The following is a 143,458-nucleotide window of genomic DNA, read 5'->3' as shown; positions in this document are numbered from 1 at the left end:
GAATACCAGACCACCTGATCTGCCTCTTGAGAAATCTGTATGCAGGTCAGGAATGAACAGTTAGAACTGGACATGGAACAACAGACTGGTTCCAAATAGGAAAAGGAGTACGTCAAGGCTGTATATTGTCACCCTGCTTATTTAACTTCTATGCAGAGTACATCATGAGAAACGCTGGGCTGGAAGAAACACAAGCTGGAATCAAGATTGCCGGGAGAAATATCAATAACCTCAGATATACAGATGACACCACCCTTATGGCAGAAAGTGAAGAGGAACTCAAAAGCCTCTTGATGAAAGTGAAAGAGGAGAGTGAAAAAGTTGGCTTAAAGTTCAACATTCAGAAAACAAAGATCATGGCATCCGGTCCCATCACTTCATGGGAAATAGATGGGGAAACAGTGGAAACAGTGTCAGACTTTATTTTTCTGGGCTCCAAAATCACTGCAGATGGTGACTGCACCCATGAAATTAAATGACTCTTACTCCTTGGAAGGAAAGTTATGACCAACCTAGATAGCATATTCAAAAGCAGAGACATTACTTTGCCAACAAAGGTCTGTCTAGTCAAGGCTATGATTTTTCCTGTGGTCATGTATAGATGTGAAAGTTGGACTGTGAAGAAGGCTGAGCGCCAAAGAATTGGTGCTTTTGAACTGTGGTGTTGGAGAAGACTCTTAAGAGTCCCTTGGATTGCAAGGAGATCCAACTAGTCCATTCTGAAGGAGACCAGTCCTGGGATTTCTTTGGAGGGAATGATGCTGAAGCTGAAACTCCAGTACTTTGGCCACCTCACGCGAAGAGCTGACTCATTGGAAAAGACTCTGATGCTGGGAGGGATTGGGGGCAGGAGGAGAAGGGGACGACAGAGCATGAGATGGCTGGATGGCATGACTGACTCGATGGACGTGAGTCTGAGTGAACTCCGGGAGTTTGTGATGGACAGGGAGGCTTGGCGTGCTTCGATTCATGGGGTCGCAAAGAGTCGGACACAACTGAGGGACTGAACTGAACTGACATTCTCAGGGTTCACCGCAAGTGAAGTCGCTCAGTCGTGTCCGACTCTTTGGGACCCCACAGACTGCAGCCTACCAGGCTCCTCCGTCCATGGAATTTGCCAGGCAAGAGTACTGGAGTGGGTAGCCATTTCCTTCTCCAGGGACTCTTTCCTGCCCGGGGATTGAACCTGGGTTTCCTGAGCACTTAGGAAACATTTAGAAAAGAAAGTAAATTATGTTTCCAGAGCGGTCAGCCTGTTTTGACTCCATTCACTTTAATGGGAACGCTCTTCTCAGGAGACCTGTTTGGACTTGATCGAGGGAGCCTGGTGCAGGCACATTCCCCACCTGGCATTCAGAACCTGGGCACAAGGCGTGGCCGCCCCTGCAGACGGCCGGCTGAGTCAGGCCGGGCACCTCCCCGCAGGGCCCCACCCTGGGCGCGCCGCTTTCCCCTTGTCTGCTTCAGCCTCTCAGGCCTTCCCTGCTTCCAGGCTCCCTGGGAAGCTGGGGCTGGAGTTACATGGTGGTGAGTCATGGCCCCCTGGAGCCCCGCAGGGGAGGCAGCCGCAGCTCCACCAGGACTCCGGGAGCACCCGGACCCGGGCTCCCGACTCAGGAGCCATGACGGTCTGAGAGCAAGCTCTGATCTAAAGGCCTGCTGAGCGGAGCGGCCCCTCTCAGAGGGAGGACCACTCCCAACCTGGAGCAAGGCCAGCTGTAATCAGGATGCCGAAGGACTGGTGTGCTCAGTGAGGGCGGTCAGCTAGGTTTGGGTGTATGCTGACGTGTTAAAAATCGCCCGTTGTTGGTTGGTGGGAATGCAAACTGGTGTAGCCATTGTGGACAGCAGCCTGGAGGTTCCTCAAAAAATCCAAGTCAGCATATGCTCCAGCAATCCCACTCCTGGGCATCTATCCAGACTAAACTATAATTTAAAAAAAAATGCACCCCTATGTTTATTGCAGCTCTGTTTACAACAGTCAAGATATGGAGACAACCCAAATGCTCATAGACAGATGAATGGATAAAAAAAGATGTAGTAAAAAAAAAAAAAAAAGATGTAGTACATATACGCAGTGGAATAACAGCCTTAAAAAAGAATGAAATAATGCTATTTGCAATGGACTTAGAGATGATCATACCAAGCGAAATAAGTCAGACAAAAACAAGTATCATTTGATATCCCTAATATGTGGAATCTAAAAAAAGATACAAAAAAAATAAATAAATAAAAAATAAAAAAAGATACAAATGAACTTATATACAGAACAAAAAGATGCACAGACACAGAAAACAGATTTATGGTTACCAACGAGGAAAGGCAGGGCTGAGGGAGGAAGGGTAAATTAGGAGCTTGGTATTAACAGATACACATTACTGTATAAAACAGATCAACAGCAAGGAGCTGCTCTATAGCATAGGGAACTGCACTCAATCTTGCAATCACCTATAATGGAAACGAATGAAATGAATATATATTTGTAGGTGTAATTGCATCACTTTGCTGTATACCTGAATCACTGTAAATCAACTATACTTCAATAAGCTAAGTTAAACCAAGATAAAATAAGTTGTATGTATTATACGATAAAAATAAATTTAAAACAAAAACAATTATCTGGTTTGTTTAAGCAAGAACACAGGACAGGCAGCAACGTGGTTGGAACTAGAGATCAGTGAACCAAGGGAACTTTGAGAAAGAGAAGTACCATGTGATAACAGAAGTAGAATCTAAAACTCGAGGCAAAGGACGGAAGCGAGGTGAGCAGGGGAGAGGATGAGCCTGGGGGGCAGCTGGGAGGAGCTCTGAGGCCCTGGGAAAGAGCGTGTGCATCCCTGCGGGTGAAATAGGGACTGAGGAGACAATGTGACTGACGTTTCATAAAAAGTCAGGCACAAAAGGCCGCGCGTTGTGTGACTTCAGTTATAAGAAACTGTTGATCGCAGGCAAAACCCTTCCAGGCCACGCTGGTCCTTGGTTTTCTCATCTATAAGATGAGGTTAGATCAACTGACCTCCAAGGTTACACTTAGTTCTGATTTTTGATTCCTTATTAATAAAATGACTGGACAGAAGAGAAGCGTGTAACCTGGGGAGGGCCTGGTGGTCCCTCTGTTTCAGCAGCGCTGAGATAGAACGAGGATAACCCTGGAAGTTTGAATTCTTCTGTTGGTTTGAGCATTTACCTTGGGAATGATCTTGTTTAGTCCCTAAGTTGTGTGTGTGTGAGCGCATGTGTGTTCAGTCACTCGGTCGTGTCCAACCCTTTCTCCACCCCATGAACTGTAGCTTGCCAGGCTCCTCTGTCCATGGGATTTCCCAGGAAAGAATACTGGAGTGGGTTACCATGTCCTCCTCCAGGGGATCTTCCCAACCTAGAGGTCAAATCTGATCCCTGGGAATGATCTTAGGGGTCATTAAATCCTGGTCCAGGCCTTTGTTTTTGCAATTCTAAAACCTGGGAGTCCTAGAAGGTGGCTCCTGTGGTCCTTCCCACAGAAAGTGTGAGTTTCAGGGACTTCCTTGGCGGTCCAGTGGCTAAGACTCTGCACTCCCAGTGCAGGGGCCTGGGTTCAATCCCTGGTCAGGGAACCAGACCCCACATGCAGCAACTGAAAGATCCCGCTCGCCACAGCTAAGACCCAACGCAGCCAAATAAATAAATGAAAAAATACTTTAAAAAATATTTATATTTTAATAATATATGTGTATATTTTAAAATGTACCTTGATTCATGGACCTAACATTAGGGGCTTCCCTGATGGCTCAGACAGTAAAGAATCTGCCTGCAATGTGGGAGACCTGGGTTCGATCCCTGGGTTGGGAAGATCCCCTGGAGGAGGGCATGGCAACCCCCTCCAGTATTCTTGCCTGGAGAATCCCACGGACAGAGGAGCCTGGCGGGCTACAGTCCATGGGGTTGCAAAGAGTTGAACATGACTGACTGACTAACATTTATTTTTTAAAAAGACTTTATGCATTTAGAAGAGGCACAATTCAGCCACCACTCTGGCTGCACCTGAGGTGTAATGAATGGTGAGAAAACGGCTGAAGAACCGAATGAGTGAGGCGAATGCAGTTGTTCTGTTTGCGGCTACGGTGGGGAGCTCCGGGACACTCACTGCAGGACAGACCACGGAGGGCCTTGAGCCCCGGAGGGAGACCTCCCACTCCAGCACTGGGGCTCTGGTGCAAAGGAGTGCCCTGTGGGAGATACCACTTCAGGCTCATCAGATGGCGTGGGGCTGCCCGTGGGCTGGCGCAGAGGTCAGGCTGGAGGCAGGGAGGCCAGATGAGAGGCCAATGCAGTCACTCCAGGTGTGCGGTGATAAGGGCCTTGACCAGGGTGGAGGCCACAGAATAAAAGCTGGAGATGAAGGGGCGTGCCTCGTGGTTGTTCCAGGCACCTGCTCCAGCGGATGCGTCTCTGGGGACCACATGCCACCTCTAACTAGAGAACAATCAGTCCTCTGGAAACTGGAAAGGCAATGCTTACCAAAGCTGTGTACGAGCATGCGTGCTAGGTCTCTTCAGTCGTGTCTGACTCTGTGACCCTGTGGGCTATAGCCCACCAGGCTCCTCTGTCCATGGGATTCTCCAGGCAAGAATACTGGAGGGGGCTGTCGTTCCCTCCTCCAGGGGATCTTCCCGACCAGGGATGGAACCCGCGTCTCTTGCGTCTCCTGCACCGGCAGTTGGGCTGTTTACCACTAGCGCCACCTGGGAAGCTGTGTAAGGTGAGCTCGTAGGTCCAGGGACCAGTGAATCCAGACAATTTCTTTTGCATCAAGGCCCCTTCAACTCAGCCCCATCCTTGCTCTGTAGCTGGGTCCTCTCTTCTCTCCCAGATGGGTGAGTTACACCAAGACAGATTCTTCTTGGTTCACAAAGGCATTAAACTCACTTCCACCATGTCTTGGAGGATGAGATGGTTGCATGGCATCATTGACTCAATGGACTTGAGCAAACTCCGGTAGACGATGAAGGACAGGGAAGCCTGGCGTGCTGCAGTTCCTGAGGCCTCAAAGGGTCAGACATGACTTAGCGACTGAACAACAATCCCTCATCACACCATTTATACACCTACCAGGCTGCCTCTCCCCTCTTCCCTGTTTGTGGAAATCCTGTCCATCTTTGAAGCCCTGGTTTATACACAGCCTTGTTCACACAGCCCTAAGTGACTACTACTGTTCAGGTAGCACTCTACCCTTGATGCTTACAGGGTTTCTGCTCAGGGTGGTGAAAGAGATTTGAAAACAGTGGTGATCCTTGTTCAACATTGAGAATGTACTTAATGCCACTGACCAGTATGCTTAAAATGGTTAACGTGGCAAATCTTCTGGTAAATATATTTGACACCAACACATTTTTTAAAAGAAGAGTTGGCAGGGTTTCCTTTATTTTCTAAATAAAGTAGAACCCAGACTCTGCAAAAAAAAGTCACCACAATAAGAAGCCTGTGCATCACAAAATAGAGTAACCTGCACTCACCACAACCAGAGAAAGCCTGCTCGCAGCAACGAAGACCCAGCACAGCCAAAAATAAATAAATAGATATTTTAAAAAAAAACAAGAGAGAGAGAAAACTTCATAAAGTTGTGCTCCCTCTGCACAGGGATCTGATTGCAAACCCTCCTCCTCAGGTGTCGGGGATTCACCATCTGTACATAGGAAATGGCAAGCCACTTCAGTATTCTTGCCTGGGACAAAGGAGCCTGGAGGCTTAGAGTGCATGAGGTCGCAAAGAGTCGGACAGGACTGAGCGACTGAGCATGCACCAGGACAGCACCGCCTGCACCCTCATCTGCCCCTGCCCCCCGACACTGGTCTGGGGCTGCCGTTTTCCCATCCGTCTCTAGAAAAGCATGAGTATTGAGGTAGTGTACAAGGTGGTGCTTGGCACACTGTAGCTGCTCAAATGTGTTTGTGAAATACAGAGAATTCCAGCTCCCCGTGAGAGGGACAAAGAAGTGTGAAGAGGGGATGGTGAGGAGGAAAGAAAACGACATCCCGGATACCGAAGAAGTTTACATTCAGCTTTCAAAGAGAGACATGTTTAAAAGAGAGCATGTATGGTCCTTATGTACTTCCAGCCTCTTGAAAGATCTCTGTGGTTTTATTTGGATGATGCTAAACCTCTGATTGGATCAGGAAGACGATTTTCAGGGATCTGTACGATTGAATTTAAGAGTGAGCTGCCAGCAAATCGGACACGTCCTTGAATATTTAAACCTCCTAAATGAAAATGGTCCTCCTGAAAAGCACAAACGAAAAATGGAAAGAGAGCCTTTCGTACACGCATGAGAATAGATACACATACTTCTGCATAAGTGATGTTTGGTTAGATTTCTTACGGCGGCTACTTTGCTTGATTTTCCTTTATTTTGTTTGGTTTATCTGGCCACTCTGCACAGCATGCAGGATCTTCGTTTCCGGATCAGGGATCAAAACCATGCCCCCGGAAGTGGAAGCGCAGAGTCTTAACCACTGGACCCCCAGGAAGTCTCGGCTTTCCTTTATTATGGTTTCTCCGTTCTACTTGGAATGTCCTCCGCAGACACGTTGCACAACTGGCCCTGAAGATGACTTGCTAAGAGGCAGCTCTTGTAGGTGGGTAGATTCTATTAGCAGCTCGTCTTTAATTACACAGCATATTATATACTTCACACGTGTAATTATTCATTTATGGCATTATGCCATCCTATAGATAAACAAAGACTTCGAGAACATTTACTAGCTTTTCTGGGAGTGTCCCCAAAAGGGTGTAATTTTCATTCTAAGCAATAACTAAGATGGAAACAACCCCAGGAGAAGATCATTAACCTGTTGGAGTAAAATAAGTTCAGGAATTCCCCTTATTAACTTTTTTTGTCTTTCAGTGTAAAATTCCAGAAATGTTGATCACACTCACATGAACAAAGGACAGTCCTGTGTTGGAAAAACAAATATAAACAATAAAGGATACAATCCTGTATTCAAGGCACTCATAAGATAGCACGGGAGACTGGCATTTAAGAAGGCCATTAAAATAAAGTCTGATAAAGGCACAAAAAGAAGTGAGTAGGGGTTGAAGGATGGTGATGGTCTTCATGGGGTTGGAAAAATCAAAACCAAATACTGAAGAATGAATAGGCATTTTCATGGCTTACAAAAGTCAAGCAAACACTCCAGGAAGAGCAAACAGCATGGGCAAAGGAACCCCAAACACAATAAGGAGTAGTGGGCTTGGGACAACTCTGTAGACCTATCTTGCTATGAAGGTGAGGGTGAATTCATGGCAGATGAGACTGAAAATACAAGGTAGGGCCAGGGATTTCTATACTTTATCATCATATGTAATAACAGGTAATTCATCTTCATCTTAACATACACAACGTAAGTTGAGTTATTGGATCGTAAAAGACAACTGAGTTAGAAGGAGCGGTCCCAAGAGGAACTGAATGAAGACTCTTAATGCTCAGGGATACTGTTCAGAGAACCAGTAGTATCAAAATAAGAGTCTCTCAGGACTCCCCCTGGTGGTCCAGTGGTTAAGACTCCCAGCTCTCAATACAGGGGACCTGGGTTCAATCCCTGGTCAGGGAACTAGATTCCACATGCAGCAGCCAAGAGTTCACCAGCTGCAACCAAACATCCTGCAGGCTGCAACGAAGACCAAAGATCCCGCGGGCCACAGCTAAGACCCGGCACCGCCACATAAATTAATTAATAAATTGATCATTTAAAACCAGAGTCTCTCTTGCCACTCCCCCAACCTCAATTTAAAAACTCTCAGTCTGTCACAAGTAATCCAGGCAGAAGAGGGCCAGTCAGAGGTGGGGCTGAAAGCCCCTGGGCCCTGCTGTGGGTGGCTGGTGTCCTGGGTCCAGAAGGAGGAGACGCAGCAGCAGAGTGGGTGGCAGGGAGGACGTGCCCCCTTGGTAAAGCGGTCTGGAGGACGGGCAGTTTTTAGGTCGCAGAGTCCAGGCCCCTGCAGGGGGCACAGCTCCCCGTCTCCCAGGGGCTGCTGCTGGCAATCCTCCTCGCACCCCTGACCGCCTCCCGCCTTGGAATCTATCAACACTCCCTCTCCTGACTCCTTCTGGGACCTCTGCTGCTCAGGGCGGCACAGAGCTGAGACCGCACAGAGCGGCCCGGTGTTGATGGGGGCCACACGGGGCGGGGGGCTTGCCTCTCACTTCGGATTTCCCTCTGATCAAAATGTGGCAGACTTCCCTAGTGGTGCCTGATCCCGGAAGATCCCACAGGCCGCACAGCAACTAAGCCTGTGTGTTGTGACTACTGAGCCTGCGCCATGGAGACCGTGCTCTGCAACAAGAGAAGCCACTGCCGGGAGAATCCCGCCCCCCACAACTAGAGATACACGGATGTTGAGTGCAGCTACATCAGGAAATCACGACAGGGCAAGGATGCTGCTGCTATCTCTGCCTCCAGGAGGTGACAGTCTTGCTATTATCATCCTCCAACACAAAGGGGGAAACCGGGTCCCCTGAAAACAGGTTTTCCTGTTTTCATTGCCCCCGCAGCAACCAAGACCCAGCACAATCCCTCAAAAAAATGATAAAAAAAAAACCAAAAATTTGGTTCTAAAAGAGATACCTAGATACCTCATACCCAATTTCAAATCAGCTTCCACCCGCCCCACTCATAATAGAGTAGAAACTATATCCTACATTCCTAGAACAAAAGCAAAACCCTGCAGTAAAGTTTAACAAAGAGGTTCTCAGCTGAGATGGGCTTCCCTGATAGCTCAGTTGGTAAAGAATCCGCCTGCAATGCAGGAGACCCCAGTTCGATTCCTGGGTTGGGAAGATCCCCTGGAGAAGGGAGAGGTTACCAACTCTGGTATTCTAGGGCTTCCCTGGTGGCTCAGCTGGTAAAGAATCCACCTGCGATGTGGAAGACCTACGTTTGATCCCTGGGTTGGGAAGACATCCTGGAGAAGGGAAAGGCTACCCACTCCAGCATTCTGGCCTGGCTAGTCCTTGGGGTTGCAAAGAGCCGGACACCTGAGCAACTTTCAGTTTTTCTCAGCTGAGATACAGTGTTTATCTCAGTTAATTGAAACGGAGCAGGACCCTATGGTCTTGCCCCCACCCCTCCATGTTCTTTGCTTGCCTTCTGTCTGTGGAAAACTTTCGCCGAAGAGTAAGTTTAATCAGAGAAATGCGGAATGCAGAAACAAAGGAAAACAGTCAAAGGAGATCAAATAGTAATAATGTAGCCGTAAAGCATCGTCAGGGACCTTCAGTTCTTTCTCAAGGGCTACGGGTGATACTCGGAACCATAACCTGTGAGCTGTCTTACAGATGCTAAAACCCCAGGTGGAAGCAGTTAGCTACACGATGACCAGACCGTACCCGTGACACAAGCTGCCACGATTCTGAGAACTGGCCTCAAAGAAATGGGAACCCGTGGACTCCGGAACCGAAGAGGAACTGTACCTAAAACAACAAGATGACCCTGGTCGGACCACCGCTGACCAATCTGAAGCTGACTGGCAGGGCCGACCGTCTGTTCCCGCGCGTGGCCCCTTCTTCTGTCTGTGAGAGCTCTTGCCCCACTGGTTGCCAGAGTGGGCGGGAGGAGCTGGCCTTCGGACAGATGTCCGCCTCCCTCTCCCAGGTGCCGGCATCTGAAAACAAACTCTCCTTTCCACCAACCTGGCCTGTTTATTGGCTTTCTGGGCGTCGAGCAACCGGACCCCAGCACATACACTTTTTCAGTAACATGATCTGTGGCCGTGAAACAAATCATCTCGAAGCTTAAAATTGCCACCATTTTATTTGCTCATGATTCTGAAGGTCGGCAAATTGGGCTGAGCTCAGTCGGGCATTTCTTCTACCAACACGTGGGCCTCACACTCTGCTGCTGCTAAGTCGCTTCAGTTGTGTCTGACTCTGTGCAACCCCATAGAAGGCAGCGCACCAGGCCTGTCCATCCATGGGATTTTCCAGGCAAGAGTACTGGAGTGGGTTGCCATTGCCTTCTCTGCCTCACACTCTAGAGGTTCTGATTTAACTGGTCTGGGCGAAGGCCCATTATCCAGCAGTTTAAAAGGCTCCTCCGGTTATTCTTACCTATCGCCAAGCTTTGGCAGAGTGCATAACCCTGAATCACAATTGAGGGAAGGCAGTTCTTCCCAGGTGAGGTAAAGTTAAAAGGGACCTTGAGATTAGCCAGATTAGCGAAAACATTCACCTTAATTTACTTTGAGGGGCTTCTCAGATGGCACTATGGTAAAGGATCTGCCTGCCAAAGCAGGAGAGGCAGGTTTGATCCCTGAGTCGGGAAGATCCCTTGGAGGAGGAAATGGCAACCCACTCCAGGATTCTTGCCTGGAGATCCCATGGACAGAGGAGCCTAGTGGGCTACAGTCCATGGGGTCGCAAAGAGTCAGACACAACTGGGCACACACATACACAATTTATTCTGAAGATGTGATGAGGAAAGGAAGATCTCCCTGGGAGTGTTTGCTCCTGAGTTCCTTTGGCCTGAAAAGACCGAGAGGGTCTACAAAATTCTAAGTCAGCAAAGGTGATTTAGGGGATTTCACAGGGCCCCGAGCGTGTGTCCTGACGGCCTGGCACACTGCTGGTCAGGACTAAGCCTGCCTCCGGGAACGGCCTCCTGGGCAAGCAACCCCTCATTAATCTTAAGACTCAGTAAGCCTGAGAAGCGAGCAGGCACACCTCTCTCTAGGGAGCAGCTGTGGGTTGGTCCATGTCTTCTGGATTCCTTCCAGCTTCTGGGTAGGCTTTTTTCTTGCAAATCAGGAATGGGTGTGGGACGCAGCAAGCTTCTGCCCCCCACCTGCGGCAGCACATTCATTCACCTGCCAACACAAGCCGCAGCTCGCAGGACCAGCACTTCACTTCTCTGGCCTAGAGATTCCAGACCATCAGGCCCCCTTCTCACGAGGCCCATATAGAGAAAGAGGCTTCCCTGGTGGCCCAGTGGTTAAGTCTCTGTGCTTCCCCTGCAGGGGCCATGAGTTTGATCTCTGGTTGGGGAAGTAAGATCCCACAGGCCATGAGGTGTGGCCATAGCTAAATAGCATCTTTTATTTGAGGAAGGAACATTTCAATTCAGGAGCATGGGAAAAAAAAAATTTTTTTATTAAAAACAAGAATATATACCCCAAACACAATTTCCACCTCTCTCCCTACCTACCCACAAATACTCATGGAAGTTGAATTTCAGAGCAGCCATGCCTGTCTTTTAGAAGATTAGCTTCCTCTCAGCCAAACCAACCAACTCTCCAACGTCTATTTCAGGTCTTAGTGACTTCCTTTGTTTTAGAAGGTGTCATGCTCCCATCAGAGGCATTAAATCTTTCTCTTTTTAGGAATTGAAACGTCACAGCTAAGAATTACAGCTCAACATTTATCTGCCCTCGTGTGCCTGAGACTTTCAAAACTTTCAAGATAGAAGGACAGCTCACACAGTAGGAAAAAAATAGATTCTGAGTGAGTCTGAGCAAGTCATTGTCCCTTCCTGAGACGCTGTGTGCGGGGCCGGCACGCTGTCACAGGGTCTCTTTCAGATCCTTTCTTCCTCGAGTGTATGAGGGATTCAGAAAACGCCGAGGACCGTCCCCAGTTTGTGACAGGGTTAAACGTGGCCTGTGATCCTGGCTCTCCAGGGTCATTTCTGAACGTTAAGCCTGACAATATTCTATTTTCCATTATCTTTTTGAATGAAGCAATAGTAGTCTCATCATTCTGCCTTTTCTGGATATTTCCTTTTGTGCTTAAAAACAGCATCTTTTTAAGATTTAAAATTAGTACTGTTCATTACAAAATTCTAAAATATGAAGAAGTTATGAAACATATCAATCCCTCTACCAAGAGATAATTTAGGAAATTCCCTGGCGGTCCAGGGGTTGACTTCGCCTTCCAATGCAGGGAGTTTGGGTTCAATGCCTGGCCAGGGAGCTAAGATGGCCCACGTGTCTCAGGGCCAAGAAACCAGAATGTAAATAACAAAAGCAGTATTGTAACAGGTTCAATAACGACCTTAAAAATGGTCCACATCAAGAAAGATCTTTAAAAAAATAGATAATGTAATGGCCAATATGAGATGGGAATACCAGACCACCTGACCTGCCTCTTGAGAAATCTGTATGCAGGTCAGGAAGCAACAGTTAGAACTGGACATGGAACAACAGACTGGTTCCAAATAGGAAAAGGAGTACATCAAGGCTGTATATTATCACCCTGCTTGTTTAACTTATATGCAGAGTACATCATGAGAAACGCTGGACTGGAAGAAACACAAGCTGGAATCAAGATTGCCAGGAGAAATATCAATAACCTCAGATATGCAGATGACACCACCCTTATGGCAGAAAGTGAAGAGGAACTAAAAAGCCTCTTGATGAAAGTGAAAGTGGAGAGTGATAAAGTTGGCTTAAAACTCAACATTCAGAAAACAAAGATCATGGCATCTGGTCCCACCACTTCATGGGAAATAGATGGGGAAACAGTGGAAACAGTGTCAGACTTTACTTTTCTGGGCTCCAAAATCACTACAGATGGTGACTGCAGCCATGAAATTAAAAGACGCTTACTCATTGGAAGGAAAGTTATGTCCAACCTAGATAGCATATTCAAAAGCAGAGACATTACTTTGCCAACAAAGGTCCGTCTAGTCAAGGCTATGGTTTTTCCAGTGGTCATGTATGGATGTGAGAGTTGGACTGTGAAGAAGGCTGAGCGCCGAAGAATTGATGCTTTTGAACTGTGGTGTTGGAGAAGACTCCTGAGAGTCCCTTGGACTGCAAGGAGATCCAACTAGTCCATTCTGAAGGAGATCAGCCCTGGGATTTCTTTGGAGGGAATGATGCTGAAGCTGAAACTTCAGTACTTGGGCCACCTCATGCGAAGAATTGACTCATTGGAAAAGACTCTGATGCTGGGAGGGATTCGGGGCAGGAGGAGAAGGGGACGACAGAGGATGAGATGGCTGGATGGCATCACTGACTTGATGGACGTGAGTCAGTGAACTCCGGGAGTTGGTGATGGACAGGGAGGCCTGGTGTGCTGCGATTCATGGGGTCTCGAAGAGTCGGACACGACTAAGCGACTGAACTGAACTGAACTGAATGGCCAATATCAGTTTTGGTGAATTTCTCTTTAGAGTTTTTATGTAAAGTCATTTTCGCTCCCCGCAAAAGCTACCTAGCAGATAAATCAGAGGCAGTTTTCTCATTCTTGACCCACACCCATGTGGGATAACACCACCCAGGCCTGGTGGCAAGCTTGTCCCACGGTGCCACCAGTCTGGGTGCTCCCATCACAGCCTGAGGTGTGCTCCAACCACCTGACCCCCGAGCCCCTGGGCCAGGGTCCCACAGGACTCCAGGTTGGGGTTTTGACTACTTGTTTTCAGTGCTGTTAGACCCCTTGGACCTGGGGAACATGGATTGAAAAAGCAACCCTTCAACTTTGCACCTAATGTAACAAAAAGCAAGTAAGGCTTTACTAAATCTACATGCTTTACTGTTTTTGATGCTTTAGAAATCAATCTTGAGTTTTACTCTGCCTCTCTTAAAGGCCAGAGTTTCCAAAGACAGGGGCTTCCCTGCAGGCTCAGATGGTAAAGCATCTGCCTACAATGCGGGAGACCCAGGTTCAGTCCCTGGGTTGGCAAGTTGTCCTGGATAAGGAAATGGCAACCCACTCCAGTAGTCTTGCCTGGAAAATCCCATGGATGGAGGAGCCTCGTGGGCTACAGCCCATGGGATCGCAAAGAGTCAGACACGACTGAGCAACTGAGCACAAGGAAGTGGATAAATTGAAACCAAAGTGATATGGTTTCAACCAAAAATTTTAACATAGAAATTCCAGATGATACAACAATTCCACTGTTGAGTATTACCCCCAAAGAATTGAAAGCAGGGGCTCAGAGAGTTATTTGGACACGCTTGTTCCTTTTTTGGTGCTTAGTCATTAAGTCATGTCTGACTCTTTTGAGACCCCGTGGACTGCAGCCAGCCAGGCTCCTCTGTCCATGGGATTCTCCAGGCAAGAATAGTGGAGTGGGTTGCCATTTCCTTCTCTAAGGGATCTTCTGGACCCAAGGATCAAATCTGCCTCTCCTGCAGTGGCAGGTGAGCTCTTTACCACTGAGCCACCAGGGAGGCCCACTCATGTTTCCAGCAGCATTATTCTCAAGAGTCAAAAGGTGGAACAACCCATGTGTCCACCGACAGGTGATAAGCAAGATGCGGTCTATCCACATAAAGGAATATAGTATTATTTGGGCTTAAAGAGGAACGAAATTCTGACACGTTACAACATAGCTGAACCCTGAAGATATTATACTCCGAGAAATAAGCTGGTCACAGAAGGACAAATACTGTATGATTCCACATGTATGAGTTTCCTAGCCTCATCAGATTCATAGGAAGAAAGAAGGGAAGTTGCTAGAAGCTGGGGGAGGGAGGGATGGAGTTAGTGATTCACGGGGACAGAGGTTCAGTGTGTTGTTCAGTCACTAAGACATGTCTGACTCTCTGCGACCCCATGGGCTGTAGCCCGCCAGACTCCTCTGTCCATGGCATTTTCCCAGCAAGAATACTGGAGTGGGTTGCCATTTCCTTCTCCAAGGGAATCTTCCAGACCCAGGGATTGAACCCGGGTCTCCTGCATTGCAGGCGGATGCTTTACCACTGAGCCACCTGGGAAGCCCCGTTCAGTTGGGAAGATGGAGAAGCTCTGGAGACGGATGGTGGGGTGGTGGCAGCATCGTGAAGGGACTTCATGCCGCTGAACCGTACACTTAAAAATGGCGAAGACGGTTACGTTATTTGATGCTTTCTACAATTGAAAAAGAGCCATAGGTGAGTCCTGCTGTCAAAGTCTTGAATGACGTCAGGCATCACACCGCCTCCCCCTCACTAATCTGAGATGCTTGGATTACGTGTACCGAATTCTCTGAATTACGTGTACCGAACTCTCTGAAGCCAGGCGCACCTGAGATGTGTTTTGCTCTGGGAGCTGCCCGTTTGCAATCACTTCTTCCAGGAGATTCTCTGAAAGCCCCTGAGGTACAGACATTTCACTGTATACCTGTGTCTAAAACCCACTTTGCAAGTCATGGCCATTTGTTCACCTCCATCGCTGTGTGATGTTAGGTGTGTGAAGACTGACCTGCTGCCCGACCATGCCCTGGGGCTGAGGCCCAGAGGCCGGGGCCCCTCTCATCACAGAAGCGCAGGGAAAAATTCCTGCTCCTTTCACCCTGGGGTCTGTGAGTAACATGGCTCTGCCAGCCACAAATGAGGCTTCTTCTGACTTATCCATGCCGGAAGCTGCTTTATCCCCCTTGCCCCACCCTCGTGTCCTGCCGGTCTTTTCCCAGACAAGCCAGGGACAGAGATAAAAGTGGGCAGTCCAGGCCAGAGAACAAGGAGGCTGCTGAGCGAGGCACCAGCTGCAAAGGCCCCAGTGATGCTTCCAGCTGAGGCCACGCCTATCATCGGGGACCACAGAGGCCTTAAACACTGGCTTAGGAGTCCCAGGAAGGCCCTGAGAAATGACTGGGCTGTTCTCAAAGTCGGGGAAGCTGAGGCACAGTGAGGATCACGGTGGTGATGGACATCCCGTAAGAAGATGCTTCAGTAAGAACTCGGGGCTTCCCTGGTGGCTCAGTGGTTAAGAATTCGCCGGCCTTGTGGGAGACACAGGTTTGATCTCAGGTCCAGGGATAGTCCACGTGCCGCGGGGCAACTAAGCCCATGTGCCACATCTACTGAAGCCTGTGTGCCCTAGGCCTGTGCTCTGCAAAAGAGAAGCCACCGCAATCGGAAGCCCGTGCACCGCAACCAGGGAAAGCTTGGGCATGGCAACAGAGATCCAGCACAGCCAAAAATAAATAAGTAAAATTATAAAAACAAAGGACTTGAGACTTTCACATCATGTTTAATCCTTCCTCTCTCATCCTCTGTCCTGCTATTTTTTGGGAATTGATTTCATATTCTCAGGGGCTTCCCTGGTGGCTCAGATGACAAAGAATGTGCCTGCCAAGCAGAAGACCCGAGTTCGATTCCAGGGTCAGGAAGATCTCCTGAAGAAAGAAACGGCAACCCACTCCAGTATTCACGACTGGGAAATCCTATGAATAGAGGAACCTGGCGGGCCACAGTCCATGGGGTTGCAAAGAGTCGGACATGACTGAGTGGCTAACGTTTTTTCATAATCTCAATGGAGGGGAAAGGGAATAACAACTTTGTTAAAAATACATAAATAGCAGCCAAAGCTTGAGGAGAGCCCGGAGAAGCTTGGTTTGCGCGGCTTTTAGGACAGCTTTGGGACTTGCCGGGCTGCCCAGCGCTTAGGGCTTCGTCTTCCAGTGCAGTGGGTGTGGGTTCAATATTTGGTCAGGTAGCTAAGATTCCCACGTGCCTCATGGCCAAAAATCAGAATAGAAACAGCAGAAGTAATATCGTTACAAATTCAATAAAGACTTTTAAAATGGTTACAGTGAAAGAAAGAAAAAAAGCAAACCAAAAAATCCCTTAAGAAATAGAATAGCTTTGCTTCCTACACTCTCCCAGGAGTATCCCCCTCTGAAAGTTTTATTTCTTACAATACCAGTGTCTTTTCAGAAGGCATGCTCCTCAGGTTATAAGATGGGGTGTTTCTCAGAACTTAACACTCAGAAAAATCACCTAGAGATCGTATTAAAATGCAGACTCTGATCCAATAGGCCTGGGTGGGGGCTGAGCCTCTGGATTTCTAGTAAACTCTTAACTGCTGCTGGTGGTCCAGAGACCACACTTTGAATATCAGAGAGCCAGCCGAGAAAGCCACTCGTGGACACTGCATATTTCGAAAAATCAGACATGGAGCCCATCCATTGCTGCCCTCAACACCTTTCTGGGAGCTTAATTATCTGAGCCTTTAATTATTCTGGGGCTTCCCTTGTGGCTCAGCTGGTAAAGAACCCACCTGCAATGCAGGAGACCGGGGTTTGATCCCTGGGTTGGGAAGATCCCCTGGAGAAGGCAGCGGCTACCCCTTCCAGTATTCTGGCCTTGAGAATTCCAGGACTGTATAGTCCATGGGATTGCAAAGAGTTGGACATGACTGATTGACTTTCACTTTTTAACTATTCTGAGTTTAATTCTTCTGTCTCTTTAGAGTCTGATTTGCAAACCATGCTCATGTTGGCACAGTACTGGAGGGAGATAATGGTGCTGTGGTTGTTTAAAGCCTACACACACTAGGGAGGTGGTTTTATCTCCGATTGTACTTAGAGTTAAAAGACATGCTCCTTCGAAGAGTACTACCGGGTAAAACTGTCTGCTAAGCAATGCAATAGACTGAAAAAGGGAATAAAATTAGTAGGAGGTCACTCGAGTGAAAAGAAACTACCTTTCAAACCAACCATCCATGCATGTCAAGAACAGAGTCCACGCACACAGGAAATTTTACTATGTACACTTATCAGTGTCTGACATGACCCTTCACCTCTGCCAAATTATTCATGTGCCCAGTGGTTGTCAAGGCAACGCTGATAACCAGCAGTGATTTCTCAACGTCCATGGAATGCCCGAGCCATCGGAGCAGACTCAGTTTGAAGCCTTCCAGTTGGTCACGCTATAAAGTAAGGGACAGCTGAGGCTCTAGGGCACAGTTTCTTAGTAACTAGGGGTACTGCTGAGTCTAGGACCTTCCCAGACCTAAAACTTCAGCCCCCAGCCTCCAGGAACAGGAGACAGTCGCCACGGGAGGAACCCTGCCTGGGCTATACTGGCCCGAAAGCAAGAACAGGGACAAATGTGGGTCTGCTAACACACTACTACTGCCCACCAGCCCCTCTCCCCACCCCCCTGCCCCTCCCTGCACCCCCCGCCTCTCCCCAACCTGCCCCACCCACTGGCCTTGGCGAGGGGAGGATAGTGGAGATGGAGCTACAGATATTGCGCCCAACACGCTCCACTGCCCCCTCCCCAGCTTGATGAAGTGGTTGGCTTGGAGGGTTAGGGGGCATCCTCCCCAGCTCTGACTTCCCTAGACAGAAAACTTTCACTCTGTCCACAGATGCCTACAGCCCAATAACATAAAACTTCACTCACCTTTTTCTTTAATATTGAGAGATATTTCAAATGTACTGAAAAGTGCAGATGATTTTGCTAATATGTAGATACTAGCTTTATCAAGTCTTGCCTGGAGAATCCTATGGACGCAGGAGCCTGGTAGGCTGCAGTCGGTGGGCTCATTAAGAGTCGGACACGACTGAGCGACTTCACTTTCACTTTTCACTTTCATGCATTGGAGAACGAAATGGCAACCCACTCCAGTGTTCCTGCCTGGAGAATCCCAGGGATGGGGGAGCCTGGTGGGCTGCCATCTGTGGGGTCGCACAGAATCAGACACGACTGAAGCGACTTAGCAGCAGTAGTAGCAGCAGCAGCAGCAGCAGCAGCTTTATCAAATATTGACATGAAATGTTTTCAAAAGAAACCAATGTCCAGGTAGAGTTGGTATTCACTGAGTATTCGTTCCCAGTCCTTTTTCTCTTCTTTTTTCCAGAGCTAACTATGACCATGACTTTGCTAGCTGTCATTCTCCTGCATATTTTACTATGACTTCAGTTGTTAGTGATAATATAAATATGTTATCTTTTGCTTGGCTTTATATAAATGCATGCCACTGTATGCAGTTTCTTAAAAAACTTTATTTCACCGAAAATTGTGTTTATGAGATGTGTCCATGTTAACATGTGTAACGCTGGTTCATTCACTTTAATCTGCTGTACAGTATTCCACTGCATAAATTAAAAACAATTATTTACCAGCTCTCCTGGTCTAGAGCATTGAAGCTGATTACAATTTTCACTCTTGCAAATGAGGATGCCATGAACATACTTGTGAAGTCGCCTTGTGTACAAGCCCTAGATTCATTACCTAGCAGCAGAGTTGCTGGGACACAGAATGGCATAACTTTCTTTCCAAAGTGAACCAGCTTATGCTTCTACTGGCAGAGGGGAGGCCTCCTATCTCTCCACGTTTTTACCAGCACTTCGAATAGTCAGACTTTACAGTTTCTGCTCATCTAGTTGGAAGAAAATGGAATCTTCCTCCCTCTTTAAAAACAGCCTCAGTTCAGTTCAGTTCAGTCACTCAATCGTGTCCGACTCTTGGCGACCCCATGAATCAGAGCACGCCAGGCCTCCCTGTCCATCACCAACTCCCGGAGTTCACTCAAACTCATGTGCATCGAGTCGGTGATGCCATCCAGCCATCTCATCCTCTGTCGTCCCCTTCTCCTCCTGCCCCGAATCCCTCCCAGCATCAGAGTCTTTTCCAATGAGTCAACTCTTCGCATTAGGTGGCCAAAGTACTGGAGTTTCAGCTTTAGCATCATTCCTTCCAAAGAAATCCCAGGGCTGATCTCCTAAAACAGCCTCATCGACATATATATTCAGAGACCATACAAATCATCCATTTAACTGTGCAATTTAATGGCTTTGAGTTTATTCAGAGTTGTGCATCCATCATCACAGTCAACTGAAAATATTTGGGGGATTTCTCTGGCAGTCAAGTGGTTAGGACTCTGAGCATCCACTGCAGGGGTCACAGGTTCAATCCCTGGTCAGGGAACTAAAATCCCACAAGCCTCATAGCACAGCCAAACAACAGCAACAACAATTTAAAACACCTGTGAAATATTTTCATTACCCCTGAAAGAAATCCGGTTCCTTTTAGCTGTCCCCCATACCTCCCTCCTCCCATCTCCCCAGGCCTAGGCAACCACTGATGTGCTTTCCGTGCCTGTAGATTTGCCTGGTCTGGACCTTTCATATGAGTGGAACCACATTTTCATTCTTTTCACAGATTCCTACAACTTGACCACACAACATTTTACTTGTGTTTTTCTTTAATTTGGGGGAAGATATCAACATGTGGTTGGTGACCATTTAAATTTGCATTTTCGTGATTGCTAGTAATAAAGACAATGTCTTCATAAGCTTATTGGCTAGTTGGGATTCTTCTTCTTGGAGCTGCATATTTACATTCTTTTATCCACTTTTAAATAGGATTGCTTCCCTTCTGCTTGTTTTCTTGCAGGACTTACTTCAATGGTCCACCTGTGTGTATGTGTGTGCAGTTGCTGAGTTATGGCCAACTCTTTTGTGACCCCGTAGACTGTAGCCCACCAGGTTCCTCTATCCATGGGATTTCCTAGGCAACAATACTGGAGTAAGTTGCCATTTCCTTCTCCAGGGGATCTTCCTGGCCCAGGGATCGAACCCTTGTCTCCTGCATTGACAGGCGGGTTCTTTACCACTGAGCCCCCTGGGAAGCCCCTCAATATTCTGCACAGGGATCCTCTTCGACTCTATATACTGCCGATATTGTTGGAAGACAATGCTCCCTGGATTTCTCAGGGTTCCCTGCAGTGTCTGGACCTTTCTGAGCAACATGTTACGAGGGTAGAAAAAGCTCCTTTCTCTCCAGACTCATTTTCTCTTCATTTTCTAAAGGTGATAAACCCAGAGCCATTTGTTTACATTCCAAGTGGTTGTAAAATCCCAAAGAGCCTCCTCTCCTCTCCCTAGAGTGGAATGCTTTAGGTCAGAGAGCAAAGGTCTCATCCTCTGTGTCCAGAGTGGGAGGGAGGGACCGGTGGTGAGTGTCCGCATCTCCAGCTCTGAGGGCCCTGGGTCTCCAGCTCCTCCCGGTGGTACCGGCCCCTCCCAGGCCCATCTGCCCTTGGCGTGTGGGCTGCTGGGAGTTGGCAGTAAGACTGACAATGTCAGCAGATCATCTGTCTCTTCTCTGATCCAGAAACCTCATGTTTCCAGTCAGGATGCTAAATGAACACAGATATAAAAACTTAACCCAGGGACCTCCCTGTTGGTCCAGTGACCAAGACTCTGCACTCCCAACGCAGGGGGCCCGGGTTCCATCCCAGGCGGGGAACCACATTCCACGTTGTTGACGGAAGATCACAAGCACCGCAACTAAGACTGGCCCAGCCAAGACAAAGAAAGAAAGAATACATATTTTAACTAAAAAAAGAAAAACTTAACCAATCTCTTCTCCTGCTCTGCAGCTTGTCTTTTCCCTTTTGGAAAGGAAAGCTTATCCTTCTTTTTTTCATTGTAGTAAATATACATACATAAAATTGACCCCTTTAACCATTTTTTAGTGTAGGTTTCAAAGGCATCAGTATATTCAGTGTTATGCAACTATCAACTCTCAGAACTATCCATTCCTAGATGCTTTGCATCTTCCAAAACTGAAGCCCTGCACCCGCGGAACACGAAGTCCCCTTCCTTCCTCCCCCCTCCTCCCTCCCCCAGTCCCCAGCAAGCACTGATCTATTTTTCTGTCTCCACGAATTTGGTTACCCTGGGACCTCACATAAGTGGAATCAAACAGCATTTGTCCTTCTGTGACTGGCATATTTCATTCTGCATAAAGTCTTTAAGGTTCACCTGTGTTGAGGCATATGTCAACATTTCCTTCCTTCCTGTTTTTCAAATTGTGGTAAAATACATATAACAGAGAATTTACTATTCTAATCATTTGTAAGCGTCCACTAGAAGGAAAGTAAGCCTCACTGTTGTGTAACTATTACACATCCATCCCAGAACTCTTCTCATTTTGCAGAACTGAAGCTCCGTATATCCATTAAACAATAACTCTCCGTCCCTCCCTTTTCAAGGCTGAAACTACCATATCCACTGGGTGCGTACAGCATGTTTTCTTTACCCATTTACCTGTCCCTGGACACCCGGGGTGTCCCCAGCTTCTGCCTAATATGAATAATCCTCTGGGAACATGGTGCACAGATATCTGTTTGAGTCCCTGCTTTGTTTAAGCTGTCTTCTAGCTTTGTTTTTTTGTTTTGCCTCGCTGAATAGTATTTAGGATCTTAGTTCCCTGACCAGGGATCGAACTCTTCATCGAAGTGCAGAGTCTTAACCACTGGACCACCAGGTAAGTTCCTTCTTTTTTTTTTAAGTTTTAACTCATTCATTTTTTTTTTTTTTACTCTTTCCTGTATGGTCTCTGCTTTTTTGTTTTTTAACCCCATGAAACATGATTTTTTTAATTTATCACACTTGCTGCAGTGGCCTGCCTATCTCTGGTTCCTGTTGTCCTAAAATCATAACATGGAGGCTGTTCACACCTAACTCTGGCTCTAAGCCCACCTGCTCAAACCCGCCGACTGCTCGCTGGCTGAGTTCACTCAAACCTGATCCCCTGGACCCAGTAAATGGGCTCTTAGGTCTGCTGCCCTTGGGCCCAACCCCCGACTCACGGCTCCAGCCTCAGTCTGGCTCCTCTGGCTGAGTCCTGCCCACTCTCACTGGTTCTTCTAACGAAAAGCCTTGTGCCTGATCTCAGTCCTGGAGTCTGGGGCCTCGTTGCATCTGTGCCTGATTCCCGACACCCTCCCCATATCGCCCCTCCCACCCCACCCCCGCACCCTCCCACCCCACCCCCGCACCCTCCCACCCTCCCCCACTCTCCCACCCTCCCCCACCCGCCCCCACCAGCCCCCACCCCGCCCCCACCCCTTCATCGGATTGCCTGAACCTACTCAGCGGCTTGCTGCAGGGAGTTTTCGGAACTCTTGCAGGCCAGGGAGGTCTTAGATGGCGGGGGCGGGGGCGGGGCAGGGCAGGGCAGGGGCAGGGGCAGGGGCGGGGGCGGGGGCGGGGGCGGGGCGGGGGCGGGGGCGGGGGCGGGGGCGGGGGCGGGGGCGGGGGGCGGCGTCGCTGCTTCTTCCCCGGCGCCGTTTAGACCACAGTCAGAGGTAACCAAATTGACCATTATTCATTCTACCTTTTTTATGTGAAAATTAAGTTGATAAAAGGAAAGCAAACTAAAATAGAATCGGGGGCCAGCGGGGGGCACTCTCACAGCCCTCACACTCTGAATCATTTCATCCCAACAGGAAGAGATTTTTTTTTTTTTTTTTGCTGAACTGCATGGCTTGTAGGATCTTAGTTCCTCAACCAGGGATCAGTGATTGAACCCAGAGCCCTCCAGTGGACGTGCAGAGCCCTAACCACTGAACCGCCAGAGAACGCCCTCAAAAAGATTTTAAGCAAGTATGTATTGAGGAGCTAACAAGTGCCCAGCCCTGAAAATGCAAAACAAACAAACAAACCGATTGAAATCAAGGTCTCAAACCTGTGTGCACAGCAGCCCTATTCACAAAAGCCAGAAGGTGGAGTAAGCCAAGGGTTCATCAGAGGATGACTGGATAACAGAATGTAGTCTATACTCACAATGCAGAATTAGCCAGGCTTAAGAGAGGAAACTTGGGACTTCCTGGCGGTCCCGTGGTTAGGCTTCCATGCTTCCAGTGCAGGGGGCTCAGGTTTGATCCCTGGTCAGGGAACTAGGATCCAGCATGCCACACGGCACAGCCAAAAAAATAGAAAAATGAAATGAAAACCTGCCATATTCTACAAAATGGATGAATCTGGAGGCAATTATGCCAAGTGAAACACACTAGTTACAAAAGGACAAATCCTATATGATTCTACCTAAAGAGGTGTCTAGAGTGGTCAAATTCATAGAGACAAAATGCTGGAGGGTGGTTGTCAGAGACGGTGGAGAGGAAGGAATGGGAATTTAGTGTTTGATGGGGACAGAGGTTTATTTGGGAAGATGAGAAAGTTTTGGAGGTGATGGTGGTGGTTGCACAGCAGTGTGACGGTCCTAACGCCACTGACGTGAGAACTGCAAGAACTCTCCACGGGAAAGACTCCACTCAACGCTCTCTCTCAGTGACCTGCCCAGACTCTAGCCGGCTATGGCAGCCACAGGCCCCATCCCTGGAAAGACTCTACCGCCCCCACCCACCCCTGTGCTGTTCTCTAGAAAAGCTCAAAGCTACCCAAAGAAATTTACCATTTACCCAGCCAACCCCTTATTGATAGGCTCATGACCTCCCTTTCTTGGAGAATTTACTGAAAACATCAAAACAAAACAGAAAAGCTTACAATTGTAAATCTTTCCCCTGTCCTTCTGAGATGCAGGTGTTTCTATTACAACCCAGGGCAAATTTTCTCAAAGACCTAAAAGCCGTTCCTTTTAAGTGTCATCACCAAGAAGAACAGGGCCTGCGACCCCCAGGGTCTGGGGGAGGGGAGAAGCCTCGCTGAGAAATGCCAGCTGTGGACACAGCGGGCCTGATGGCGTTTCCAGGGATCAGCCCCCCATCGGCGTTTGGTAACGTTTAATTTCCCCGTCTCTGCTTGAGCCCTGCCTGCTGCTCCTCCCCACTGCCTATCTTCCTTGACGGTGCCCAGGCACCTCTGGCAGTTCAGAAGGAGCTCAGCTATTTCCCCCTGAGGTGGGAAAGAGTTCAACCAGATGCGCCGTCTAGCGAAAGAAGCCAGGCACAGGACCACAGAATATCATTCTTTGTTTAAAGTGGGGAGGGGCAAGGTTTACATATATATTTGCCTCTGTATGCAAAACCTGCGAAAGTCACACAAGAACCTGGTAACCCTGCCCTTTAAAAAAAAAAGTTGCCACTTTATTCATTTATTTATTAATTTTTGGTCGCACCTTGGCATGTAGGATCTTAGTTCCTCGACCAGGGATCACACTCACGCCCCCTGCATTGGAAGCACGGAATCCTCCTGACCGCTGGACTGCCAGGGAATTCCTGGCAGTAAATGCTTTTTAAGTTTACTTTTGGAGAGGGGAACTGAGTAGCTGGGGGTGGATTGAAGGGGAGTAAGATGTTCTTTTATGTCTTTTGAATTTTGAAACATGTGACTGATACTGTTTCCAGGGGGGAAAGATTTACATAGCAACAAAACAAAAAGTAGGGCCAAAACAGAGAAGGAAGTTGCAGAATTGCAAAATTCTATTGTCTTCTTAGTTGAGGTGTAATTCACATGTGATAAAATTCACCATTTTAAAGTGTACAATTCAGGGATGTGTAGTATAGACAGAGAGTTGTGTAACCATCACCACTGATTCTGGAATATTTTCATCCAAAGGGAAACCCCTTATCTGTCAGCAGTCACTCCCGGGTCCCTTCCCCTGAGTCCTTGGTAACCATTAACCTGCTTTCTGTCTCTATGGATCTGTCAACTCTGGACATTTTGCGTAAATGGGATCATACAACATGTGCTTCTTTCGCTCAGCAAAACATCCAGGCTCATCCATGTGGTAGCACTTGTCAGAATTTCATTTCCTTTTATTGCTGAAAAATATTCCATGCTATGGATATACTTGTTTTGTTTCCCTGCTGATGGACAGCTGGGTTTTTCCATGTAGGGGATGTCATGAATGCTGTTCAGTCGTTCAGTCCTGTCTGACTCCTTGCTAACCCCTTGGACTGCAGCACGCCAGCCTTCGCCATCTCCCAGAGTTTGCTCAGATTCATGTCCATCGAGTTGGTGATGTCATCCAACCATCTCGTGTCATGAATAACACTGTTATGCTAAGTTGCTTCAGTCATGTCCGACTCTGTGCGACCCCATAGACGCAGCCCACCAGGCTCCGCTGTCCCTGGGATTCTCCAGGCAAGAACACTGGAGTGGGTTGCCATTTCCTTCTCCAGTGCATGAAAGAGAAAAGTGAAAGTGAAGTCGCTCAGTTGTGTCTGACTCTTAGCAACCCCATGGACTGCAGCCCACCAGGCTCCTCTGTCCATGGATTTTCCAGGCAAGAGTACTGGAGTGGGGTGCCATTGCCTTCTCCAGAATAACACTGTAGAAATGCACAATTCTGGCTCACACTGAGTCCAAGTTGCCTAATACTCAATATGAAAACTGGGCAGCGTGTCCAGCTACAAAGTCAATGTTTTCTGTACACATTTAATACACATTTAAAATAAATTCTAGTGCAACTGTGAAAAGGTCAAAATTTCACTGAAGTCAAGCCTTCCCTTTTCTGTCCCACGCATTGTCACCCGCCTGCGTGTTTCCTTTACCCTTTCCTTCCTTCTCTGCCTTCTGCCACCCTTTATCTCTCCAAATTCCCAGTCCCTCCCCATCTCCCCCGTCCCCAACAAAAGAACTAAATTTTCTTCCTCTATTAATAAATATTTACTTATGTATTTGGCTATGCTAGGTCTCAGTTGCAGCATGTGGGATCCAGTTCCCTAACCAGGGATCAAACCCAGCACTCCTGCATCGGGAGCTCAGAGTCTTAGTCACAGGACCACCAGGGGAGTCTCTAATCTTTCTTTCCTTTACGGGGCATTTTTTCATTCCGCTTCTGTTTGCCAACATATATAATCATTATTTCCAAATTAATACATCCTGGAAAAAAGAAAATTAAAAGCTGGCACCCGGGAGCTGTCTTTGAATAGTCACATTTACCATTCACTCTCCCTGCAGGCCCAGAGGTTTGTTGAAACCCGCCTGCTCTGTGGCTCTCATGAGACTGAAGCTGTGGTCTGTTCCAGCCCAGGTTCACTGGGCTCCGGAGACTCTCTTAATGGAGATTAGGATCAGCAGCAACTAGACTGTGGGCAGCTGCAGATAAGATCTGGAGAAGCAGGAGGGCAGTCTCTGTCTCACACTCACACACACATACACACACACACACCCCCACAGGCTCCCTTCAGAGAGACCTCTGTGCCTGGAGTCTTCCCTGGGAGTCAGAGTAAACACCAAAGATAAGGGCTCAGGCGCTTCCGAGTCTGATGCCATCTTGTCCATCTGGCCTCCGGAGAGATTTCCTAGGAGGGCAGGCTTGGTTGATCGGAGAGGGGTCCTTGGGGACCAAGGGTCAGGCTTTCAGGTCATGCTGGTACAGCCTGAATAAAACCTGCTGGACTTTTAAATTTTGTCATTGTCCTTTCAGTGGTTAATGTGCTCTTTATGGGAACACAGAAACATACCTCTTTCAACTGTGTATCATCGCCTCTGTACCCCTGTCTGCTGGGATCGGCCAGCACCCTGCCTCTCTGGGCCTCCCACCAGAGTGCTCACTGCTCCCGGTGCCCCGGGTGGTCCACCCTGCACAGAGCCCCAGCTTGGTCTCAGTCCTCCCCGTCAGTCACCCGCAGCTCTCACGTGTTCTCGGGACCAGCAGGACAACGTCCCAACCCCGACGTGCCCTGAGGGGCGCCCCATCTGCCTTTACCATTCTCCGCTCACACCCCGACCCCAGCCTAGTGGGCTGACTCCCTCTCCTCTGAGCATCCCAGGCTCTTCCCAGCCCCCGCTCAGACCACACTCTGCTCTCTGACCACAATGCTGTTTATTTCCCTGTTCAACAAATATTTACAAAGTCCCCACCACATCCTCGTGGGGCGACACAGCCAGTGAGGATGGGGTAAAGATGCAGCACGTGGAGGGGTGTTGTGGGGAGCAGGGCTCCCGGAGGGCAGAAATCACTGGGGTGGAGGGGACATGGAAGAAAAAACCAGCACACCGAACTTGCCATCAGCAACTGTCAGGGAGACGTGGTCCCCCCCATCCTAGAGCAGAGGAGGCAGACACCTGGCTCGTGGCGAGCTCAGGAGCAGCCGGCCGGCGCCCTGCGAGGCTGCCTCCTCTCCCAGCCTCTGCAGACCAGACCTGAGAACGGAAGCTCCTGCCTCCTGCCTTTCATCTGGGGAGCCTCGGCCTAAGCCTTGTTCTGGGCAGCGTTTTTAAGCTTGGTGTGCGTGTCTCGTCTTGCCTCCCCAGCTCTCCGGGTCCCTTTGGGCAGGGTGGAGTTCCATACATGCTGTTTTGTACAGAGTAGGCAGCCAATAAATACCTGCTGAATGAGTAAAAGAATGCATGTCGGCCTCTGCTGTGTGCTCAGTCGGGTCCGACTCTTTGGTGACCCCGTGGACTGTAGCCCTCCAGGCTCCTCTGTCCATGAGATTTCCTGGCAAAGATACTGGAGTGGACTGCCATGCCCTCCTCCAGGGACTCTTCTGGACCCAGGGATTGAACCCAGGCCTCCCACATTACAGGTGGATTCTTTACCAGTTGAGCCACCAGAGAAGCCTATGAATACTGGACTGGGTAGCCTACCCCTTCTCCAGGGGATCTTCCCGACCCAGAAATCGAACTGGGGTCTTCTCGTTGCAGCCAGATGCTTTACCAGCTGAGCTACCAGGGAAGCCCGTGTCCTCCTAGCTTCTGCTTATCTATCCAAACTCCACCCAAAAAATAGCTCCATAAAGCACAGAGGATTGCTTTTCCCTATTTTACAGGGAATGCCGAATAGATTCATTCATCTGTGTCCCTAATGAGGCCTGAATTCTTCTGATCAAAACCACTAAATCTTTAGCAGGCTCACTGACCTAGAGAACGAGCTATGGTTACTGCTGGGGAGAGGGAGGGGGAGGAGAAAAGCAGGGCTGGCGGATTGAGAGGGTCAAACCACTACATCCAAAGCAAGCTACAGGGACACGTCACACAATACAGGGAACATTGCTGTTTAGTCGCTACGTGTCCAGCTCTTCTGTGGCCCCAGGGACTGTAGCCTGCCAGTCTCCACTGTCCATGGGATTTTCCGGGCAATCACACTGGAGTGGGTTGCCATTTCCTCTTCCAGGGGATTTTCCTGAATCAGGGATCGAACTTCTATTTCCTGCACTGGAAGGTGGATTCTATACCACTGAGCCACCAGGGAGGCCACATAGCCAATATGTTATAATAACTACGAAGTGAAATGAAGTGAAGTTGCTCAGCTGTGTCCGACTCTTTGCAACCCCATGGACTGTAGCCTACCAGGCTCTTCCATCCACGGGATTTTCCAGGCAAGAGTACCAGAGAGGGTTCGCCACAGGATCTTCCCGACCCAGGGATCAAACCCGGGTCTCCCGCATTGTAGGCAGACGCTTTGCCATCTGAGCCACAAGGGAAGTCCTATAATAACTATAAATGAGGTAAAAAAGGTGAAAGTGTTAGTCTTTCGGTTGCACCAGACTCTTTGCGACCCCATGAACTGCAGCCCGCCAGGCTCCTCTGTCTGTGGGGTTCCCCAGGCAAGAATACCGGAGTGGGTTGCCATTTCCTCTCCCTGGGGACCTTCCTGACCCAGGGATTGAACCCAGGTCTCCCTCATTGCGAGCAGATTCTATACCATCTGAGCCACAGATTGGCCTATTAAAACTGTGAATCACTAAAAAAATTGTGAATCACTATAGTGTACACATGTAACATCCATAATATTGCACAGCAACTATACTTCAATAGAAATACACATATTGGGTTGGCCAACAAGTTTGTTTGGGTTTTTCCATACATACGTACAGAAAAACCCAAATGAAGTCGTTGGCCAACCTGATATCTGATTAAGAATAAAACCCACCATATACTGGTGGTTGGGAAAAAAAGTTCATAAAATAAAATTTATCTCATAAAAGGGGGCCTTGATTACCCTCCTTTAATAACCATAAAGTCTCATTTAAACTGAAAACACAAAAAGCAGAGAGCATAGGATAAGGGTAAAAACGTATGTTCCCCTTTAAATGTCACTTCTCTCTTTTGCAGTGTCTAGAGTGATTTCTGGAGGCTTCCCAGGTGGCTACAAGTGGTAAAAGACCCACCTGCCAATGCAGGAGACATGAGACACTGGTTTGATCCCTGCGTTGGGGAGATTCCCTGGAGGAAGGCATAGCAACCCACAGCAATATTCTTGCCTGGAGAATCCCCATGGATAGAGGCGCCTGGTGGGCTACCATCCATGGGGGTTGCAGAGTAGGACATGACTCAGGCGACTGCGCATGTGTGCATGCGCAGTGATTTCTGCGAAATGGGCAGTGCGGCCAGAATCACAAGACACGACACAGCCTTGCCCAGCTCAGGGCTGGCCTCTTCCCAGAAGCTGGAGAGCCCAGCTCCTTCAAAGCCAGGACACCGAAGCCTTGGAGCAGCTTCTCACTCAGCAAAGGGCTGGGGACGCTCCACCCAGGCCCCAAGCACTTGCCAGCTTTTGTCTCTGGGAGAAAAGGCTGCTAAGTCCTAACTGAATGTGCAAGGAGATTAAAAATAATTGAGGCAGATCCAAAGCTCTGCTCCCCACCCTTGTCCTCTGGGCACCTGTGGCTCCCTGCTCCCGGGATGCCTGCAGTGGGAGGTGGCCCCGGGGAAGACCACCCCCTTCTTTCAGGCTGCCCTCCATTTCTTTACTTCTCTGGTGGCTCAGTTGGTAAAGAATCTGCCTGCAATGCAGGAAACCCGGTTTCGATCCCTGGAGGAGGGCATGGCAACCCACTCCAGTATTTGCCATGGACGGAGGAGCCTGGCGGGCTCAGCCCATGGAGTCTGACGTGACTGAACCTCTAGCACTCACTCACTGTTGTCTCTTTGGCTGAGGCAGCTGGAGTCTTCCTCCAGCCCTGCTGACTGCTCCTGCAGGCCCGCACACTGTCCTACCCGCCTTCAAGGTTGAAGGCAGTTTCTCTTCCGGTCTCCACTCCTCACGCTCTGTCAGGCACCCCAGTTTTTCCTATAACGTCAAACCCCCCACCTGCCCCCATCCCCAAGTGGCAACTCTCGGATCTTCACATCTCTTCACACACTTGCAAACTCATTAATCCCCCAAAGCATCTCATTCTCTCCCCCCAAGCCTGATCCCGCCTCCTTTTCCATCTTGATGGCTTGAACTGCTGTCTCCCCTGCTACCTGCCACCAGGGCCGGAGTCCTGGGAGTCAGCGAGATGCTCCACCCCCGCCCGTCTCTACAGCTGCATCTCCACCTGCTGTCAAGCGGGACCCTCTACACTGAGCCCCACTGCCTCCGCACGGCCCACTTCCTCATCAGCCTCCAAAGCGGCTCCTTTGTCTCCAGAGTGGCTCCTTTGCCTCCAGTCTCTTGCCCAGTCCAAATTCTACATGTTGGTCAAAGGGATATTTCTCAGATGACAATATGATTATGTTCTTTGACCGCATAAATTCCTTCGGTGGGACTGTACCGCCTAAACCAGTGGTTTCTAAACCCGGTTAATAGACCTGAGAGCGTTTTAAAATTTTATTTATATTTTAATTGGAGCGTAACTGCTTTACAGTTTAACTGTTTCTGCTGAACGACAATGTGAGTCGGCTCTGTGTATGCGTATATGTCTCCTCTCCTCCCCTCTCCCAGCCCGCTAGTCGTCCCAGAGCCCCGAGCTGAGCTCCCTGTGCTATACAGCAGCTCCCCACTAGCCATCTAGTTTACACCTGGTAGTGTATGTACGTCAATGGACCTGAGAGCTTTTTTTTTTTTAAAAAAATGGAGATTCAGAGGATCCAAGAAAGGCCGTGTTGGGATTTCCAGCCAGTAGTAAGAGAGTAGTCCCCTGCGCTGGGCCTGATTTTGAAAATCACTTGCCTTAAAAATCCACTTTAAATTCTTTTGACACACCTCGGCCCTGACACTTGTCCTGAGTAGCCATCCTGAATGATCTCATTTCCCACAGGGACAACCCGTCTCTGCCCAGAGCCCTTGGCTCACTCAATGCCCTCTCCAGCTGAAGGCAACCTGCGCCCCCAGGCGAAATCAATACCGTTCTTCCCTGGGTCTCTTCTAAACCTTGTAGTGGAGAAAACCTTCACGTGCCACATTGTGCCTCCAGTGCATTTTTTAAAAATACACCCCTCTCTCCAGCTAGGCCCTGAGGCAAGTCTCAGCACAGAGCTTGCATACAATCGGGTCTCAATACATAGGCATCAAACGCAGGACTAAAGGAAGGGGAACACGAGGAAACACATTCTTTCCACCTGCAGGATTTTACAGAGATGAAATAACATGCTGCTACTGCTGCTGCTAAGTCACTTCAGTCGTGTCCGACTCTGTGCGACCCCATAGATGGCAGCCCACCAGGCTCCGCCATCCCTGGGATTCTCCAGACAAGAACACTGGAGTGGGTTGCCATTTCCTTCTCCAATGCATGAAAGTGAAAAGTGAAAGTGAAGCCACTCAGTTGTGTCCGACTCTAGCGGCTCCATGGACTGCAGCCTACCAGGCTCCTCCATCCATGGGATTTTCTAGGCAAGAGTACTGGAGTGGGGTGCCATTGCCTTCTCTGGAAATAACATGAAGAACCACCAATAATTTTTACAGTTTCTGAAGTTTTAAAATTTCTGAAAGCCTGGAAACTTGCCATTTTCTGCCTGAAGTCTGATATCTCCACATCATCACAACAGGTTTCTTTTTCCAGGATCCTCAACCAGAACCTCCAATCAGCACTGTCTTAGGAGAGGGAGATGTCAGCTCAGGTGCAGACAGTAAGAGACAGCTCTGTCTGCAATGATTTTAAAGACAGCAGTAAGCCAATTAAAACTCCCTCTGCTTTTTATTGGGGCTTCTCTGGTAAAGAATCAGCCTGTCAACACAGGAGATGCAAGAGACACAGGTTCAATCCCTGGCTCGGAAAGATCCCTGGGAGAAGGAAATGGCAACCCACACCACTATTCTTGCCTGGAGAATTCTATGGATGGAGGAGCCTGGCAGGCTGCAGTCATGGGAATGGCAACCCATTCCAGTATTCTTGCCTAGGAAATCCCATGGACAGAGAAGCCTGGCAGGCTACAGTCCAAAGGGCTGCAAAGAGTTGGACGTGATTGATCAACCAAACAACAAAAACTGCTTTTTATTATCACCATGTGCTGGCAATTCTAAACAATGTGAATAATAAAATTCTGCCAGTCCTCTGCCCACCAAGTAAGCCTGTCTTCTCGTGTTTCTGTCTTTGTTATCGTAAGTGAAGATAGGTATGATCTTTAAAGCTTTATCAATAAGAGAGAGAGACCTGAGATCTGTCCATGTTATTTCTGCCTCTCCTTGACTTTCCTTGGCAGGCTTTGAAAAGACTCTTAGAATAACACAGCAATAAAACAATTACACATTCATCCAAATGTAACATTTTTTGCTTCCTTTTCTCTTAGGAGCTCACACCAACAAAGTCAGAGATGTCCAGGCCGCCTCTGTGGTGTCTGTGTATCCTTCCTTAATCAGACAAGTCTGTTAGAGTCTGAGATGCGGTTCTGAATAAAGACCCATGATGAGCACATTTAGCTCATTTCATTCCTCCTGAAATGCTAAAAACCAAAGAAATAAAAGTGGCGCAGGACCAGGGAGAATGAGAGAGGAGACAATATAAAACTCTGGAAGCTGGAAAAGGTGGACCCGTGGTAAGTAACTTGGCTGAAGTGAAAGGGTTGAATGTCACCAATGAGGGAAGCTGAGCACAGCTTGACTTCTAGCCCAGGATCCTGAAAAGATGCGGGAAATGGCAGCACCGGGATCTCAGGCGTGTCAGTCACTCAGTTATATCTGACTCTGTGCAATGCCATGGACTGTAGCCTACCAGGCTCCTCTGTCCATGGGATTCTCCAGCCGAGAATCCTGGAGTGGGTTGCCATTTTCTGCTCCAGGGGATCTTCCCACATCTCTTATATCTCCTGCATTGGCAGGCAGGTTCTTTACCACTGGCGCCACCTGGGAAGCCTGGGTAACCTCCTTCATTGTCCTTTATTTTCTGGGGACACCTGGGTTTCCATCACATGCAGGCGGGGCTCACACTGCCTTAAGGCATGGACACACACCCAGCCTTCAACAGCTGCATCCAAAGCACCCCTAATTTGCCTCCTCGGATTCCTCTCCCCTCAATCCACGTGGTCTGGAAAACAGATTTCTGCGCCTGCCAGGGGGCTGATACTGGCTGGCAGGAGCCCAGCCTGAGGCAGGTGGACCAGGAGCACCTGCTGAGGTTGGGCGGGGCCTCCGGGGGCTTGAAGACAGAAACAGCTGAAATTTCAAACTCCAAATGCAATGGTTCAGGGATCTTTTCTGCATTTGCCTTCTCATAGGGCCTTGCCCTTTCTTTGTCACAGAAATGTTCTCCCATCGTCAAGATCTTTGAAGGGTTTTTTTTTCCCCTTTTATTCCAGGGACTCTTGATAAGCCTGTTCCAGTCAAGAGAGCCAGATTTCCTTCTCCTGACACCCTGCGAAACTGCCTCATTCTGGCGAGCTGTCCCCAGAAAACGCACTCTCTGTGCCCCAGGCCCAAACTCCAGCCCTCTCTGCACCATCCTGGGGCCTCAAAGCCACGCCCCAAGATCAAGGGTATTCAGAGATGCTGGGAGAGTGGATCCAGCTAAGGGCCAGGGCTGCTCACCGCTTTTCTGTTGAGGCCGCTTTCTTTAGGCTGGCAGGCACAGCCTAAAAGCCAGCAAACCCAAAGCAGACTTGTTCAGAAACTGGGGAAGAAGCAGTGAAGTTCCTGCAGGAGGGGCAGGGAAGGTCCTAACAGAGGGGGGCTTCCCAGGGAAAGCAAGGGCCCCGCTTTTTGCTTTCCACTAAGCCGGGTAACCAGGGCTTCCCTGGTGGCTCAGTGGTAAAGAATCCACCTGCAGTGCAGGAGACTTGGGTTACATGCCCTGATCCAGAAGATCCCCTGGAGGAGGAAATGGCAACCCACTCCAGGATTCTTGCCTGGGAAGTCCCAAGGACAGAGGAGTCTGGGGGGGCTGCAGTCCACGGGGTCACCAAGAGTTGGGCACGACTTAGGGACTAAACAATACCAAGGTGGGTAACTAGATGCTCCGTAGGCTGCCTTGTGCCTCAAACGCACCAATCAACCCAACAAAAGCCAGCCAGAGAGCAAAACCAGAAAGCAACCACTCTGCAAACCAACCCACGGATCTCCTGGAGAATCCTAAGACTACGTGGCCAGCTTGCCCGGGGTGCTCGGGTCCCCCGGGGAGAGGGGCGGCCTCGGCCCCGGCCCACTTCCTGGGGGGAGCGCTCACCCCTTCATCTGACTGGGAAGGCCAGCTTCTCCGGCTCGGGTGCTAGGTGTGGGTGCCAGCTCCCCAAACCAGCTCTGCCTGAGCCCCCAAGCAGCACGCCCGAGATCCCAGGCCCCAAAGCCGGGAGCGGCTTCCTAAAAGGATGACGCCGACTCCTCCCACCGTTTTAAGCCAGGGCGGAGCCCGCCCCGCAGAACTGCTAAGTCAGGAAGTTTGGCCGCCGGGCTCCTCCACCCTCCCCTTTCTAAGCATCTCCTCGCTCCCCACCCCACCCCTCCGACACTCTCTGCCCTCCGCCTCGTTTCGCGCCCCAGATATTCACTACGTACAGTTTGGTGTGAATTTATCTTCAGATGAAATAAAACCCCTCATTGGCTCTTTTTCCAAGAAATTGCTTATAGCTAGATTTTCCCCCTCTGGCCGCTGCGTGGAGGGCAGGATCTTACTTCTCCGACCAGAGATCAAACCTGTGCCCCCTGTAGGGGAAGCTCAGAGTCTTAACCACTGGACCGCCAGGCAAGTCCCACCCCTCGTCTGCTCTTAAGACTCTTCTGGAAGCAACGTGTTGTGGTGACGGCCATTTTCTCCTCTCTGCTCCCAAGGCTGTCTGTGGACTTGGGCCACTCGCTCTAGAGTCCTCATCTTTTAGGTTCCCAATTATCCTGCTTGTGAAATAAAACGTATTCATTCTGGAAGAGGGAAACAGAGCAAGATACGGACACTGCCAGGGAACTTGCCTTAACATTTCCTCGAATTCTGAGAGGAAACCAATTACTGAGTACACTGTCTTCGTTTCAGATGAAGGAGCAAGTTCAGACAGCTTGGTTTGCCCATTCAACTAGCAAATAGGGAGGTGGAATTTGGAATCAGACAGTCTGACTTGCAAGTTCAACACTTGCAACTGGAAGAGGCCTTAGCAAACACCCTTATTAAGGAGATGAGGAGACAAGGACTTACGTCACATGACTTTCCCAAGCCCAACACACAGGGAAATCCAGCCAGGCAGCAGGTATATCAGCCTATGCATGCGTGCTCAGTTGCTCAGTCGTGTCCCACTCTTTGAGACCCCATGGACCCCCACCAGGCTCCTCTGTGCATGGGATTTCCCAGGCAAGAATCCTGGAGTGGGTTGCCATTTCCTCATCCAGAGGATCTTCCCGAGCCAGGGATCAAACCCTCGTTCCTGTGGCTCCTGCATCGGCAGGTGGGTTCTTTACCACTGAGCTGTCTGGGAAGCCCGTATCAGCCTATAGGTTTTTGTTAGTTCACTTCTCTCTTCCTCCAAATGGCTTTGTTCTTTTTATCAATAGTATTGAACATGCTGTTTACTAAAGACCATTTAACAATTCTTCAGAGGCTATAAACTATAAATAAAAAGGAGGCTCCCGGATTAAATTTCAGGGTTTCTTAATTGCGATCTGGGACTTTTTCAGTTAGAACATGTAGGCTCCTACTAAGACCTGCCTAAACATGAACAAAACTGTAAATGAAATGGGTGATCCCGTTGGTTCTATAGCAGTGCTGATACAATCATTGCTGTGAGCCAGCCTGGTAGAGTCAGAATCCTCTTGGGACAATCCTTCAGTCTCTGTCCTATTTTATATGGAACACCACCTATTAGCAACTAGCTAATAATTTTTAGCGACACTGTGTGCTAAATGACTTGTCTGCATTAAATCTCATTTAATTCTTACCGTAAGAAGATGGACACTGTTACTCTACAAGCCACAGTCCTCCTACACTAGCCTTACTAGCAATGGATTTTTTAAAATGTATTTGATTTTTGGTTGCTTGGTCTTCACTGCTGCGTGGGTTTTCTCTGGTTGCAGTGAGCAGGAGCCTCTCTAGTTGTGGTGTGCGGGCTCCTCAGTGTGGTGGCATCTCTTGTGGCGCACAGGCTCACTGGGCTCAGTAGCTGGGGCTCCTAGGCTCTGGAGCACGGGATCAGTAGTTGGGCACAGAGGCTTAGTCGCTCTGGGGCAGGTGGGACCCTCCCACACCAGGGATCGAGCTCGTGTCCCTTGCAGGCAGGTTCTTATCCACTGTACCACCAGGGACGTCCTAGCAGTCAATCGTCCTCAGATACGATTACGATGGTCCTGACGTGGACCAAGGGGACCTGGGGTTAAACGAGGGGCACCACTCCCCAGAGCACTGACGTTACTGGACAGTAATTGAAGACTTTTCCCAAACGTTAACAGAAATTTATTATGAATGCAAAACTCACATGGATTTTGTCTTTTAAGCTAAAACAAGAGATCTGGAAAAACCAGTCCTGTTTGGAGGCGGAGAGGAAGGCAGCTTCGGGCTGAGTTCTTGTGTCTCAGCGAAACCTCTTTTTCTTCCCTCTTTAACGGTGGACCATTTTTAAAGTCTTTATTGAATTTTTTACAATATTACTTTTTATACCTTTTTGGCTTTTGGCCCCGCAGGTATGTGGGATTGAACCTTCACCCCCTGCACTGGAAGGTGAGGTCTTAACCTCGGGCCCACCAGGGAGGCCCCTCAGTGAATCCCTCTGGTAGAAAAGCTTGAGGAGCAAACCAAGACGGTCACAAAATCCTGGGGTGGAAGGGTAGGAACAAGTTTTAATGTCGCCTTTTACTTGTTTAACACTTTTTAAGAGCCCTATTTCCCCTCATACACTATATATATGATCGGTATTTAAGCCACCTGAATGGCAATTTTACTTTCACAAATTATATATGTATATATATATATATATACACACACACACACACATTTGAACATAAAACTTTGGAACTGTCTTACAGACGATTGGTTGAGATAGATTCTGGGGAAAATTTTGCTCATTCCTTCCTTCGCTCATCCCTTACTCTGTCCTACACACCACATAGTCACATACACCATTTAAAATTACCTACCCCACAAAAAAGTAAACAAAGGTGAAATTAATTCCAATTTACTGTATTTCACCCAATATATGCAGAGTATTATTATACTGATATAGTAGTCAGTATCCAACATTACTAAGTTACTTGATATTCTTTTCGTACTAAGTCTTCAAAACCTGCTGTGTATTTTACACTTGCGATCCAGACTAGCACCAAGGCAAGGACCCAGAGGTCGCACGTGGCAAGTACAGCTCAGGAACCACCAGGGGCTTCACCTCGCAGATGAGGAGACTGAGGCCCAGAAAGGCGAAGTGAGCCTCCCAGTTAACAACAGGTCAGACTCCCAGTCCAAGGCTCTTCATTTAAAATGTGATTTTAACACTGAATACTACGTGCCTATGTTTGGGTCATCATTTTTTTCAATTAATTTTTATTGGAGTTGCTTTATTTTTATTTTTAGTCTAAGTTTTACAGTTCTTTATTAATTAATTTGTAGTCTAAAACTTGAGAAGTCTTTGTGTGTGTAGTTGATGTTCTTTTCTATGTGTCTAATTTTAAAGTAAAACAAACAACTCCTGGTTAAAAAGACTTTCAGGAAAAGTTATTGAGCAGCTCTTTCAAAGGACTAGTTTAAACATCAACCGTCAAGCACGCACCCTCATCAGGATCCATTAGTTTAATCCTTCTTACTGTTAGTCCCTCAGTCATGCCCAGCTCTTTGCAGCCCCATGGACTGCAGCCCATCAAGCTCTTCTGGCCCTGGGATTTTCCAGGCAAGGATACTGGAGTGGGTTGTCATTTCCTTCTCCAGGGAATTGTCCTGACCCAGGGATCGAACCAAGGTCTCCTGCACTGCTGCCAGATTCTTTACCGACTGAGCTATGAGAAAAGCTCTGAATCCTTCTTTAAGAGGAATGGAAAGACGTGAACTTGACCAGCCTTCTGCTTCCTATGCAGTCAACAGCCCACAGCAGGTTCCTGGAGTTCGCAGGACGTTCATGATGAGAACGTAGGCGCACACCTCCCTCCAGAGGAGCAAAAGTTATTGCAGGACAATGAACAGAATCCCCATCACAAAAAACGGTGCACGGGTTAAAACACAAAAAACCTTCCTTATGAGATTATGAAACAAGTGAGAAGCAAAGCTGCCTGTGTGGTAACTGACACCTTAAGCCCATTCAGCGCGTTTTTTAATAAACAAACTCTTAAGAGATGTAATTGTAACCTGGTCCCTTGGCCTCTGAAGGACCTGTTCTAACATATTGATCTGCTGCACTTTTTGTCAGTTGCTTTATCAATTTTATATAAAGCCAGAAATCAAGTAGATGTATAAAATGTGCCATATCTATGCAAAAAACATGAGACGTCTTTGAGCATGAAATCCGAGGCGCGTTTGGTCATCATGATAAAATGACAGCATTTTGTTTAGCAATATCCAGGACTCATAAAAGAGTTATTTTAACAATCGATGGCTGTTAATTATTTGCCCTCACACGTACTTTCTTTGTGCTTCACTCCTTCTTCCTCAAGCCTTCCTGAGACCCTTTTTCTAAAAAATACATTTTTCATATCTCCCTTCGTTAAGAGTCATCCACTTAGGCTACGGTTTTTAAAATAACAGAATTGTAAAGAAGAAATTTGATGACCATCTTGTGTGATGAGAAATTCTCCTGTGAAGCAAGGTGGGTTATCCATTCCAGCATCCCCTCCCCACCCCAGCAAGCCTGGACCACGCTCACATGCTGGGTGGCAGGGGGCAGGCTCCCAGCGTCGCTGCTGATGTCTCGGTATCATTCAGTGAAAGAAACCAGGCTGGGCCAGACTAAGCGCTTCCCGATATTCATGCCCACCCCTGGGACTAGGGCATGCCCTGTGTGTCGCTGTGGGAGGTCATCAGCTTCTCAGAGAAGCGGAGGTCATGTTCAAGCTTAGGACCTTCCCTTGAGGAGGAGGTCAAGATGGGAAAGTAGGAAGTGGCGCTAACACCCCACCCCACAAAAATACATCTGTATCTGGAACGATTCTCACAGGATACCACCAGAACCACCTCTTGTAATCAGTACCTCTTCAAACTTCCCGTCTGTGCTTGGGAAGAGATGGCGGCACGTGTGCACAGAAGCCTAGGCTTCTACCAGGCCTCCCGCTCTCCCATGCTACAGTGACTTGGGATTTCTGAATCACGCATCAGCTGATCCACGGCTGCCCAAGCACTCGGCTAACACTGGTGTCAAACGGTTTCACGTGGGCAAAGTCAAAGCAACAGTCCCAGTTAAGGTGCACCCATTCCCCTGGCTGGGGAGCTGTGCTGATGCCAAGGTTCTGGGGACAGAAGGCTGCAGGGGCGGCCCCGTCCCTGACGTCGCTCAGGCCGGTCACCTTAAAGTGGCGAGACCTGGTCACCGAACAGAGGGCTGGAGGGCACGAGTCAACCCACATCAGCTCCTAGTCATCGCAGTGGCAGGGTGGGGGGAGAGAGACGCAATTGATGTCACAGCCCCATCTTTAAGAAACACAGTATATCATTCATTCATTTAAGTATTTATTGAGCATTTATTATATTTTAGACACAATTCTAGGTGCAGGAACACAAAACTGAACAAAGGTAAAAACCCCTGCCCAGTCTTTAATAAAGTGGAGCTTATTCTAGGAGGCTGGGAGGTGAGGGAAAGACACACAACATGTGTAAGGAAATCTCAGACATGCACGCACAGGTAGAGCACGGACGCACCGTGTGCTCGGCTCCCAGCCGTGACAGAGCGACTATCGCGGGAAAACACGTTACACGGAGTGTTTGGTTTCCCAGTGCATATAAGAGTGATGCTCACACTTGAGTGCTGTTGCTAAAAATGCTACCCATCACCCGAGCTGTCAGCGAGCTGTAACCTTTTTGCTGGCAGAGGGTTTGAAAGCGAGAACCACCACCACGTGGCCAGGGGTGCGAGTGAGCAGACGGCGCCAGGGACGGCAGTCAGATGCACCGCACGGGGCTGCCACTGCCCTTCAATCAGTAAAACAGTCTCGGTGTCTGCGAAGTGCAGTAACACGGGGCCAGCCTGTCAGTTAGAGCAGCTTCAGAAAAACGCAAAGGTCACGAGGACTGCAGGGGCCTCAGCTGAGGGGGCAGACCGCATGCCAGGAGTGGTCAGGACAGGTCACTGCGAAGGGGATGGGCAGGCTGGGCAGAACCGAGACTCAGGGCAGCTCAGCACACATGTTCTGGAACTGCCTCCACCAGGGGAAACGGAATCTCAGAACCAAAGGCATGTCAGGGGACACCGAGCTGGGCCGGTACCAGAAGGCACTAACAGTCCTCCTGAGGCCTTCCTCTTTGGCCCAGATGATTAAACAATTAAAGACCGGGCCAAAAAAAAAAAAAAAAGGTTACTTAAAAAGAACAAACAAAATAAAAATGCAGACACTTGTATAATACAGTACAAGTATGTGGCATTACAAGTATGTGGCAGGCCCTGTTTTAAGTACTTAATAGACTTCGATTCAAAAAAACCCCAGCTCTTTTCTTACAGAAACTGTAAGAGAGAGAAGAGTGTAATGAATCCCAAGACACCCTTTAGTACTCTGTCTCAGCAACTGTTGACCATTCACCGCTGTCCTTCGGGGAGTCAGGAAGGATGGAGAATTTTGAATCACAGGCATCCTATTCATTTCACCCAGTGAGACTTTCGTCCAGGCTCTGAGGGAACCGTTTCAAGCACAAATACCACTATCGTATCTGGTGAAACAAACGATCCCTTGCTCGAACGATCCCTTACTATCACGTGACACCTCCTCCATGCTTAAGTTTTCCCTGTTTGTCTGAAAAGAAATCCCAAACAGCCCATCTTTTTACAACTGGTTTCATCTAACCAGGGTCCAGCTGAAGTCCACAGCACTGGGACACGTCTCTTAGACCTCTTTTCCTTTTTATTAGACGTCTGGCTCCTTCCCTCCCTGCTGCCCTTTTTCTGACTCCACTGACCACATCCTCCCAGCATCGTGGATTCTGCTCCTGTGAGCTCGTGTTTCCTGTAACCTGCCAACCACAGCAAGAGGCTTTGTAGGTTGAAGTTCAGCCTTTCTGGGGAGAGGCAAGGTACCTTCTAGGTGATTCCGTGAACCTCTTTTCACACTGCTGCGGGAACACCGAAGAGTCAGTGGCTGAGTTCCCTTTCACTGGCCTGATCCAGCCCTGGCCAAGCTCCCCTGAGCTCCTCTCAGCGTCCCTCTTAGGAGCCCCACGAAGCAGGCACGGTGCTGAACTCCACACGCTGGTGGCACGTGCCTGCTTCACGGGGTCAGGCTCCCAAACCTTCACCACCCTGAGACGCTCCCTCAGGGCCGTGTGGGACCCATGTGGCGTCCGACGCCAGCAAAGCGCCTCGTATCCTCAACTGCCCCTCTGGGGGACCCCTCTCCTTGCCCCATTTAAATGTTGGCTGGCCGGACGGTAGTGATGTCATCAGACACCACTCACCCCCCATCAGTGGCCGGCCCACACCCCGGCCCTGCTGGAGACTCACACATGTCTCTCACAGACAACCAGGCCTGTCCTAACCCAGGACGGTCCTTCCAAAACACCAGCCTAGGTCCCCTGATTGTCTAGCCTTCAATACCCTCCGCTCCTCGAGGCAGCCACTCACACCCCCCGCTATACCGCAGACGTGAGCCACAGGGGCGCCTGCTCCCAGGCAGCTTTCACCAGCCGCCCCTGCCTGCCCCCCTCCAGCTGAGGCACCCGGGCCCAGGGACCTGCCATCCTGCCACGACGGGTTCACGACCCCAGGAGAGCGACGTGGCAGATGTGTAAAGGGTCAAGTTTTACCCCGAGATGATCAAGTTGCTTGGCCTTGAAATTACTACCCGGTGATAAGAAAGGCAGAAAGCGCTCAGAGAGCTGGAGACAGCTGTGCTCACACAGATGACACCCTTGCTACTCTGGAAAAAAAGGAAATAGGGTATTGTGTGGCTCCTCCAGGTGGTACGAGGGCCCCCTCCCAGCGGCCGCGGCTGCCAGCCGTCACAGCAGGAAGTAGAGTGATACAGAAAGTGAAGGAAAGATGAAAACCAAAGTCACAAAGTCCACAAGTCTTCATTCTTCAAATTCAAGCCCAGAGGTTCCCACAGCGCTTCCGCTGGGACTAAGATCTCTGGAGAGCACGGTTGTGGGACAGCTGTCTTTTCCTTTGGAAACCAGCTTAGATGCTTCCAGACCCACCCAATATTATAACCGCCCCCGGAACACCAATAAATGCCCTTATGTCCAAGGCAACACAAACCCAAAGCATATGGAAGTTAAAAACTCCAACCAAAATGCAGGGCATGTAACGACCTAGTCTGATTCAAGAAACAGAAAACATGGAGCACTCCTGTTTTATGACCACCAGTGGTTGAAAACCTCATCTATCTGACAGGGTCACAGGAAATCTTCACAGGAAATTATACAGCGAGGATCTGCTGTAGTTGCTGATTCACGTGACCTTCACATCATCAAAAAGCAAGCCCCAGAAGTCCAAGTCAAGCCCTGAATATTTTATGTGTACACACAACCAAACATCAGAAGATCTGTTAAGCTCTTGAAAACAAAAAGGACTTTTAGAAATGTCAACCTTCAGAGCCCATGACACTCAAGATGCCCTTCGACTGAATTTTTTTTACCAGCTTCTAGAAGAACTTTCTCAGCTTTGAAATCATAGCCACAAAACAGGATGGGCCCGCAACCAAGAAACAGCAAGCTGCTTGCACTGAACTCAATAGAAACTCACACAAAGGACAGATCTTCTCCAACCATTCTTGGTACCAAACTACAAAACTCTCCAACCTTGAGTCCACCATCATAAAAGAGAAGCAAAAGTTGAAGAAAACTGGATGTCGGCTGTGGCACCCACCTACCTCTTCACTCTGAGACCAGGCTCAAATGCTGTGCTCCTGGGCGGGGGAAAGGGCCTGTCCCTGAACTGCTTCATCAAAGGAAAAATAAGGACTCCAGCCGCAGAGGAGACCACTGTGACTCCGCGCTTCCATGAAACCACCCAGATCCCTCACAGTCAACTTTGAGAGAAGTAACGCCTGCACTTTTTTAAGGGATTAGAAAATCGACGAAATAGAGGACAGAAAACCAGCTATGTCCAAAGTGGACAAAATGATGTCCCAGCCTTTGGGCCAAGAGACCCCCAAAGCTCACCCCTGCAAAGGGAAAAGTCACTGCACAACCAGTAATTCAGGGACACCAAACCCATCAGGTGTGCAAATTCTACTGCAACTGGAGCCAGAAAGGCGCTCTGGACATTTACCTAAGACGGGGCTCCTTCTTCCAGATCTCCTGGTGAGAGTCAAACAAGGGAAGTGGCATCAGACCCGTCCCGAAAGAAGGCTACTGGTGGTTCCCGCTCAGCCACAGCTACAGCCCAGAATCCAGACGGGGAAAAGGCCACATCAGCACGTTGTCAGGAAGGAGGGGCTTCGAGCCAGAATTCCCCTGCAGGTCCCGTCCGAGCGCACCACAAGCCACTTCCTCTTGGCAGCCTGGGATGAAGACTGGCCAGCCGGGCAACACTGGCTCTGCCCAGGGAAACTGATTCCAAACCCAGCGACTGCACTCGATTCAGCAAAGATGGCACCGAGGAGCCTGACCACCTGGATTAAGCACACCTGGCTGGGGAGGAGGCCCAGCACAGGCCAAAGCCAGAGGGTGCTGAAGGTGACCCCCTCACAAGGGCACTGCGTCGCTCAGCCACCTGTCTGTCTTCTCCTCCATTGTGTTCACTGTAGAATATTTCAGAGGAGACACAACTGTGTTTTGCTGGAATTTCATATTTGAACTTCAAGCCGAGAAGGGACACTATTATGAAGATAAAATTTAAGCTGTCTGCTTAAAATTTAAGACCTCAGCTGACCCTGCCCCTCCCTCAATAACCCACCGATTCTCAAACAAGCAGGGCAAGCTCCAGTTTAGGGGAGATTCCACGGCTAAAACCGGCGTTTCTCATGACACACCCTGTAGCTCCTGTACTTAGAGTCCAAAGGCCTCTCTCCGTGTCCACTGCTACCATCCTATGCCAAGCCACCGCCACCTCTCACGCGAGTCACGATGAACAAGCCACTGCCACCTCTCACGCGAGTCACGATGAACACCCAGCCGGCCCCTACCCCTTGCCTCCTGGTCTATTCTCCATGGAAGTCAGAGTGACTGCAATTCTTTAAAAACAAGTCAGACCACATCATTCCTCTGCTCAAAACCTTCCAGGCGCCTACCACCACCCGGTCTAAGCCGCTATGTCCCATCTCCCTGACCCGCCCTCGCCCCCCACGTGGTTACGATGCCCCCCCCGTGGTTACAATGCCCTAGCTTTTGGTGTCTGAACATTTCAGGCACACTTCTGCTTCAGGGCCTTTGCACTTGCTGTCTGCTTTGCCTGGACCATTATTCTCTCCCGACAGGCACACAAGTCACAGCCTTCAAGTATTTGCCCAAATATGGCCTCTTCTAAACGTGCATACCTCCTCTGCCCCAAGCAGTGCTATTTCTTCCATGGAATTTACTAGGCTGATACACCGTCTGCCTATGAAAATGCAAACTACCTGAAGGCAGTAACTTCTGGCTGCTTTACACAGCTGACCCTGCTTGTCCCTCAGTAACCCACAGATCCAAGTCAGTGCAAGCTTCAATTTAAGGAAAACTAGGATTATCCACAGAGAAGGCAATGGCACCCCACTCCAGCGCTCTTGCCTGGAAAATCCCATGGACGGAGGAGCCTGGTAGGCTGCAGTCCACGGGGTCGCTAAGAGTTGGACACGACTGAGCGACTTCACTTCCACTTTTCACTTTCATCATTGGAGAAGGAAATGGCAACCCACTAGCGTTCTTGCCTGGAGAATCCCAGGGACTGGGTAGCCTGATGGGCTGCCGTCTATGGGGTCGCACAGAGTCGGACATGACTGAAGCGACTTAGCAGCAGCAGCAGGATTATCCATGGAATTTGCCTTTGATTTACTGCTGTCTCCCAAACCTAAATACCCAAATGTTGATGAATGAATGAATGGGCCACATATTTGAATGTGAAATAGCTTATGAACTGGGAGGTGCTAGCTCAGAGAAGAATAGTAAAGATGAAAAGTACACTATAAATAATTGTCAGTACACACAGAATGAAGCTGCAATGAACGATGAGATCAACAGCCAACTGAATTCTCTGTATCGGTGTATCTCCCTTTCGTAGAAACTATGGCCTTTTAGTCCAATAATTCCAGGTGGGTCTTTGGTACAAACAAAGCAAAAACAACTTGCCTAAATTTGTCCAAAGTGCCTTTACACTTACACAAAGGGCGGGAATGCTCAATATGTTTAAATAATTACAATGCTTTAAAAGCAACATTACAGAAGATAAAAATATACAAAAATAAAATTGTATAAAGGTCATTAAAATATGACTTAAGTAAATCCTCTATCAATACTACATAGAGCTAGGGAATGGACCTAGACAATAGAGCTCAGAGCTGTTTACGTAATTACATGAAAACATGAGAACTGGTCCTCTGGGACACTGCAGCAAAAACCATTTGGCTAAAATCAATAACCAGTCCTCCAGAGGCAGCTCAGTGCGCAGGCACGAAACGTAACTGATGGAAAATTACTGAACATGATACGGTCCTGGTCCTATTTGCCCCTTTTCATCTTGGCTGCCTTCTCCTTTCTTTTTTTCACGTGTTTAGGAATTTTGTTTTTTCTTTTTTCTCTCTGGGCTTCCTTGACCATCTTTTTTCTTTCCTGTAAAACAAAAATAAAAAGTATGAAGATTTCCTGGTGGTCCAGTGGCTACCGATCTGCTGTGCAAGGCCCAGGGGCGGGGGGCCCCCTCCTGGTTGGGGACGAAGGTCCCTCATGTGCCCCAGCCAGCCAGCCCATGGGATGTGTGTCACCATTAAGACCCAACACCGATAAATCAATTAGTGGTTTAAAAAAAAAAAGTTCGAAAAAAACCAAAAGCAAAAAGTCTGCAAATTTCATTCATTCTGAGTAGTCATATTATTATTACAACTAAATTGTTAAATATATGTAAAAAGATAAAAAGTGAGTGTCACAGGAAAAAACTGAAAATGATTATGGCTTGGTGGTGGAACTGGGGGTGAAAACTGTCTTTACAATTTATTCACAGACATTTCAAGACCATCAACACAGATGCCCATGGGGACATTATTAAATGTATGCGACTCCTTTTCTTTATATGGTTCTTATTCTAACAGAAATAAATGTTGGAATGAGAGACAAAATACGTATTTCCAGGAGACAAAGGGAGAACGTGCACTAGGGAGCTGGGGATGTCTCTTGGAAGTCTTGGAACCTACACTCTCCAGGGTTTAAAGGATTAGGCTAAGAATAAAGAATAACAGTTACTCAGCCGTCATGGATCATTGCATCAGTAGCATCTCTTATGTCTACAAGCAGCAGTGGAAGAAATATCTGAGATTCTGAAAATAGGGAGCTGGCTGTAAAAATGTCCCTGGAATGGTTTTTTGGTATTCACCACAGGGGCCACTCCAGCATCACCTGCACAAGTGCATGACAACCACTTTTAATCAATGCACTGAAACTAGTGTGTCCTTGCCCTGGGCAGTGCCCAAGGGCTCCTAGAAGAAGCCCCATCTCTAGATGATGTTGCCACCAAAGCCAAGTTCACACTTCAGGAACCAAAAACTGATACTTCAGCTACTCTGATCCAGACATCTGAGCACACAGCCTCAAGGGACTGCATGGTTGTGTTGACAAACGTGGGAACGTGCGCTCTCAGCTAACCTTTCTATCAACTTCAAGGTCGGCAGGGGGCCTCCTGGAGCCGGCGTGATCCCCCTGCTCCTCAGAGTCTGTATCAGAGCACTCCGCGCTCCCTGCATCTTCTGAATCAGAACGAGTCTCTTCCTGAACCTGGCTTTCCAGGAGTGCAGGGACCTTGAAAACATCACAGGACCATGTTATTCTCAACAAGCCAGTTACCTACTGGCATTCAATGAGTTAATGACAGAATTCAGATTTCAGCCTCACAGACAGACTTTGAAAATGACATCCCGTACTGAAACATCAAAACAACAGGATCCACGCTCGGCAGGAAGCCTGAAACAGCCATTCCAGGATGGCTGAGGACGCTCCCAACGCGGGGAGCCACCCAGATCAACGGCAGGACTGTTCCACCCCCTGCAGCACATTCCGCGGGCTGAGCTGGGATTTGGAACACAGATAGGAAAGAAAAGTGAACATATCTGGATAACTTCACAGCTGTTGGCCTGCAGATTAAATTTCAAGTGGAACATTTGTTAATCCAAGAGGGAAGACAATCTTTAAACAAAAAACATGTTCACTTTTTTCCCTGAAGGTTAGCAGTTTTTAAAGCAGCAGGAAGCATTTTTTAAAGCACGAGGCTTTCTTTCCATAAGAAAAAAACAAACAAACAGATCTTTACATGGTGATGGTACAAAAAGGCTTCCTGCAGTGGTAACAGAGTCTTCCTGCTCTGGAATTCAATGCGCAACTATCCTTGTCACACCTGCCACAAAAAACCAGAAACGCAGAATCCAAGAATTCTCCTAGTCCAATTCTTCCCACAAACAAGACAGTCAACTTTCAAAATGTAAACCACAAACCTTCATATTAAGAACATCCATTAAGAACATCAGAAGAAGAACCACCTTTATTACTGCTTAGATTAGAATTAATCTCTGCTGTTTGAAATGTTAAGATACAACAAAGCTGCTGTAAGAAAAATCACTACCGGAATCTGCGGCGTGAGATGGCAGGACTCGTGAGCCTGGTCTTCAGCAGACTGCACGCCAGGGCAAGACCAGACCCTGCTGGCATTTTAAGCTGCTTAGAGAAACATCTAGAAGCACGTGGTTACTGTTAACAGCTTCACCAGAGAAGATAGGATACACAAAGGATCGACGCCTCAGCTACAACAGACCGATTCGGGGCAGAGTAAGCAACAAACCACGCACGCACACAGCTCAGTCTCACGGTTAAAAGGAACGAACACGATGCCCATGGACCATGAAAGTATCTATACCAGTAACAGCGCACCCTTGTTATTTCAATGCTAATAATACCTGACACACAATTTTATATCCTTTTGAGTTTTCATGTAAATGAATACTTGTTCTTCATACCTTCTGAACACCCGACAGATCTTTCTTCAGTCCTGTGACAGTTTGGTATAGAATCTTAAAACCAAAGAGACAAAAAAAAAAGAGAATCAGCATAAAACTCAACACTGAAATATGCTGCAATATTAAGAAAGGATACTGTAGCCAGCTAAATGATACTTCATGTGAGTATAAAAAGGTGTCCAAGCTGTGTCTCACAGGACACAGCCTCTAGGGTGGGTGTGGTTCTTCTCCATAACCACAGCAGGGCTGCACGCCCACCAGGGCCTCCACACACCTGCAGCCTGGGGGCTTTTATGGATACACAGCTGTACCAGTCAGTGACAGGCAGTCCTAGCTCTGAATCTCAGCTAAGTGTAATGTTTTCTATTCCCCCAAATAACTCTATCCCTTTGTCATTATCATGAAAAGCTGTATGTATTCAATATTATAAGCATTTTTAATGTCATCAAACATTTGGGAGAAATTTTTTCTCTCATTATATAATGATCCATACAATAGCCTCAATTTTGTTTCTTGGACTGCGAAGCCTTAAATATTTACTATCTGGTCCTTTAGCAGAAAAAAATTTTCCAGTCCTTGAGACATGTGTCGATGGATCTAGCACAGTAACCGTTTATAGCCTGGACTTCTTTACACATCTTCCTTTCCTGCGATTACAGCCTGTTGGCCTCACTCGTTTCCTTTCGTAAAGACCAGTGGACTGACGTCTTCCACAAGCAACGTACACAGAGGGCGCGCTGTGCAAAGGGAAGGAGCTATCTTACTAGTTCAAAGGCAACACTGGAGACCACGGCTTCCCTGGTGAACTCGCTGAAGACAAACCAAGCTACTCACATTGTCCTGCTGGGCGTTCATGGCCATGTCCTCCTCCTTCAGTTTCATCATTATATCCATATCCCTCTCGTAGTTTTTCACTTCATTCAAGGTTCTAGGAATGTAAGCTCGCTTGAACACCTAACAGATGCAGAAGAAAAGTGAAAAGGAGACTGAGTCACGGCTCCTCACGTGCACTGAGCCTGCTCACGCCTCAGTCACAGAGGTCATCACCATCGTCACACAGCCGGTGCAGAGTCTCAGCCAGGCTGTCTGCACACCTGGTGCGGCCCGTGCTGTGTGCTGGGCCACAGGAGTCTGTGACTCACGATAAAACACGGACTGATAAACGGTTACCCTTGGAGTAACACTTTTTTCCTTCTGTATTCCAGAAAGTGGCATTTCTGAGTGGGAGAGAAAGGAGCTGCTGTGAGCAAGCACTGCCTGGCTACAAACGGCAGAGGAAGAGGTCTTCCGTGGGGGAATATCGTCTGCCCTGCGCCACAGCTGGGAAGTATGGGGTGCCCTATACTCACCCATCACCCCAAGAGCTCTGAGGATTATTTTTTTTAAAAAGCCTGTGATGGGTCACTTTCACAAAAAACATACTGACTCCCAACATCTTAAAAAAAGTCTTCCTTTTTACCAAACGTAAATATATAAAATCTACGTTATGGGAATCAACATTTAGATCCCTTAAAAATTCACATTAACAGAAACACACTTGCAGACTTATGGTCTGAGAACAAACTTATGGTTGCTGGGGGGAAGGATGGGGAGAAGGGATAATTAGGGAGTTTGGGATGGACACACACACACGGCTGTACTTAAAATGGGGTCACCAACAAGGACCTCCTGTATAGCACAGGGATCTCTGCTCAATGTGGCAGCCTGGATGGGAGGGGAGTCTGGGGGAGAATGAATCCGTGTATATGCGTGGCTGAGTCCCTTCGCTGCTCACCTGAAACTATCACAGCACTGTTTGTTAATCGACCATGCCCTAATACAAAGTAAAAAGTTAAAAAAAAATTCACATTAGCAGACTAAAATTGGCTTTTCCTTCTTGAATCACATCCTCCAGTGGGTTCTGTAAAAATATTCTCCATGCCTGACTAGGGGCAAACAGGCCAGGAATGGAAGGATATAATGGTATGTTAAGTTACACAACTTGGGTCAATTTAATCATGTAACACGTTACATCTCAAGGAAACATCATCATCATTTAAAATACTGCATATCTAATGAAATCAAGATCATGCCCCAGCAATATATTAAAAAAAAAAAAGACCTCAAGACACAAGTGTTTCCAAGGCTATAACAGATAATCAATCTTACCTCTTCATCCACATGATCTTGGCTGGACCTTTCTTCCTTGGTCCTTTGAGATGCTATTTCCATGGCCTTGGAAAGAAAACAAAAATCACCTTCCTTCACATTCAACCCACAGAACATATATCCATTACCCAGAAACCTGGCTTTGCACTACAGTTTGATCCCTCATCTGTGAAATCAGAAGGAAAAGGTCTCTGGAAGCTGTCATGATGAACAAAAATGCTCCTAAACCCCGAGTCCTCAGAAGTGACACAGAAACGCCACCACTACCGCTGCTTCCTGTTCCTCCCAGTCTCGGCCCCACCTCACCTTTGAGAGATACGCATCCATGTTCTCGGATGTGATTGATGGATCCGTGACAAATTCAAAGAGCTCCCGCACAGTCATCACGGCAACGCCATGCTTCAGAAAGAAATCTGCCAGAGAAGACGCTTGTGAGGGCTCTGCGAGGGAAAAGGTTGCTATTCCAACCTCTTCACAGACAGATAAAATTCACCATCACTGAGCCGAGGGTGTCAGTATCACTGAGTCAAACGATTCAGTACCACGGTTCTCTATCAACAGCTTAGCAGAGCATAGAGCCACAGGTGCAAACAAACCAGGGAGAAGCCCAGTCTCCACTCACCATTGACGTTGGCGCAGTCCTTTCTCAAGAACTCCAAGGCGTGTGGGTGGTCGTGCTCCACGGACTGAGAAACATCGATGATGTACACACCTCCGCCATGGTACCTGCGTGGGCCAGGGCACAGGGGCTGAGCCACATTGCCACCACACTGCCCCAGGGCCAGGCACAGGGGCCTAAGGCACACTGCTGCTTGCCTGTATCTTGTTTAAAACTTTCAATTTTAAGAGCAACAGAAGACACTAATAATGTGACCAAAGTGGATAAGGAGAAGAGCCACTGTGACTAACAAGAGATGAAAACTGAGAAAATTTCCCAAGTCCTTTTAACTCCACCAGTGATCAGAGCAGTCAATCCTGTGACTGAGGCCACCAAACACATCCTACCCTGTGACCCTGTGGAAGGCAACTTGAAAACTGAGAATTTAGATGACTTCTTGGATTGGGATTTAGTTCATTTCCCTACAGGCTCCGAGGGGCCTCGTGGAGGGTCACGTGGCCCACCCACTCACAGCATGTTGAATTCACTGAGGTCCGCGTGCACCAGCCTGGCGTCCTGGTACATTCTCCTCATGTACTCGATCACCTGCATGTACAACTCCCGAGCCTTGGACTCTGATAACTGGACGTTTTTCAAGAGTGGCGCTGGCCTTGAACAAAAATAAAGTGAACAATTCAGATAAGCAGACTCAAGTTTTTCTTGCTTCCTGCTACACTGTTACACATTCTTTTCTTCTATGGTTCATCACTGACCAGTTTAGTTCACTCTAGAGATACGGTTCTAAAAAGCTGTTCACAAACAGGTGCTTTGCCAGCATAAGACATTCCTGAAAAACAAGGTGAGCTCTGTTGCTCTGAAGCATTTTGAGACTTAAAAAGGTTAAACAAATTAAAAACCCTATGTACTAATAGAGTGGGAAAGACTTATTAAAAAATATTCCAAGACAAAAGGAACTATTTAAACGGGAAATATTCATATATTGGATGATTCAAAGCACTTAAAAATACAACGCTGGGCATGTAATTACGAGCTCTCCCATGCACTCACATGTCGTCTTTGCCGATGAAACTCATGACGAGAACATGACTTCGCAGCAGGATGGGTTCTGGGCACGGAATCTCTGCTGTGTTTAGCCTGTGATATGAAGGCAGAAGAAAAGGACAAATGAGAAGCTGAAACAAACGATCTAAAGCGTCTACTCTGAAACAATCGACAGTGTGCTTACTTGCAGCTACAAGACAGACAGGGCTACGAACGAACGGCACCCAAGCCTCTCCATTTATTACTTCATCTCATGAACTCTAAGGTGCCTAGGACTCTAAGTGGCATCGTTACACATCACCAAGAATGGCAAAGCACTGGCAATTGAACTGGGTCCCACAGCCTCTAACACCCAGTTCAAAGCCAGAGGTGTTAAAACTGTGAAGACACAGGCCCCTTAGAACTGATGAAACACAGAAGGTATGTTTGCGATTCTCTTTTGAGTTGATCAGTGTAAACAATGATTAATAAAAATAGTGGACTCGTGGCCAGTCGCTAATTGAGCATAAGATTTCAAAACAACTTTCAAACAAGTAGACTTGGTTGTTTTTCAGTTGCTAAGTCGTGTCCAACTCTTTGGGACATCATGGACTGCAGCATGTCAGGCTTCCTTGTCCTTTACTATCTCCCGGACTTTACTTCATAGTACAAAAATACCCAGTGTATGACACCTAGATATAGCAAATAAAATGTTAAAAAATATTTGAAAGAGAGATAGAAAACCTTCATTATTTAAAGCATGTTTAAAACTTCAAATGAGGAGGCCTAAAGATGCCTTTACTTGATACAAAGGTGCCAAAAGAATATCCAAGCGTGTCCCGAGTTGGACTGAAGACGAGGGAATATGACAGAGCCCAGGGCCCAACGAAACTGCCTCAAACTCCAACACCCGCACAGGTGACGCGTCACCCTCCCAGCCTCATCATGGCGCGTGCCTGCTCCAAATCCCACTGGCTCTTTGTCACCCTCTCAGCAAACTCGAAACCTCACGTGGCTCCCAAGGCTTTCACGTGACCCAGCCTTGCACAGTAAGCGTGAGTCATGGCAGAACTCTTCCGCGATGGGTTTGCACGACCTGGAGAGAAGGTGGTTCCTATTTGCCCAGAGACACTTCCTGTTTACCTCTGCACATCTAAAGGACTGGACGAGCCCTGAGAGTCCCTGGCTTTGGCAGGATCAAGGTCTGCTGGGAGCGAAGCTCCAGGGCTGACAGGCAGACACGGAACACACAGACACACCCCCAAGTCACGTGATGCATGTGCACGAGCGCACACACCCCCCAACCCCCGACAGTCACCTGATTAAGTTCCTCATTTCCTTCTCCGCCCACGTTTTCACCATTTTTCTGGGGTTGCCTTTACAGTAGCCATGGCGAAATCTTGAATGAGAAAAATACTTGTTATTTCAATCATTCCATTATTCTAGTTTTTACTTTTTAGGATATAGAAATTAAGCCACTTGGGGAAAAAAAAATCTGAGCTTACCTGAATTCCCCACTGACGTACTTATCCCGGTCTTTGAACACCAGAATTGAAGTTTTGTAAATTTTGATTGCTCTGCTCTCTCCATTTGCTGTGCGAGCATGATACACATTAGCCTATTTTAAGTCAAAAACAAAATAAATTAAGTCTGTATTAAATAAATATAAATAATATTTTGCTTTTGCAATCTATTTGACTCTTATCCTTGAAAGTTAAAAAAGTCCAGTAAACTGAAATAATATGCATAAAGAATACCATCCTCTTTTGAATATGTGAATTAAAATATACAACATAATACTAAAAGGTGTAGTAACTATACCTCCTACTTACATATATAGTAAAGAACAATTTAAATATGTTAGACAAAGAAAACAAACTTATGGTTACCAAAGGGGAAAGGAGAGGGGAAGGATTAATTAGGAGGCTGGGATTAACAGATACACACTATTATATATAAAATGGATAACCAACAAGGACCCACGAGATATATATATATCTGAACCACTCAGATGTATACCTGAAACTAACACAACATGGCAAATCAACTATACCTCAATAAAAAGTAATTTAAAAACAAGTCTTCAAATTAAATACCTACATATATACATGTACACACATGAGTAGTTTCAAACATTTTTATATTTCAAGTATGTGGAAAACATCTGAAGACATTCTTATATCTCATGATTTGTAAAGTGAGTTTCACTGAGAACTGCTTCTCACAGAATAAGTTGCTAACTGAAAAGCAACATGCCTGTCTTTCTCCACAGCCATATGGAGAAAGACGTGTGCTGACTCAGAGAGACTAGACCCCCACCCCTGCCCCCATCATAACTGTCTGACCATCTGAACCAGCGCTGGGCAAGCCTGGATGGGCTGGCACATGGCGGGGGCACGCTTCTGTGCATAGATCCTCCCAGCCATAAACACCAACACAGCCATTTTTAAGAAATGGCACTGATTCAACCATCCTGATTTGGCACAGTTTATTTACTAAGTTTGCCTGAGTTTCACTTTTGGGGGGGCTTCCCTGGTGGCTCACGTGGTAAAGAGTCTGCCTGTAATGCAGGAGACCAGGGTCTGATTCCTGGGTCGGGAAGGTCCCCTGGAGAAGGGAAAGGCAACGCACCCCAGTACCCTTGCCTGGAGAACCCCATGGACAGAGGGGCCTGGTGGGCTGCGGTCTGTGGAGCTGCAGGGAGTCGGACGCGACTGCCGACTGCCGCTTGCACTGTAGTTCCACTTTGGTATCTGAAGTAAGAAAGCGAACATGGAAACATTCAGACATCCAAAGCCTGCCTCACCTCTTTTCCGGTGCTGATGCAGCCATTGATCTCCGCTATGACGCCCCTCGTCAGCATCTTGAACAGGATCATTCGTGTTCTGGGGTCCAACACCTAAAAAGAAATGCGAAAAAGTAGAATGTTCAGACACAGCGGACCAAGTATCTCTCACAGAAGCATTAGACACGAAACCAGAACTAAGTGCACTGTGCGATCTGCTCGGCGAAGAGAGAGTGGCGATGGCAGCGTTTCACTCACTCATCCGCAGTGAGTAAAATGTGAGATGAGACCCAAAGGAGCCAGAGAGGCAAGAAACCCGCAGGTTCACCCAGTCGGGGAAATCAAAGGCCAACAGGTCCAAGGGAAGCAGAAACTGACTCCAGACCCATGACAACTACCAGAAATACAATCAAACCAGAGGTAACTTTGTATTTTTCAGCCATCATGAAAACAGGTGAAATTAATCTCTATTTAACCCGGTATATCTAAAACACTATCATTTCAACAAGCGGCAAAGTAAGAAGTTATCAGAGAGCGCCTTATCTTGTTTCTCACACACAGTCTTCAAAGCCTGGTGTGCTGTGCAATCCCAGCACACGACAAGCCAGCCCGGCGGCTGCCCTGGACACAAAGCTCCAAGCGACCACCAGCACTCTGCAGCTCATGAGTCCAATCGGCCACAGCCTGGTTTCTCTACAGCCTGCAAGTCGAAAAGGGATTCTACATATTGAAATATTTTAAAAAATTGGGAATTCTCTGGAAGTCCAGCAGTTAGGACTCTCCACTACAGAGGGTCTGGGTTCAATCTCTGGTCAGGGCACTAAGATCCCTCAAGTGGCATGATGTAGTCAAGAAAAAAGAGAACTGTGACCCACAATGCCAGAAGTGTTTATCATTTAGCTCTGTAAAGAGCTGGCCGACCCCTGCTAGAGGTGGGTAAATCGGGAAAGGCTTATCTCCTTCAAGGTCAAAGCAGTCAGTCTCAAGTAAAACACAACAGAAGGCAATGAACAGAAGGCAATGAACTTGAAGGCTGCTGTGCCTGTTCAGTAACTCAGAAGAGAATCTGAAGATTCATGTCTGACTGAGTCACTGCTGTACACCCGAAACTGACATGGAACTGTAGATCAACAGGGCTTCAATTCAATACTTGGAATGCTCTGGAATACCACTACTCCAAACTGTGTCTGTGCTATGTGTACGGGATGGGTAAGGAGGCTGGCAGGGGGCAGAAGTGAGGGTCTGACCTATTTCATCACTTTCTTCCCATCAGATACCTGGGTCAATTCCAATATCCAATTACAAGCTTTGACACATGGTGGGGAAAGTCGGGTTTGCCCCCTCATTCCTGCATAAAGAATAAAACAAGTCTAACTTCCAAACCAAGTAAGGGATTCTAATTGAATATCTGAAGGCATTATCTGTCTCTCTCCTTTTCTCTACACACCTACACACACACACCTACACACACACACACACACACACACACTTTGTGGTAGATACCTGACTCATCTCCTGAGAAGGCTCACAAAATTTCCGCAGACCTTGTTTAAGACAAAAGAAAAGATTCCTGGTCTTACAGGCAGTTCTGCTTCCCCCAAGAAGATGAAAGCATTGCTGGGTGGCTTCATGGGCCATAGAAGCAGGGCATGATTCTAATTTATCTATTTAAAGTGCTGTTAGAAATAAAGCAAAATGTAGATCTCTAAACTCAAAACTATAAGGATGAGCAATTCTACACAGAAGCAATTCTAGGTGACATTAGCATGAAGCAAGGAGGATCAAAGCAAATTATGATTCAAAGACAGAAGTACTACTTTAAACAGCATGCAACACATTCATTTACACCATACCTGTTCTACAGTTGCTCTGTCCGCCTTATCTTTGATGCGATACCTAAGACAAAACCAAAAAAGTAAAGGTGACATTCAGAATTCAGAGGAGCCAAAATCTAAAGATTCTAAATGTACATCGTTCCATGATATTCCTAAGCAGGTAGTTCTTTAATAACACATTTCATAACCTCGTTGTAGTTTCACCCTTGAGTGAAACTTCACTGCCTTTCACAAGCCGTTCAGTTCCCTAGGGCAAAGGGAGCGTATCTGCAGTAAGAAAAAAAAACTTCCGTCCATATTTCAGAAGGATTAAATAAGAGCAGTGCGGTAAAACAAACTACGCTGGAAAAAGAACAAGTCTGTAAGTACTGTTTCTTAGACCGTTAATGATTTTCTTAGTACAGAATTAAAGTAATTTATAAGGCTTTCTCTTCAGAGTCCTTTTCTACAAAGAAACAAGCTTTTATCATTTCAACACAGCTACTATATAAAAACAGACTCTGATTACTTTGGCTCACATACTATGTGACTCAATTCACAGACTAACCTAAACTAATAAATATCCAAACAGGCAGTTTAGTGAAATAAGATGCACTGTTTCTCAAAAAGCTGGTATCCCTTACGCGTAATAATAAACCAGAAGAAAACTGGGTTTTAAGTTCAGTTCTAACACTGCTATTTTTATGATCTTAGTGTTGTTTTCTGTAACATATTGTTAATGCTTTAGAGTTATTAGCAATAGGAGGTGAGCCAAATCTTAAATATTTGGTTTTGAGAACAGAAATGTAAATGGAAACTGTTTTCAGTTAAACTATTTAGTTTTAAATCTGCTCTTACATTTTTAAGGCTCCTCCAGGGGCTCAGTTGGTAAAGAATCTGCCTGCAATGCAGGAGACCCGGGTTTAATCCCTGGGTAGGGAAGATCCCCTGGAGGAGGAAATGGCAACCCACTTCAGTATTCTTGCCCAGAGAATCCCATGGACAGAGGAGCTGGGCATGTCCAGTCCGTGGGATTGCAAAGAGTTGGACACGACTGAGCAATTAACTTTCACTTTCCATTTTAAAAAATTACTTCATGAAAGGGACCAATCCTTAATAAGCTTTAAAAACGGGACATTTTTTTATACTCTAACATTTTAAACTGAAATCTACAAGCACTGTTACCCTGAGAGCACTTTCATGAATTTTACACAATTATAGTTTCAGCACAGATTTCTTAAGAAAACTCATCTATATTTTCAACTTACAAAGGCATAGGATATCCTAACTTAAACTTAAGAATTGATTTAGGTGTAAAAAAGAACATCCTTTGTAAAAGAATTATGACAGAGATGCTACTAATCTGTCTACAATTAGTTCATATCAGTCACATTTTATTTACTTTATTGTATACACTTGATATATTACTTACATATCTGCTTCCTTTTGTCGAGACTTTTCGGTGACTTTGTTTATTACAGAATCAGTAACATTTAGCTTATCTAAAAAAAAATCCATAACATAAACAACATATAAGAAAAAGTTTCTGAATAGGATACTTTTCCCCTTTCCCTTCTCTACTTTTTAAATATTTTATTACACGTAGCAATGTATTTTAGTAACGAAAAGTGTGTTTTGTGTTTTTAAGGGCAAGCACTTACTAACAAAGATGATCACTTTCATCATAACAGGTGTCATTTCTCAGCCAGAGAAATCTAGATTCAGAAATCCCTAAAAAATATTTTATCTGCTCTTTCAGACATTTAATATTTTGTACAACTATCATAAATATTATAATTCTAAAAATGTCAGTTTCACTTCCAATCACAGGTCTGTGCTAGGGATGATCAGATGTGAGAGCTGTCATACCATGCTCCTAACAGCTTTTGTCTACGAGAGAAAGAAAACCCCGTGTTTCCCAAGAGGCTTCAAATTCACACTGATTCCCTGCATTCGATGGCTCATGAAATGATTAAGGCCACACCAAAAGTCAAACAAAATGTGATTATATTCAATAGTTGATTATATTCAACACTTGATTATATTCAAGTGTTTTCACCATTCTACTACAAGATAACCCTACTACAAAATCTAGTACAAACTGATGATAACTTGAATACTGCACCTTTGTATTTCCATAACAGGAGAGAACACAGGACTAAAAAAGTGTAAGCTGGAGTCTTTTCTTAAAGTCATGTTTTTAACTACTAAATTTTAATTTCCTCTAAGCTTTAATATTTACCCTCTAACACTCAATATATCCATTGATTGATCTAATAAAATTTTATAACACTTTTTGTTGTCTTTGAAGAGTTTTCTCATTGCCTAGTGAGAGGAATTATATCTTAAAAACTCACCTAGATTAATTTTATTCTCAAATTTCCGTAAAACTTTGTCTGCTGGAGTAGACATTTTAGCTGCATTGAAGCTGGGAGTCTGTCTATTGGCCTGGAAGAAATGAGTTTCAGAAATGAAAGCTCTAGATTTACATACAAGCCTAAAGTTCATCACATCTTCCCTTGGTTCATAGTTAACTATTAAAGCATCAATACTTAGGGGAGTACCCTAAGGGAAGGGTAGGATCAATCACATTTACCCAAGAGGTTTTTTTTTTTTAATTTATTTTTTACCCAAGAGGTTTTTAAAAATGCACTTGAAATATTCTAGACATTCAGAGACGCCTTCTTTTTTAAAGGACTTTTTGTGGCTCTCGAATTTACTGAAAGATTTGCAGGCTATGTTGCCCTGCAGTCCTAGCCTACATGGACTTTCATTCTTCATCATTTCCATATTTCTGATGATGATGTGGATTCGTTCCATAATCAGTAAATTTAAAAAGAATTATTTAAATCATCATAAGATTAAGAGCCTTAAAAAAACTGCCTGGGAAAAGACACAAATATGCAGTTTACTGCAAATAGTAACAAAACAGAGAAAAATGCAGCTTAACTAGTAAATAAAGAAAAGCAGATTAAGTATGTAGAGGTGCTTTGTTTTCACTTATGAACCGACGAGAGACACTTAGTGCCCAATGGGGACAGAGGTTCAGCTTGGCAGAGTGAACAGCTCGGGAGCTGGACCCTGGTGGAGCTGCGCAAATGTGAAAGCGTGCGGTGCCACTGAACGCGGAACTGCACGGTATCCATGGTGAACACTCGGTGTGCTGTATAGTACGTGACTGTTACCACAACAGAAGACAACTAAAGAGGACATAAGCAAACAACACAAAGACGCACAGGACTGTGTATAAAATACCTGAGGGTTACTCCCTCCACCTGAAGCGTAACAACGGGTGAGCTTTCCGACGCCATCGCCCCACGCCCAGTCATCGTCGTCATCATAGTCTCCGCCCTCCTCCTCTTCCGGCTCACTTTCGCCCATCTTCTCACTGGCGTTACTCTGAAGGTCTTCAAACACAACATCATCTTCCTCTTTGAGGGTCTTCAAGTCAATGTTTTCACTAGAAATAACAATGTTTTAGCCTGTTTACACATTCTTAATTGGACTTACACATGTATTTATTTAAAAGAGAGTAGACAAATCTATACAGATACATCAAAAAGGTTCAATTACAACAGGTATCGCCCAATAAATTCAAATGCCAAGTTGTCCTGTTTCTGAGTTCTATTTCAGCCGTTGGGTGATTCTCCAGGTCCGACTAAAGTAGTATTCATCAGGTTGTTATCAGGTTGTTAAATCCGCTCCTGCCTTTGTTATTTTCTCTGCCGAATGAATTAGCTCTGATCAGTACAACAGACCTGAACTCCAGGAAAACCACTCACAAAGCTGCTCTAAGAGCACACAGGGGAGGCTTTCTGACAAAACTTGGGAAAAAGTCTAAAGCTTTATTTCAAGCCTTACCTTGAACTCAATTATCACTCTACAACGAAAAGAGCTTTATCAAGACTTGTGTTACACAAAGAACTTCAAATCACCCTTGCTCCTGAAAGGAAGGATGGTGATGAGAAGCAGCACAAATGGGAGAAGAGGGCCGGGTATAACTAAATGGGAGAAGCAGGGATTGTCAAACCCAGAGAACTGGCCCAGAGAAAGGAATCACAACTAACAGGGTCTGTTTTTGCCACGTGAAAATTCAGACCAGTGTTACTGAATCTTCTTAGTTTTTCAAGAGAAGCCAGAACTCTGCACTTTTGTGGAAAATCTCCCACTTAACTGGTATGTTCAATTTTAACAAACCACTGTGCACGCCAACACATGTCTGCAGGTCAGATTCCAAAGAGGCAGTACTACCAGTTTTGAGCCATCAGGTGGAGAGCAAGTACAGAAATCACGTAAAAAACACAATGATATGCATTTCAACGCAGTCAGAGAGGAATTTAAGTAAATTCAGATGAGCAAGCCCGACTCATTAATTAGCCAAGGCTTAGAGGGCTCCAAATCTCCATGGATATGGCTGGGAAGAAAACAAATAATCATTAACCCCCTGCTGTTTGTTAGCATTTCATAACTGTAATCCATCAATTGACCCTTCACACCGCCGACAACCTCCAGCGGCACGTTAAAGCTATACTGTCGCTTGCACCTCGGCTTCCCCACCTCAACTGAGCGATCCCTTGCTGTGGGCGGCGGTCCTGTGCAGCAGCATTTCTGGCCCAAACTTTCCAGATGCCACGAACGCACAACCACCCCCAGCTGTGACAATGTATCCCAAGTTCCTGGAGTCGCAAAACCCACTGGTTTACATCTTCACAATGTCCAGTGCACACTCATGACCGGTAACTGTTCACCAGTCGCATGGGCTGTTTCTTCCTCCCACTTGACTTGGTCCCTAGGGACTGCTGCACGATCACCTGAAAACACTGACCTGCAATGCCTTCCTCGTTTCTCTGGCTGAATCCTACATACCCTTCCAGTATGTAGGAAGTATCCAATTAACTTTGCTCAGGGAAGGCTGCCTGGTTCTTCTCCTCTGTACTACTTACCCAAAACGCATACAAATAATTTGTCCAGTTACTCAATAGGTTGGTTGCCCCTGCTAGAATGCAAGCTCTGTCACCCAGGGGAGCATTTACCAATGTATCAAGATCAACTGACACGCGATCTGTCACACACAAAGCGATCAACCTGTATTCACCGAAAAATAAAGCAATACCGTCTGCACGCAGAAAATCCTTACTATGAATATAAAGTAAAAACCATTTTCTCGGAATTCCAAAACGAACACTATGTTTCATTTTGCTTTCAAAGTAGAAGTTCTCCCCAGTTTCTTTTGACTCCCACTTCACATTTATTCTATGGTTAGAAACCTGTCCTTCTACTTCCAGAACATCCCCGTCTAGCACCCATCATCTATGAACTGAATTTTCTTAGTCCTTTTAAACCGTGTCCTCTCCTGCCCTCCAAAACCATCTCCTCCATAGCAAAATGATTCCTTTCAATCACATGCCGGGGGATGTCACTGCCCTGCTCAAAATGTGGCTTTCTACAGCATCAAGAATATCTCAGATCCTTTCCATTCCTTGTCACAGTCTTAGGCTCTGGCTCCTCACTTCTGCACCAGCCAATCTTTTCAATTACCTCCACTGTGCTCTGGGCACAATGACCTAGATCTTCCTTCCACAGCCAGGAGGGACCACACCTGCGGCCCCCTCTCCCCCCTCTGCTTCCAGACATTAGCTCCTTCTTGTCCTTCCCATCTGGACTTCATGTTCCCTGACCGTTAAGTCACTGCTTAGTTCTATCAACTGATTTTAACTGTTCGCATAGTATATGTCATCTGTGTTAAAAAAAAAAAAAAACTCCATATATTTAAATCTCCATGTACTTATGTCTCCGCCTCCTTCCCAAGCTGAAGGGGCTTAGTTTGTCTTTTTCATAACCCTCTTCAGCGCCGAGGACAGAACAGGCACACAGTAGGTGCTCAAACATTTCTGGAACGCTAAATGGTAGTTAAAAGCTCAAGCACCTGCTTCGCTGTCGCTCTCCCCAATTCTAACCCCTCAGGGATGCTGACAACCCGGGAGCTGCGAAGTTCAACTGGCGTCACCTGGATCGAAAGACCCGGTTGGGATGGAGAAAGCCCCAAACGGCTGTGAAAAGAGGCCCAAGGAAAGATGCTTAGGACCGGCCTCCCTCTCAACAGCAAACAAGCGTCAACGCCCCCCAGGAGACCGCGGCGGCAGCGGCGTGCGGCGGCCGCGCACTCCGACTGCCCACCTGTCCGAGGAGTCCGCGTCGTCAAACTGCCCGGGGACCACCCGACTCATCAGCAACCGCCGGTAGTCCATGGCGGGAGCAGCACAGGGACGGTTCCGCCAGCCGGCCCAACGGCCTCTGCGCTAACGCCCGCCTCGGAACCGTTCAGTGGCCGCCGCGCCCTACGCGCGCGCCATGTGCGGGTACCACACGCCGAACGCCCGGACCTACGCCCGCCCCGACGGGAAGTCCCGCCCCCGAACGGAAACTGTGTTCCCGACGGAAGTCCCGCCTCGCGCGAGGGCTGAGCCCTGGAAATCGAGCTTCCGCGGAAGCCGTGGGGTGTGTGGCGGTCTTGGTGTGGTCGGTCCCCGCGGGTCCTGGGCTGGCCTTCCTTCCCGGAGCTCTCCGAGTCGGCTTGCCGCTTTGTCTCCTCCCGTGGAGGCACGTATGTCAGCTCGGCCGGGGCCGCTGGCCCTGAGGGCTCACGCCGTGTAAGCCCCTACCTGTGTGAATGGAGACCTGGAGGCGCCCTTCGCCGGGCCCGCGGGCACGTCTGAGGGGACGTCGGATGGTCCGAGAGCCGGAACTCGGCGGCCGTGGCCGGGCGGACGTCACACAGGGGCGTTCCAGCGTGTCCGCGCCCAGGCGGCCAGGCGTTGAAGAAAAAGGTTGAAAGCGTTTTACCCGCGGTAGAGCCCAGTGCGCAGGGAGGAAGCCCGAAATCCTTATTTCGGATCAGAGACTATGGACCCTGGAAGTGAGCACACTTTTGCGACCTAAAAAATTTGTTACGATATTGTGAGGTGGAAGTAGGATGAGTGCTTTTCAGAAGTTAAACTTTGACTGAAAATTAAACTTGAGGATTTTTGCCAATAACCCCAGTGACACCTCTTTTCATTCCTGTCCTAAAACAGCTTAGAAGTATCTCTGGAATATCTATCCAATCACTTGAATAAGTTTTTTTGTTATGTGTGGCAGAAGTCGGGTGAGGACAGAATGAAATGAAAAACGTAAGCCTAACTCAAAAAACAAAAAAAGGCAAATTGGTAGGTCATGCCATAGGAACAGAGTTGTAAAAGTTGTAATTTGAAGTTCTGGGTTCGCAGACAAAATTTTGAAGAAATAAGGGCCTAGTAGTTTTTTGTTCTTGGAGAGCAAAAGCATGCTTTAGTCCTCCTCCACCACGGCCCACACAGCATTTATATATTTGGAAGACAGCGGGAAAAGTGAGTGTAAAGTCGGGTCTTTCACCAATCCCGACTAGGCTGCTTGGCTCACTGGCTTGTCATCAAATGATGACAGATTTGAGAAAAACCTCAATGAATTATTAATTTGATAGTTCAATAAAATAACCCGGAAATTTATTAAATTGTTTTGATAGAAATATATCATTGGGGTGCAGGATTTAGTCAACATATTCTCTAAACACTGGTTGCTTTACTGAAGGGGATATTGAAAAACCTTAAGTGGATTCTTTTTGTTGTGTTGCTGTTCAGTTGCTAAGTCATGTGTTTGCAACCCCATGGACTGTAGCCCACTAGGCTTCTCTGTCCCTGGGATTCTCCAGGCAAGAATACTGGAGTGGGTTGCCATTTCCTTCTCCAGGACTCCTCTTGAGGTCTGTATAATATGTGAGTTCCGACACTAACATGCTTGAAACAATGGTGAAGACTAAAATAGCAAACAAACAATGTGCTGAATTGTGAGATAGAAATTTAAAGACATTGTAGGAATTTTAAAACTAGATGAATGGTAAATAGGAAAGTTTTAGGAAGAGAAGCACCTGCCAGAGCAGATTATTGAAGTTGTAAGACACATGATCTGTTTGCAGGAGAGTAAGCCTGATCTGACTGGAGCAGAAGACTGGGTGGGTAATGTGGGTCCAGGCTACATAAGGCCTAGAAAGTCAAACAGAAGAATTGGATTCAGGGTAATATGATTGGGCAAGTTTTCTACTCCCATACCCTGACAGACCTGAGGAGGTCATGAGAATGTGGACCAGGATGATGCTACAGTGAGGGAAAGAAAGCATGGGTTATGAAAAACATCTTTAAAGGAGAAAAGGACAGGACCTGGTAACTGACTAGCCCATGGGTGATTAGGTAGAAGGATGTCAAAGACGTCTGGTTTTCAAGCCCAAGTGCCTTAGAGGATAAGCGTGGCGTAGGGAAGGGAGGAAAAACTGAAGTGTAATGTTGAGTTTCACTTGGTAATGAGGTGATAGAAAGTATCAAGTACGTAGAAACAGTGTTTTGCAGACACTAACAGGTCTCTGATAATAGTGTGTCTTTTGATTAACAGGTCTCTGATAATAGTAAGTATCTTTTGATTAAGTGAGAGATCCTTTCACCTTCTGGGTCCCAACACTTCTTTTTGTACAGATCAGTATTTACTACCATACAAATGTAGTAAAGGCAAAGGAGAAATGGAGATATACCCATCTAAATGCAGAGTTCCAAAGAAGAGCAAGGAGAGAGAAGAAAGCCTTCTTAAGTGATCAATGCAAAGAAATAGAGGAAAACAATAGAATAGGAAAGACTAGAGATCTCTTCAAGAAAATTAGAGATACCAAGGGAAAATTTCAGGCGAAGATGGGCATGATAAAGGACAGAAATGGTATGGACCTAACAGAACCAGAAAATAGAAGAGGTGGCAAGAATACACAGAAGAACTGTACAAAAAAGATCTTAATGACCCAGATAACCACCATGGTGTGATACTCACCTAAAGCCAGACATCCTGGAATTTGAAGTCAAGTGGACTTTGGGAAGCATCACTACAAACAAAGCTACTGGAGGTGATGAAATTCCAGCTGAGCTGTTTAAAATCCTGAAAGATGATGCTGTGAAAGTGCTGCAGTGAATATGCCAGCAAATTTGGAAAACTCAGCAGTGGCCACAGGACTGGAAAAGGTCAGTTTTCATTCCAGTCCTGAAGAAAGGCAGTGCTAAAGAATGTTAAAACTACTGCACAGTCATACTTGTCTCACATGCTAGCAAAGTAATGCTCATAATTTTCCAAGCTGGGTTTCAATAAACTGAGAACTTTCAGATGTTCAAACTGGATTTAGAAAAGGCAGAGGAACCAGAGGTCAGATTGCCGACATCAGTTGGGTCATAGAAAAAGCAAGAAAATTCAAAAAAGATCTGCTTCATTGACTATGCTACAACCTTTGTGTGCATCACAACAAGCTGTGGAAAAGAGATGGGAATACCAGACCACCTGACCTGTCTCCTGAGAAACCTGTGTGCAGGTCAAAAAACAACAGTTAGAACCAGACATGGATCAATGGACTGATCCAAATTAGGAAAGGAGTACATCAAGGGTGTATATTGTCACCTTGCTTATTTAACTTATATGCAGAGTACATCATGCCAAATGCCAGGGTGAGTGAAGCACAAGCTGGAATCAAGATTGCCAGGAGAAGTATCAGTAACCTCAGATACACAGATGACACCACGCTTATGGCAGAAAGTGAAGAAGAACTAAAGAGCCTCTTGATGAAAGTGAAAGAGGAGAGTGAAAAAGTTGGCTTAAAACTCAACATTCAGAAAACGAAGATCATGGCATCTGGTCCCATCACTTCATGGCAAACAGATGGGGAAACAATGGAAATAGTGTCAGACTTTATTTTCTTGGGCTCCAAAACCACTGCAGATGGTGACTGCCAGCTATGATATTGAAAGACGCTTGCTTCTTGGAAGAAAAGCTATGACAGATCTAGATGGCGTATTAAAAAGCAGAGACATTACTTTGCCAACAAAGGTCCATCTAGTCAAAGCTATGATTTTTCCAGTAGTCATGCATGGGTGTGAGAGTTGGACCATAAAGATGGCTGAGCATTGAAGAATTGATGCTTTTGAACTGTGGTGTTAGAGAAGACTCTTGAGTCCCTTGGACTGCAAGGAGATCAAACCAGTCAACCCTAAAGGAAATCAGTCTTGAATATTCATTGGAAGGACTGATGCTGATGCTGAAGCTGAAGCTCCACTACTGTGGTCACCTGATGCAAAGAGCTGACTCACTGGAAAGGACTCTGTTGCTGGGCAAGATTGAAGGTGGGAAGAGAAGGGGATGACAGAGGGTGAGATTTTTGGATGGCATCACTGACTTGATGGACAACAATTTGAGCAGGCTTTGGGAGATGGTGAATGACAGAGAAGCCTGGAATGCTGCAGTCCATGGGGTCGCAAAGAGTTGGACACAGCTGAGGGACTAAACAACAACAACCATATAAAGTTACTGTGACTTTGTACCATACTCAGACTAGTTTTTTATTTTTCCAATAACTTTCACAAATGACATTTTAGATATTCCCCCCCTACACACACACACACACACACACACACACACACAAACACCCAAGCACAGGGCCACCAACTTAAGTATGGGGCTTCCCTGATAGCTCAGTGGTAAAGAATTCGCCTGCAGTGCAGGAGACACAGGAGATGTGGGTTCGATCTCTGGGTTGGGAAGATCCCCTGGAGGAGGGCATGGCAACCCAGTCCAGTATTGTCAGGAAAATCCCGTGGACAGAGAAGCCTGGTGGGCTACAAAGCCATGGGGTCACAAAGAGTTGGACACCACTCACTGACCAAGGAACAACAGCAGCAGCTTCAGTATAGCAGTTCTCTCTGGGTGGGGAAGAGGAAGGAATTTAGAAGGGAAGGGATATTTATTTGAAACACTTCTTTGCATGTTGTCTTTATTTGCTTCTGATTTTTAAAAATATTAAATCTGAATAACTTGTCATATTCAGAAACATAAATAGTATTCTAGAATCCCAGCTGCACTGCTTGCCAGCTGTTTCCCGGCAAGTGACTTAACATCTCTTATGTTTCCATTTCCTTATCTGTAAAAACAGGTAATAACAGTACCTAGTTCATGAGATTGTTGTGAAGTTAAACATGTCTATGTGTGTTTGCTATTACTATACACTGTGTGTTTTATTCTTTTGAAGCATTTTAAAATTAGAGTACAACAAAAGAATTTTGAAGATGCCTTAGAATTTGTTACAATGGTATTTGACAAAAATGAACTGTAAGAAGCTTCTTTGTGGTAGTTACTTGTTGACTTTTTCCTTCATGTAAAAAAGTTTTGTTGCAGCTGGTAGCACAAATAAACTTAATGAAAAAGGTTGAACTTATAATTCTTAAAAGACTCTAACAATTTATTTCATAAGTGTGAATGTAACTGTTAATGCATAAATTTAATGCTAATTCTTATTTCCATCTTTCTTTTTCTAATAAGATGTCAACATTGGAAATTACTCACAGAATGTACTCACTCAGCCAATTGACACCAGCATTTCTTCCTTGAGACAATTTGAACCCCTTTGCCAGTTTCATCAGACAGACTCGTTTAATAATGAAATAGCATTTCAAGATCTGACGGAAAGCTTATCTTACACAGAGGAGCCAGAATTGCAGCATTATGTATGTGATGATGCAGAAGACACCAATATACAGGAAGACTCATTTAAGGAAGAAAACCCGATGGGAACTAGCACTTTCACCCATACAGATCAATTTGCTCTTGAATGTGTCAGACAGCCTTCTATAAGCCCACCTCTAATCCACTGCAGTGAAGAGACACTGAAATTCATGGAAATGCCACTGGCTAATAGTACTGCCACGGAATCTGCCCTCAATCCTAGTCAGTCTCAAGACTTTGTGTGTGAGGAAGAAGTACACAGTGATGTTGAACAACCATTTTATAAAGAAAATAACTTTAACTTGCTTGATCTGAGAGCTAATTATGAAACAGAGGAGGTAAGACTTTTAATGATTAGTCCATAGAGTATTAAAGGAAGTGTTTAAAAAAAAAAAAATTACTGCTTATAACCGGAGGCTTTTGGAAGTAGTCCTAAATCATCAGTGTGAGGACTTTGCTTCTCTGGGGGAACTGCCTTCTGAGATCTTCCTCAATTTAGAAACAATCCTTTCTAATGAAGTAAAATCCATACTTGGAGATTAGCTCTACCACATGATAATTTCTTTGAGGGTCAGGGTGCTGTCTTACTTATCCTTTTATGCACCCCAACATCTACATGATGCCTTGAGTATATCAATACTGAGCTTTTATGGCCTTCCCTGGTGGCTCAGACAATAGAGAATCTGCCTGCAATGCAGGAGACCCAGGTTCAATCCCTAGGTTGGGAAGATTCCCTGGAGCAGGGAATGGCTACCCACTCCAGTATTCTTTCCTGGAGAATCCCATGAACAGAGGAGCCTGGTGGGCTACCGTCTGTGAGGTAGCATAGAGCTGGACACAGCTGAGGGACTAACACATTCCCTTTCAAGTTTTTATACTTAGTGAATTGTATTGATTGATTCATTAAATTATTTGACAAGAAAACTCATGACTTTTCTATTCTGTGGAATTTCTACTGATCAGCAAAAAAAAAATTTTTCTACCAAAGTGAAAACATGAATTTGTCTCTGAATTGTTAATTCTGGGTATGTAGTATCATAAGACGGAGAAGGCAATGACACCCCACTCCAGTACTCTTGCCTGGAAAATCCCATGGATGGAGGAGCCTGGCAGGCTTGCAGTCCATGGGGTCGTTAGAGTCGGACATGACTGAGCGACTTCACATTCACTTTACACTTTCATGCATTGGAGAAGGAAATGGCAACCCACTCCAGTGTTCTTGCCTGGAGAATCCCAGGGACGGGGAAGCCTGGTGGGCTGCTGTCTAAGGGGTCGCACAGAGTCGGGCACGACTGAAGTGACTTAGCAGCAGCAGTATCATAATAGCACTGAAGATGCCAACAGTATAAAGTCTATATAGTCTCTCAATAAAAAAAAAAAAAAAATTGGTGTGGGCAAATAGATAACAATCCAAAGGTAGCATAAAGAATATCTTTTCATTGTGAGTTTAGTGAGAAAAGCTATGGCTGTTATATTTCATTTACAAGTAAAGTCAGGATTTTTTTGTTCATTTTATTTGAAAGCAGCATTTAAAAGACAAGTCTACTTACCTGTCTTGAGTTCTGGAAAATAACATTTTAAAAAGCTGCTGAATTAGGATTTCTTAAGATTGTAACTATTTCCATTGCATCTAGCCTTTCAGTCAGTCAGTAAATACATTGAGGCATCTGTCATGTCTGAAGCCCTGTGCTATGTGTTGGTTATAGAATGGTTGACAAAACCAGAAACAAAAAGATGTGGGCTCTGTCCTCATGACAAGAACACTCTCATAGAGGAGACAGACATTAATCAAATAATCACATGAGTAAATATGAATTTTCAACTATGGTAAGTGCTGCAAATAAAAGTTACATATAAAGTGTATATGTTATAAAATTACATATAAACTTGCAGCTGTGGTAAGCACTATAAAGTAAGATCGGAGTCTTCCTGTCCCTGGTCAGGGAGTTTGGGTAAGACTTCCCTGAAGTGTAGTGGTAACTGAGCTCAGCTCTGCAGGATGAATGGGGGTAGTTAGGTGGTGGGCGTAGGGGAGCATTCCACGAAGAAGTAGTGATAGCAACTAGTGTGAAAACCTTGTGGCCGCAGGAAGCATGGTCCCTTCCTTCGTGGGTCTGAAGGCAGCTTAGTGTTGCTGGGTTGGAAGGACGTTGTAGAGGATGGAAAGGTAGCGCGGGTTAGATATCAAGATCAGTATCAGAACCTTACAGGCCTCAGTAAGGATGGTTGTCTTTATCCCAGAACAATGAAGAAGCACTATAATATAAGGGTCCAATATCCCTAAATTCTATTTGGAAAGTTATTCAGCCCATCCCTTTAGAGATCTTTTACTAGCGTATTCTGTCATGTTCATTTTAGTGTTTCCTACAACTTCCCAGGGCTTCCCTGGTGGCTCAGATGGTAAAGTGTCCGCCTGCAGTGCAGGAGACCTGGGTTTGATGCCTGGGTCAGGAAGATCCCCTGGAGAAGGAAATGGCAACCCACTCCAGTGTTCTTGCCTGGAAAATTCCATGGACGGAGGAGCCTGGTAGGCTACAGTCCATAGGGTCTCAAAGAGTTGGACAAAACTGAGTGACTTCACCTTCACTTTCCTACAACATACTGTTGTTTTTTTTTTAATCCCCTTCTCCCAAATCTGTATTGTGAGCAGAAAGTCAGTCATGAGATATGTTCATCAGATTTTCTGATGTTCACATTAGAAATCATAGAATTGTGAGATAATGGCTTGATGAGGAATCAAAAGAGGGCTCACCATATATGATAAACCCACAGCAAACATTATCCTCAATGGTGACAAATTGAAAGCATTTCCCCTAAAGTCAGGAACAAGACAAAGGTGCCCACTCTCACCACTACTATTCAGCATAGTTGTGGAAGTTTTAGCCACAGCAATCAGAGAAGAGAAAGAAATAAAAGGAATCCAGATTGGAAAAGAAGAAGTAAAACTCTCATTGTTTACAGATGACATGATCCTCTACATAGAAAACCCTAAAGACTCCACCAGAAAATTACTAGAGCTAATCAATGAATATAGTAAATTGCAGGATGTAAAATTAACACACAGAAATCCCTTCCATTCCTATACACTAACAATGAGAGAAATTAAGGAAATAATTCCATTCACCATTGCAACAAAAAGAATAAAATACTTAGGAATCAATCTACTTAAGAAAAAAAAAAAGACCTATATATAGAAAACTATAAAACACTGATGAAAGAAATCAAAGATGACACAAATAGATGGAGAAATATACCATGTTCATGAATCCAAAGAATCAATATAGTGAAAATGAGTATACTACCCAAAGCAATCTATAGAGTCAATGTAATCCCTATCAAGCTACCAACAGTATTTTTCAGAGAACTAGAACAAATAATTTCACAATTTGTATGGAAATACAAAAAACCTCAAATAGCCAAAGCAATCTTGAGAAAGAAGAATGGAACTGGAGGAATCAGCCTGCCTGACTTCAGACTATACTACAAAGCTACAGTCATCAAGACAGTATGGTACTGGCACAAACACAGAAATATAGATCAGTGGAACAAAATAGAAAGCCCAGAGATAAATCCACACACCTATGGACACCTTATCTTTGACAAAGGAGGCAAAAATATACAATGGAGAAAAGACAATCACTTTAACAAGTGGTGCTGGGAAAACTGGTCAACCACTTGTAAAAGAATGAAACCAGAACACTTTCTAACACCATACACAAAAATAAATTCAAAATGGATTAAAGATCTAAATGTAAGAGCAGAAACTATAAAACTCCTAGAGGAAAACAGGCAAAACACTCTCTGACATAAATCACAGCAGGTTCCTCTATGACCCACTTCCCAGAGTAATGGAAATAAAAGCAAAAATAAATGGGATCTAATTAAACTTAAAAGCTTTTGCACAACAAAGGAAACTATAGGCAAGGTGAAAAGACAGCCTTCAGAATGGGAGAAAATAATAACAAAGCAACTAACAGAATTAATCTCAAAAATATACAAGCAACTCCTGCAGCTCAATTCCAGAAAAATAAACAACCCAATCAAAAAATGGGCCAAAGAACTAAACAGACATTTCTCCAAAGAAGACATACAGATGGCTAACAAACACATGAAAAGATGCTCAACATCACTCATTATCAGAGAAATGCAAATCAAAACCACAATGAGGTACCATCTCAAGCCAGTGAGGATGGCTGCTCTCAAAAAGTCTACAAACAATAAATGCTGGAGAGGGTGTGGAGAAAAAGGAAACCTCTTATGCTGTTGGTGGGAATGCAAACTAGTACAGCCACTATGAAGAACAGTGTGGAGATTCCTTAAAAAACTGGAAATAGAACTGCCATACGACCCAGCAATACCACTGCTGGACACACACACCAAGGAAACCAGAATTGAAAGAGACACGTGTACCCCAATGTTCATTGCAGCACTGTTTACAATAGCCTGGACATGGGAGCAACCTAGATGTCCATCAACAGTCGAATGGATAAGAAAGCTGTAGTACATATACACCATGGAATATTACTCAGCTATTAAAAAGAATGCATTTGAATCAGTTCTAATGAGGTGGATGAAACTGGAGCCTATTATACAGAGTGAAGTAAGTCAGAAAGAAAAACACCAATATAGTATATTAAGGCATATATATGGAATTTAGAAAGATGGTAATGATGACCTTGTATGCGAGACAGCGAAAGAGACACAGATGTAAAGAACAGTCTTTTGGACTCTGTGGGAGAAGGCAAGGGTGGGATGATTTGAGAGGGTAGCATTGAAATGTGTGTATTATTTGTGAAGTGGATCGCTGATCCAGGTTCGATGCATGAGACAGGGTGCTCAGGCCTGGTGCACTGGGATGACTCTGGGGGGTGGGATGGGGAGGGAGGTGGGGGGGATTCTGGATGGGAAACACGTGCACCTGTGGCTGATTCATGTTGGTGTTTGACAAAAACCACTACAATATTGTAAAGTAGTTAGCCTCCAATTAAAATAAATAAATTTTAAAAAAAGGCTTTAGAGAGGAAAAAAAAAAGGGAGGGCTCACAAGAGAGGGTTGTCAGCATCATGGTAGATTGAGATATTCTCTCTGTCTCTGCTTTTCAATCTACAATTAGTAAAACATCCACAGCTCAACAGATGTGGCTCTCCCCAACACACCAGGATGCTGGAGAATTCCACACATCCATACATCTAAAGGAGGGTGGACTGGAGCACACAGAGGAGGCTGCACTGGGGGACTGTGGAGGTTGTGCCTGAGATCGTGGTCCTCCCGGGGTGGCAGCTGAGCCCACAGCCTCAAAGAACCCAGCAGCAGGAGGAGAGGCGGCACCCACAACCTCCTGGCCACTAGCCAACCGTGGGTGACTGGCAGCAGTGGAAGTGGGGCCTGCAACCATCTCTCCAGCTCCAGAGGCACCCATAACTGCCCCCCATCAATCCAGCCCACAGTGGCAGCACCCGGGAATCTGATGACACCCAACTCCTCCCAGCTCTCCCCCTCCCTGCATGCGGTAGAGCCTGTGACTCAGATTTTGGACAGGGCAGAAGCAGTGCCCCAGAGCCTCAGGCAGTGACATCAACAGCAGCAAGACACAGCCACCCTAGAAGTACAGGCAGCGACAGCAAGGGCGCCTATCAGAGCCATGAGGGTGGGTAGTGCCAACTGCCAAAGGTAACCAGAGCTAGCGCAGGAAAGAGAAACCAAAGACTTAAGCCATAGATGCCACCTCCTGGCAAACAAAAGAAAGGCCTCTAATTTATAACCCACTGAGTCATTAGAATCAAGAAAAATTAAAGCATCTTCACCTAAAGAAGGAGGGTTTTTTGCTACTTCAGATTCAGTGTGCCAGGGAACAACAAGGCACCAAGGGCTAGCCACAGTAACACTACCACAAAAAGAAAACGGCGGTTCTCCAGAAACTAGACTTAACGTCCATGGAATACTGAGATCTAGCTGACAGTACGTTCAAAATAGGTGTCATAAACTCGAGGAGCTATGAGAAAGCTCAGAAAGCCAATTCAATGAGCTAAGGAATCAAGTTTATTAACGGAAGGAACATTTTACCAAAATGTTGAAACTCCAAAAAAAAGAACCAAACAAATTCTGGAGCTGAAGGACTCAATAATGAACAAGATGAAGAAGGGATTAAAAAGCCTTGGAAATAGAGCAGACTATTTGGAAGAGAGGATTAACAAGCTTAGGGATAGAAACCTAATAGAAGTGATGCAGGTAGAAGAGGAAAGAGAATCTTTAAAAGTGAGGAAATTCTGTGAGAGCTGCACAACTCTTTTAGGAAGGACAATGGTAGGGTAATGGGAAATCCCAGAGGGAGAGACAAGAGAGAGAGAAGGAGAAGGGAGCAGAGAGTTTAAATAATAGCTAAGGGACTTCCCTGGTGGTCCAGTGGTTAAGACTTCACCCTTCCAGTGCAGGGGGCATGGGTTCGGTCCCTGGGCAGGGTACTAAGATCGCACATGTCACAGTTCAGTTCAGTCGCTCAGTCGTGTCCGACTCTTTGCGACCCCATAAATCGCAGCATGCCAGGCCTCCCTGTCCATCACCAATTCCCACATATCACAAGGGATAGCCAAAAGATAAATAGAAATAAGGATTACTAAAACCAAGAGCATATCAGGGATGTAAAAAGATTAAGGTTTTTTTTAAATAGCTAACCTAAAAAAATAGCAAACCTAAGAAAAGAACTGTATATACAAATCTATGAAGCTAAGAAATCATTGCTAGTAGATCTTCTCTAAGACATGTGGTATTAAAACTGTCAAAAATCAATGACAAAGAGGTGTTAAATACAATGTGATACTCTGGACTGGAATTTGCTATTAAATGTGCCATGGTATATAAGACATTAACATTAAAGGACCCTGGGTGAGAGGTATAGAGTACTCTTTATGCTTATAACTTTTTCATAAATCTAAAATTATTCCAGAATAAAAGTTTTATTAAAATAGAATATTTTAAAAAGGGAAAAAAGGATGGTTATCTATAAAGGAACCCCCATTAGGCTATCAGCAGATTTTTCAGCTGTAACTATAGGCCAGGAAGGAATGGAATAAAATTCTCAAAATAGTGAAAGATAAAAACTGTCAGTCAAAAATACTTTATCCAAAAAAGTTATCATTCATATATGAAGGAGAAATAAAGACTATCAGACAGACAAAAGCTGAAGGAGTTCATTACATTAGACCTGGCTTACAGGAGATGTTGAAATGAGCTCTTAGGCCCAAAATAAAAATGCAGAATACACAAAACTTTGAGTAAGGTGATAAATAGTCAGAAAATTGCAACTTTATGTCAGAATAGATTATTAACACTGTATTATACCATAAATGTCAAGGGAAAAAAGAGCAGAAAAAGTAACTATAACTACTTCAAATTGGTAATAAATTTACAACATTAAAGGATAATTTGAGACAGCAAAGACAAAAGAGGAAGAGGAAAAGGACAGAACCTGTATAGGCATATGAAGATCAGATGCTGTCAGCAGAGAAAAAGGACTGTTTTATCTATAAGATGTTTTATACAAACCTCATGATAACCACAAAATAAAGATCTAGAGCAAAGATGTGAAACATAAAAAAGAGAAACATCATAGAAAACCACCAAACCAGAACAGCAGACAGAAACACAAGAAAAATAAACAGTGGACATACAGAGCAATCAGAAAATAAAAGATAAAACCAAGTTCTCATCTGTCAAGAATCATCCTAAATGTACATGGACTTAATTCATCAATCAAAAGGCAGATTGGTTGGGGCTTCCCTGGTGGTGCACTGGTTGAAAATTCACCTGCCAATGCAATGGACGCGGTTTCAATCCCTGCTCCAGGAAGATCCCACATGCCTCAGAGCAACTAAGCCCATGTACCACAACTGTGGAGCAGGTGCTTTAGAGCCCATGGACCTCAGTAAGAGAAGCCGCTGCAATGAGAAGCACAGCTCAACAGAGAGAAACTAGAGAAAGCTTGCACGGAGCAAATAAGACTCAGCACACTCAAAAATAAATAAGCGTGAGTGAAAGTTGCTCAGATCGTGTCCGACTCTGTGACCCCATGGACTATACAGTCCATGGAAATCTCCAGGCCAGAATACTGGAGTGGGTAGCCTGTCCGTCCTCCAGGGGATCTTCCCAACCCAGGGATCGAACCCAGGTCTCCCACTTCACAGGCGGATTCTGTACCAGCTGAGCCACCAGGGAAGCCCAAGAAGACTGGAGTGAGTAGCCTCTCCCTTCTCCACAGGATCTTCCCCACCCAGGAATGCAACCAGGGTCTCCTGCATTGCAGGCAGATTCTTTACCAACTGAGCTATGAGAGAAGTCCTCATACCTCATACCTCAACAAAGAGTAGCCCCTGCTCTCCAAAACTAGAGAAATCTTGCATGCAGCAAATAAGACTCAGCACAGTCAAAAATAAATAAATAAATCTTAAAAAAAAAAAAAAAGTGGTTGGATGGATTAAAAAGCAAGACCTCCCCGCCCCCAAAAGAGATATATTAAAAACGAGATCCAGCTGTCTACTCCCTCCAGTAAACTCACTTCAGCTTTAAAGATAAACGTAGACTCAAAATGAAAGGATGAAGATGATGTCCAAAGCAAATGGTAGCTAAAAGAAATTGAGTGTAGCTATGTTCATATCTGACAAAATAGACTCCAAACTCCAAACCAAAAAAGGTAACAAGAGACAAAGATGGACATATAAAAACAATAAATCTATCATAGACAGTATAATCAGTGAATTGGCCTTAGCAATATCTTTGGGTATATATCCTCAGGCAAGGAAAACAAAAGCAAAAATAAATGGGACCTCATCAAACTAAAAAGTTTTTGCACAGTGAAGGAAACTATCTATAAAATACAAAGACAACCTGCCAACTGGGAAAAGATGTTTGCAAACCACATAACCAATAAGGGGTTAGTATCCAAAATATATATAGAATTCATACAACTCAATAACAACAAAAAAATCTAATTAAAAAATTAGCAGAGGAGCCAAATAGACATTTTTCCGAAGAAGACATACCGGTGGCCAACAGGCACATGAAAAGATGTTCAACATTGCTGATTGTTGCTGCTGCTGCTGCTGCTAAGTTGCTTCAATCGTGTCCGACTCTGTGCGACCCCATAGACGGCAGCCCACCAGGCTCCCCCGTCCCTGGGATTCTCCAGGCAAGAACACTGGAGTGGGTTGCCATTTCCTTCTCCAATGCATGAAAGTGAAAAGTGAAAGTGAAGTCGTGTCTGACTCTTCTGCAACCCCATGGACTGCAGCCCACCAGGCTCCTCGGTCCATGGGATTTTCCAGGCAAGAGTACTGGAGTGGGGTAAGGTGGGGTGCCATTGCCTTCTCTGACCTAAGTGCCTATCAATGGATAAATGGATAAAGAAGGTATTTCGTATATTTACAATAGAATACTACTCAGTCATAAAGATGAAATTTTGCCATTTGTGGCAACATGGATGGGTGGATCGTGAGGGTATCATGCTAAGTAAAATAAGTCAGGTGGGGAAAAACAAATATGATTTCATTCATATATGGGATACAAAAAAACCCAAACAAAAACCAAAAAATAAATGAACAAAATAAATGAAATGAGTAAAATGGATCAACTGTATGGTGATAAATGGAAACTAAATGTTTGGTGGTGAGTGTGCTGTAGTGTAAACAGAAGTAGAAATGTAACGTACACATGAGGCTTACATAATGTTAAAAACCAACATTACCTCAAAAATAATTTTTTAAAATGTCTTTGCAGATTTAGGGTAATGAATAACTTTGTTTTAATTCATTTGAAGTCAAAGGAAATATCTTGTATGTATCCAGAAAAGTTTGTGTCATAGAAGATGGTGAGAGTATCAATATTTAATTTTTTTTTTGTAAAAGCATAATACAGATACCATACCTGCTGTGCTGCTAAGTGCAGTACATGACATTCAGCAATTAATACTTAAGTATTTTTGTTAATTAGATATTAGTGTTGGACGTACACGTCTTCCCTATTATTTCAGAGCTGAGAAAACCAAATTTAGGGATCCAGTGTTCAAGGGCAGCTCTCTTTGACCTCAAAGCTCATGATATTTCTACTCTTTCAGACTTATTTTACTTACTGTAATTTACAGATTGCAGGTTCTTCCAAAGGAGTACAGAATTCTATGGATATTCCTGAGATGTCAGTCAGACACCAAAAGGAAGTCCCAGAAAAAGGCAGGTGGAGTCCACAGATGGTCTCAACTTGGGCTCCTAGAGGCATTTGTTGGAGCGATGGAGCGTCTCAGGAGGCCTGCTTGATACCTGACGCAGAGCAGAGCTTGGAAAGCTTACAACCTCTGGAAGAGGACATGGCTTTAAATGAAGTCCTACGGAAATTAAAACTCGCTAACAAAGAACAGGAAACTCGGATCCAAGACCTAGAGCATCGTAACACGTATTTAGAGAAGAAGGTTGAAGAACTACAGATGAATACGACTAAACAGCACGTGTTTGTGGACATCATCAATAAGCTAAAGGAGAAGGTCGAAGAGTTAATTGAAGAAAAGTACAGAATAAAGCTAGAGAAGAATGATACAGAGAAGACACTGCAGAGTTTGCATGAGATTTTAGTTACCACCCAAAACCACCTTCAGGAATGCAGGAGTGAAAAGGAAACCTTACAGTTAGAGTTTAAGAAACTCAAGGGCAATTATGCTAGTCTAGAGGAAAGGTACATGACTCAGTGCATGGAGATGGATAGCGCCTTGAGCAAGAAAGAAGAAGAGATAGAAAGACTGCAGCAACTCAAAGGAGAACTGGAAAAGGCCACCAGTGCCGCTCTGGACTTGTTGAAAAGGGAGAGAGAGACCAGAGAGCAAGAGGTCCTGTCTTTACGGGAGGAATTTCAGAAACGTGAAAGGAAACACCTGGATGAAAGAGAGAATCTGAAATCTAAACTCGAGAAATTGGTCGCTCAGGTTCAGAAGGTGCAATTCCTATCCGACAGTGAAAAGGCTAAGAATGCAGAACTCCAGCAGCAGATCGACGAGGTAAAAAATGAAAACACAAAACATCAGCAGCAGGTTGCAAGGAGTGAGGAGCAAAATTGTGTCCCTAAATGTGAGATAGCTCGACTCAAGGAGATCTTAGAGGGTGTAACAGAGTCAGATGTGGCCAAGGTATTATCACAAATTCAGAATCTCTAAGGCAGAATTTCAGGAGTTTCTAATAGTCTGCTGAGGCGTATTTGGGCGTGGCCCATACCCTAATTTGTCGGCGGAGAGAATTAACAACCAAAAAGAGAGAAATGATGGAGAAGGTGCCACAGGTTTGGACGAGTTTCTTTGGGTCTCAGATACTCACATTAAAGAACAGCCATTCCTGGCCTCTTGCAATTATATTGGTAGAGTTGCAAATGAATGTGGGAATTTTGTGGGTACCTAGGAGCCTGGTATGGAGAAGGCAATGGCACCCCACTCCAGTACTCTTGCCTGGAAAATCCCATGGACGGAGGAGCCTGAAGGGCTGCAGTCCATGGGGTCGCCGAGGGTCGGACACGACTGAGCGACTTCACTTTCACTTTTCATTTTCATGCATTGGAGAAGGAAATGGCAACCCACTCCAGTGTTCTTGCCTGGAGAATCCCAGGGACGGGGGAGCCTGGTGGGCTGCCGTCTATGGATGGGGTCGCATAGAGTCGGACACGACTGAAGTGACTTAGCACACATGCAGGCACTCGTACATGACCAATCATCCAAAGCTTCCTCGAGAAAAGATTTTCTGAGTGAGGATCTCAGTCTTTTCATGCCATGTCTGCCTATTCAACAGTAAAACTAAATAATACAGCTGCATATTTGGTTTACAAGGCAAAACCTACATCATATCACACAGTAATCTTGTAAAGTTACTAACATTTTTACTGAGATGGCACATCCACGAGTTTCAGGTGTGCAGCATAAAGATTCAATATCTGTATGTATTGCAAAATGATCATTCGTTAAGAACAACATGAGAGCCTCGTATCAATGTGTTTGGAGAACCTGTATTTTGTATTTGCAGTTCAGATGGCTTTTTTTGGCAGACAACTGGAAGCCTGTCTTGGTAGTGATAATCCTCACAAGCCAGAGCACATCTGCTCTATTCCAGTTTTGTAGGCCTGCCTTAAAATATCTGTAGTGCAATCTTATTAACTCTATTAGAAGGCTAATCTGAGTCAGAAAATGTATACGTTTATTTTTATATTTGTCATAATAACTTAAACTGAACTGATCTGTTGCTCAAAGATGTCCTTAGAAGACTTACTTTTGTGAATATCTAATCCGTATTAAGTATTGTTTGCAAGACAGGATCCTATTATTTTTAATGGCTCTTAGAAAAATACTGTTCTCATGGGACTGGAAATTCTCTCTGTCATCTTTTCTCCAGAAAGAAGAAAGGATTATCTAAGCCAGTGTGATTCTCAAACGTTAGCATTCATCAGCCTCAGCTATGAAACTGCAGATTGCAGGGACCACCCCAGAGTCTCTGATTCAGCAGGTGTGAGGTGGGGCCTGGGGATTTGCATCTCCAGGAAGATCTTAGGGACTCACTGATGCTCCTGGCCCCAAGGTCATGCTTTGATAAGTACTGACCTAAGCAGGTCAGGAAGATCCCCTGGAGAAGGGAACAGCAACCCACTCCACTATTCTTGTCTGAAGAGTCCCATGGACAGAGGAGCCTGGCGGGCTACAGTCCATGGGGTCAAGAAGAGTTGAAACACAGCTGAGCAACTAACACTTTCATTTTCACTTTTAGCCTAAGCAAAGATGACCTTCAGTTTGGCTGTTAACCAAAGCATGACAAATTTTGAATTAGTAAACACTGCGTAAATCAGTGTTACTGTGCAGTAGTTTATCCACTATACAATGTTTTTCTTGAGCTTTCTTTTTTTAAAGGCAGCTTTTGCACCATCTTGACTAATCCGTTTTTTTTTTTTTACTTCTAGTTTTGCTTTTCATTAATCTTTAGGTCCATTTTCTCAATGTGTGTTCTGGGAGCATCTTTGATGTCGAAGCATTTTCATGGTAATATGAAGACACCATTGCCTTTTTCACTCTCATTCTTTCCCAGGTGTACAGTGGAGTTTTCCCGTGAAGCCATGTGGCATGTGACAGGGTAATTGCTTTCATGATTGATGGAATATGGAAAGCACAGTGGAGAGTCCTGCTGTCTTCTATTAAGCCAGCATTAACAATATTTGCAGAAAGTGTAAACATTCCCACTTTTCACTAATTTTTCATTTTGACAAATGCGGTAATTTTGTATTAAATTGTCGCTTATACTGACATAATAGATTTATTGTTTAAATGAATTAGTAAATAAATATTTTTGAATGTTCTCAGTTGTAATTTCTAATACAATGAATATTGATAAATATAAAATAGATTCTAACACAATAAATATAAATGTAGATATTGTATTTTTAATACAATAAATATTGATTGTTATTTAAATGAATTTGTAAATCAATATTTTTTATGTTCACACTGTGATTTCTGATGCAATAAATATTGACAGATACAGCCTAACAAACAAAAGCTTTGGGATATCCTCAATAATTTTTAAGACTGTGAAAGCATCCTGAAAATCAAAAAGTTTGAGAACCACTGCTTTGAGTTTTTAAGAGTGGTATTCAGCATTTTACCTAAAAAGTAATCCAGATTCTGTGTCTTTATTGTGACAAGTCTGAATTGTGTATATGTAGGATACAAAGATGACACATTCTAATTTGTTCCCGAATCACTCACCTTGTGAAGAAGGGAGCGCAAACCCCCCAGACATGAAAAGAACTTCACAGCCGACGTCCAGAATTCTCAGTCTTCTGGCTCTGATGGTAGAACTTCTCCCACATCAGGTAATTATACAAAAATCATATTTTTATTAAGAAATATCAAGGTTGGACAATCAAGTTATGAAAGAAAAATAATGGAAGGAATGATACAGATGGACAGGGAAGCCTGGCATGCTGTAGTCCATGGGGTTGCAAAGAGTTGGACATGACTGAGCGACTGAACTGACTGATACAGATGCTTAAACCAACCAATCAGCCCTTCCTTCTTCCCACTGCTTCATCCTGTCTTTTTTCATCACCTAATTCCCACAAATCAACAGTAAGATAATGTAGTAGGACTGAAAAAAATAAGAACTTCAGGCAAAACCTGTCCCTCAGTGCTTTCCACGTGTTAGGAAAACTCCCTCTGAGCAGTAGTCTTGGGCTCCAGCCCGGCTGCTCCTAGTGATGAGTTCACATGGGTGGGCTGTTTACCCAGTCTGATCTGAAGTGCAGCTCTGGGGCAGGGTGGGCAGTGTGGAGCTGTGTCCATGGGAAGAATGAAAAATGAAGTTAGTGTCCAGTGAGTTCCAGACATGGCCTCTCCACCTCTTGGCTGTGTGACCTGGCCAAGGAAATTTTCCTTTCTCAGCCTTAGCTGCAGTGGTGTCGCTGCTGCCCTGGGAAGTGACAGACCCTACGTTTGAAGGGCATGATGCTCGGAACAGCTCCTCAAATTATTGAACTCTCTTTCTTCCTCTTCCCTCTGATTATTGTATGTTTCTTTGAGCTTAAGTGCACTCCTCTGAGCCAAAATTTGGCAACGTGGGTTTGCTGTGTTCCTGATCTGACACAGGAACACACTACACACTACACTACTATTTTCTTTCAGCTAAAATTTGTTGAACGCCAGCATTTATTGAAGGCTGGAAACCAAGCTAAGTAATTTTAGCAGAGACCCCAAATTGACGGCCCAAAGACTGTGCCCGCCTGAAGTTTTGTCTTCATAAGGTTTGAATTTGAAAGTGTCGCCAGCACTTCTTGCTGCAGCCTTTCCATCACCCCCGGCCCTTCAGACATCTGCTTTCTCACCATATTTGCTTGATTTTCTCTTCTCTCAGCGGATGCTGCTGTTCTTTCTCAGTCTTATTTGCTGGCTGCTTCTTCTCTCCCAGACCCCTCAGTGAGCCATCCATCAACCCTCTACTTAGTAGATCTCATTCCAGGCCAAACAAATACCTGTTTGCTCAAGGCTTCAAGATCAGAGACTCCATATGTGATATGCCCTCTGCTAATACAGGGTAAGCCTCTAATAGGCACTGGACAAATATTTGCTGGCTGCCCACCCTGTCCTTGGAGGCATTTAAATTGACTCTGCTTTTCATGGATTATCTCATTCAACTCTTACACCATTAAAAAAATATTATCAGGCTTTTTTTTTTTTTTTTAAACATGGAAAAACAAACAGGCCTAGAATAGTTGAGTTTCTTGTTCAAAGTCTCACATAAGTTAAGTGGCAGAATGAGTTTCCATTCCGTTTCAGAGCTGCAGTAGACGCTTTCCACTGTGCTCAGTCGATCAGTTGTGTCTGACTCTACGACCCCATGGACTGTAGCCCACCAGGCTCCTCTGCCCATGGGATTTCCCAGGCAAGAATACTGGAGTGGGTCACCATTTCTTTCCCCAGGGGATCTTCCCAGCATAAAGATTGAACCCATATCTCCTGCATTGGAAGGCAGATTCTTTACCACCGAGCCACAAGGGAAGCTCTAAGTGGCAGAACTCAGATCCAAACCCAGGTAGTCTGACTCTAATGCGTGCACTTTTGACCCTTAGGTTACAAGGGTCTTCACTGTACAAGTACAGTGTACAAGTATCTTCATTCTGGGGGCCACTGAAATGTCTAGAGTTTCAATATTATTAAAGATGTCTCATTGTTCTGGTGTCAGGTATAACAATTAGTCTAAAATTTGGATTTGTAAACTGACTAGGCTAACAGGAGATGTATCTATGAATGTGTAGTCATTATAGTTACTATCAATGTGTATTAACTTCTAGCAATTATCCTAATTTGTCCCACTTACAATTTATATGCAAATGTGAATCTAAATGAATTATTTCCACATTAACCTGTTATTAGATGTCTTATGATGAGTAACTGAAGAATTGAGTTCAATGTTTTTCTTCCTTCTTTTGTTTGGCCTCTTCTTTTGCATGGAACGTTTAATTTGTATTCTACCCTTCATTCTTTTAATTTTATTGAAAACTTTTTAAGAAAGCTTCTCAAAACATTACCCTTAGGACATCATCAATCCTGATGCTGAACATTTCAAAGAGAATGAGAAAGTTAGTGATATGCCACAAAAATTGAAGAGTTTTCATCTTAAAAAGAAAATTTTAGATAAAGAGGTATGTATTCTTCATTCTAAAAATTATATCATTTTTAGTGAAAAAAGAAGTAAAAAAAAGCTAGTGTAAAAGTATAAAGAGGCTCCTAAAAACTTTGGATTTTTTAAAATAATTATTTCAGGGGACAAGATTAGCTTTACTTTGACTCTAAGGAGGCCTTTTGTTCAACACTTGACTTGTTTTATAACCTAAGTATGTCTTAGAAAATCCCATTCATCTACCCAAAAACTGGTATGAGTATCTGTTCACTTTTAATGGTACCACTGATTCCTGAAGATAAGTATATTTTGACATTCCTATAGGGCTTCCTTGATAGCTCACCTGGTAGAGAATCCGCCTGCCATGCAGGAGACCCCTGTTCCATTCCTGGGTCCGGAAGATTCCCTGGAGAAGGGATAGGCTACTATTCCAGTATTCATGGGCTTTCCTGGGCTCAGACAGTAAATAATCCACCTGCAATGTGGGAGACTTGGGTTTGATCCCTGGATTAGGAAGATCCCCTGGAGGAGGACACTGCAACCCCCTTGAGTATTCTTGTCTAGAGCATCCCATGGACAGAGGAGCCTGGGGGTCTCAGAGTCAGACACTACTGAGCAGCTAAGCACAGGACATAGTTATTACAAACTTTATCACTTGGAATAGTGGATACATTGGAAACATTTTATTTCTCAAGTGAGACAAGTAAGGGAAGGCCCTTGGGACTTCTTCAGTCAGTCTCTCGGCTAGTGGTGCAGAGGTGGAGAGAGAACTAGGAGAGCCAGGTAAATGTTGTTGTTCAGGTGTGCAGTCGTGTTCGACTCTTTTCAACCCCATGGACAGCACGCCAGGCTTCCCTGTTCAAACTTGAGTCCATCGCGTCAGTGATGCCATCCAACTGTTTCATCCTCTGTCATCCCCTTCTCCTCCCGCCTTCGATCTTTCCCAGCATCAGGGTCTTTTCTAATGAGTCAGCTCTTTGCATCAGGTGGCCAAAGTATTGGAGCTTCAGCTTCAGCATCAGTTCCTCCAGTGAATATTCAGGATTGATTTCCTTTAGGATTGACTGGTTTGATCTCTTTGCAGTCCAAGGGACTCCCAAGAGTCTTCTCCAGCACCATAGTTCAAAAACATCAATTCTTCAGCGCTCAGCCTTCTTTATGGCTTCCCTTGTAGCTCAGTCAGTAAAGGATTTGCCTGACGTGCAGGAGACCCAGGTTCAATCCCTGGGTTGAGAAGATCCCCTGGAGAAGGAAATGACAACCCACTCCAATATCCTTGCCTGGAAAATCCCATGGACAGAAGAGCCTAGTGGGCTGCAGTTCATGGGGTCTCAAACAGTTGGGCACGACTGAGCAACTAACACTTCTAGCCTTCTTTATGATCCAATTCTCACATCCATACATGAATGCTAGAAAAACTGTAGCTTTGACTAGATGAAACTTTGTTGGCAAAATAATGTCTCTGCTTTTTAATATGCTGTCTAGGTTGGTCATAGTTTTTCTTCTCGAGGAGCAAGTGTCTTTCAATTTCATGGCTGCAGTCATCATCTGCAGTGATTTTGGAGTCCAAGAAAATAAAGTCTGTCACTGTTTCCATTGTTTCCCCATCTATTTGTCATGAAGTGATGGGGCCTGATGCCATGATCTTCGTTTTGTGAATGTTGAGTTTTAAGCCAGCTTTTTCACTCTCCTCTTTCACCTTCATCAAGAGGCTCTTTAGTTCCTCTTTGCTTTCTGCCATAAGGGTGGTGTCATCTGCATATCTGAGGTTATTGATATTTCTCCTGGTAATCTTGATTCCAGCTTGTGCTTCATCCAGCCCAGCATTTTGCTTGATGTACTCTGTATATAAGTTAAATAAGCAGGCTTACAGTATACAGCCTTGACGTACTCCTTTCCCTATTTGAAACCAGTCCATTGTTCCATGTCTGGTTCTAACTGTTGCTTTTTGACCTGCATACAGGTTTTGGAGGAGACAGGTAAGGTGCTCTGGTGTTCTGATCTCTTTAAGAATTGCTTGTCGTGATCCATACAGTCAAAGGCTTTAGCGTAGTCAATGGAGCAGAAGTAGATGCTTTTTTGGAATTCTCTTTCTTTTTCTATGATCCAACTGATGTTGGCAATTTGATCTCTGGTTCCTCTGCCTTTTCTAAATCAATCTCTGACCATAGTTCTTCAGGCACTCTGGCTATCAGATCTAATCCCTTGAATCTATTTCTCACTTCCACTGTATAATCGTAAGGGATTTGATTTAGGTCATACCTGAGAGTCCCTTGGACTGCAAGGAGATCCAACCAGTCCATTCTAAAGGAAATCAGTCCTGGGTGTTCTTTGGAAGGAATGATGCTAAAGCTGAAACTCCAGTACTTTGGCCACCTCATGTGAAGAGTTGACTCATTGGAAAAGACTCTGATGCTGGGAGGGATTGGGGGCAGGAGGAGAAGGGGACGACAGAGGATGAAATGGCTAAATAGCATCACCGACTCGATGGACGTGAGTTTGAGTGAACTCCGGGAGCTGGTGATGGACAGGGAGGCCTAGAGTGCTGCAATTCATTGGGTCGCAAAGAGTCGGACACGACTGAGCGACTGAACTGAACTGAGCTGAATGATCTAGTGGTTTTCTCTACTTTCTTCAATTTAAATCTGAATATTGGCAATAAAGAGTTCATGATATGAGCCACAGTCAGCTCCCGGTCTTGTTTTTGCTGACTAAATAGAGCTTCTCCATCTTGGCTGCAAAAAATATAATCAATCTGGTTTTGGTTTTGACCATCTGGTGATGTCCATGTGTAGAGTCTTCTCTTGTGTTGTTGGAAGGGGGTGTTTGCTGTGACCAGTGTGTTCTCTTGGCAAAACTCTGATAGCCTTTGCCCTACTTCATTTTGTACTCTAAGGCCAAAGTTGCCTATTATTCCAGGTATCTTTTGACTTCCTACTTTTGCATTCCAGTCTACTGTAATGACGGAGAAGGCAATGGCACCCCACTCCAGTACTCTTGCCTGGAAAATGACATGGACGGAGTAGCCTGGTGGGCTGCAGTCCATGGGGTTGCTAAGAGTCGGACACGACTGAGCGACTTCACTTTCACTTTTCACTTTCATGCATTGGAGAAGGAAATGGCAACCCACTCCACTGTTCTTGCCTGGAGAATCCCAGGGACGGGGGAGCCTGGTGGGCTGCCGTCTATGGATGGGGTCGCACAGAGTCGGACGCTACTGAAGCGACTTAGCATCAGCAGCAGCCACTGTAATGAAAAGGACATCTTTTTTTTGGTGTTAGTTCTAGAAGGTCTTCTAGTTCTTCATAGAACTGTTCAGCTGCTTTGGCAATAGTGGTTGGGGCATAGATTTAGATTACTGTGATACTGAATGGTTTGCCTTGGAAATGAACAGAGATCATAGTCATTTTTGAGATTGCACCCAAGTACTGCATTTTGGACTCTTTTGTTGACTATGAGGCCTATTCCATTTTTTCTAGGGGAGTCTTGCCCACAGTAGTAGATATAATGGTCCTCTGAGTTAAATTCACCCATTCTGGTCCATTTTAGTTCACTGATTCCTGGAATGTCAATGTTCACTCTTGCCATCTCCTGTTTGACCACTTCCAATTTGCCTTGATTCATGGACCTAACATTCCAGGTTCCTATGCAATACTGTTCGTTACAGCATTGGGCTTTGCTTTTACCACCAGACACATCCATAGCTGGGTCTTGTTTCCTCTTTGACTCAGCTTCTCCATTCCTTCTGGAGCTGTTTCTCTGCTCTTCTCCAATGGCATATTGGGCACTTATCGACCTGGGAAGTTCATCTTTCAGGGTCGTATCTTTTTGTCTTTTCATACTATTCCTCGGTTTCTCAAGGCAAGAATGCTGAAGTGGTTTGCCATTCCCTTCTCCAGTGGACCACATTTTGTCAGAACTCTCCACCATGACCCGTCTGTCTTGGGTGGCCCTACATGGCATGGCTCATTGCTTCATTGAGTTAGTTGAGGTTGTGATCCATGTGATCAGTTTGGTTAGTTTTCCATGGTTGTGGTTTTCAGTTTGTCTGCCCTCTGATGGATGAGGATAAGAGGCTTGTGGAAGCTTCCTGATGGGAGGGACTGGCTGTGGGGAAATTGGGTCTTGCTCTCATGCGAAGAGTTGACTCATTGGAAAAGACTCTGATGCTGGGAGGGATTGGGGGCAGGAAGAGAAGGGGACGACAGAGGATGAGATGGCTGGATGGCATCACTGACTCGATGGATGTGAGTCTGAGTGAACTCCAGTAGTTGGTGATGGACAGGGAGGCCTGGCGTGCTGCAATTCATGGGGTCGCAAAGAGTCGGACATGACTGAGCGACTGATCTGATCTGATCTGATCTGGTGGGCAGGGCCATGCTCAGTAAATCTTTAGTCCAATTTTCTGCTGATGGGTGGGGCTGTGTTCCTTCACTGTAGTTTGGCCTGAGGCCAAACCATGATAGGGGTAATGGCTGTAATGGGGACCTCCTTCCAAAGGACTTATGCCAGCATGCTGTGACTCTCAGTTGGGAAAATGATAATAAGACTCAAACAGGAGCCATTTTTAATCTGAGAGGAAAACAGAAGTGACCAGTTTACCTGGCTGAACAGTAAATCTGGGATTCAATTTCAATACTGTACTAGCAGGAAATGACTTCTCTGAACTGTGAGGTGGATAGGAAATTTGTTGCAAGTGCTCTGGAGAACCTATCTTCTGGCTAACCTATAGAGAAAAGGACCAAGGAATAAACAGGCATGCAGAAAAACTACTGGTCTCCACTTCTTAAACCAACCTTCAAAAAGAAGCCTAGTTGAGGGTTCAAAAGGGATGTTGTGCTTAGCTGCTCAGTCGTGTCTGACTCTTTGCCACCCCATGGACTGTAGCACGCCAGGTTCCTCTGTCCATGGGGATTCTCCAGGCAAGAATAGTGGGGTGGGCTGCCATGCCCAAACCAGAGGTCGAACCCAGGTTTCCCACATTGCAACCAGATTCTTTACCATCTGAGCCACCAGGGAAGCCCAAGAGGGATGTTTCAGAAATACAATTTCAGATATTTATGTTCTCTTGGTAAATTTCTGTGTCATTACTGTAATATTGGCAGACAAAATAATGTGATGTCTATCATTTGATTGAGTGAAGGGAGTTGCAGGGAGGAGGAAGTGCTTGGGGTATTAATGATACAAGATTGATCATTAACTGTCAATAATTGGAGCTGAGTAATAGTTATATGGGGCTTCATTAGTTTCTTCTCTTTTTTCGAAATTGTTCATAATAAAAAATTCTGTACAGCATACTTTATCACTGATATTTGGAGGAGTTAGAAATATTGAATATTAAAGATCTATTATTATTATATGGAACATATAAGAAATGATACTGAATTGTATCTAGAAAAAGTTGGCTAATTTTTTCTCTAAAGCAGAGTCTTAATAGCCTGGCTGTAAAAGCAATTGGGTATTAGAATAAGCTCTGCGGAGCTCCCAAGCCCTCCCTCATGTTTGGTGACTTACAGGACTCACAGGACTCAGCACACAGTCATTCTCCCAGTTATGAGGTATTATTACTGCGAGAGGATTCAGAACAAAACCAGCAAAGGGGAAAAGCACATGGAGCAAAGTCCAGAGGAAACCAGGTGCCCTTCCCTTCCCTGGCAGTGAGCTGTGCAGCCCATGTGAAGAGTTCCCAGGGAAGCTCACTGGAGACTGAGTGTCCAGGGTTTCTATCTGAGGCTGGTCGCGTAGGCAGGCACCCTCTGCCTGCCACGTACCAAAACCCCAGACTCTCCCAGTGGAAGGAGGCGTTCAGCATAAACCACATCCTCTGTGCAAATAGGTTAGACGCAGTGAGCCTTCATACCGGGAAATCATGGAGACTCTCCCACAATCCAGGTTCCTAGAAGCCAGTCAGGGGGCACCTTGGCGAGCAGGCCTTTCTGGGGGCAGCAGTCTCAGGCATGTTGTGTGAACTCTACTACACAGGAGCTCAAAATACAAGACACCTTTGAGACAGGGGTTGGGCTGTTCATGGTTTGGTGATTTTATTAGAAATGTTACTGAATGTAGTCTTATTTCCTGTCTCTGAAATAGAAAATGCCTTTTTCCTTAGCTACTGAAACATAAAGACAAAATCGCAGCTTTCAGACAGTTACTTGCTAATGAAAAATCATGTCAACATCAGGTTCCTGGGGTGAGTTAAACATTCACCGTGTCCTGTTTCTCTAATACAAAAATGCAACTTTAGATCTTACATTGAAAGCTTTCTGTTATTGAAGCCACTGGAGAGCTCTCTGATGGCTTAACTGATAGCATATTCATTGTCAAATGTTCCAAGGAAAGTGAACATATTGGAAGTGGACACAAACATGTTTCATGGCAGGTTACAGAATTTGACTCCAAGGAAGCCAAGAATGTCAGAGACGTGCCTGTTGTACTGGGAGCCAAACTGAACCAGCCCCACAACCTAAACGAGGAGCTTGATTTTTTGGTAAGAAACACCTTTCGTTGCTTTGCTAGCCTTTTTATTCACAACACTGTCTTAATAACGAGTTGTGGAAATGATCTGCCTTCAAAAACTTTGCTCCTTGAAATGGTCACACGCTGGCATAGTAGCAGTATTATTCACCCCCACAAATATAGAACTGAAGTTGGCACTCTCAGGTTTTGAAATTTTAAATATTGTCCCACATGATTTCTGTTTAGAAAATTTTTTTTTCTTTCAAAATGCAGAAATTTTCAAGTATGTGCAAGTTTTTAATAGTGAATGAAGAACATTTATATTGTGGCACATACGACCACCATTCTTAGAGCAGTAGGTGTTTACAGCAATCGCGATTAAGGGGGTGCCAGGGAAATGGCACACGTCCTTTGGATGGCACCCAGAGCCATCACAGGGGAGTGGTGATTGTGGGAGGGGTGGAGCTAATGGCGGTAATCATTTTGCAATATATCAGTGTATCAAATCAACACGCTGTACACCTGAAACTTACACAATGGTTGCATCAGTTATGTATCGATAAAGCTGGAAAAAAGAAGATAAAAGCAGCTAAAAGAAAAATCTGTGGGAAGAAAATTAAAATATCTTGGTATCTAGAAAGTTACAATCCATTTGGATCCCACTATATAGTGAAAAAGAGGTTAATTAACTTAATTGGTTTTTTAACGTTTATTTATTTCTGGCTGTGCTGGGTCTTCATTGCTGCGCAGGCTTTTCTCTAGTCGTGGCAAGCCGGGGCTCCTCTCCAGTTGCGGTGCTCAGGCTTCTCTTGTTGCAGAGCGCGGGCTGCACGGGCTCTGGGCGTGCACGGCTTCAGTAGTTGCGACTCATGGGCTTAGTTGCTCCGCGGTGCGTGGGATCTTCCCGGACCAGGGATGGAACCCTTGTCTCCTGCGCTGGCGGGTGGATTCTTAGCACTAAGCCACTAGGGAAGCCCCCATAATTTCTTTTTTCATCTTTAGAGAAGTCTATCGTATTTCTAAATTGTTAAAGGTCAGCATCCTGTACTAAATTCATTGCATAGGAGAAAGGGAAAAGCCCGATGCTGTGAGGGCTTATAGTTTTCTTCCTTTCTACTTCATTAATTTTCTTCATTATATAGGTAATTATTGACTTCCTTGAAAGGGTAAGCAAGGCTAGTCAGTATGGAGATATTGATGGAAAGTTACATCAAACGGAAGCCCTGCCTCCAAGGAATCTAGAAAAGGTGAGATATATAGTAGCTGTTTGCAAGGACTAAAGGGAACCTTTTTAAAAAGAGGAGGATCCCGTGACATCCAGGTGGGAGGAGCGCAGAGGAGAGCCCACGGGCTGGCAGGGGGCGGATGAAAGGGGGGCAGGCCCTGTCAGCAGCTTCTGAGCTTCAGGCACAAAAGAGGTTTGGAATGGACCGCGGTCTCCCCTGGGGTGGGAAGCTGAAGTGAGAAAACGCTCACAAATGGCAGCATCTCAGACACACTATGTTGCCTCTTACATGTGCTGCAGACTTTGTTGTACAAACTATATTTCAGAGGAACCAAATAACTCATGAGGGAGAGTTCTTCGCTGGAGAATGTAAGCTGTTAAAAGCAGAAGAAGAGGGACTTCCCTGATGGTGCAGTGGTTAAGACCTCGCCTTCCAAGGAGGGCGGTGCCAGTTGGATCCCTGGTTGGGGGCTAAGATCCCACTTGCCTCTCGGGCAAAAAAATAAAAAAACAGAAAACAGAAGCAGTATTATAACAAATTCAACTGAGACTAAAAATGGTCCACATTAAAAAAAAGCAGAAGACACACCTATAGAAAATTACATCTTGCATCCCTGAATAAAATAAGGCATCTAGGCACTTAGAATGGCTGCTAAAACCTGTAAGTTCAAGACTTACAAGAAACTTTTAATGACCCACAGCACAGCCCTCTTGTCCAGCTTAACCGCACAAAAGGTGAGGTGTGCCCTTGACTGCTTGAGGCATGGAACGGGCACTGTCCGTGGTGTCTCACCTGAACCCACCTGAAAGCAAGCTTCTAGACCACACAACTCCTGAGAGGGTAAAGAAGCACATCAAGCTGACCGTGATAAAAATTCCAAACGTGAGAAATGCTAGTCCCTAAAGGACTGGCACACGGAAAGGGAGGGAGAGGAAAGGAAGAGCTGCTCTCGACACAGAGGTTCAAGGTGATGGCGTTCAGTCGCTAAGTTGTGTCCCACTCTTTGCGGCCCCGTGGACGGCAGCACGCCAGGCTTCCCTGTCCTCCACTGTCTCCCGGACTCTGCTCAGATTCATGTCCGTTGACTCAGTGGTGCTAACAATCTTAGCCTCTGCCACCCTCTTCTCTCTACTTCTAGCCATGTCCTTTAAAAAGCGTTTTAAATTCTCTTCACCTTGGGTTTATCTGTTAAACTGAGGTAATATCTGTACTCCCTGCTTTAAGTAACATGTGCAGTCAGAGGAATGGGACCCCGATTTGATATTGTCCCCATTAATATATCTATGTAAAGGGAAAGAGCAAGAAAGCTTGTTCCGCCATTGTTTCCTGTAGGGCAGACTTGTAAACATATGTAAATAAATATGTTTAAATAAACATTAGAACATCAACGGCCACTCTTAACATTGTTATTTAAAGGGAACATTTCTGTCTTTTTTCTTCTATAATTGCTTTGAAAATTAAGGTAACTGTGGGGGAACTTGTGAATACTCTTTCTTGGTAATTTATCCTAGATATCATTTTTAGAAATACAAACTTTAAATTGTTAATGCAAGAATACAATATTTAAATTGTTAATGTTAATTTTTTGCAAATAAAAATTGGACCCCCCCCAAAATTTAAAAACCCCCCCTAAAAAATTGGACCATAAGTCAGAATGTGACACACGTTGAGCTGGACCTTTCAAAAACTCTCATTTATACACGTGAGAATATTGATGAAACCTGAAAATGTGTCATCAAGCAGCACATCAGTGCTTCAGAGACAATCAAATATCCATTGGTTATATATGGAAAGAAGATAGTCTATCCATTGGTTATGAATGGAAAGAAAAGACTTGGGACTAATAAGTACTTGTATTTACTAGTAAGTGTCTAGTTGTTTGCAAAGCTATTTCATTGTATTAAAATGTAGAAAAGCTGAAACACCATTTAAATTTCTGTTCATGTGTTCTAACTGCAGTCTAACTAACAGCCTCTCTCAATTCACCTATGGTACAAATCAGTGTAAGGGAATATTGAAATAAAGTATAGCTCACTGTTCTCATTGTTCTTAACATCAATACATGATTTTCATGGCAGTTTCCAAGTTATCATTTTTGCTGATGTTGCTCCATAGATTGCAAAATTGGAAAATCTTCTAGAGACAAAAGAAGACCACTGCAACAGACTCACTGAAGAAAATGACAAGTATCAAAGACATTTAGGCAACTTAATAAATAAGGTACAGATTTTCTTATGCACATATATTTTTTAAACTATGTCAAATATTAAAACATTAGAATTTGGATGCAAAAAAGGGATCTGAAGGATGACGTAACACATTTGTCTCAATTCCATTCACTTCATCATGACTTTGTGTTATTTTCCTTTTAGCTAAAAGCTAGCAAAGAACTGTATGTGTGCATATAGCCTTCTGTTGTCAGCAATTTCTTAGTCTTAGCCTCACCGATTCACTTGGAGGGTCCTTCTAAATCTCGCCAACATAGTGTTCTGGTTTACCTTTTAAAACCTCATTGTGGACTCTGACCCTGGGTTGACACATACACTACTTGTATGGATCACAGTTGTTTCACTACAGTTGTCCTTTTTTTGATACTTTTTCTGCATGGTGAACAGGCACATTTCAGTTCTATTTGTATCCATATTCCTGATTTCAAAATACAAGGAAGATGTTCTGCCAGTTGTAAAACCTTCATTCACAGGAGTCATATAATTGAACTTCAACTTGTGCAGATTCTTGAAAAGCAAAAAAATGAACAAAACTAAGTAAATATCTTAGAATTGATCACAGAATAATTGTTTTAGCTAATGTTTCCCAAGGTTACATCTTATGAGGAAATAATCAAATGTGCTGACCAAAGACTTGTGATATCCCACTCCCAGATTGCACAGTAAGTTCAAAAAACTTTATTTTTAATTTTGTAAACATTTGCTGGTATGTCACTTTCTGACTTGCTGAGTTCATCTTTTAGACTCCTACAAAGAGGGAAATGTGCCATTTTGTAAGTAAAGAAGACCATTCTTCAATAATGTGTTTATTCTATTTAATGTCTGGATTACTTGAACACCCAGAGTTTCCTCTTCCTTCTCAGAACTCCCTTTGATGTGGGGGTGGGTGGGTGGGGAGCGAGGTTAAGGAATTAGTGAGAAACATCCAAGAATTTTAGAAGATTATCACCACAGTGTTCGAGTAAAATAACCTTGCTATCCTTAGAATTTATCCATATAAGGTTTTGAATGCACCCCAAATGAAACGTATCATGTACCAAATAGATTTTCTCATTTATTGAGATTCAGAGTGAAATATTCCAAAATTAGCGTTTTAAACTCTGCAAAGTTTTTCCACTTATTTATTCTCTTTATTTCTTACATGCTCTTTCCTCCACCCTTCTCCCAATTTCATTTGTACAGTGCTTGCTGTCATTAGAGCTTAAGCAAAAGGTCTAATCTTACACCCCCTAAAATAGGAGCTTTGTATAGTGCTAACTCACTACAAGATAACTGAAATAAATTGTAGATAAAACACACACACAAAACAAAAGCAAAGTCATCAATACAGAGAACCTGCTGGTGGTTACCGGAGGGGAAGGGAGTGGTGAGCGGGGGAGACGGGTGAAGGGGGTGGATTGTGTGGCGACGGATGGTGACTGGACTTCCGTGGTAATGCTCTGTAGTAGTGCATGCTGCTGCTGCTGCTGCTAAGTCGCTTCAGTCGTGTCCGACTCTGTGCAACCCCAGAGACGGCAGCCCACCAGGCTCCCCGGTCCCTGGGATTCTCCAGGCAAGAACACTGCAGTGGGTTGCCATTTCCTTTTCCAATGCATGAAAGTGAAAAGGGAAAGTGAAGTCTCTCAGTCGTGCCCGACTCTTAGCAACCCATGGACTGGAGCCTACCAGGCTCCTCCGTCCTTGGGATTCTCCAGGCAAGAGTACTGGAGTGGGGTGCCATTGCCTTCTCCGGTATTAGTGCATACAGAGGTCAAATTATAATGCCGTACACCTGAGATTTATATAATAATATATACCAATTTTACCTCACTAAAAAATAAAGAATGGAGAAGGAAATGGCAACCCACTCCAGTATTCTTGCCTGGGAAATCCCATGGACAGAGGAACCTGGCGGGCTACAGTCCATGGTGTTGCCAAAGAGCTGGAGACCACTTAGTGACTAAACAACAGACAAGACCAGAGAAGAAGTTACTGAGAAGTTGCTGTAATTCAAATATACAGATCCCTTTGAACAGAACAAAAGCTTTCACATCATTTAAACACAGAGGAAAAAAAATTGGAATTTATGGTTTAAGATTGTGTACTTGTTTACATTGAATTTCAAATCAAAGGACTTAAAAAAAATTTTTTTTTCCATAAGGGCTGCAACACAAACATATAAATATTTCCGTTTTTAAATAAAACAATTATCTTTGATGTGTAAAAAAATAAAGAAGACAATATAAATATAAAATAGTACATTCAATAATATAAAGATAAAATAAAGACAAATATATAAGGAGGTGTACTTATTTCAGAAATCTTAAGATTCAATATTGTTAAGACTTATTTCTCCCCAAGCTGATCTAGATTTTATTTTTATCTTTTAAATATGTTTTATTGAAATATAGTTGGTTTTCAATGTTCTGTTAATTTCTGCTGGGCAACAAAAAGTGATTCAGTTATACATATATATGCATATATATATGTATATACATATATATATACACACACACACATTCTTTGGAAAGGATGCTGAAATTGTTGGCCATCCATTTGCAAACAAACAAAAAAAAACAAAAACACTTTGATTTATACCTTGTATCACATGCAAAAGTAACTCAAAATGGATACTAGACCTAAATGAAAGAGCTAAAGTGTAAAACATTCTCAAAATATAGGAAAAAGTTTCTGATGTTGGGTTGATGTTGTGTTAGGCAGTGATTTAAATATGATACCAAAAACATGATTCATAAAAGAAAATTTTGATAATCGTACTTCATCAAAATTAAAAAACGTTGGCTCTTCCATGGACATCATTAAGAGAATGAAAAGACTAACATGAAAGAATATGTACAAGTCATATATCTGCTAAAGAACTTGTAATCAGAATACATAACAGACTCTAAAAACCCAAGAATAAGAAAGCAACCCCATAAAAATGGGCAAAGATTTGAACAGACACTTCACCAAGAAGATGGATACATGGATGACAAGTAAGTACATTAAATGATAGTCAACATCATTAATAAGCAAATTAAACCCCAGTGAAGACCACTACACACCTATAAGTGTGCCTAAAAGACTGACCATACCAGGTATTGGCAGGACATGGAGCAACTGAAATGCTCATAGCCTCCTGGTGGAAATGTAAAATGGAGCAACCTCTTAAAAAACAATTTGGTGCCTTCTTTAAAAGTTAAATATACCCAATGTATGATTCAGCCAACCCACTCCTGTGTATGGATCTAAGAAGAAAGAACACATGTGTTAACACAAAAGAGAATTTCAAGGTACCCACTTCAGTATTCTTGTCTGGAAAATCTCATGGACTGAGGAGCCTTGTGGGCTGCAGTCCATGGGGTTGCAAACAGACGGGCATGACTGAGCTACTAACAGTTACTTACTTATTTATTTGTAATAGCCCCAACCTAGGAACAACCTAAATGTCCCTCAAATGGTGAGATGACAGACAAATTGTGACATGGCCACACAGTGGAATTCTATACAACAATAAAAAAAAGAATGACCTCTGGGTAGGTGCAACAGTGTGGATGAATTGCAAAATAATTAGGCTGAGTGTAAGATTTCATTACACAAAATTCTAGATGGTGCAAAACTATAGTGAAAGAAAGCAGATGAGTGGTCATCCAGGATGTGGGGGCAAAGAGGGCTGGGAAGGAGGGATCACTCTCCTTCTTCACCACTGGAACCTTTAAAGGGAAAAATTAATTAAATAATTTGAGTTGCTAGGAAAGAATTCCAAGTTCCCATATAGCTGTCTTCCCAGGTGGCTCAGTGGTAAAGAATCTGCCAGCCAAACAGGAGATGCAGGAGACACAGTTTTGACCCCTGGGTTGAGAAAATGTGGAGGAGAGAATGGCAACCACTTCCAGTATTCTTGCCTGTAAAATCCCATGGACAGAGGAGCCTGACCGGCTACAGTCCATGGTCCCGAAGAGTTGGACACGACTGAACTCCTGAATAGACACAAGATGGGTGGATGATGTATAGAAAGCTAGACCATCATTAAATTTATCTACTCAAATCCTCCAGTGAGGTTAGCTTAGAAAAGTCCATTTTAATCATAAACTTCAGTTGTTTCTTCTTTCAGTTTAGAAGAGAGAAATAAGCAGTTGGAAGATTTAATTAGAAGGTCCAGAGAGAGAGTCAGAAAACCAAGGTAAGTTGTTTCTTTTTCTAAATGATAATGTCTTTAACTTTAGAATATATGCATAATAATGTTAAACATTTTTAAAAAACACCTTTTTCCTTGTCTTAATTTGAGACAAACAAGATAAATTATGTAAAAGTGCTTGGTATCTTGCCTAGCGTGAAATAGTTGCTTCATGTCTTTTTGTAGGACCTGAATTGCAAAGCAAGGTTCACTGCCCTCAGGGAACTTATGATCATTTCTAATAAAAACACTATGCAGATTATGAGCTAAGATTTAGTTTACAATAAAACAGCTTACCCAGATCTTATGATCAGATTTTCTTCCACTGGTATGAAATCTTATAATCTGTTATGTTATTAATAGAAGACTCTCAGCTCTCAGTATTCGACGCTACAAGGTGTATGCCCAGACCCTAAGGGGTTGATTAGAACCATCGTAGGATGTTGAAATGGAACTCTTTCTGGTCCAGTTCCTAAGATGCTCATTCGACGTTCACCAGTTCTCTGTCTTAACCCTCCTCCACCCCCACCCCACTTGCTTCTGTTTTCTTTGACGTTATGCTCTCTCTGTTTCCTGCAGACCGAGAAGTCATCCGAAGCCCCTGACCGTGGTAGGTCATACTGATTGACGATCGTTATAAAGAATGCGATGTTTCCATGTCATTGTCAAATTACACAAGATTAAATAAGAGTTCCTAAAGTTATATTTCAGTAATGTTCAGCACAGCTTACCCCTCTGCCCCAGATAAGGGCGTCTGGGCTGTGATTATAGCTGGTCCCGCAATTGGAAGCCCCTCCCTTAATTGTATTAGTCCCCTTGATGTCCCAACAGTTTGAAACAAAAATGTTGATTAAAATATAGTATTAGTATTATCTGTGGAGTTTATCTGTAGGTTTTCCTTGCACCCGTTTTTTTGTATGTAATCAAGAACACACTGTTTATGGAATAGGAGTTCTGTATGTGATCAAGAATTCACATGTAATCAAGAGTTAGCTCTTCTGTTCCCAAATGTCTGTCCTGCAAACTTATTTTTTTCCTTTCATTTTTAGATGCCAGTTATTTTAGAAGGAAATAGAAATGATTTAGATTAAACAGAACTGAAGATTAACAGTTAATCATTTTTGTCAGCCTCTCCAGGAGCAGAGTCATTACTGAGTACTGTACCCAGATCGATCCACACAAATGATACATTAAAATCTGTATAAGTAGTGAAACTTTACAATCCAAAAGTATGTGATTATTTTTCTTCTAGTTTCTTCCTGTGAACAATCAAACATATTCTAATATAAAATAAACAAGTGGATACAGTGTCTTCTTTTCTGAATACCTGCCAAGTTTCATTCCTACAGCACAACAGTCTTGTATTATTGTTGTTTAGACGTTAGGTCACATCTGACTCTTTGCAACTCCATGGACTGCAGCCTGCCAGGCTCCTCTGACCGTGAAATTCTCCCAGCAAGAATACTGGAGTGGCTTGCCATTTCCTTCTCCAGGGGACCTTCCTGACCCAGAGATCAAACCCACGTTTCCTGTATTGGTAGGTGGATTCTTTACCACTGAATCTTTACCAGGAAAGCCTATTGCCAGGCCTTTAATAACATTATGAAATTGTTCTCTTATCTCACCCCAACTTTTTTTTCTTCTCTGGCCAGGCATCTCTCTCTACTATCAATCAAATTTAAAAAGACTAATGCTGAAATCGTTTGGAATTAAAACCCAGGTGACAGGAGATCTGACCCTTGTAACTTCCACCTTAACATATTTTGAGGAATTAGTTCCGAGTTTAAAAAAATGAACCAGAGAAGCTGATTTTGTAATATGTATTGGAAAAATGAATGTACATAACAAATATATTATCTTTTTGATAAATCCCAGAGCCAGGGTGGAGGTTTAATTATTGAATGAAGATATACCTTGAATGGAGGGGAAGAAATTATTTTATCTCACTGAAATTAGCTTTGCACTTAAATTAGGCAGGCAAGTTACAAGGGGGAAATATATGGAGAATCTAATCTGGCCCCAAAGGAAGTGATGAATAATTTAAAAAAAAAGTATTATTATTGATATTATTTTTGTTGAGGAATTTTATAAGACATCTTATATGAATGTTGAAACAAAGTTAATTTCTCAAATTTAAGAAGTTGCAATACACTTTAAGACAAACCATGAGAAATGCAAATGAAGTTGCAGCTATAATCATGCTTCGTTTGAAAAATGTAAGCTCTGAAAGCTTTGGAAGTGATCAAGTTTTAAAAAGAGACATTATTATTAGTTCCATGGGGTTCTCTAGGGAAAGTTAAGGTGTGCTACAAGAAAGACAAATATTGTCATGGCTAACATAGCATCTGGACTCTGCACACACACGTGGTGAGATCTTTGGAAAGGACAGGTTAACACAGGCTGTCCACACGCAGGGCTGTGTGCCTAAGTGCTGCACTCACCACGTGGGCTACTAGACGTTCATGACCTTTACCTCCAGGCTGTCTCACAGTGAACGTACCTCCTTTGGCACACGGCTCAGGGATGCAGCATCTAAGCCAGGGCTTCTCCCTATAAACATTTAGTGACTTTCAACAAACCATGTGAACAGCCTCTATGTTAGATGCCAGAGTGAAAGTGAAAGTCACTCTGTCGTGTCCGACTCTTGCGACCCCATGGACTGTCCATGGAATTCTCCAGGCCAGAATACTGGAGTGGGTAGCCTTTCCCTTCTCCAGGGGATCTTCCCAACCCAGGAATTGAATCGGGGTCTCCGGCATTGCAGGTGGATTCTTTACCAACTGAGAGATGCCAAAGGTATCATGAAAAGCCAGGCAGAGATGGCCAAGGACCACACGATGTATCGGAGAGATGGATAATTGATTCTTTTCTCGATTGGCACATGGGTCTGATCATGTGGGATGCTCTAGAAGCATAGATGAATTGGCCCTGGACATGATGATGAGAAAACCTCAGGGCAGGTTTTGCAGAAGTGATGATGCCTGAGCCCGATCCTTCTCGCTGACTAGATGTTCCCCAGGTAGACAGAAGAGGAAGCTCCTTTCACATAGCACAGCAGCCCGAGGTACCCTGTGATACTCTCTGAACCACAGGTAAAATCTAAAACCTGCCTTCTTCATACGGCAGGAGATAACCATGATCATCAATAATCTTCCATGCCACGTGAAGAAGTGTGAACCTTGTCCTTGTGAGAAGCTCTGAGCGATTTTACGTGTAGGAGTAATGTGGTCGATTATGCATTTTGAGGGACTTCCCTGGCAATCCAGTGGTTAGGACTGCACGTTGTCATTGCCAACGGCCTGGATTCTATCCCTAGTCAGGGAACTAAGACCCACAAGCCATGCAGCATGGCCAAAAAAAAAAAGAAAAACAGTATGCATTTTGAATAGTGATGTATGAAGTGTAGTGATGGTGGATGATGCTAGAATCAAAAGTACCAGATAAGATGCTACAAGAAAAATGGAGGCCAGAAACAAAAACAGTGACAGAGGAAACAAAAGGGAAGTTACGTGTGCAAAGCGATTTCAAAGACAAATGAAAAGGACAGGTGATCTTTAGCTCTGAGAGTGAAACAGGGAGGCGGTTAGGACGTCCTTGCGGGTGAAAGAGCACAGAAGTCTTTGCTTGCATATAATAAATGTAACTTCTTTTTTGCTTGATAGTTTTTCACTTCTTATTAAGTCTACGATTGAACTTAGGTTGCAAATTTGTGAGGGAAAGATGTCACTTGTAATAGTACAACAAATGCAACAGATATTTTCTGAGTTATCACCAATGTCAGGTGCTGTTCTATATCATTGACTAAAGGTACAAAAATCCCTGGTCCCAACATGTGACAGACAGGCGATGTAATAAACTGTATATTGTATTAGAAGACAAAAGGAGCTATAAAAAAAAGAGAGAGAGAGAACAGAGAAAAGAAATTGAGAGTGCAAGGGAAGGGCTGGGGGTTGTAATTTTAAACTGGGAGTGAGGGTGAGCCTCACTGAGGACGTGGTCCTTGAGCTAAGACTTAAGGTCAGGAGAAAGTTATTTAGCTACTCTGCTACCTGGGGAACACCCAGAACAAAAACCAAGGTTTAACAGACAGCATCTAATGATGCTGAGGGAAATCTTAAGAAATCAAAGAAAAAGAAAGTTCTGCCAAGGAAGTAAAATAACAGAAGTGGAGAATCCACAGTGAGTTTGCCTGAGCTATAAGAATGGGAATAACCAGGGTATGGTGTATTTCTGGAAAACACAGATCTTCAAGGAGGTAGATGAGTAAGCAAGAGAAATAAAGCATAGAGGTGTGGGGATCCAGCGAGGGGGAGGGCTCTGGGTCGGTTCCCAGGGAACTCTGCTCATTACGGGGAGAAGGGAAATGGCAACAGTGCACAATTTGTGGGTACCCAGATCAGGGCTAGGATTTTACTTCAATAAGCCATAGGCTACTGTGTTTTATTTTTGTGCCAGTTGGACAGTCACACAGATCTCTCTGTTTTCTGTTTGTATGATCTGATTTTCACATCAATCCCACCCCAAGAAGGCACACTTTGCCCCTGTTGCACCTTTAGTGGCTAACTGTCTAAAATTCCAGTCCCAAATAAAAATCTATTAGTAACCATTTAATAATAAAACTAGAGTCAAAGTCCCAGTTTAAGCCTAAACTGCATTATCCTCGTATGTTCAGTCTCTGGAGAAACACATCCTGAGAACTGGAGCCACAGACCTTACTAGGGATCTCTTTAATATCAGGAATGACAGTCCTCTGCCAGAAATGAGCCCTCTGAAGGGAAGAGAGTCAGGGAGATAGCCCTGGTCCAGGGACAGAGAGAAGAGGTGATTCTAAATACACAGCATGATGACATATAGAGACAAACAGTTTGAGCAGAGCCAGTGCAGGAAAAAGCAGGCCAGTGACAGCCTGGAATTAGTTCAGTTCAGTCGTGTCCAACTCTTTGTGACCCCATAGACTGCAGCACGGCAGGCTTCCCTGTCCATCACCAACTCCTGCAGCTTGCTCAAACTCATGTCCATCGAGTCGGTGATGCCATCCAACCATCTTATCCTCTGTTGTCCCCTTCTCCTCCCGCCTGCAATCTTTCCCAGCATCAGGATCTTTCCCAATGGGTCAGTTCTTCGCATCAGGTGGCCAAAGTATTGGGAGTTTCAGCTTCAGCATATTCAGGACTGATTTCCTTTAGAATTGACTGGTTTGATCTCCTTGCAGTCCAAGGGACTCTCAGATCTTCTCCAACACCCAAGTTCAAAAGCATCAATTCTTTGGCACTCAGCTTTCTTTCACATCCATACATACTCAACTCTCACATCCATACATGAAGATGTATGGAAAACCAGAGCTTTGACTGGATGGACCTCTGTTGGCAAAGTTAATGTCTCTGCTTTTTGGTATGCTGTCTAGGTTGGTCATAGCTTTTCTTCCAAGGAGCAAGCACCTGCAATCACCATCTGCAGTAATGGTGGCTACAATCACCATCTGCAGTGATTTTGGGGCCCAAGAAAATAAAGCCTGTCACTGTTTCCATTGTTTCCCCATCTATTTGTCATGAAGTGATGGGACTGGATGCCATGATTTTAGTTTTTTGAATGTTTAGTTTTAATCCAGCTTTTTCACTCTCCTCTTTCACTTTCATCAAGAGGCTGTTTAATTTCTCTTCGTTTTCTGCCATAAGGGTGGTATCATCTGCATATCTGAGATTATTGATATTTCTCCCAACAATCTTGATTCCAGCTTGTGCTTCATCTAGCCTGGCATTTCCAATGATGTACTCTGCATATAAGTTAAATAAGCAGGGTGACAGTGTACAGCCTTGAGGAACTCCTTTCCCAATTTGGAACCAGTCCATTGTTTCATGTTTGGTTCTAACTGTTGCTTCTTGACCTGCATACAGATTTCTCAGGAGGCAGGTAAGGTGGCCTGGTATTCCCATCTCTAAGAATTCTACACAGTTTGTTGTAATCCACACAATCAAAGGCTTTGGTGTAGTCAATAAAGCAAAAGTAGATGTTTTTCTGGAATTCTCTTATTTTTTCTATGACCCAGCAAATGTTGGCAACTTGATCTCTGGTTCCTCTGCCTTTTCTAAATCCAGCTTGAACATCTGGAAGTTCTAAGTTCACATACTGTTGAAGTCTGGCTTGGAAAATTTTGAGCGTTGCTTTGCTAGCGTGCGATATGAGTGCAATTGTGTGGTAGTTTGAACATTCTTTGGCATTGCCTTTCTTTGGGATTTGAATGAAAACTGACCTTTTCCAGTCCTGTGTCCACTGCTGGAATCAGACTGCCAGGTTCAAATCTTAGCATCTGCCACTAGACTAGCTTTTAAGCCTTGGGGAAGTTACTAAGCTTAATGTGTCTCAGTTAACAATACACAGCTTATAAATATTTTCAGCGACTGAATGACAGGGAATGGCAACAGTGAGCACACCAAGGGTTAGCTTGTTTCATCATCCCTGTGACTTCTCTGGAAGGTCTCGTCCACTGGTACCTGGAGTTCACATTGTTTGATTGCATGACATACCAGATTGCTGGCAGCAACTCAAAGTCCACACTAGAAGAGAAGCAAAGAGTACAGCCACTGCCATCCACATTATGTATTTCCTAAACACTTGCTCTATGGTAGGCACTGTACCAGGTGACTTCTAGCACTGGACTGTCAGGTAAGAATTTAAGAACTGTTACTGTTTAACTGTGGACGAGGGTGTCTGCAAGGGTGGGGTGGTGGTGGTGGTGGTGCGGAAACAACATTTTCCAATGTGTATTTTTTATGCTTTGGATTTTTTTAACAATTATATATTCCAAGCATATTCTTGCTTTTCAGTGCCACACACAGGCAGTTTCAGTCAGTCAGTCAGTTTAGTCACTCAGTCGTGTCCAACTCTTTTCGACCCCATGAACCACAGCACGCCAGGCCTCCCTGTCCATCACCAACTCCCGGAGTTTACCCAAACTCATGTCCATTGAGTCTGTGATGCCACCCAACCATCTCATCCTCCGTCATCCCCGTCTCCTCCTGCCCTCAATCTTTCCCAGCATCAGGGTCTTTTCCAATGAATCAGCTCTTCGCATCAGGTGGCCAGAGTATTGGCGTTTCACCTTCAACATCAGACTGATTTCCTTTAGGATGGACTTGTTGGATCTCCTTGCAGTCCAAGGGACTCTCAAAGAGTCTTCTCCAATAACACAGTTCAAAAGCATGAATTCTTTGGCACTCAGCTTTCTTTATAGTCCAACTCTCACATCCATACATGACCACTGGAAAAACCATAGCGTTGACTAGACGGACCTCTGTTGACAAAGTAATGTCTCTGCTTTTTAATATGCTGTCTAGGTTGGCCATAACTTTGCTTCCAAGGAGCAAGCGTCTTTTAATTTCATGGCTGCAGTCACCATCTGCAGTGATTTTGGAGCCCAAAAAAATAAAGTCAGCCACTGTTTCCCCATCTATTTGCCATGAAGTGATGGGACCAGATGCCACGATCTTAGTTTTCTGAATGTTGAGCTTTAAGCCAACTTTTTCACTCTCCTCTTTCACTTTCATCGAGGCTTTTTAGTTCCTCTTCACTTTCTGCCATAAGAGTGGTGTCATCTGCATATCTGAGCTTATTGATATTTCTCCTGGCAATCTTGATTCCAGCTTGTGCTTCCTCCAGCCCAGCGTTTCTCATGATGTACTCTGCATATAAGTTAATTAAGCAGGGTGACAATATACAGGCTTGACGTACTCCTTTTCTTATTGGAACCAGTTCTAACTGTTGCATCCTGACCTGCAGACAGGTTTCTCAAGAGGCAGGTCAGGTGGTCTGGTATTCCCATCTCTTTCAGAATTTTCCACAGTTTATTGTGATCCACACAGTCAAAGGCTTTCGCATAGTTTGTAAAACAGGCAGTTCATGTTCCTTATATTAAGCGGCATTACTCTTCAATTGCACAAAGACTTCCAAGCTGATCGTCAAATAAAGGAACCGCTAACTGGGAGAGAGGGATGGATGGCGCGGTGAGCGACAAAGGGCAGTTCGCCGCCAGCCCTTGGCCGTGATGGGAGGCGGACTCTCGCGGGATTCTCGGAGGTCTCGCGGGAATCTCGGAGGACCTAGCAACCTGTCACGTGACTCCCGGCGCTGCCCGCGCTCCCCCACCGCTGGGACCCAGCCGCCACGTCGGGAAGGGGCGTGGCGAGTGCCATGCGTGGTGCGTACCCCGCCCCTCTCACGTAGGAGGAGCGTGACGAAGGCCGTGCGCGGTGCGTGCCCCGCCCCTCCCCCGGAGCCCGGATGAAGAGTAACGCCATTCGCGCCGGAGAGGCCGAGAGCTCTCCCGGTCGGGCCCTGGACGCCGGAGCGGCCGCGCCATGAGTTCCCTTCGCCGCCTGCTGTTGCTTCTCCTGCTGGTGTTCCCCGCCACCCTCCTGCTCCGAGTCGGCCCAGGAGGTGAGGCCGGGGCCGTGGGTCGAGGGGTTCGGCCTGGTGGGCGGGAGCCGCCGTGGGACCAGGCAGGCGTGAGGCCGTAGGCGGCCGCGGCGCCCCCCGGGTCGGGGTCCCCCCGGGGCCGGAGTCTCCCCGTCGGCCTCCCTTGGTGGCCCGTGGGCCCCATCCCCGCCCCCGGCGCGCAGTGCGGCCCCGCGCGCCAGGCCCCGCAGGGGCCCGGTCCCGGCACGGAGGGTCGGGGGCGCCCGGAGCCCCGGCCGGCGGGGGCGGCGGGCGGGCCGGCCGGAGCGCTCTGGGACCGCTGACCGCCCGCGGCTGCCGCTCCGCCCCCTGCCCTGCCCTCCCCTCGGCGCTGAGCTGACGTGTCCCTGGCTTCCAGGCCTGGCGTCCTCCATTCATTTGCCGAAACCGGGGTGTTTGCGGGCCCGGGCACACTGCTCGGCCTCCGGTCTTTCCCCCGTGTATCAGCGCAGCCGTCTGCGTCCCCGGGTGTCTTGGCTTCACCAAACCCCCCGTGCTCGTCTGCCAGTGCAGCCCTGCGTCCAGACGGGCTGCGGAATCCTTGGGCACGTCCATTATTCCAGCCCTCCTTTTGCGCCCCTTTTTTTGTTAACTTTTTTTGTTTGTTTCGTGGATGCATCGCATAGTCCTGAAAAAAAATGTAGTCTGTTTCGTTATTTAGATGTATTCCTACAGTTTATCTGGTGTGACAGGGGACGATGAAAATGTGGAGACTTGGCTTCTTGCCCTGATTCTGTCTTGAACTGCAGTTTTCTCTATGGACGTTAGTCTGACCATATGATCGCTAGAATTCCTGTAAGTTTAAGCAAGCTGTGTGGCAAAGTGAATGATAGTGACAGCCCTTCACGTGTTCTTTTTGCAAAGAAAAGTGAACTGACTGATTTCTGTTTAACGGATAGAAAACCAAGTTTGAGAATTAACCACAATTGTTAATTCATTTGCAAATTTGAATAGGAATGCTTTTCCTTTAGGAGTTGCTTTCCTGGTTGTTGTTTTTATTTTCTTTAGGAAAATTTGGTGATCGTATTTGTCTAGAATCTGGACTATATTTTTTCTGGCTTTAGAACATTTTCTTAAGAAACATCAGTTATCTGGGTATCTTTGTTTTTTTTTTGGGGGGGGGTGCCTTAGGGTCTGTCTTTCAAAACATATTTTCTCTTAATTTTTCCAATAGAAAAGTGTTAGATTTTTTTTAAGGCACAAAATTGTTACTGGTTAGCATAAAAACGTTCAGTAAATTTTGGGTGAAAGCCAGTGCATTTATTGAGAAGTTTTGAAATTTAAGTATTACTTTATCATGTCAGATGTAGTCTTCTTACTAGTTTTATTGTAAATTATGAATGCACTGTTTCGGTTTGTTCAAGAAGCAGTAGAAGCTGACTTTCAGTTCATGAAATGTGGTTCAGTGTTAACAGTTGACTTAAATCTTAACTGTGGTAAGAACTCAGGGAGGTGGAAAAGGCTTGAAATGCAGAGTTCTTAGAATTTACTGTTTCTTCTGGGTTTACAGCGTGTACACATGCTTTTTCATTTCCCCCCCTATACTGAATTGCCACATCATCATTCTTTCTGAGAAGTGTTGGAAGAGTCTCTGAAACTTTGAAATTTCTTCTGAGGGCCTTGCCTGAAATAGATTTAATGTGACATGTATTTTTGCCTATAAAATTAGGATTTATAATTTTTTGGGATTAAAGTTATGCTTAACTTTCACTATGACTTTAAGTGTAGGGATTATAAGAAGTATCTTAAAACATTTTTGAAGCTGTATGCAAAAATAAATGCATGCTTTCTCAGCTCTCAACTCTGAAATTGCCGATATAGTTTTTACTAAATCAAATGTGTTTTATGAGAGCTAGTTTTTACCATAGGTATCATACAGATGTTTGTTCCTTGGAGTTATATGCTATAAAGTACTAAGAGTTTTGAGCTGTTGTGAACTTTAATAAACAGTTTCTTGCCTAGATATTTAGATTGCTATTTTCCTTTAGGCCTGGATTTTTTTTTTTTTGGTTTGTTTTATATGGTTAATGATGGATTAAAATGTAGAGCTTTTTAGTTTTAAAACAAACTTACTTTGTTACTTTTAATATGTTTAACAAAATTGCCTGAATTTATTTATTTGGCCTTTACGGCATCTGTAGTTTTAGCAATTCATTTTTCCAGCTGCTTTTTAAAGTTAAACAGCATTTCCCGCTAAAATTAATGTGCAGTTGGTAAGACTAGCAGTAAGATAAGATCATCTGAATGTTCTTAGAGGCATTGTAATTTGTCATCACTTGAGTGGACTGGGAGATTGAGTTGTTCTGAGGGAAAATTTTTGTTGCCTTTACAAAAGGAAAAGTTGGTATTCCAGGGTAAAGGTTAACTGCTTGTTTCGTGTTTTATTGTTAGGCTCATTGGCAGTGGCGCAGGATCTTACAGAAGATGAAGAAACCGTGGAAGATTCTATAATTGAAGATGAAGACGATGAAGCAGAGGTGGAAGAAGATGAACCGACAGATTTGGTTAGTGCTGTGCTCGATTTATTACATGTATATAATGTATTTAGAATTTATTCCTTCTATAGACAAATATGGTATTAAACTGTTTGCCTTTAGAGGTTTGTGACTGGGATCAGAGTGGATTGAAGTTGGGAGAATGAGGCCAGTCACTGAGGATAATTCCTTAGTATTTTTGGGCAGAAGGAAGGAGACATGAAACAGAACAGTCCAAGATGACATGGACAGGAGTCTTTAAGGCAGCGGAGTAGGACCGCTGGACCGGTTGGTGGGTTTGGGACATACCCCGCTTAACTTGCTGACCTTGGGCAGCTTACCTCTCTGGGTCTTCCTTTCCTCTCCTCTCCTTCCTTCCCTCCGTAAGCAGTGTATCTGTGAGTTCCTGCAGTGTACCAGGCGCTGTTCTGGATTCCCTGGGTGAACAGGCCAGACAGCCTCTCTCCTCCCGCTCTTTCTGTTCTGGGACAGCATGTATGCGTTTTGCTGCCAGGGGTGAGGAGTAGACAAAAAACAATGTGTAAACTATGTGCCATGAAGATTCCTCATAGAGAGGGCTTGGAAAAGATCTAGAAGTTGTCTGATTTTGAAGCTTTTACTATAAAATTCCAGTATGACAGCAGACACATTGAGCTACAAGTAGGATCACTGTGGCACGCTGGTAGCTGAGACCTGGTGGGCGACAGTCCGTGGGTCACAGAGTCAGGCATGACTCAGAAACTCACACTTTCACTCCACTTTCTAGCTTATTTTCTCTCTCAGACTACTGTAATGTATCCTACGGAGAATCTTGAACCACTCTCAAACTCCAAAATTCGTTTCTCTTTGAAGTCTTCGCAACAATGTGGTCTTTGATGTCAGAGTGAAGGCCATCAGTGTGAACTCTGTCAAATGGAACTTGAGTTCTTCTGAATAGATTACTCACCGTCTTGTCTGCGTCTTTCCCTTCAGAGAGTTGTTTTTACTCTCCTCTAGGGTGGGCCCTCCCACCTTCTCCCTGTCTGGTCCTGTGGGATCTTGCTTATTATCCTCTTTCTTCTTGTGGCTTCCAGCGTTGATTTTTCTCGGTGACTTATTTCTGTTAAGCTACAGATGTGCCCACACCCCTCCACTTGGTGTTCTCCACCTTAAGTTGCTAACAGGTTTCCTTTTTACCAGCACAGTTCTTAGAAGAGCGCTTTGTACAGCTGTCTCTTCTGCTCGTTTCCCGTTCGTTCTCTCACAGTGGTCGGTCAGCTCCACGAATCTCGTGAACCCATCTTGCTGTGGCGCCAGTGGCCTCGTGGCCAGGTTCCTGGCCCGGTCTCCGCCCTGAGCCTTTGCTGAGTGCCCCTCCTCGCTGGCCTCATGGCCCTTCCGGGTTTTCTCGGTTCTGCCGCTGCTGCCTGCTCCGCTGCCTCCTTTGCCTCCTCACTTCTTAATGCTGATGACTCCTGTGATCAGGTCATAGGGTGATTTCTCTTGTTTCTCAAGTGTCTCCTTTTCCCCGTATTTGACAAGTTTATGGTTCCTACGTTCCCTTAAACATATGAGGTGGGTGTGGAGAAATTTTAAAATGTAAGATAGTCTTTGCTCTGTTGACCTTTTTAAAACAATGTTATTGAAATATTATTTACATATCATGATACTTTCTCACTTTAAGCGTACGATTCAGTGATTAGTAGTAAATGTTCTGAGTCGTGCAAATTTAATTGAATTTCAGGACATCTCCACCTCATAATGGGGCTTCCCTGGTGGCTCAGAGGGTAAAGTGTCTACCTGCAATGCAGGAGACCTGGGTTTGATTCCTGAGTCAGGAATATCACCTGGAGAAGGAAATGGCAACCCACTCCAGTACTCTTTCTTGCCTGGAAAATCCCATGGACAGAGAAGTCTGGTAGATTACAGTCCATGGGATCGCAAAGAGTCAGACACGACTGAGCGATTGCTTGCTGGCCACCTCATTATTTCCCTAGTCACGTTTTTTTAAAGACCGTTTCTTCCCAGTGGTGTGCCGACTTCTCGCAGGGAGGTCGTTCTGTAAATTGGGACTGGATGACTCATAACCAGGCCTGGAGCAGGGGCGGCAGAAGCAGCCCGCGGGCCCGCGCCAGCCCTGCCACCTTCTCCATGTTGGCTCTGGCTGCTCGCCTCCTGCGCCTGCAGCTGCATACTTGCAGGGGGAACCTCGGTTCCAAAGCTGAAAGGATTTGATATCTGAGTCCTTAGACCGGCCCCTCCTTTCCCCTTTGTTGGGGAGGGAATTGAAGACTGTGTTTGAGACTACTTCTTTTCTTGGAAAGTAGTGTTCCTGGCATTTAAGGGGGAAAATTAATACTGTCCATTTTAACTAGAAATTATATGTCCTTTTGAAAAATACGGTTTTCAAAGTTTCAGACTTTATAGAAAACTTACCCACTTGGGCTCTAGAACCTTGCAGTTCAGAGTGTAATCTAAGTACCAGCTTCATGGGCATTTGGTGGATCCTTGTTAGAAATACAGAATCTCAGGCTTCACTCTCAGTTACAGTTGCAGAATCCCTGGGGGATCTATATGCACGTAACTGTTCATTCCACTACTGATCTCAGCACAGCCTTGGAGATGCAGTATACTAATATATTGTCCCAAATCCAGTGAAGTCACTATTCTTACATGATGCTGTGCTTTTCCCCATAGTAATAGGTTTTCAGCATTTCTTTTAGGCTGAAGATAAAGAGGAAGATGATGTATCGGGTGAACCTGAAGCTTCGCCAAGTGCAGATACAACCATCCTGTTTGTGAAAGGAGAAGGTGAGCAGGGGATGTGGTTGTAATTCAGACACAGGAGTGTTTTAAATGACAAGCTCACTTGTTGGGGAAGCAATGATGATAAAGATCTTTATTTCTGCAAATATAGTGCAGACACATTTTGGGGAAAAAAACCTGCTAATATATGTGTGAATACGGGTATCTGTAAAGTATCGTTTCTGGCTTTGAAACTAAAGGGGAAGATAAATACTATCCATTTTAACTAGAAATTAAATGTCCCCTTGAAAGATACTGTTTTTAAACTTTATCCAAACTGCCACAGTAAAATTAACATTCATATTTTGAGTGTAAATACTAGTGAAATAATAAATCTTTTTTTTATTAACGCCTGTGTTGCGTTAGAAGAAAATAAATGGCTAACATTTATTGAGAGCCGACGTTTTGAGTATTTTGTGTGTGTTCACTGAATCCTAACGGGAACCCCAAGAGAAGAGTTGCTAAACTGATTCAGAGGTCACTGCTGCTCAGGGTCACTCTCAGTGAACAGGCTGTGAAGACGGTTTAGACTCAGGTCCATCTGGCCCCAAACCTGTGCTTCAGCGGATTAGTAGCTCTGTAAATGATTATTGGATACTTATTATAGGAGATTATTCATTTGAGGGGCCTTCTCAAGCTCTCTGTTTTATTCCCATGTACATTCCAGCTCTATGTCTACAGAAAGTGTGATTTGATTGAAAGGTTTTTGTTTTCCTAGTTTTTTTTTTTTGTAGCTGCCTCCGTGGGTCTTAACCTTCAGATCTGCATTCTGAGTAACTGCCTAAAGTAGATAAGGGTTTTTTTTTAGCGTCTGACAGACGTTACAGTTTGCAGGTGAATCTCAGGTGTCCCTTCCCTGTCACTCTCCTCTCCACTGTCTGCACAGCCGGCAGAGCCTGAGTGGCGCCGCTGGTGAGCTCTGCACCACGCGCAGCCGCCCTGGGGGCCCTGACTGCGGCAGCACAGCGCCCGCTGCTCCTGGCGACTTGGCAGCTCCATTGAGCTCTTCAGTTGGAGCGCTGGCATGTCAACAAGGGTTTCAGCTTACACTGAAGCTGCTGGAGCACGGCTGCAATGTTCTCCTGAAATGGGTTCTGAAACCAATTCCATACACAGCAGGAACAGACGTCAGAATCCATTTGTAACGTCTGTGTCTTTTGTACCTTTTAAATGTTTTCTAACCTTCCTCTTTTTTGTTTCGTAGATTTTCCAGCAAATAACATTGTGAAGTTCCTGGTAGGCTTTACAAACAAGGGTACAGAAGATTTTATCGTCGAGTCTCTGGACGCCTCATTCCGTTACCCTCAGGACTACCAGTTTTATATCCAGAATTTCACCGCTCTTCCTCTGAACACGGTCGTGCCGCCCCAGAGACAGGCAACCTTTGAGTACTCCTTCATCCCCGCAGAGCCCATGGGGGGCCGGCCCTTCGGTCTGGTCATCAACCTGAACTACAAGGATCTGAATGTAAGGCCCTCCTTAAGTTAGGGGCGCGTGAGGACAGTTGACGTCTAAGTACTATTGTGTTTATTCGTTCGAGTGCCTGTTTGGTGGTTGAAATTGATGGGCAGCGGGCAGGCAAAGGTAGATTACACATATCTGTCTTTGAGTCTGTAATGCAGTGGGCCAGAGGAGTGTAAACAGACATCACGGCGTGACAAGTGCTGCGTCCTGGAGACGAGTGAGTGCAGGCTAGGAAAGTTCTGGAAAAGAAAGTGGAATCCACGGCTTCTTCAGGTGTTCATACATATTCAGTGATCTTTGTGCTTTCTGTCACTTGCATTTTGCCCATTTTACTACTACTGGGTGTAAGTTTTAAGGACTTTCTGTGACTATTTTCCTGTCATTTTATACACTCATAAAATATAACCGAATATTTTTAGGATATTAAAAAGGCTTATGGTTTATGAGACCCAAATAGCCTCTCGGGCGTCTTACTCCATAGTGTAGGTGTGCCCAGTGAGTGAGTGAGAGGAGCCCACTAGGGTTTTGCTGCCAGGAATTGACCTCCAGATGCCAACTGTTAGGTCCTCCTTCAGATGAGAGCACATCTAAAAGGCTTTCAGGAAAGGAAATCTCATCCTTTGTGGAAAGCTTATTCAACCTTCTCATCACCCTAGTGTCAGTGTATTTATCTTACGTCTGCATTAAATTTCTAATGCTACCATTAAGTTTTCCTTTTTTGTTTTTTTTTAAACTACTTAGTAGAATGTGGAAAAGATTTTTCCATCTTTTTTTTTTTTGGCTGTACCTCCTGGGCTTCTGTGATTTCAGTTCCCTGACCAGGTTTGAACCCGGGCCCCGGCATTGAGAGCACTGAGTTGTAACCATTGTACTGCCAAGAATTCCCCTTCTTATTTTCAAAACAATGTACTAAATTTCCTCAATGTTACAGCTTAGTAGCTTGCAGGATTATATATTTCATCTTGTTTTTAAGCAGAATTAAACTTGATCCAAAAGCATGCCTGTAGTTTCAGCTCTGTTTGAATGTCTGTTTCATCTTGGTTTGCTAATCGAAAGATCTTGAAATAAGACTTAAACCGAAAAAAAAAAAAAAAAGACTTAAACCGTTACAGTTCAGCAATAAATAGTGACAGTTTGGAAAAGTATTACCTCAGTGCTTCACACAGAACACGGAGCACGGCTGTGTGTTGTCCCAGTGAGTCTCATGTATTTGAAAACTGAAATTGTATTGAGCTGACAAAATTATTTTGAGACCACCAAAAAAAAAGATTTTGATACTGTGAATGTCACTGACTGTTTAATGTAAATTGATTTCCAACCCATTGTCAGTATGGACTTGACTTTTGTTCAAGTCTAGTTCTTAAAACAAGGCTCTACTGCAGAATGCCCACGTTCATGCTTTTCCTTTCTTGTTTGAAGGGTTACATACAGCAGAAGCCAGGGCTTCTAGCTGAAGAGTGTTCTGTGTTCTCTGCTTCTTTCTGTACGTTTTACTGTGTATTCACTTCCCTGGTTTCAAAGAAAGTGGGGACAATTTTAGCAAAGTTGGAGTCATTCTTTGTTTTGTAGGACAAAGTAACGTCATAATGTTGAGTCCCTGACTTAGTACACTTAGGCACGACTCTGTTGAGTCTTAGGATATTGTAAGTGATTAGAGAGCTGTAGTGCATATTAGGATGACAGTTTGAAGAAATCTTACAGGCTTTCATTATTCTAGTGCATTCCAGATTTTTGTGATTTATTTTTTCTTAACAGGGTAATGTTTTCCAAGATGCTGTCTTCAATCAAACGGTTACAATTATCGAGAGAGAAGATGGGTTAGATGGAGAAACGTAAGTGAGTTTTGCCGGATGTAGATTTTGGTCTCAGAAGGCAGGACTGGGAGGCTCGCGTCTCATCCTGGTGTTTCATGGTGAAAATGGAGCCTGCTGTGGATGGGGTGAAATCTTGACCACTTAACTCTACACTTTAGATGATTCTCACAACAATGATTAATAACAGCACGTTAGGAAAGGTGGTTAAAACTAACAAAAATTGATTTAGAAAGATAGTTCACTTTTTGTTCTTCCTGTCTTTAAATTGTTTTACAGTCAACAGCCTAATGGAAGTTGCATGCCTCCAAAATTGTTACTGAAAATATATTAGGAGATTTTTATCTTGAAAAATGTATTCTTCGTGAATACCGAATCATTTTTCAGTGTATACTTGTGATTCACAAAGAGTAGTTTCTAAATAAAATCGTGCAAAATCTGTGAGGAACAAAACCTAATGCATTTATTTTAACTGAGCTTAGAATATAACAAATTATGAAGTCATTTATTGTAGATCATGTGCCTTTTGGCAGAGTAGGGGGAAGACTAATTGATGTTAAAGATAAAGGTAAATTCATGAAACTATTACCTTCATCTTAGTTGAATTTAAAATATTTTACTTTTTCCCCACAAATTGTTTGGAAAACATACGTTGTATTAGAATTATCATTGCAGTTACCTCACAGGTCTTCTGAGTTAAACTCAGTTGTAGTTTTAATTAGCTGTGGTATTTCTTACGAACTGAAGCAGGTTTCTGTCTTCTCCTTTGACATTAGCATATTTATGTACATGTTCCTGGCTGGTCTCGGGCTGCTGGTTGTCGTTGGCCTTCATCAGCTCCTGGAATCTAGAAAGGTAAGTACGCTTGAACTAAGCAGCTCCTGTTGGGGTCTTCCGAAGTTGGTACAGTGCCAAGTACAGTCTCCATATTTGTGCCTGCTTGCTCTCACTGTGGGTTTATAGATTTACACCTTTTTAAAATGAAGCTTGAAGATGAGACCTTGGGGGTATGTTTGGGTTTGTTTAGAATTTTCTGCCACATGCAGTTAATGGATGTGTTATTTTACTTATTAGCCATGCAGCTTCTTGATCATAGGGCCCATTTCTAATTAGCAATTAAATGAGTCTTGGTTTGAAAAAGAAAGAGTGAAATTGGCCGAATTTTGCTCTTGCTGGAGTAGTGAAGTGTTAGTGTTGAAGGCCCTCGTGTGGTCATGGCCTCCTGGCTTTGAACACGGTGGTTAATTCTTCCCCTGCGTCCTCATCTCCCTCTCCTCCCCACCCTCCAAACAAAAGCCCCAAAATGGAATAATCCATACTGTTCCTTTCAGTGTGTAACATGGTTTGTGTCAAATATATTGATGTCCACTGGCTCCAGACAGTTATTTATTAAGCAGTTAGGCAGGCAGTTAAATCTCTGTGATATTGGTAGTACATGTTAAGTCATTATCTTTTAAAGAGAAGTAGTGCTTAAACGTTAATTTCCATCACTTTCATTACCTCATTTTCATAAAATAGCATTTTTGCTATAAATTTATGTATTAGGGATAAACCATTTTTTTCAGTTGTCTTTCTGTGTATTCAGATTGAGTTTTCAGACTGTAATTATTCGGTTTCTTATGTAAATAATTAGATGGGGTTTATTATTTTTTAAAGAATAGGATTGAAGGGTAGAGTTCCGTCTCTTTTCTTTCTTGGAGTTTTGCTGCAAATACTCAAGGAACAAAGATGGAGGCTGTTAGCTTAACTGAGATTGCATGTTTTTGTTTTATTTATACCAGCTATTTAAGTGTATTTAGATACAGTGCAGGAATCTGCATGCAACATTTCAGTAATTACCCCACATTTTGTTGAATGTGAAAATAAATGTATTCTTCAGATTCCCAAAATGAGAAAAATCATTGTATAAATAGTAGTTCTTACTTGGTCTACCAGTTGTATTAACATATGAAGCCTTAGAGCAGAGGAAAAGGTTAAAGACTGGAAATAAATAATTGTGAAGACTTATTCCTTATTCTTTATAATTGCTGTAGATATGGTTTCCCCCTGTCTAGTTAAAAAAATAATTGAGGAATACGTTTTAGAACTAGCAGAGAACATGTTTATCTAAAGACAGTTCAGCAGGTAGCTTGATAGAGGTCGTTTTAAATGACAGTAATAAAACGCTGCTGGGGCTCCTGTAACGTGGTGCTTCTGTGTTCTCTCAGCGCAAGAGGCCCATTCAGAAGGTAGAGATGGGAACCTCGAGTCAAAACGACGTCGACATGAGCTGGATTCCTCAGGAAACTCTGAACCAGATCAGTAAGTACTCAAATTTGGCTGGAAATTTTTCTCTTAAATGGAAGTAAATGTCTTAGATTTAGCAAAAAAAAAAAAAAGCCTGGTTGATGCTACTTAGCACTTACCTTTTCGTTACTTCTGGAGTCTGATGTGATTAATGAATGCTTTACATTTTTACTGTGTGCTGTATGTATACTTTTAATTTAGAAATACTTCCGCATCTGCAGTTTGTGTACAGATGTGTGAGTTCTCTATATTCCTAACCTTTCCCTATCTTTTTTTTCTTTCCTGTTGCTTCAGTGCAGAGTAGAAGAGGTGAGGCAATTAATTTTTTTAATGGTATTTGATACAGTATTGAGAGCTCTTGTGCAGCATGTGAATATCGTATAGTAAGTTTAATGAACAACAGTTTTCTACCACTGTTTATTAGAAAACAAACTGCCAGCTACCCACTGTATTTGAAAGAATAAACCTACCATACTGCCTGAGAGTTTATCTAATATAATTTCAGTTTTATTATATATGCAGTTGGTGAAATACTAATCTGTATAGGAGAATGTAGTTTTTTTCCTCTCTCTCCAGTGGTAAGCAGACTTTTTAAAAAACATTATAAAAGCAGTATGACCTCATTTTTTTAAGGTGAAAAATTTCACGCCACCTGCTGGCTCCACCAGTCCCATTTTCCATGAGTCACTGTGTTCACGTGTTACTCTAGCCGGTTTCTACACGCGTGTCAGTGTGCATGTCTGGTGCTTCTGTGTCTGTGTTCATAGGTGGGATCGTGTGGCACATGGTTCTACAGCCTGAGTTCTCGTGCCTTGGGTGTCTCTGTGGTGATTACTTACATACTTACCTCGTTTTTACCAACCATATAGTATTCTTTTACAGTTCTTTTATTTAAATGTGTTAGGATTGATTAAGCCTGTTCGGTGTTGAAGGATAGAACAGTTTCTGTTTCCAGGGTTTTTTGGTTCTTAAAATTAATTCTCCAATGAATATTCTTAAAAATAAGATGATGGGATAATTTTCCAGATTGAGGTGTAGTTGACATGGGACGTTAGTTTTGCATGTACACCATGATGATTTGGTGTTGATGAAGTGATCGTGTCACCTAGTCGGCACCATCCCACACAGGTGTTTCCTTATGATGAGATGAGACCCTTTTGCGGTATGCTGTCTCAGCCGTGTCCAGGTGGCAGCCCAGTCGCCTTCCGTGTATCAGATCCTTGGCACTTGTACCATCTGGCCCCAGGCTCCTATTTTGCCCTCTCTCCACCCGGGATAATTTCCTAAAAGAATAGCTAGGTCTAAGCATATGTATGTCTTTGTGGAAAGTATTCCTGTTCCCTCCCCAAAGGTGGTAGTGTCAGCAGTGTATGATGTTTCCTGTTTCTCTTCCTCTCTCACTAATCATCCTCAAGTGTTCAGATCAGATCAGATCAGTCCCTCAGTTGTGTCCGACTCTCCGCGACCTCATGAATCGCAGCACGCCAGGCCTCCGTGTCTATCACCAGCTTCCGGAGTTCACTGAGACTCACGTCCATCGAGTCAGTGATGCCATCCAGCCATCCCATCCTCTGTCGTCCCCTTCTCCTCCTGCCCCCAATCCCTCCCAGCATCAGGGTCTTTTCCAGTGAATCAACTCTTGGCATGAGGTGGCCAAAGTACTGGAGTTCAGCTTTAGCATCATTCCTTCCAAAGAAATCCCAGGGCCGATCTCCTTCAGAATGGACTAGTTGGATCTCCTTGCAGTCCAAGGGACTCTCAAGAGTTCTCCAACACCACAGTTCAAAAGCATCAATTCTTCGGCTCTCAGCCTTCTTCATAGTCCAACTCTCACATCCATACGTGACCACAGGAAAAACCATAGCCTTGACTAGACGAACCTTTGTTGGCAAGGTAATGTCTCTGCTTTTGAATATGCTATCTAGTTTGATCATAACTTTCTTCCAAGGAGTAAGAGTCTTTTAATTTCATGGCTGCAGTCACCATCTGCGGTGATGTTGGAGCCCAGAAAAATAAAGTCTGACACTGTTTCCCCATCTATTTCCCATGAAGTGGTGGGACCGGATGCCATGATCTTCGTTTTCTGAATGTTGAGCTTTAAGCCAACTTTTTCACTCTCCACTTTCACTTTCATCAAGAGGCTTTTTAGTTCCTCTTCACTTTCTGCCATAAGGGTGGTGTCATCTGCATATCTGAGGTTATTGATATTTCTCCCGGCAATCTTGATTCCAGTTTGTGTTTCTTCCAGTCCAGCGTTTCTCATGATGTACTCTGCATATAAGTTAAATAAGCAGGGTGACAATATGCAGCCGTGACATACTCCTTTTCCTATTTGGAACCAGTCTGGTGTTCCATGTCCAGTTCTAACTGATGCTTCCTGACCTGCATACAGATTTCTCAAGAGGCAGATCAGGTGGTCTGGTATTCCCATCTCTTTCAGAATTGTCCACAGTTTCTTGTGATCCACACAGTCAAAGGCTTTGGCATAGTCAATAAAGCAGAAATAGATGTTTTTCTGGAACTCTCTTGCTTTTTCCATGATCCAGCTGATGTTGGCAATTTGATCTCTGGTTCCTCTACTTTTTCTAAAACCAGCTTGAACATCAGGAAGTTCACAGTTCACGTACTGCTAAAGCCTGGCTTGGAGAATTTTGAGCATTACTTTACTAGCGTGTGAGATGAGTGCAATTATGCGGTAGTTTGAGCATTCTTTGGCATTGCGTTTCTTTGGGATTGGAATGAAAACTGCCCTTTTCCAGTCCTGTGGCCACTGCTGAGTTTTGCAAATTTGCTGGCATATTGAGTGCAGCACTTTCACAGCATCATCTTTCAGGATTTGGAATAGCTCAACTGGAATTCTATCACCTCCACTGGCTTTGTTCCCACATGTTTAATCTATCAGTATGCTATGGAATGGTACCTTATTTTTCATTTACAGTTAAAATGAGGCTTTGGAGAAGGCAATGGCACCCCACTCCAGTACTCTTGCCTGGAAAATCCCATGGATAGAGGAGCCTGGTAGGCTGCAGTCCATGGGGCCGCTGGGAGTCAGACGCAACTGAGCAACTTCCCTTTCACTTTTCACTTTCATGCATTGGAGAAGGAAATGGCAACCCACTCCAGTGTTCTTGCCTAGAGAATCCCAGGGACGGGGGAGCCTGGTGGGCTGCCATCTATGGGGTCGCACAGAGTCGGACACGACTGATGCAACTGCACACATGAGGCTTGGCTTCAGATGTCATGATTGGGCACTGGGTTTTGCGGGGGTTAGGGGAGTGGTGAGGTGGTGGTTTTCCTCTGGAGACTGAGAGGCGTGGTATATGCATCAGTTTTCTTTGCTGAAATGAAACGCCACTTTCTGGGCTTTTGTGGCGTTTGGAGCCGCTTTCCCCAAAGCTGGATGACTCCAGGCCGCTCTCTGTTTCATGTGTCTGCTGCTTAACTGATGGGCAGACAGGTGGGTGGGCAAGGTTCTAGACTCACTGTTAAAGGTAAGCTGGAGCGGGCCGTTCTACTGTTGGAGTGAAATTCACTTGTTGAACAAATAGGCTTTGCAGGTTCTTAGAGACTTTTATCGTGTACTTCTGTATTTAAAACTCTGCTGCAGGGGTTGACATTGGGAGTCAGTAATGACCATTTCATATCTATAGTAACAGCTGTGTCCACGTAAATGGCTGATTTCTGAAGTATTTTTGTTGTTGGGGGTGGGGGGTGGTGAAGACTAATTAATTAGCTATTATTATTTATTTTAAAAAATAAAATAGAGGTAGAAAAGGCAATTAATTCATAGTCTGGCGTTTTTGGAAACCTGGTGAAAGTTGTGGGCTTTCTTCACCAGAAGGTGTGTCTGTGCTTGCTGTCAGGCACCGACCCCTGCAGCCCCTCATCACCAACCTGCTGCCTAAGCACAGAGGCCAGCTCTCATGTGATACTTCAGGCGTTTAATTCTTAAGCACAGTCTTTAGCTTGTAAACATTCGTTGTAAACGTTTACTATGTGTTTTTTATACTGGGAAGATAATTTGTAACTTACTCCATAAAGAACTTACATTCCTAATAGGTTAGGTGCTCCTAGAAAATAAAAAGGACAGTGGTCAGAGAGAAGACAATCTTTTACTTGTTAAATAAACTTCAGGATGACTCCTCCCATCGGATGAAAGTGAAAGGAACAGCGCCGGTTGTTTGGTCTAATTGACCACACTAAGACTGATGTCAGAGAAGAGGCGAAACCCCGCTTGTGGAGAATGGTTCTAACACTGACACTGTTCTGTGTGGTTTCCTCTAACCTGCCGTTCATTGCAGGTGGTTTGTGAAACTGCTGAACATTGTGCCAAGTGCGTGGTGCTGTGTCTGTGAATCCTGTCTTAGTTTGTAACCAGTGTCAGTTGTTTATGCTGTTTGTAAAGATTGTCCTTTTGCAGGTATAAACATGCTCAGCTGTAGACTGCAGGAAGATTTTGCATGGTAGCTTCACTGTCACCGTGACCAGGGTTAGACCTTTCCCACCCTAGTTGCAGAGTTTTAATGGGCAGTCATAATGGCCTGTCAGTTTCAGGTGTACAGCTAAGGACAGAGATCTGTGTACACTGGGAAGTGGTCACCGCAGTAAGCCTTGTCATCATCTGTCACCATACAAGATTACCCAGAAAAGTGTGTGTGTGTGGTAATGACCTCTAAGATTTACTTAGCAACTTATAAGTATGTAGACTTTTCATTTTGAGTTAACCTCTTGAAGGACTTGAACATTCAGTTTAGAAACCTGTGCTGGGTAAGAGACGTTTATTGGTGATGGTCTTCTTGCATGTGTGTTATTTTTTGAACTAAATGGTAAAATTGAAGAAAAATGCTATTGAATTGAACACATTTATATAGTCAGGCAAGTTAAAACTTCCTCTTTTCTTCCAGATAAAGCTTCACCAAGAAGGTTGCCCAGGAAACGGGCACAGAAGAGATCAGTGGGATCTGATGAGTAAATGTTCCTTTGTGCAACAGTTCGGTCTTTACTTAATCCGCCCTAATGTTTTTCGGCCTGATGGGAATTAGTGCAGAGAAGCCATATCACCATAGAAGGCGGCTACTACTTATGTGTGGACTGAGCAATCAGAGTCTGTGGCGATCATATTGCTGAAAATGCACTGCATTTATTTTTCTAAAGTAACAAATTTGGTTTTTTTTAAACCATTAAAATCTATGTGTGTGCGTGCGTGTGTATGTGAGCAGTTGGTCTTAGCAGAATCATTGCTGGCCTGCCTGAAGCAGCCTTTAGAATACTAAACGTGTGCATTGTCTCCTCTTGGGCATGTGCTGACATTTTCTCCCCACAACTCATCGCTTGCCCAGTATGATTGTAGAGGTCCTGCCTTGGACTGTTAACAGTTGTTTCTTGTTTAGAATAGCTCACATCCCAACTGCTGATACAGATGTGCGGGTTTTTGCTGTTTTACGGCTAGTATTCTAAAGGCGCAAGCAGGAGCAGCTGCTTTTAGCAGTAACGTTGTTGGGTATTTTGCTGCTGTTTACTATAATGCACACCTTCAGAAACCTTCCCCAGTGAGTTAGGCAATTTGGGGATCTCTAGCACCAAAATTGTGAAACATGAAAATTCTGGTTTTGATCCATAAAACCAACGTCACTGTCTTTTAAAAAAAAAAAGAAAATGGTACCTTTGTGGAGACTGAGTTGTTGTCCGTTGTTCTGTTTCTGACCCGAGAGATGCAGTGGAGTGGCTGAGACCACTCTGGTTTTGTTTTTCCCCTAAGAGATCGTTTTTCTCAACCGAAGTGTCTTGCTTAAGAAACGTTGCCTTGGTCTACAGACTAAGCAAAGTTCTAATAAGAGTTGGATAATTTTTAATGGTTAACCAGTTGTTTTCTGTCTAATCTTTGGGGTATTTTGGTTATTGATTTTTTTTTTAAAGTTAATCTGAAAAACTCCAAAATCTTAAGCACTTAGAATCTCAAAACCAAAATGAATTGGACTTCATAAAATTCCTCTTAGTCTCCCTTGTCCTTGACGGTAAATTAAGTTTGACATTGTCAGACTGGGTAAGCACCAGAGTAAAATAGTACAAACAAATAAGAGGCTTTTCCCCTCTGTCCTTAAGCCATATTCTTCTACATATATTTTGTAAGGAAATGGTAAATGAAGTTTTAGTAGCTGTTTTATTCCTGATCTGTCTTCATTATAATGAACTTAATCCCTCTTTATTATAATTCCCCCTACACCCATGCTCACACAAGAAAATAACAGAACAAAAATGAAAAATCTTTCCAAGTTGCTTAAGTATTTAAACATCTGAGCCAAAGCTGACGTCAAGGAAGCGAGTGACTGTATAGCTGTGAACCGCTTTGCAAGCGGGGCTGAGGTGTCAGATTAACTGCATTGGCTGTGCTGAGCTGTGACTTTCTGTGCCTGTGAAACAGTGTTTGAGTTTTTAATTGGGCTGTACGATCAATAGTTTACTTTGGAAAAGCTCTGTGAGCTCTAAGAAACTGCATGGGTTTTACTTTGATGTAATATAGGAGACCCTCCGCCTTCGGAAGGAATATATTTCAAAACATTTTTGTGAATGTCCCAGGTTTGTGAAATTACAGGGATATAATGAAGTGAGGTGTACTACAAAATTCAGTGACCTCTACGGAGCATTTTATTGAATTCCTGGTGATACTTAGGCAGCGGCAAAGCCAGGCCCGGTTACGGGTGCCGGGCCTCTGGCTCGTGAGTAACCTGCCTTATGTACTAGCCCTTCCACTTCTGAGGTCCAAATTAGCGCACGGAAACCATCTGTCATGTTTTATTTTCTTAGCATAGATTGAGAACACTTGAAAATTCTTAAATCCTCAGATGCCAGGGGTCTCTGTAGTGTCAGTGTTTAGCAGAAACTAACTCCATAATGAATGGAATTCAATTCCACACATGGTTTGTTCAAGCACACTTAATAAGTAGCCTGTTTTTTTAAATGTCTTTTTTAAATGTAAATATTTGGATGAAGCTTTTGTTTGTTTTGATACATTAATTTGCTGCACCAACCATGGTTTCAGAATTCACCTTTTGAACACCTTGGTTCCAGAGTCTGTAAAATGAACTGAGAGTCTTGTGTGTCGAGCCTGTCACTGGGACTTGTGAGAGTAACGTGTTGATAAAGCATGGATCTCACCTCACGTGTGCAGCTGCATCGCTTATTTCACGGTCTGACTACAGGGACTGGAGAGACTTCCTCTCCCGTGAACTCCGAGGTGGACGCCTGGGGATAGGAGAAATCAGAAGGGAAGGATCATTGATTGACTTTAGTTTTTAATTTTAAATAAGTGTCAGAAAATAGTCACTTTGATAGGAGAAAAAGGCACATTTAGATCTTAAAAAATTAAAACGCTCCTGCCCCAAAGGCATGCTCGCTTTCACAAGCCTGAAGCTGTGTTTCGGTTCTATGCGGAAGCGGGAGTGGGGTGACCCGGGAGCCCTTCTTTAAGGACTTGTGATGTTCTAGAGGAGCAGGCGTGGATAACCGTGACACGTGTGGCTCTCGCACAGCACATGTCTCGTGTGGATCGGTGATCCCCCTTCCCATGGCATGAGGGAAGACTAGTGCATTTAAGTAATGTGATTTTTCTTAACCAATGAACTTGGCAGTACACATCATTTCTACAGGATTTTGCTAACTTACACCCTTCCATTTAAAGACATTTCCAGATGTGAGGTAGTTTACCAGAGTTTTGGACAGCATCATTTGTAACTGTAAAACCATTAAATTCATTCTAATTTTGTTAAGTAAAGTCCTACTTTTCTTTGAACTAGTATCCCCAGCTTAGTGAAGAGCAGCCTGATGTATAAATGAGACCCTGGTTGTCTAGGGAGCGTTCTAGGTTCTCTAGTCAAGCTGATTGGTATTGGTAAGATCGTCATCCTTACAAGAGAGCAGGCAAAAGTAACAAAACTTGGAGACTGACTTGCCAGCATCTGAAATTTCTTCGGGATTCCTATGATTTTATCCTTTTACACAAAAGGCTGGACTTTAACAGTAGTTAATTACGTAATCTGAAGTTTTAGACTTTGGAATCATGTAGGAGTATGACTTCCCTGGTGGCTCAGCTGGTAAAGAATCTGCCTGCAATGTGGTAGACCTGGGTTCCATTCCGGGGTTGGGAAGATCCCCTGGAGAAGGGAAAGGCTACCCACTCCGGTATTCTGCCCTGGAGAATTCAATGGAGTGTGTAGTCCATGGGGTCACAGAGAGTTGGACACGACTGAGCGACTTCACTTTCACACAGGAATACGACTAGGGTTTAGGCTCCATTAAGGCGGCAGGGAAAGAACTTAGAAAACGTCAACCACATGCTGTGTTCTGCTGGGCCTTTCCGTTCATCTCCTAAACCCTCACAACAGTCTGCTGAAAGGTGACGCTGTTCCTTTTACGCACCAGGAAAAAACCAAACCTCCAGAGTTGAAGAAGTTCGCATGAGGTTACAGACTGCCTCTGGGGTTGGCCCGACTGACTCTACGACCTTCACATCCTTTTCCCTGCGCCGGGGTCAAGGCGGAAGCCATCAAACCAAGCACTGGGGCAGCTTACAAATACTGGGTTTTCTAGAATCTGGCAGCTAGCAAGTTCAGATAACCTCACGGTTATTTATTTCAAAATCATGGTGGTTAAAAACACTTCAGGATAGATGTTTGTTTTCAGGGATTGACAAGCTCATCTTGGTGTTGGAGGCGAGAGTGAAGATGCCCGTGCTCTCTGCCCAGGGCGGGGCACAGGGAGTCATGGGTCCCGTCCCCCCGTGCAGATGGGGTTCCCAGGAAAACCGAGCATCCCCTAGAGTCACGTAAAGGACGAGCCTTCCGGTTCATAGATCCCAGTGAAAGACGGCTTGACGGCCCTGTCTGCTGTCCCTCAGGCAGGTGTCTGTGATGGTCACCTTGTGGAGGGGTCTGCCCCTCCGCTGGCCTGCTGCCCCCAGCTTCTAGTTCACAGTCGTGTGGAAACCTAATGGGGTCTAAAGAAGACAAGGAAACGGGGCTAGCATTCCCTGGCCGTCTCCCAGAGAGAGGACTGGTCAGATGTTGTCCTGTGGATAAGCCAGTTCGCAGTTCCGCGAGGTGCCTCGGAGGGGTTGGGGTCGCTGTGGTGGGCCAGCCAGGGGGTCGGGACACAGGCGGCCCTGGCCAGGAGCCGGCGGTGACCGCGAGACGGCAGCTCGTCCCTCGAGGCCCAGCGGGTTTCCTAGACTGACACAGGCCTGTGTCCTTCAACGTTCAGTGGGTTTTTTCTCTTTAAAACTAGTTTAGGATCCCTTGGGTCTGCTTAGGTTCAAATCCCATCGCCCTCCTTGGTTGGGGGCCCTGGGCTCTGGCTTGGGGAGCCTGCCCCCTGTGCCCCCAGGGTTGTGGTGCTGAGGCCCCGCAGCAGGTGACCGGGTGCTGCCGCGTCGTGGGGACACGAGGCTGAGGAGAGGCGGTGCTCCGGGGTGGCCTGACGGTGCAGGTCTGGGGGGACAGAAGTTGAACGGTGTTCGTTCTTAACGAGAGCGGGAACGCCTTCAGCTGGACGCGTCGGGCGGCCAGCTCTGGCTTTAACCGTGAAGGGCCGCCCCGGGAGCTCTGGTCGTTGGCCCGGGTGGGTCCGCACCTGCGCGCCTTGCTGAGCACGAGCGCCCCGAGTGCCGTAGCCGCCCCAAAACGCTCCTGAAAGCCCCAGCGGAACGCCCTGCGGCCTCAGGCGCCCGCCTCAGCCCGTGTGTCGGGACCCTCGCCCCGCCTCGCGCCTCCGTACGCGCCCCCTTCACCGCCTGTCCCTCCTGTCCCTCCTGTCCCTCCTCCAGACGCCCGTCAAGGCGCTTCCTCCACGGCCGGGAGTCAGGGTGCCCGGGACGCCGGCTGCGACTCCCGGGGACTCCTCGCCTCCCGGCGGGCCGTCCTCGGAGCCCCGAGCGCCGCACCCTGCTCTCGGAGCCACCGCGCGGCTGGGCTCCCGCTGCTGTGATATGAGGGCACGCTCCTCGCGGCGCTGGCTGCGGCCCGCGAGCGGAGGTGCGACCTGGCGAGGCCGAGGCCTGCCGTCCCTGCGCCGCGGGGCGAGGCGGCCCGGCCGGCGGGCTGGGGGCCTCTCCTGACGGGCGCCCAGGGGAGCCGGGTGGGCTGTGGCCAGGCCGGCGGCCTGCTGGGTGGACATGGCCGCCCCCCAGGGCGCCCCGCACGGAGACTTTCCGGCCTCAGCTCGCGTCAGCTGGTTCTGGCTCCAGGTCCCCTTCTTCGCTGGGCCGTCAGCTCGGCTTCCGCCTCAGAGACCTCTCCCGGGGTCTCAGCTCGCCCCTTGGCCGCGTGTGCGGTCCGTTCCTGGCCTTGACCCACGAGTCTGCCCCCTGGCCCTCAGGTCCCCTGCTGTTCTAACCGCCTGTGGCTCACCTTCGCAGAAACGTTTTCTCCTCACCCCATACCCCTCCATCAATCTCCCGATCTGACTTCTTGTCTTTCTTCAGTAACATGACGGGTTTATCCAGCGTCAGATCTCAGGCCCAAGGTCAGTGATTTGCCTTTAAAGTATTTAACACAGTCTTAATAATTCTACCTCTGCTGTGAATTAAATTGGGCTTGCCTAGTGACACCGTGGTAACGAATCCGCACGCCAGTGCAGGAGACACGAGAGACGCAGTTCCATCCCGGGGTCGGGAAGATCCCCTGCAGGAAGGCAGGGCAACCCGCTTCATCTGGAGAATCCCAGGGACAGAGAAGCCTGGTGGGCTACAGTCCATGGGGTCACAGAGAGTCGGACACAACTCAGCAGAGAGCACACATGAATTAAATTAGATCTCAGTTCTCTCCATTTCAAAATTGTAGAGATTTAAGGGCTTTTAAAGAAATCTGAATCCACTCAGTACAGGGGGAATGTCTCTGGTTCAGAACGCTTCTTTTTCCGTTTCCTGCTTCAGCTCAGGAGGACTCGGGTGTTCGCTGTGTTAGCCCCAGCAGGCCTGGGTGTTAGGCTGTTTATGACACTGTTCTTCTGCAGTGTGCATTTCATCGGTGACTGTGTCTGAGAATGTTACCCGGCCACCTTTCAGAACTGACTAGTTCATGAAACGTTTGAGTTAATTCCTGCTCCTTGAGCATCAGGAAGTCGAAGTTTTCCCAGCTTGGTAAACCCAAGAACACCATTTTTCCCTTGGTTATTTCCCTTAGCCCACTCTGCCCCCTGCACTGGTCTTATAGGCTGTCAAAACACATCCTTTTATTATTTGCATATCCCTAATTCAAGCTGATTGTGAAAGGATTTTCACGCAATACAAAATGATTGATAAAGTGCCAGTGAGTTTCACTGCTGGGCTTCAGGGTCTTTGAGAAGCACAAAGTGCGTCTAAAATATTGAGCAAAAGGAAAACTAGAATCTTGATCTTCACTTCCTTCTGGAATTTGTAAAAAGCTTCACATATTTTCAGCTTCTAAAACTTAGACCTTTCAAGTTACAGAGTCTCCCTTGAGACTGAAGATGGTTGAAGATGAGCTTTACACGTGCCGCGTGACTGTTTAAGTAAGGCCATAAGACACCTCCCCACACACACACACGCACACGTATTTGTGTATTAAGTTTTGGTTCCTAGATTAGAGACTGCTTACCCTGACTGTTCAAATGTTCTTAAGCAAGCCGAGATACATCTCTGGTTTCACCAAGTCACCAGAGTCAGTACTGACTCACTATCACTGAGTCAGTACCTAAAATTTCCTTCAGGATTTGTTGAATTAATGGTATTCTTCATAGAAAAAGTAACCTTGGATAAGAAGATGTGCATATTTAGGGGATTTAATCTTTGTAACTATGTAATATTTTCAGTCTTGTATGCTAAAAGGAATGAATTAAAAAAATATTAGGGCAGTAAGAACCAGCATTTTAATTTTTCCTCTACAGCACTTGAAATACTCAGTATTAAATAAATGTCAGGTTACGCCAAAGTCTGAAAAGAAATATGCAAAACGGCGAAAGCAGTTTCTGTGGCAGGGTGGTGGTGATTTTTTTCTTTTCGAAGTGTTTGTAATATGCTTATATTTTATAATGGAAAAAATAAACATATGTGTTAAATTTACGTGAGCCCCCTATGATGAGTGTAAAAGTCCCAGTGGCTGCGGGCAGCTTCACTGTAGCCCATAAAGAAAGTTAGCCCATTTAAAACTTAGACGTTTTTGTCGTTTTTACACATTCAGAGAAAATTAAGGTAGATGGGTAGAAAATCCATAAAAGCATCTTTCCTTGGAAGGAACCCAGGCCTGCTTCTCAGCTGTTAATATACCACCTGCATGGCCGTCTGGGTGCGTGCCAGGCGCTATGCCAGACCCTCCAGTGCCCGCAGGCAGACCGGTGAGGGGACAGGGAGGCGGCTGGCACCCACGGGCGATGTGGTCCTCACTTGCTCCCCCCACTCCCTGCTCCCCCGCAGCCCCGGCAGTGACCGCCTCTGCCCAGGGCTCACCCTGCGCTGGGGTGCCCTGTTTGGGCCCACCCTTCCCTGACAGCTCGCTGCGTCCGAGGCGCGCCCCCATCCCGATCCCCGCATCGCCTCACAGTCCCCCTCTGGGTCGCCCTCATCCCCACTTGGGTCTGAAGCTGCCCGGTCCTTCCACCGCCCGCCACCCCTTTTTGAATTGTAAGCTTCATGAATGACAGCAGGAATTCCCACTTAACCACGTCACCGAGTCTTGAAAATGGTACCTGGCCTATGGTTCAGTTCAGTTCAGTGGCTCAGTCGTGTCCGACTCTTTGCGACCCATGAATTGCAGCACGTCAGGCCTCCCTGTTCATCACCAACTCCCAGAGTTCGCTCAGACTCGGGTCCATCGAGTCAGTGATGCCATCCAGCCATCTCATCCTTTGTTGTCCCCTTCTCCTCCTGCCCCCAATCCTTCCCAGCATCAGAGTCTTTTCCAGTGAGTAGGGAGTGTACCAGTTAAATAACGTACTAAAAATCACCAGCTACCAAGTGGCAGAGTTGAGACTGGGGGACTTCCCCTTGTGGCCCAGTGGGTAAGAATCCACCTGTCGATGCAGGGGACATGAGTGCAGTCCCTGGTCCGGGAAGATCCCACACGCCGCAGAGAATTCAAGCCTGTGAGCCGCACCTGCTAAGCCTGTGCTCCGGAGCCCTGCTCGCTGCAACTAGAGAAAGCCTGCATGCGGCAGCCGAGACCCAGCAGGGCCAAAGATAGATACGTTTTTTTAAAAAACTGAGATGGACACAACACGTCTGTCCAGAACCTTCACAGAAGTGCTGGTCTCCCAGCCCCCAGTCCCTGAAAACCCAGGAGAAAACAGGTTGCCCTGCCGGCCCTGGGTTCACACAGGCCCTCATCCCGGCACATCTGCGCGTCCACCTGGGCCCTCCAGCCTCACGGGACGGACGGACGGACAGCTGTGGGATGAGGGTGCTAGGGGAGACGGGGCTACAGCTCCACTGCCAACACAGAGCCCCTGAAACGGCGAGAGTGCCAGGGAGCGGCTCACGGGAAATCCCATAGGTCAGCTCCAGATCGGAAGGGGGACCAGTGAGGGCGTCAAAACCGGGTCTTGTCCCGAAGCGTCAGTAGACTGGAAGCCTTAAACATTTTTGTTGTTGTTGTTAAATGTGTAATCTAAGCTTAGCAAAGTATGCCAGGTTGAGACCATGAAGCCATCAGAGGTGACAAGCTGACCCCCCTCCCCTGTTGCAAGACCACCACGAGGACAGAGAGCAAAGAAAACTCCGCAGCAGCACAAGCCCCCTTCAAGCAGTGTTTGAGGTCAGGAGACCCGCTGTGTCATGAAGGCTTTTTAAAAAGGGAGGAATTCCTTGCCTGCATCGGTCTTCTTGGTTTCATCAGCAGCAGTATTCCTCCTCTGCCAGAATCCTCCAAGGGAAGGGAAGCACTTTGAAGCCGGAGTTGCCCCCAGGCCCCTGGGAACACGGTTGCGCAGGGCGGTTCTGCTGCCCCCTGCTGCTCACGGGTGGTACAGCCTCCAGGTTCATTCCCATGGCTGCCCCGGGCATTCCGGCAAGACTCAGGGATTATCCCCGCCTAAAGCCTCCCAATGACAACCCACTTAAGTACTCTTGCCTGGAAAATCCCATGGACGGAGGAGCCTGGTAGGCTGCAGTCCATGGGGTCGCTAAGAGTCGGACACGACTGAGCGACTTCACTTTCACACATTGGAGAAGGAAATGGCAACCCATTCCAGTATTCTTGCCTGGAGAATCCCAGGGACAGAGGAGCCTAGTGGGCTGCTGTCTGTGGGGTCGCACAGAGTCGGATACGACTGGAGTGACTTAGCAGCAGCAGCAGCAGCAGCAGCAAAGCCTCCCTGGTGACTCAGCGGTAATCTGCCTGCCAGCGCAGGAGACGTGGGTCTGATCCCTGGGTCGGGAAGATCCCCCAGAGGAGGGCATGGCAACCCGCTCCAGTATTCCTGCCTGGGAAATCCCATGGACAGAGGAGTCTGGTGGGTTACAGTCCATGAGGTTTCGAAAGAGTCAGATATGACTTAGGGGCTGAACAACAACAAAAGCAAACCACCTACTCCAACCAGTACAGCCCACCGCCTGGGCATCCTGTGCTCCACGCCCACCCCAGGCATCAGACTTGCTTGTGCTAAGACATCAGTGAGGTTATTTGGATTGAGTTGAGTGATCACGTCAGCGGAAGGACGTGGTCACCTGGGGAGCTGACCAGACGTGGTACGTGGTCTCCTGAAGGTGTCTGGTCTCCCAGGACAAAGCTACTGCCCACTGCTGTTCCTCCATCACGTCCTCATATGTGTTAACTTCTGATGAACTTACCGAAGGCTGAGACAAGAGTATGATGCTCAACAGCCCTTGTTTGACTCAAGACGCACCCACTTAGTGGCTGAATAATGTCATACAAGTCACTTAATGGGTCTCAACCTGTTTCTTCCCTAAAATGGGGATCATCTTAACTACAGTTATTAGTTATTAATGTTCAGTGAGAATTTATAAAGCCCTCACTATATGCCGAGTGTTGAATTTTTAAAAAGATTTTGCACATACAAAGAAGCCGATCCCAGTGCTGGCCAAGGGTATGAGCTCATTTTCACTACTAGGAAGGTGTCTTTTCCTCGTTGCATAAGCAACATTTACCTGTCAGCCAACTGAAAACCATCAGCAGCAACTTAATTTTCCCTTAGAATTGTGAGATTCTGTTTAAAAGGTGTGATTTCTTTTTTCCTCCTGTATGTAAAAGAGCCTCGTACGCTATCAGAGCTGGGAAGAACCTGGAGAGTCATCAGGCCAGCTTCCTGCCCACCTGGCCAGGCGGCCCAGCCACCTTTGGACAGCGCAGCTAGTAGTCACTCCTTTCTTGAACCCAAACCCACTTTGCTGTGGTCTGTATCCTGGTCCTGCACTGCAGACCAGCTTAGGGAAGAACCCGCCTTCTCCCCCTTATAGCAGGCCTTCTTGTGTATGTGAAGACCTCTCCCCTGCCTTTGTCAGAAATCATCTTCTTGATTTGAATACAGGCTTGAATACAAAGTAATTATAACCACCTCCATCTAGTTTTTTCCCAGAGCAAATAGTGCCTTGATCATTGCCTGCTTGTGTGTCTGTTCAGTCCTGTCTGACTCTTTGCGACCCCATGGACTGTAGCCCGCCAGGCTCCTCCGTCCACCGGATTCTCCAGGCGAGAATACTGGGCTGGGTTGCCATTTCCTCCTCCAGGGGATCTTCCCGACCCAGGGGTGGACCTGCGTCTCTTGCTTCTCCTGCATTGGCAGGTGAGTCTTTACCGCTGAGCCACCTGGGAAGCCTTTACTACGATGGGAATTTGTCTGCTCACTTAAATCTTACATATTTTACTAATATTAAAGGGTCCAAAGTGATGGAGATAAAGGATGAAAACAGCTGTCATTTGTTCTCCCTCTAAAAACGCATCACTTCAACAAGTTCTTGTCTTAGGCAGCGTTGGCCATCTTCACTGCCCCTGAGATGGGGGAGGGGTGGCTGCAGGGGGGTTTGCCCAGGGTGCTGTCCCCAGAGCTGCTGAGTCGCACTGCGGGCCTGGGCCCAGGAATCTGCATTCTAACGGGCAGCACCAGTGCCCCCAGCGCCACGCTTTCCCCAGGAGAGTCGGTCCTGCCCGACGGTCCGCTGACCGCACCGCAGTGAGCCAGGCTGCCCCGCCCACCCTCCGGAAGCCCTTCAGCCGTGAGCAGTAGGCCGGCTCGGGCACCACAACGGTGGGCTCGGCCTGGAAGGGGGGCCGCCTTGCTCCCCTGCACAGCCCCTTCCATGTGCTGGAGGCCCCAGAGGCTGGAGGAGGAGGTGGCGGGGCCGTAACTGACCCCGGGCGGGCTTCCTCTGCCCCCGGGGCTCCTCAACATTTCCGAGTTGACTCCGGCTGCTCAGGGCCCCAGCCCTGTCCGAGGAGGCTCCAATGTCAGCGGTTAGAGCTGAGGGGTGTGGATCCATGGAGCCGGTTTTCCGGAGTCACCCAGCTAATGAGAGATGGGGCTGGGCGCTGCCACAGGCAGCCTGACTGCCCCCACTGCTTGGCCTCGGCCCTGGCTCTCTTCCCCTGACCTGGGGGTGTGAGGCCAGCCCGCCAGAGCCCCGACGTCCTGCAGGGCCTGCAGGTCACCCCGCTGCTCCTCAAGCCACCCCCTCCCTCGAGATGTCCTGTCTCGGCGCTGTCCCCCCCACAGGAAACTCCTTCAGATGGTCCCCGTCCACGTCACCTCCTAAGGGTCCCAAAACCCAGCCGTCCTCTGACCCCCAGACCTTCGTCCCAGGTGGCTCCCCCAGGTCAGTGAGCAGGGGACAAACGCGGCGCCCACATGGTGGCCATGCCTGTGATGCTGCTGCTGATCCACCCCCTGCCCCCACCACGAGCTGCCACCACGACCCCAAGGAGGAGACGGCCTCCCCCACGGCCTGCAGGACCCAGACCCAAAGCTCTCCTGTCGACTGCCGCAACCCCCGAACCTGAGCCCACACTGGCCCTGCTCCCACCTGGCCCCCCCGCCCCCCAGGCCTTGCCTGCCTGCCCGCCCCCGCTGGTCCAGCACCCAGCCTGGAAGCAGCCTTCAATTTTGACATCATTCGAGAAATTCTGCAAAGAAACTCCCTAACTCCTCCATCTTCACCCAGATCACTAACTGCTAACGTCCTGCCGGATGGACACGCATGAGCCACACACAGCCTCCCCTGACTGCTCAGGCCTCCCACCCTGAGAGCACCAGTGTGCATCTGAGGGGACCACGCACTCTAGGTGACCGAGTCGTGGTCGCCACCTGGCCAAGCACCTCCGGTGCTGGCTTGTCTGCCTGCTTGAGGGACAAGTCCAGGTTCCCGCGGTCCATGCACTCATCATGGGTCCACAGTCCCCTTGGGTCTGGACACTTCCTGGGCCTTTGGGGGACACTGGATCTGGACGCTTCCTGGGCCTCTGGGGTGGGGGGCACTATCTGGACGCTTTCTGGGCCTTTGGGAGGGACACTGGATCTGGACGCTTCCTGGGCCTTTGGGGGACACTGGATCTGGACGCTTCCTGGGCCTCTGGGTGGGACACTGGATCTGGACGCTTCCTGGGCCTCTGGGTGGGGGGCACTATCTGGATGCTTTCTGGGCCTTTGGGAGGGACACTGGATCTGGACGCTTCCTGGGCCTCTGGGTGGGACACTGGATCTGGACGCTTCCTGGGCCTTTGGGGGGAGCACTGGATCTGGGCGCACTGGATCTGGACGCTTCCTGGGCCTCTGGGTGGGACACTGGATCTGGACGCTTCCTGGGCCTTTGGGGGACACTGGATCTGGACGCTTCCTGGGCCTCTGGGTGGGACACTGGATCTGGACGCTTCCTGGGCCTCTGGGTGGGACACTGGATCTGGACGCTTCCTGGGCCTCTGGGTGGGGCACTGGGCCTCTGGGGTGGGGGCACTATCTGGGCGCTTTCTGGGCCTTGGGAGGACCTGGGCCTCTGGGTGGGGGGGCGCTTCCTGGGCACATCTGGATCTGCCTTCCTGGGCCTCTGGGTGGGGGGCACTATCTGGATGCTTCCTGGGCCTCTGGGAGGGACACTGGATCTGGACGCTTCCTGGGCCTCTGGGTGGGACACTGGATCTGGATGCTTCCTGGGCCTCTGGGTGGGACACTGGATCTGGACGCTTCCTGGGCCTCTGGGTGGGGGGCACTATCTGGACGCTTCCTGGGCCTCTGGGTGGGGGGCACTATCTGGATGCTTCCTGGGCCTCTGGGAGGGACATTGGATCTGGACGCTTCCTGGGCCTCTGGGTGGGACACTGGATCTGGATGCTTCCTGGGCCTCTGGGTGGGACACTGGATCTGGACGCTTCCTGGGCCTCTGGGTGGGGGGCACTATCTGGATGCTTCCTGGGCCTTTGGGAGGGACACTGGATCTGGATGCTTCCTGGGCCTCTGGGGAACACTGGTGCTTTGAGGGAGCGCAGGCTGGAGGCTCCGCGTGTCCCAGTCGGGGCTTGTCTGTGACTAGACTCAGGCCTAGAGCCACACAGGCCCTGGGCCCCTGCCTGGCCCAGAGGCCCCGCCGCCCGCGTGGCAGCGGTGGGGTGGTAGGGCGTGTTGGTCTCCTGCTCGAAGGAGGCTTTCTCAGGACCCCCGCCCCTGGGCACCTAGGGTCAGGTCAGGGGCCAGACCCCATCAAGGCCTGGGCACAGACCCGATGAGACCCAGGCCGCCGGCCCACTGCAGGCTCCGGGGGCCGGGCCTCTGGCAGAGCAGGGGCTTGATCGATATTTGCTTAGTAAGTGAAAGGATGAGAGAGACTGTTCAGGAGCTGATTCTGTACCAAAGCAAACGCTCCGCATGGCCCAGACGCGCCTGGGCGGCTTTCGCTTTATGCACGGCGCATGGCTACGCTTGCGGGGCTCTTAGGCCCGATTCTCACTGAGAGCACGGAAGCCTCAGTCCCAGTAAAGGTTCCTTCCGGGATCCACAGAGTAGACTAATTCTAGAAGCTGAACCCGGGTCCAGGATTTCTCCGTTTGATTCCTTGTGGGAGGCGGGGTGGGAGGGAAGGGGTTTCTCCGGGTCTTGGGTCCTGAGACTGGAGCCCAAAGAGGAGCCCTCGGGCCAGTCCTCGGGCCGGGCCGGCCGCCCGGGCTGACCGTCTCCCTCTGTCGTTCCAGACGCAGGCGGAGGGAGACGCACTGAGGCCCCGAGGCCGCTGCACGGCGCCGCAGGAAGACCCGCTCCCGGAGGCCCGGCCCGGCCGCGAGCCCCGCGCGGGACCCTCCGCGCAGCCCCGCGGCGCTGGCCGGCGGCCGGGCCGGGAGGTGCCTGGACCGCCGCTGGGAGGGGTCTGGGTGGCCGGCTCCCCTCCGCCCCCGGAGGACGGGCCTCGGGCCCGACGGTGAGGCCTCGGGAGCCCGGGGCCCCCGCCCGGTGCTCCGTCCGCCTGCGCGTCCCCGTCACGAGCACTGAGCCCGGGAGTGACGGGGGGCCGCAGACCCCTCGGCCGCGCCTGGCGGCCCTTCGGGGCCCAGCGCAGGGAGGGCGTGGGGCTGCCCCGTGGTGCCTGTGGGAGCGGGGACTTCCCCCGGCGAGGCTGCGACGTGCGGGCCTCACCCCGCGCTCTGATTATGCTAATGTGACTGACCTGAACCGCACTGAATCGAATTGGGTGGAAATAAATGGAATTCAAAGGCTACCAACATGTCTGCCTCTTTCACTAAGGGCCAGGCCCGGGGGTGAGGACCGTCCTTGTCTCCGCACCAGCCAGGCCGAAACCGCGCTGCTGCGGCAGGGGAGAGACAGGGGCCAGCACGGACGGGAGGGGACGGAGGACATCACGGACGGGAGGGGACGGAGGAGAGGGACAGGGGCCACCATGGACGGGAGGGGACGGAGCGGAAGCAGCAGAGACGGCAATGGAGCAGGTCCGGCTGGCGGAGGACGCGGACGCACGCAGACACGTTCGTGCTGACGAGAGCATCTCGGGCGTGGCCCGTAGACCCCACATGTGGAATCACCTGGAAGGTCCCCCAGGCCGACAGCAGAGTCTCAGGGAGCTGGCCCAGGAATCTGCATTTTCAAACAACTTCTACAAGTGGATTCGAAGTTTGAGACTCACTGAGGGGAGGGGGGGTGGGCCGCGGGGTGTCAGTCATTCCCCTTCCTATGGGGGCCTTCCCCAGGGGCTGCTGCCCGCGCCCCGGGACCCCAGGCGTTCGGCCTGCTGCCCCGCGCCCTGGGACCCCCGGGCGCTCCCCGTGCTGACCACACCCCGGGAATCCGGGTATTCGCTCTGCTGACACGCTTCCAGCGCCTGATGGCAATGGGACGGTCGCGACACTTGGGGCACTCAGGTCTGACCAGGCACGCCTTCCTTCTCTCTACGCCCATCCTGGACTCCAGGGCCAGAAGTGGGATGCCTCACACAATCAAGAAATGCCCAGCACGCCGGGATCTGGAGGTGGGTGCCTGAGCCACACTGCCATGGGTCCTGGCCCAGCGGCTGGAGGCCTGAGGTCGAGGCGTCGGTGGGCCGGTTCCTCCTGAGGCTGCCCTCCTCCCCGGGCGTCTTTTCCCGGAGTCCTCATGCGGTCTGTGCACACACATTCCTGGTGTCTGGGGCCAGATATCCTCTTCTTGTAAAAGACCAGTCAAATTGGATCAGGGCCGCCCTGTGGTGTGCTGAATCGCTCAGTCGTGTCCGACTCTTTGCCACCCCATGGACTGTAGCCCGCCCGGCTCCGCCGTCCTTGGAATTCTCCAGGCTAGAATACTGGCGTGGGTTGCCATTCCCTCCTCCAGGGGATCTTCTCTACCCAGGGATCGAACCCGGGTCTCCCTCATTGCAGGCGGTTTCTTTATCATCTGAGCCACTAGAATAGGGAGTGGCTGAATTCCCCACCCAGGAATCGAACCAGGGTCTTCTGGATTGCAGGCAGATTCTTTACCAGCTGAGCTATCAGGGAAGTCCCAGGCTCCTTTTAACTTAATCACCCTCCATATATAGCCACACCTGAGGTGCTGAGGGTACAGCTGAGGGCGTAATTGAACACATAAATGGGGGGCTCCCACAGTTCAGCCCACAACAGGTGGTGTTTCCTTTGCTATAATCTTGAACATGCACGTGGAGAAGCGCTTTGATCACCTAAGTGCTGTCTCTCAAGTTTAAGCTGCCCTTCCTCCCTCTTGTCCAGTTCATCTTATCTTTAGATCAACATGTGACACGTGCGGCCTCCGAACTGTGGACGTTTTTAGGATTCTCCACGGCTTCTTGCTGAGCCTCTGTCTCTCGTATCAACACAAAGTTGAACTGCGGCCCAGAACGTCCCAGTGGCAGTGTATGACCCAGCAACGCTGGGACACGTTAGCGACCCAGGCCCGTCATCAGCCAACATTCCTCATACACGTGCCGAGCATCCAAATTTCCCACCTCCCACAGTCGGTACCTTGTGGCCGTCGAGGAACCCAGGTCCCTCCTGCCTCCGGTAGGAACCACTGCCGGGGTCGCTGCACGAGGGACGGACATGACAGCAACATCTCCAGCTGCGCTGCCGCCTCCCTGACTCAGGGTCCCCACTACCTTCCAGAAAACCACAGATTCCGGGGACTCCCCTGGTGGCTCAGTGGCTGAGACACTGTACTCCCAACGTGGGGGACCCGGGTTCAATCCCTGGTCAGGGAGACTGATCCCGCATGTTGCGTCCAAGACCCAGTGCAGCCAATGAGTACATTTTTCTTCTTTTTATTTTTAAAGAAGCTTCCCTGGCGGCACAGGAGTTAAGAATCCGCCTGCCAGTGCAGGGGACCTGAGCTCAGTCCCTGGTCCGGGAAGATCTCACGTGCCTCAGGGCAACTAGGTCCGTGGGCCACAACTACCGAAGCCCCGGCTCCACCACAGTGCAAAGCCCGCACGTCCCCATCTAGAGGGTGTTCCCTCATCACCGCGTCTAGACAAAGTCCACGCGCAGCAGCGAAGACCCAGCACGGCCAAAATACATACAGAAACCACACTGCTACGGAGTTCTAAGCCTACTTCAAAAAGTATTCTGAAATGAATAGATGTTGATTTTGCATAACATGTAAAAGCACTTAGCTTGGTCACATCGGGGAGCCTATAATCGAAAGTAAAACAGGCTTTTTTATCTCAGCTCCATGTGACGACGGCTGACATTGTCCCAGGCGCCCCTGAAAGGGCCTCCCTGTCCCCGCAGATCCCTGGAACAGAAGCTGACGGTCTACCTCTGTCAAGGCCTCAGTTCCCCAGGAGACCCGGGGACTGTTGTTTGAAGCGGCTTCTATGTATTTGAAACTCCACACCTACCTGCTGTCCTGGGAGATGGGTATTTTATATGCACTTTGGAGATTAAAGACGCCAAGTCCAGAGGCGCGGGATCTCAGGCAACGGTCAGGGTGGGAGGTGAACCCCAGGCTGCCCGGCTCCGCGTTACCCACAGGGTACCTGCAGCTGGGCGGGCCCAGCCTTCTGCACGACGGGGAGCTCCAGGGAGCACTCACACCTTCAGCACCTGCACAGCCCCACCCCAGAGACCGAGTAACTGCCTGGGACCCTCACCGGGCTTCCCTGGTGGCTCAGCTGCAATTCAAGAATCCACCTGCAATGTGGGAGGCCTGAGTTCGATCCCTGGGTTGGGAAGATCCCTTGGAGAAGGGAAAGGCTACCCACTCCAGTGTTCTGGCCTGGCGAATTCCATGGACTGTATAGTCCATGGGGTCGCAAAGAGTCGGACACGACTGAGCGGCTTTCACTTTCACTTAGAATCAATCTGGAAGCAGTCTCTCCCTTCCCTTTCCCCTCACTGGACCTGAGCAGACCTGAGCCGTCCCCAGGTGACTGTAATGAAGCCCTGTCTGCGGCCAAGGGCAGCACCTGGGAAGGGCAGAGCCAAAAACCCAAGCCCTTCACCCCAAGCGTGGGTGGAGCCATTCACTGACAATGCACATGTCCACCTGGCCTGGGCAGAAACCCTAGCGCTGGCACCGGCCGGCTGGAGGGACGAGGCCCAGAACTGTATACCAGCCACTGCCTGGACCACACAGCCCGCAGGGTCACCCCCGGGGCTTTGCCTCTACCTGTGAAAACACGCTGAGCGGCTGCGGACTGTGGGCACTGGGCTAGGTTCTGGAGGGGACACAGCACTGAGTGGCTGCCCCCCTTGTCCTCCAGCCCAGGAGACACTGCTCAGCTAAAAAAAAAAAATGTGGGGCAGGGGAGGCCAAATATATTCCACTAAATGACCAGAACGTGGTTCAGCTGATGCTGGGAAAGACCGAGGGTAGGAGAAGGGGGCGACGGAGGATGATATGGTTGGTGGCACCACTGATTCAACGGACAGGACTTTGAGCAAACTCCGGGAGACAGTGAAGGACAGGGAAGCCTGGGGTGCTGCTGTCCATTAGGTCGCCGAGAGTCAGACATGGCTTAGAGACTGAGCAACACAGTGGTAGAGAACCCGCCTGCCAATGCAGGACGCTGAAGTTCCATCCCTGGGTTGGGCAGATCCCCGGAGGAGGAAATGGCAACCCCCTCCAGTATTCTTGCCTGGAGAATCCCACGGACAGAGGAGCCTGGCGGGCTACAGTCCATGGGGACACAAAGAGTCAGACACGACTGAGTGAATCACACACACACAAAGAACCAAGCAAGCACCCAGCTGGGGGTGCTGGGCAGGGAGAACCTGGGGAAGCCCCCTGGGCTGTGTGTGCCCAGGTGACCGTGGGCACGGCGGGGAGGAGACAGGTGTTTGCCATTGAGAGCTGGCTGACCGTGAGCCATGCCTGAAACACACACGGGGTTGACGAGGGCTTCCTGCTGCTACCGGCCGCTGTGCAGACAGAGGGCGTGTGGGTTCTCTGCCCGAGGGGAGCCCTGAAAAGCTGCTTGGAAGCCCCCTCTTTTTTCTATCTTGGTCCCCATCCCCAGCCTCTGATCTCATTCACCCCCAGAACTTCCCTCCTCCAGGACTCAAACGCAGCTGCAGCGTTCACTGTCCCCTGAGCCCAGGCATCCCACCAGGACGCCCGCAAATGCCCCTCCTCCTGGGGACAGCCACCCCCACCTGCCCTCCTCTGAGCCACCTTCCCAGTCACTTCTGGGTCCCTGGAGAAGGAGCAGCTGGGGGTGAGCCGGGGAGCAGAGCCGGAGAAGGCGACCCTGAAACCATGCCGGGGCATGGACGCTCAGAGCCGCCTGCCACAGGAGCTGGCCCGCGCCGGGTTCTATCCCTTGCCGTCATGGGCTCCTCGAGCAAGAGGACCCACGGCTTCTGGGCCCAGCGGCCAGCTCCTGGCTGCTCCCTGGCGGCCCTGGTGAGAGCCCCCCTACCCCCCACCCCGTGCCTCTCTGCACCCGGGACCCCCCCCACCTCCTCACCTGGGCCGGGACGACTTCACGACTTCAGCCCTTTCCTCCACAGGCCTCCGGCTCCGCTCCGCCCTGCACTCCGCCCGGGATGTTTCCAGAACCAGCTGTGCTCCAACTGCCTTCCTTGACCCCACTTGCCACCAGGGCTGCGCTCTGGACTCTCAACGCTAATCCCGGGCCCTCCAAAGGCCACTGGCTGCGGCCTCCCCCCTCATCTCCCGGGCGCCCACCGGGGGTCACCGAGCCCACCACGTGCCTCCCAGGCCCGCCCACCACGCCCCCTGACCCCTGACCCGCCCTCCTCCAGGTGATGCTCATCCCGGCTCCCAGCCCCTTTGAAATCATTGTGGAATCCTGTGAAACTCGCCTCCAAGAAGCCAGTCTCCAGGCTTTTCTTGCTCCCCCAGTTAAACAAAAACACACACACACACTGCAGTTGGGGTGACGACTAGGTAGCACTGGGTGCTGGGGGGAGGTGTGCTGCTGGGTGCGTGGACATCTCAGCCCTCGGCCGGCAGAGAGGGAGCCCTCGTGTGAACCGCGATCTGGGGGACAGGCACGAGCAGGGGCGGTGGTTGCAACAGAGGCCCCTCCTGCGGTGGGGGCGTGAGGATGGGGGTGGGTGGAGGGTAAAATCGCAGCCCCTTCCTCTCACTTTCGCTGTGAACCTAAAGCTATTATTTTTTAAAAAAGCAAAATGAGTCTTAAAAATTCACCCCCAGGGCTTCAGCTCACCCCGGACTCAAACGCAGCCGCAGCGCTCACTGTCCCCTGAGTTGGAGACATCCCCACCGGGATGCCTGCAAACTCCCCTCCTCCAGGTGACAGCCACCCCCGCCCCGAGTCCTCCTCTAGGGACTTTTGAGTCACTTCTGGGTCCCCCAGAGAAGGAGCAGCGTGGGGGTTGGGGCCTGAGCCCTGAACAGGAGGGG

At 46.3% G+C, this 143,458-nt stretch overlaps 3 protein-coding genes across 4 annotated transcripts; 2 read left to right on the top strand and 1 right to left on the bottom strand.

Moving 5' to 3' along the window:
* Positions 1 to 40,055: 40,055 nt before the first annotated feature.
* Positions 40,056 to 63,477, bottom strand: RIOK1 (RIO kinase 1). The gene is made up of 17 exons (XM_005893543.3): positions 63,254 to 63,477; positions 60,332 to 60,536; positions 59,434 to 59,524; positions 58,509 to 58,578; positions 57,116 to 57,158; positions 55,284 to 55,376; positions 53,983 to 54,095; positions 53,796 to 53,876; positions 52,505 to 52,591; positions 51,969 to 52,106; positions 51,461 to 51,564; positions 51,145 to 51,251; positions 50,839 to 50,904; positions 49,525 to 49,644; positions 48,691 to 48,744; positions 47,330 to 47,482; positions 40,056 to 46,303 (listed from the first exon to the last, which is right to left on the bottom strand). The coding sequence occupies exons 1-17, from the start codon at positions 63,322 to 63,324 to the stop codon at positions 46,193 to 46,195; spliced, it is 1,707 nt and encodes a 568-aa protein (XP_005893605.2). The 5' UTR covers positions 63,325 to 63,477; the 3' UTR covers positions 40,056 to 46,192.
* Positions 63,478 to 63,745: 268 nt separating this feature from the next.
* On the top strand, positions 63,746 to 95,545 carry CAGE1 (cancer antigen 1). The gene is made up of 10 exons (XM_070361315.1): positions 63,746 to 63,992; positions 68,486 to 68,922; positions 72,836 to 72,851; positions 78,824 to 79,830; positions 82,395 to 82,544; positions 84,762 to 84,869; positions 90,957 to 91,037; positions 91,227 to 91,334; positions 94,645 to 94,749; positions 95,349 to 95,545. Exons 1-10 carry the CDS (start codon positions 63,980 to 63,982, stop codon positions 95,421 to 95,423), a joined length of 2,100 nt encoding a protein of 699 aa, XP_070217416.1. The 5' UTR covers positions 63,746 to 63,979; the 3' UTR covers positions 95,424 to 95,545.
* Positions 95,546 to 107,162: 11,617 nt separating this feature from the next.
* Positions 107,163 to 137,840, top strand: SSR1 (signal sequence receptor subunit 1). Of its 2 annotated transcripts, XM_070361173.1 has the most exons (9): positions 107,163 to 107,346; positions 109,756 to 109,868; positions 112,541 to 112,628; positions 113,827 to 114,089; positions 115,842 to 115,918; positions 116,674 to 116,752; positions 118,105 to 118,198; positions 123,088 to 123,151; positions 137,320 to 137,840. In XM_070361173.1, the coding sequence occupies exons 1-9, from the start codon at positions 107,268 to 107,270 to the stop codon at positions 137,342 to 137,344; spliced, it is 882 nt and encodes a 293-aa protein (XP_070217274.1). In that variant the 5' UTR covers positions 107,163 to 107,267; the 3' UTR covers positions 137,345 to 137,840. The 2 variants fall into 2 exon arrangements, with proteins under 2 accessions (XP_070217274.1, XP_070217275.1); XM_070361174.1 differs by lacking the exon at positions 137,320 to 137,840 and having other exon boundaries at positions 107,164 to 107,346; positions 123,088 to 125,342.
* The last annotated feature ends 5,618 nt before the right edge of the window (positions 137,841 to 143,458 follow it).

This window comes from Bos mutus, chromosome 23, assembly GCF_027580195.1.
Source record: "Bos mutus isolate GX-2022 chromosome 23, NWIPB_WYAK_1.1, whole genome shotgun sequence".
In the NCBI taxonomy this organism is placed as follows: Eukaryota; Metazoa; Chordata; class Mammalia; order Artiodactyla; family Bovidae; genus Bos; species Bos mutus.
The sequence above is the reverse complement of the archived record's forward strand: the minus strand, read 5'-3'. Positions and strand labels throughout refer to the sequence as shown.

Bases quoted from the DNA above. Each gene is read 5' to 3' on its own strand.
- RIOK1 (XM_005893543.3), bottom strand. From the start codon at position 63,324: ATGGACTACCGGCGGTTGCTGATGAGTCGGGTGGTCCCCGGGCAGTTT. The intron at 54,096-55,283 runs GTGAGGCAGGCT...GACTTAAAATAG, and splicing joins GCATCAGCACCGGAAAAGAG to GCTAATGTGTATCATGCTCG. The intron at 46,304-47,329 runs GTTAGCTGAGAG...TTTGTTTTACAG, and splicing joins ACCTTGAAGTTGATAGAAAG to GAAAGAAAAAAGATGGTCAA.
- CAGE1 (XM_070361315.1), top strand. The intron at 91,038-91,226 runs GTGAGTTAAACA...GTTTCATGGCAG, and splicing joins GTCAACATCAGGTTCCTGGG to GTTACAGAATTTGACTCCAA. The intron at 91,335-94,644 runs GTAAGAAACACC...GTTGCTCCATAG, and splicing joins ACGAGGAGCTTGATTTTTTG to ATTGCAAAATTGGAAAATCT.
- SSR1 (XM_070361173.1), top strand. From the start codon at position 107,268: ATGAGTTCCCTTCGCCGCCTGCTGTTGCTTCTCCTGCTGGTGTTCCCC. The intron at 115,919-116,673 runs GTAAGTGAGTTT...CTTTGACATTAG, and splicing joins GATGGGTTAGATGGAGAAAC to CATATTTATGTACATGTTCC. The intron at 118,199-123,087 runs GTAAGTACTCAA...CTTTTCTTCCAG, and splicing joins GGAAACTCTGAACCAGATCA to ATAAAGCTTCACCAAGAAGG.